Source organism: Oryctolagus cuniculus, chromosome 1 (genome assembly GCF_051225735.1).
Source record: "Oryctolagus cuniculus isolate XC-2025 breed Fujian yellow rabbit chromosome 1, ASM5122573v1, whole genome shotgun sequence".
NCBI classification, from domain to species: Eukaryota; Metazoa; Chordata; class Mammalia; order Lagomorpha; family Leporidae; genus Oryctolagus; species Oryctolagus cuniculus.
The window spans coordinates 133,508,461-133,652,639 of NC_142867.1; the positions used below are offsets into that span (position 1 = coordinate 133,508,461).

Genomic DNA, 144,179 nt, shown 5'->3' on the forward strand with positions numbered 1-144,179 from the left:
AAGGACTTGGGCCATCTTCCACTGCTATCCAAGGCCATAGCAGAGAGCTGGATTGCAAGAGGAGCAGGTAGGACTAGAAACGGCACCCATATGGGATGCTGTGTGCTTCAGGTCAGGGCTTTAACTCACTGCACCACAGCACCGGCCCCTATAATGTTTTTTATAATTTCATAAATGATCGTGACATCACAATGATAGTTTTATGGCACAATCATGATTTATAACATCTCAGCTGATTTTTCAACCTCACAATTGATTAATAAATAAGAATGGTGACTTGATTTTATGTCATAATACTGGTTTATAAAATCATGATGGGGGCTGGCTCCACTGCTCAATAGGCTAATCCTCTGCCTATGGCGCTGGCACACCAGGTTCTAGTCCTGGTCAGGGCACTGGATTCTGTCCCGGTTGCCCCTCTTCCAGGCCAGCTCTCTGCTGTGGCCAGGGAGTGCAGTGGAGGATGGTCCAAGTCCAAGGTAAAAGGACTGTTATGGAATGAAAGTCTGCACAATTCCTTGGAGCAGTTAAAATCTGCTATATGCAACTCAGGCTATAAAGCACTCAAGACTTGGTAGCTTTTCTGCATTTGAGTCCCCATCCCATTTCTAATGAAAATTAACATTTACAGAGTGCATTTACATACACTATAATACAGGAGTGATGTCCCTTTGCCAGAAGGTAAAATTGTACATTCCTTTGCTATTTTTTGGTTCCAACTTGATAATATCTTATGATTTAAGTTATAGAGTACTCAGCTAAAATATTTCTTCATAAATAGTTACAAAACCTGCCAAAACACAAATGGGAAAATATTTTAATTCAAATAAATGACACCTGAATGTCACACAACACAGGAAACAATGCTTAGAGACCAGAAGAGAGTGGGCAGTGAACTACTTAGCTGAAGACAAAAGACTACCCTTCCCCAGGACCACAGTACACAAAAAGAAAAATCTCAAACAACAGTACCTCAAAGCAAAATAAAGGTCTGAGGATGAAGCCAGCTCACTTGCAATCCTGTTAAAGAATGAGAGTCATCATTTAGATCCAATGTACTGGAAAGCATTTGCTAGCACAGAATGCTATATTCGTATAATTTGCTAAGAATTCAACCACAGATGCCAAAGGCATTCATCAGCAGAGGCTTGCTTTTCTGGAACCATTTCTAACATCGGGATCAGGAAATCTGTGAACTGTGCAGCATCTTCATGGTGCCAGCCATACCCTTCCACAAGTACATCAAACAGGCTCCAGGGCTTCAGCCTGGTGAAGTGCCACAGTTCTCCATGCATACTGTACTCCAAATGTCAGCAAGTGTACTGTAACCTGTGCCTATCAAAACCTCTATGGACCTATACTACCATGTCTAGATGTCTTCTACGAAGTGTTTATACACCCAACAAGCATTTCCTAGATTAACAGCTTTCCAAGGATCCAGCTTTCCAAGGATCCAGAGGTTCACCAACAAGTCAGCTGCCTGAGTTTTTGGTTTTGGCAAATCCCCAGTACTGGAGGCTGAAACAGTCCTGTTTCTGTCATGGGATGGACTGCTTTCCTCTTGCTTGGCCAGTGGTGATACCTCTGTCAGGACAGAGCCACAGACCTCAGGTTCTTAGTACCTTGAGAACAGCGAAGTAGAAAACTCAGGAAGCTGTGACTCGGGAATTTTATATCATCCATTTGGCAATTCACCATTGAACTGTTTGTGAGAGCTGCTATATGTGCATATGTGTAATCGTTTTTTGCATTTGGCTTATCAGGGTTATACTCCTTGAGATTTGGGCAGTCATCTTCATCACCTTCCTCCTCCTCCAGCTGCTGCTCCAGTGAGAGGGTCCATACAGTTGGTTTCCAGGGACTCTATCCATGTGGGATCTAGGTTTGCAAGTTCCTGTTCGACATCTTCATCTTTCTCAATGTTTCCTTTTTTGGTGTCTTCTTTCTTGCTTTGGTCCTCAGCTTTACCACTGTCCTTCGCAGTCTCCTCCTCAGCAGCCTCCTCCAATTCTGCCACTTTTAGTTGCACTTCTGGGTAGTATTCACTATCTTGCTCATTGGAAGATACAGCTGAGGTGATGTTTTCTTCTATTATTTTCCTTTCAGCTCCGCGCTCCAATTCTTCTATCTCCTTCAGGCGTTTCTCCAATAATTCTGCCTGCCTCTCCTGCTTCTTTTTAAGCTTTTTCTTTTTGTTTAGTTATTTTTCCTATAGGTTTTTGCTGTGGAGACGTACTTACTGTAGACCCTGAAGGAGGAGGAGTATCTGCTTTCCACCATTCAGTGGACTCAGCAGCCATTATTCTCACATAGGAATCATCCACACACATCAGTATGTTTTTCGGCTTTATGTCAGTGTGAATGATCTTGCATTTACTGTGCAGATAAACTAACCCTTGAAGGACCTGTCAAATGATACTCTTCACACAGCACACTGGGAGGCCTTGATAGTTGGACTTGGTGATCTACTCAAGGAGATGGTGGCCAAGCACTTCAAATACTATGCAGATATGCATTCCATTCATTCCTGAAATCTTTAAGTCGTTGATGAGCTGGGCCACCATGTCTGTGGGTCACTGAAAATACTTTCTCAAACACATTTGAACAATTTTATTTCACTCAAAGCTGTTTCTGTATAATGCTGGGCACCTTTTACAACTTTCATAACAATAGATCTTTTCCCCTGCGTCTCCCAACACAACCACACAGTAGAGAAGTGCCTCCATCCAGGCTTCCTAATAACATGAGAGCAGCCATTGAAGAGGTCTCCAATTTTCACTGAATGATAGGCACCTTTTCATCAGTCCTTGGGGTCCTCTTGCTTCTCATCCTCTGATCCCAGGATCTCTTCCTCTGGCTCTGGGGGTGTGGGGTCTGGCAGATGTGGGGAAGGTGGTGGCGATGGCAGCCAAGCTAAGAGTAGAGTATGTCACTCTCCCTCTTCGTGGAGGAACGACACAAGACCCTGCACTGTTCTTTTCGTCTGCTCGGCCCTCCCCGGGTTTGCTGCTGGTTCTTCCCGGGTTGGCTACTATCCCTTCCACCTCCGTGGAAGGGCAGTTCCCCCTGGCCACATTCCCCACTTCCGCAGGGGAGCGGCACACCGCCGGCCGGCTCTTCTCGGGGGCTGCACAGGTGTTCCCTTAGATGTTCCCCTTAGATGTTCCTGGTGCATGCCGTCTCTCTCCTCCTTTATAGTCCTCCGCCAATCCCAACTCGGCTGCCCACACGCCGAGTACGCTGCTCTCCTCCAATCAGGAGCAAGTCCTACAGTTTATTGGTTGAACTGGAGGCAGCTGTGCAGAAGCTGTTTACTTCTCTCCCAGCGCCATATTGTGGGAGAGCAGATGCATAGAATAAGTCTTAATTCCAGTAACTCAGTCTAGTCCGGATTGCTCCCCACAAGAGTACTCATTTCTGCATGTCTCCCAGGTACAGAGCTTGTGCACATGAAGAATTTCCAATGAACTTTTCAATGCCTTTCTTCACCCTCTTGCCAGCATCCTTTAGCATGATCTTTAGGAAAGAACCTCAGTTGAAGACAGTGAGTTCTGTAAGCACAATGCCTGGAAGATGGAGGGAACACTAGCTTCATTGGAAGAAGCGTTTCTCATTCTGACTTCAGGAAACCATGTTTCCATTTAAGTATGTCTCTCCTTTTTAGGCTAAAATGTTAGTCCAGAACTCTGAAGAGACCAGGAAAGTATTGAAAACAAATATCAGGTTACAGCTTTCTCTCCCAGCCAGAAAATAAAGCAAAGAGAGTAAAGATGCTTGGCTTTGTCAATTTATGGATACCTTGCCAGTAAAATAGGGCAAAAAGAAGTGAATTCACAGAGTTTAGGCCATTTTATTTATTTTTATTTGATTTCTTCTTCATTACTATTTCTTTTATTATTTTTAAAATTTTATTTAAGCTACAGAAATTTGATGTATTTCATATATACAGATTTAGGAACATAGTGATAGTTCCTTCATTCCCACCCATGCTCCAACTGTTCTTCCTCCTACCTCTAACATTCCCAATCTTAATTTTTACAAAGATCTACTTTCCTTTTTTTTAACAGGCAGAGTGGACAGTGAGAGAGAGAGAGACAGAGAGAAAGGTCTTCCATTGCCATTGGTTCACCCTCCAATGGCCACCACGGCCGGTGCGCTGCAGCCAGCGCACCACGCTGATCCGAAGGCAGGAGCCAGGTGCTTCTCCTGGTCTCCCATGGGGTGCAGGGCCCAAGCGCTTGGGCCATCCTCCACTGCACTCCCGGGCCACAGCAGAGAGCTGGCCTGGAAGAGGGGCAACCGGGACAGAATCCGGTGCCCCGACCGGGACTAGAACCCGGTGTGCCGGCGCTGCAAGGTGGAGGATTAGCCTGTTGAGCCGCGGCGCCAGCCTACTTTCAATTTACTTAATTACCATAAGGTTAACCCTACTCTAAGTAAAAGAGTTTAACAAATAGTATGAAGAAAAAAACACTTCCTCAACAGAAGAGACCAGGACTGTAAACAATCATCAAATCTGAAAATGTCAGTTTCGGTTCTATACATTACCATTTAGGTAATCTATTAGCTACCCTTGATCATGGAATATATGATATCTTTCTTTTGGGGGCTGGCTTATTTCACTAAGTATAATGGTTTCTAGTTGCATCCATTTTATTGCAAAGACAGGATTTCATTTGTTTGCAGCTGAGTAGTACTCCATTAGTGTATATATACCACAATTTTTTATCCAGTCTTCAGTTGATGGACATATGTTAGCTATTATGAATTGAGCTGCAATGAACTTGGGGGTATAATTAGCTCTTTCAAATGATGATTTCTTTCTTTTGCTTTGGATAATTCTCAGGAGTGGGATGGACAGAGCAAATGGTAGGTCTATGTTCAGATTTCTATAATATCTCCATATGGTCTTCTACAGTGGCTGCATCAATTTACATTAACACCAGCAGTGAATTAGGATACCTTTTCTTCACATCCACAGAAGCATTTGATGTTACTGATTTCTGTAAAGGAGTCATTCTAATTGGGGTGAGTTGAAACTGCATTGTCATTTTGATTTGCATTTCCATAATGGCTAGTGATCCTGAACATTTTTTCAAGTATCTGTTGGCCATTTGGTATTCGCTCTTGAAAAATACCTGTTCAAGTCCTTTGCCCATTTCTTAACTGGATTCTTTGTTTTGTTTTTGTAGAATTTCTTGAGCTACTTATAGATTCTGGATATTAACCCTTTATCAGATACATAGTTTACTAATATTTCTCCCATTCTGTCAGTTGTCTCTTCACTTTGCTGCTTCTTTTGCAGTGCAGAAGCATCTCAGCTTGATGCAATCCCATTTCTCAATTTCAAGTTTGCTTGCCTATGCTTCTGGGATCTTTTCCAAGAAGTCTTTGCCTATAAAAATGTTGAGCAGAATTTTTCCAATATTCTCTAGTGATTTGATGGTATTGGGTCATAGATTCAGATGTTTGATCCATTTTCAGTGGATTTTTTTTTGACAGGCAGAGTGGACAGTGAGAGAGACAGAGAGAAAGGTCTTCCTTTGCCATTGGTTCACCCCACAATGGCTGCTACAACTGGTATGCTGTGGCCAGTGCACCGCGCTGATCCAAAGCCAGGAGCCAGGTGCTTCTCCTGGTCTCCCATGGGGTGCAGGGCCCAAGCACTTGGGCCATCCTCCACTGCCTTCCCAGGCCACAGCAGAGAGCTAGACTGGAAGAGGGGCAACCGGGACAGAATCTCATGCCCCAACCGGGACTAGAACCTGGTGTGCTGGCACCACAGGTGGAGGATTAGCCTATTGAGCCACAGCACTGGATTTCAGTGGATTTTTATGTAAGGTGTCAGGTAAGGATTGTATTTCTTATTTCTGCATGTGGTAATCCAGTTTTCCTGGCCTCATTTGTTGAATAGACTGCGCCTGCTCCAGGGATTGATTTTAGGTCCATTGTCAAATTTAAGTTGGTTGTAGATGCATGGACCAGTTTCTGGAGTTTCTATTCTGTTCCATTGGTCTACACATCTATGTTTATGCCAGAACCAGGTTGTTTTGAATATAACTTCCCTGTAGCATGTCTTGAAATCTGGTATTGTGAGGCCTCCCGCTTTGTTTCTATCATAATATATTGCTTTAGCTATTCAGGGTCTCTTGTGTTGGTATATGAATTTCAGCATCAATTTTTTCTAGATATAAGAATGTTATTCGTATATTGATAGGGATCACATGGAATCTGTGAATTGTTTTCAGTAGTATGGACATTTTGATGATAGTGATTCTTCCGATCCATTAATATAGATGATTTTTTTTTTCCATTAGAGAACTTTGACATCTTTGGCTAAATTTATTACAAGGTATTTAATTATTTTTGTAGCTATTGTGAATGGGATTGATTTTAAAAGTTCTCTCTCAGGCATGGTATTGTTTGTGTATACAAAGGCTATTGATTTTTGTATGTTCACTTTATATCCTGCCATTTTACATAACTCTTTCATGGGTTCCAATAGTCTCTTACTAGAGTCTTTTGGTTCCCCAATATATTGTAGTATGCCTTCTACATGTACAGATAATTTGAATTACTCCTTTATAATTTTTATCCCTTTGGTTTCTTTTTCTTGCCTAGTTGTTCTGGCTCAAACTTCCAGGCTATACACAGAATCATATCATCTACAATAGGAATAGTTTGAATTGTTTCTTTTCAATTTCTACACTTTTGACTTATTTTTCTTACCTATTGGCTCTCACTAAAATTCAAAGACTATATTGTGTAGCAGTTTTGAGAGTGGAAGTTCTTGTCTGGTTGTGGATTTTAGTGGTGATGCTCCCAAATTTTTTCTATTCAATAAGATCCTGGAAGAGGATTTGCCTATACCCAATTTGCTTAAGGTTTTCATCCTGAAAGGGTGTTGTATTTTATCAACTGCTTTCTCTGCATCTATTGAGATTATCATATGGTTTTTGTTTTTCAGTTTATTAATGTGATGAATCACATTGATTGGTTTGTGAAATGTTGAATCATCCATGCATACCAAGGATAATTCCCACTTGGTCCAGTGAATCATCTTTTATGTGTGTTATTGGATTCAATTTGCTACTCTATTGCTGAGGATTTTTGCAACTATGTTCAGCAGGGGTATAGGTCTGTAGTTCTCTATCTGTGTTGTATCTTTTTCAGATTTAGGAATTAATGTGATTCTGGCTGCATAGAAAGAATTTGGGAAGATTCCGTTCCTTTCAGTTGCTTTGAATAGCTTGAGAAGAATTGGAGTTAGTTTTTCTTTAAATGTCTGGTAGAATTCAGCAGTGAAGCCATCTGGTCCTGGGCTTTTATTTGCTGGGAGTGTCTCTATTACTGATTCAGTCTCCATCTTGGTTTTTGGTCTGGTTAGGTTTTCTATATATTCATGACTCAATTTTGGCAGACTATTTGTCTAGTAATCTACCCATTTTGTTCTGAGTTTCCCAATTTGTTGACATACAGCTCTTTGTTTTAATTCCTGATGAATTATCTGTGGTATATGTTGTTTCACTTCATTTTTCATCTCTAAATTTATTAATTTGAGTCTTCTCCCTCTTTTTTTGGTTGGTTTGGTAAAAAGTGTATCACTTATATTTACTGTTTTAAAAAAAGCTCTGTTTTTCCACTGGTGATCAATATTGATTTTTGCTTCAGTATTTTTATTTATTCTCTAATGTTTATTATTTCTTTAATTCTATTAATTTGAGTTTGGTTTATTATTGTTTTTCTAGGTCTTTGAGATGCATCAATAGCTCATGTATTTGGTACCTTTTGAATTTCTTCATGTAGGGACCAATTGCTATAAACTTTCCTCCTAACATTGCTTCTGTTGTATCCCATATGTTTGATATGAGGTATTGTCTTCATTTGTGGGATGAAAAGTTCTGTAGATATCAGTTAGGTCAAGTTGGTCCATAATGCTCACTAACTCTGTTGTTTCTTTGTTGACTTTCTGTTTAGATCATCTCTTGATGAAAGTGGGGTACTGAGGTCCCCCATTGCTGTTATATTAATGTCTATGCTTCCCTATAAGTTAACTAACATTTAATTTAAATATCCAAAATTCTGTAATTAGGTACATATACATTTATTATAGTCACACCTTCCTGTGAGTTGATACCTTAATGATTATGCTATGCCCTTCTTTGTCTTTTTAAACAGTTTTTGTGTTAAGTTTATTTTGTCTGATAATATTATGGCAATACCTGACCTTTTATGCTTTCTGATAGCATGGGATGTCTTTTGAATCTTTTCACTTCCATCTGTGTGTATCTTTGTTGGTGAGATCTGTTTCTTGTAAGCAGAAAATAGATGGGTCATGTTTTTCAATTCATTCAGCTTTTCTGTGTCCTGTAACTGGAGAGACTGGATTTTTGAGGCTATTTACTTTCTCTTTTTTTAGATTTATTTATTTATTTGAAAGTCAGTGTTACATAGAAAGAGGAGAGGCAGAGAGAGAGAGAGAGAGAGAGAGAGAGGTCTTCCATCTGATGGTTCACTCCCCAATTGGCCACAATGGCTGGAGCTACACAGATCCAAAGCCAGGAGCTAGGAGGTTCTTCCAGGTCTCCCACGTGGTGCAGGGGCCCAAGGACTTGGGCTATCTTCCACTGCTTTCCCAGGCCATTGCAGAGAGCTGCTGGGTCTTGAACAGGTGCCCATAGGGGATGCCGCTACTTCAGGCAAGGGCATTAACCTGCTGCACCACAGAGCCAGTCCCATGAGGCCATTTACTTTAAATATTACTATTAATAAATAATGACTTGACCCTGCCATTTTTTTGCAAAATATTCCTATTATTTATATGGATTTCTTTTGTAATTTTACTGGCAGGTTTTTTGCCTTCACTGCACAATGATTGTCCAGAAGGCCAGTTATACCCTGCACCCTCTCATGCAGCCACAGAGTCCCACAGCTTCAGCACACAAGGCTCCCACAGTTGCTGAATGCAGAAGTTCTGCTCTGCCCTGCCAGTCTGTTCAGTCCACAGAGAGGCAGATGTTGCCTAAACCAGCTGTCCATGGGCTTGAGACCCAGAGCTTGTGGTGTGTTGGAAGACTGGGGGAACCTTGCAGTCCTACATGGGTACTCAGCCCCCTATCTATCCTCCCAGCCAGGCTCAAAGTCAGTGGGGCCACATACTTTTCCATCTGCTGGAATCTCTGGATCACATGCATGCATAAGTGCCACACATGGCCCTCTCCACCACCATCACCAGTACTGCTGAGAAGATGGCACCCTGCCTGAGCCAGTTGCTGTGCTAGCATGCAAGGCCTACCACAGCTGCTGCCCAAGCCCCAAATGGCACCTGCCCTCCTCCAATTGGGTGCTGCTGTGGAAAGGATGGGGTGAGAGGAAGATACCCCCTTTTTCCCACTGAATCCATGAGTATCCATTAGCCCCTAAGGCTGCAGATGGACTCACATCATGATCTCCCTCCAACTATATCACCAAGGGCTGCTGCAGTTTGGTCTCACCTCTGTCTCTAAGCTGCTAACTGCTCTGGCTTTCAGCTGCTTAGTGTATTGTGTCCAGGTTCATGCTGCACATCTGCACCTTCCACACAGGTCTACAGCATTCCTCTTCCTTCAATAGAATTCCCACTGGGGTTTTCTCTCAATTCTCCCCTTAGAGTTCACTTCCTACATTTCTTATTATTTTCTCTAGCCTAGTGCAGAACATTTTTCCTTATTCCACCATCTTAGAATCCATTTTCAAAATTTGATGATAAAACTCTCTTTTTCTGCCTTTTCTGTTACAGAACTTTGAGAATATTTTTAGCTAAATCATGCTGCAATGAGTTGGGAGCACAGGCCCAGTATCTTATGACACTACTGCTTGGGAGATGCCATCCTTACAAGCCCTTCACAAGCTGCTTCTCAGGCTACAGACTAGCACCAGACCTATGGATGCTCAGGTACCTTGTTTGGAAGGGCTTAGCATTTGCACATATCCTGTACACATACTCCCATATACTTTAATCAGCTCTAAATTATTATAGTGCAATGTGAATGCTTTATAAACAGTCATTATGCTCTACTATTTATGGAATAATAACCAAAACACGATGTTTTTATGTTTTTGATCTGTGGTTGGTTGACTCCTAGAAGGCAAACCCACAGACTGGGGTGCTGACTGAGCCTTCTAAGAGGTGGATGATGGAATTCATTTAGATTGTGATCTAGGGCCTACACCTGGCCAATAGTCAATTAGAAAAACACTCAACTCCATTGCTACTGACTCCACTCACCTGTCACCAACACAACACTGCTTCCCTTCCCCTGCCTTGTTTCATCCTTACAGCTGCCTCTGAAGACAGATGGGAAAATCTGGCACAGCAGGGGAGGGTGATGAACACTATCCTGTTATTCTTTTGGTCAAGACAAGATTTCTTACAGGGGAGGATTTTTAGCCTAGCAGTTAAGATGCTCACATCAGAGTGTTTGGGTTCAATTTCCTTCTTTCTGCTAATGAAACCCCTGGGGGCAGCAGGTGATGGTTTAAATATTTGGGTCCCTTCCACCCACAGGGGAGCCCTGGATTGAATTACTGGATCCTAATTCCAGCCAGACCCAAACACAGCTTCAGCCAATGTGTACACTTGGAGATTAAGCAAGCTGGTGGAAGCCTCTCCAAGTGTCTCTGTCTCCATGCACCACCACCCCAAATAAATGAATTTTGAAAAAAAAATTCTTGGAAAAAATAAAGACTTTTTTCTAAGACCAGATGATGTTGACATTTTATGCCAAGGCTGTGAGAAGGGCTATTATTGGACTTCTGGCTCTAACCACTATTATCCCAGGCTTGTGGCTAACCATGACATCACCAGGGGTCTTGTGCCTAGCAAATTGGGCCCTGGCCCACTTAAATTTTTATGACAATTCTTTGCTTTAAATCCAGCAGGCATCTTCCAGTGCCATCACTTTTGTGTGTCTTCTGTGTCCTAGACATTTCCCTAAGTACCCATGCTAACTCTTCTCCTATCAAGTCTCTTCTGTGTACTATCTCCAGAATCTTCATTTCTGATATTTTTTTTCTTTTCTTTTCTTTTTGACAGGCAGAGTGGACAGTGAGAGAGAGAGACAGAGAGAAAGGTCTTCCTTTGCCGTTGATTCACCCTCCAATGGCTGCCATGGCTGGCGCACTTCACTGATCTGAAGGCAGGAGCCAGGTGCTTCTGATCTCCCATGGGGTGCAGGGCCCAAGCACTTGGGCCATCCTCCACTGCACTCCCTGGCCACAGCAGAGAGCTGGCCTGAAAGAGGGGCAACCGGGACAGAATCCAGAGCCCCGACAGGGACTAGAACCCGGTGTGCTGGTGCCGCAAGGCAGAGGATTAGCCTATTGAGCCGTGGCACCAGCCTCTCTGCTTGTTTTGACCAGATAGTGATCTGGCCAAGAGTTGTGCACAGACTTCAATATTAGAGGCTTGATTCATGAACAAACATCCATGTACCCATGAAAGTGGAAAGATAAGATTTATTTACAAAGACTCTCATCCATTAGATACAACCACAGCACTGGAATAAAGCATCATGGGCAACACATGTAGCATTTGGAAAGCAATCAGTTCCACCCCACCTTCATTTGTTTTAATTCTTACTTTTATATCCTTATGTAATTCCTTACCTGACCTTAACCACTCTGCCTGTCAAAAAAAAAAAAAAAAAAAAAAGCAGAGAGCAGGATTGGAAATGCAGCAGCCCCAGGACTGCAACCAGTGCCCATATGGGATGCTGACACTGGAGGTGGTGGCTTTTACCCACTACAACACAGCACCACCCAAGATCCTTAATTTAATATTAACCCTCCACTAACCTTTAAGATCAGAGAGGTTCATTGCATAGGCCAGACATAACTTTGAGCTAAACATTTTAAAATTTTATTTGTTTATTTAAGTAGCAGAGTTATAGACAGAGAGAGGGAAAGAGAGAAATGTCTTTTATCCACTGGTTCATTCCCCAAATGGCTACAATGGATGGAGCAGGGCCAATCTGAAGCTAGGAGCCAGGTGCTTCTTTTGGGTCTCCCACATGGGTGCATGGGCTGAAGTGCTTGGGCCATCCTCTACTGTCTTCCCAGGCCATAAGCAGAGAGCTGGATTGAAAGAGGAGCACCCAAGACTTGAACCAGCAGCCGTATGGGATGCTGGTGCTGCAGTTGGATGCATATATATATATATATATATATATTCATTTTGGTGTATGGATAAACATTACAAAAATAACAAGTTTAACAAAAAGAATTAAAGAATTAAAGATTGAAAAGAAATTTTTTTTCAGTAGGTGATTTAAAAAAGGAAATCATACCAATGAGAATTATTGTCATTAATAACTAAGGGTGAAATATTTTAGTTTTTTGGCAATTATGTGAGTTCTAACTTATAATTAATTTAATTGCTATTAGCTGAAGGCAGATACCAGGGAAGCATTCCATAATATATTTGCAAGGGATCATAATGAAACATTAAATATTACAAAGGGGTGAGGATTTAGGAAATGACACCATCTACCTAATCAGGGGAGGTATAAAAAGATTCTTGCCAGTGGAGAATTTCAAGGTGCAGCAGACACCCAACAAAAGGAGCTACTTTACCTTGATCCTTTGCTTTCTTTTGTTATTACTTATAAAAAACTATTGAGGAGATATTTTATATAGCACAGAAAAGTTAGTAATAGGATACAATGTAAAACACATAGATTAGAAGAATGCATTAATAAGTATGTTGTAATTTGTCTACTATGTCATTCACATGTCAATCCATGATCAGATTGCTGTACACTGAGATAGTTGTTAAGATTATCAGGGCCCGTATATGTTCCAATTATGTGGGGTAAAGTGAAAATATTGAAGTAATATAAAAGAAATAACATGAAATTGACACAGTACTTGGGTTGAGTATACACAGCAATGTTATATGGTCCCTATACAAAAAAAATCCAATATAATTTTCCTGTTTATTATCTAACGTTAACAAATCCTCTGCAGGTATATATTAGAAAAATATTTTTTTTCATTTAACACCTGTCCTGGTGGTTAACAGGTATTATGCACTTTATTGTGAATTAACATAGGCATATTTAGTAGGGAACACATCATAAAATTGAGAAACTTTAGTAAAATTAGTAGTTATTTCCAGATTGGCTATTATGGGATGGACAAATAGTTAGAAAGTCTTTTTCAATGTTAAGGTTACTTTAGTGGAGAATAATCATCATGGGCAACTATTGGGCACTAACTACCAAAACTTGAGTAACATCCTGTCCAACACTGCACAGCCTATTGGCCTGGCTTTCAAACTTTACAGAATTAACTATACATAAATCTGTTTTTGCTCCACCAAAAAAGTATTGTACTAGTTCTTTTGTTTTTCATTACAAGATTTTAGAAAATTTTAGGTAATGTCATAGTGGCTATTTATACATGCTTCAAATATATTTTTGTACATTTTGAATTATATTTACATATGATTTGGGGATCTGAATAATAGAATGCTCTTGTATTTTAGGGGAAGCATAAATAATTTAATGTGATCTGCCCATCTTATAAAAGAACATGTTTCAAAGCAAAATGACAACTGAGAATTATAATATACAAAAATAAAATTAAACATTGTTGGAACTATTTGACATTGTTGTTTAAAGGTAATATCTGCTTTTCAAGGTGTATTTGAAAAAACCAATCTGTGAAGTATAATTGCAGCAGATGGTATTGATATGTGGTGGAATGAGAAGGCCATGCCAAGGTGGCCACTGGCAAGTGAATGTCAGTTACTCAGGAATGGCTTTGAAACCCACCTGGCTTTGGAAACTGCCTGGCAACAGGCTGTGATTGGTTGGGGCATAGACCGCCCCTTGACCAGATTGGCTGGTCTTGGCTATATAAGCTGTTGTACCAACTGAAATAAATGAGTCTGCCGGCTGCTCGCCTCAAGCCTGCTTTCACCTGACTCCCGGGGTCTGTGTGGTGACTCCACGCCTCTTGCCCCCACCATGCTGCTCCTCTCAGAAACAAATCCACTGCAACATTGAGACTCTACAGTTACAGTAATATTTTCTTCAGCCATAAAATATGTTTCATAGATGCATGAAGAACTTTTCTCCTAGTTAATGTTACTTTTTTTCAGGGCCATATTTAAAACATAACAAATTTAGTGATCATTGCAATTAAGTTTCTTTTGTCTGGTCCTGGAAGAGCCGATTCATCCTGAAAACATCTCATATTATGACAGGAAATGAAGAGAATTTTCATTGTCCATATCTGCAAATCAAAATTCTAACTCATAAAGAGAAGTCCTGCAAAAATACTTTCTATTCATGAGTAAAGAATTGAGCAGTAGTTGGGGCTGGCACAGAGGCGCAGTAGGTTAATCCTCCAGCTGTGGTGCCAGCATCCCATATGGACACTGGTTCTAGCCCCAGCTGCTCCACTTCCAATCCAGCTCTCTGCTAAGGCCTGGGAAAGCAATAGAATATGGCCCAAGACCATGAGCCCCTGAACCCATGTGGGAGATGGGGAAGATGTGCCTGGCTGCTGGCTTCAGATCAGCATGGCTCTGACATTTTGGGAGTGAACAAATGGAAAGAAGACCTTACTCTCCTGTCTCTCCCTCTCCCTGTCTGTACCTCTACATCTCAAATAAAATAAATAAAGCTTTTAAAAAATAATTGAGCAGTAGGCAATATTTTATCTTGACCTGAATAAGGGACTATTACAATTTAATTAATTAATTCATTCATTCATTTTTATTTACAGTAACTACCTCAGTGGCCTTAAGATTATTTTCATCATGCCTCTTTATCCAAACTTTTGGCTTAATTTAATATTGGTAGAATAAATTCCTAGCTTGTGGTGACATTTGGGGCTTTAGATATTCCTTTGCAGGGTCTTCTTTTGAATGGGATATTTACAAATCAACAAACTTTGAAATATTTTACATTTTTAACTTGCTTTGAAAGAGATAGGTAAAGTAACAATTCTATGGCAAAGGCCCACCTTGGCATAGCTTGGACTCCAAGGTGACCTGAACAATGATGAGCCCATTTTTCCAGGAAATATTATTCTGGTTGTTTGGCCATATTTGATGTGATTTTAGCCCATCTGTCAATTTGCGCATTGTACTCATGTTCAGGCAAATTCATAGCAGCATGGGCATATACATGAAAAACTGAGATAATACTATTTTAAGCACTGCCCCATGTATTTTATCATCATTTTCATAATTTTTGTCCGTGAATTTTCTATTTTTTCCTTTTAAATAGGCTTCCATGTAGCCATCTATCATTGTCCATGAATCAGTAAAAATATGACATTCTCTTCCCTGGTGCACTGCTTTTATTTAGTCAATTAATAGTTAGTTTACCCATGGTTTTAGAGTCACTTTTTGGCAAGGGCTATATGAAATCATCTTTTGGGCTGGTGCATGGCAAACTTGGTTAATCGTCCACCTGTGGTGCCAGCATCCCATTTGGGCACCGGGTTCTAGTCCTGGTCATTCCTCTTCCAGTCCAGCTCTCTGCTGTGGCCTGGGAAGGCAGTGGAGGATGGCCCAAGTGTTTGGGCCCTGCACCCGCTTGGGAGACCAGGGAGCCAGGAGGAAGCACCTGGCTCCTGGCTTCGGATCAGTCCAGCACCGGCCATAGTGGTCATTTGAGGGGTGAACCAATGGAAGGAAGACCTTTCTCTCTGTCTCTCTCTTTCTCACTGTCTAACTCTGCCTGTCCAAAAAAAAAGAAAGAAAGAAAGGAAGGAAGGAAGAAAGAAATAAGTCATCTTTTAATTATGCTCTTGTCCTATGTATTTTGAAGTTTTATCTATGAATAGGCATGTTACTTTGGCTTATTAATTTATTACTTCAATAAATGAGGGACTTTATTCATAATGGAGTTTTCATCTTTTAACTAGGAAAAGTTCCCTCATAAGCTGCTTTTTCTTTGCAACTGGGAAACACCATGCTTTATAGACTTAGCCCTAATTTTATAGAATATTTAAATTATGTTAGATTTCTGTGCTTTCCTCTTGAAAGGAGTCAGAGAAGGAATGAATAAAATGTAGAGAGAACAAAGGGGCCCCTCTTGCAATCTCTAGCATTTGATTAGCCTTGCCAGGAAGAAGGTCTGAGCTAGAAAGCAAATGTGATAAGAATTTCATTGATAAGTCAGATGTCAAGATACTCAGAAGGCCAGGTTGCTGTAGCTGTTTTTGATCAAGCTCATGAGTATGGGAAACACAAGAGCTCTGCACAAAAAGTCCCAAGACTCTTTCTCTCCTGTAAAAGTCTGAACTTACCAGAAGTGTCCTTGGGTAGGCAACAGCTCTGAGCCTTCCCTTCCTCATTAGTACAGGGAGGAAGATGACATACACCTAGCAGAGCAATGGTGAAGAGAACAATAGAGTATCCAGCACCAGGGAGAGCGTATTCCAATCATTCCATCACAGACATTATCCTTGTCTACCTCACACATGACACATCAACCCATGTCTTCATTTGTTCACCAGATAACTATATAGTTCCTTAAAAATCTTGATGCATGAAAATAATTTTTGAAACTTTTTTTAAACTTTAATTTTTTAACTTTTATTTAGTAAATTTAAATTTCCAAAGTACAGTTTATGGATTACAATGGCTTCCCCCATAACTTCCCGCCCATTCGCAACCCTACCATCTCCCATTCCCTCTCCCATTCCATTTACATCAAGATTCATTTTCAATTAGCTTTATATACAGAAGATGGATTTAGTATATATTAGGTAAAGATTTCATCAGTTTGCACCCACACAGAACATAAAGTGTACAATACTGTTTGAGTACTAGTTATAGCATTAATTCACATAGTACAACACATTAAGGACAGAAATCTTACATGGGGAGTAAATGCACAGTGACTCCTGTTGTTGACTTAACAAATTGACACTCTTGTTTATGGCATCAGTAATCTCCCTAGGCTCTAGTCATGAGTTGCCAAGGCTATGAAAGCCTTTTGAGTTCGCCGACTTCGATCTCATTTTGACAAGGTCATAGTCAAAGTGGAAGTTCTCTCCTCCCTTCAGAGAAAGGTACCTCCTTCTTTGATGACCTGCTCTTTCTACTGGGATCTCACTCACAGAGATCTTTCATTTAGGTAGGGTTTGTTTGTTTGTTTTGTTTTGTTTTGTTTTTGCCAGAGTGTCTTGGCTTTTCATGCCTAAAATACTCTCATGGGCTCTTCAGCCAGATATGAATGTCTTAAGGGCTGATTCCATGGCCAGAGTGCTCTTTAGGACATCTGCCATTCTATGAGTCTGCTGTGTATCCTGCTTCCCATGTTGGATCGTTCTCTCCCTTTTTTATTCTATTAGTTAGTATTAGCAGACACTAGTCTTGTTTGTGTGATCCCTTTGACTCTTAGACCTATCATTATGATCAATTGTGAACTGAAATTGATCACTTGGACTAGTGAGGTGGCATTGGTACATGCCACCTTGATGGGATTGAATTGGAATCCCCTGTCACATTTCTAACTCCACATTTTGGGGAAAGTCAGATTGAGCATGTCCCAAATTGTACATCTCTTCCCTCTCTTATTCCCACTCATATTTAACAGAGATCACTTTTCAGTTAAATTTAAACACCTAATAATAATTGTGTGTTAATTACAGAGTTCAACCAATGGTATTAAGTAGAACAAAGAAATACTAAAAGGGATAAAGTATTATATTGTACGTCAACAGTCGGGACAAGGGCTGATCAAGTCACTGTTCCTCATAGTGTCCATTTCACTCTAATAGGTTTCCCCTTTGGTACTTGGTTAGTTGTCACTGATCAGGGAGAACATATGGTATTTGTCCCTTTGGGACTGGCTTAATTCACTCAGCATGATGTTTTCCAGATTCCTCCATTTTGTTGCAAATGACCAGATTTCATTGTTTTTGATGGCTGTACAGTGTTCTATAGAGTACATGTTCCATAATTTCTTTATCCAGTCTACTGTTGATGGGCATTTGGGTTGATTCCAGGTCTTAGCTATTGTGAATTGAGCTGCAATAAACATTAAGGTGCAGACATCTTTTTTTGTTTGCCAATTTAATTTCCTTTGCGTAAATTCCAAGGAGTGGGATGGCTGGGTTGAATGGTAGGATTATATTCAGGTTTCTGAGGAATCTCCAGACTGACTTCCATAGTGGCTTAACCAGTATGAATTCCCACCAGCAGTGGGTTAGTGTCCCTTTTCCCCCACATCCTTGCCAGCATCTATTGTTGGTAGATTTCTGCATGTGAGCCATTCTAACCAGGGTGAGGTGAAACCTCATTGTGGTTTTGATTTGCATTTCCCTGGTGGCTAGTGATCTTGAACTTTTTTCATGTGTCTGTTGGGCACTTGGATTTCTTCTTTTGAACAGTGTCTATTGAGGTCCTTGGTCCATCTCTTAAGTGGGATGTTTGTTTTGATGTTGTGGAGTTTCTTTATCTCTTTGTAGATTCTGGTTATTAACCCTTCATCAGTTGCATAGTTTGCAAATATTTTTTTCCCATTCTGTTGGTTGCCTCTTCACTTTCCTGTTTCTTTTTCAGTACAGAAACTTCTCAATTTGATGCAATCCCAAATGTTAATTTTGGCTTTGACTGCCTGTGCTTCTGGGGTATTTTCCAAGAAGTCTTTGCTGGTACCTATATCTATCAGGGTTTCTCCAATGTTCTCTAATAATTTGATGGTGTTGGGTCATAGTTTAGATCTTTAATCCATGTTGAGTGGATTTTTGTGCAAGGTGAAAGGTAGGAGTCTTGCTTCATGCTTCTGCACATGGAAATCCAATTTTTCCAGTGCCATTTATTGAATAGACTGTCCTTACTCCAGGAATTGGTTTTGGATCCTTGATCAAATATGTTGGCTGTAGATGTTTGCATTGAATTCTGGTGTTTCAATTCTGTTCCATTGGTATATCCATCTGTTTCTGTACCAGTACCATGCTGTTTTGATTACAACTGCTCTGTAGTATGTCCTGAAATCTGGTATTGTGATGCCTCAGGCTTTGTTTTTGTAGTATAAGATTGCTTTAGCTATTCGAGGTCTCTTGTTTCTCCATATGAATTTCAGCATCATTTTTTCCAGATCTGAGAAGAATGTCTTTGGTATTTTGATTGGCAGCTGAGAGTGTTGTGTTGGAATGGACGTAGAAAGGAAAATTGAGGAGTTAAAAAAATCTAAGCTTACTGCCATTTTCAAACATTTTAAGACATTATACATAGAACAGAAGGAAGAGCTATCCTCTGTTGAGCCAGAGGTAGCAATTAGCACTGAGCAGAAAGTTACAAAGAGGCATGCTCTGGCCCAGAAAGAGCTGAAATACCCCCCGGTATGGAGTTTTGTGGTTTGCAACTATTATTCTATACACTCCATGTACAGTTGCTCATTTAATCCTCATCATAAACTTATTGTGCTTGGGTGATAAACACATTTTTCACAGGGAGAAACAGCATCTTCTAATTGTCAAGGGATTGATGTAGGGGCCCACAACTTCTGAGAGTTGGGGCCTGGATTTCCACTCAGATAATCTGACTGCAGACCCAAGAAGTACTCCTGGACACATTAGAGCACTGGCTATCACCACAAGGGTACCCTTCAAACCATCTGACAATGAACTGGCCCATCCCTGATTGGTTCTCTTCCAGAGAGGCAGTGCTTGTATTTCTGTGGCTGATTTTGTGTGAACCCTTTGCTGCTATTTGTGCAAAGCATTATACAATGGGGATGGAACACTGTTCTGAGATGGCACTTGTGTGGGAGGAGGCCATGGCTTTAATATGGGTGTTAGTTTTATTTTCAATCTGCCTGGTGTTTTTTTTTGTTTGTTTGTTTTTTAGGAAATCTTGGGTAAAAGGCAGGATCTAATCAATTTTAATAGTCATGAAGCACCCTTTCTCTCTGTCTCTCTCTCACTATCCACTCTGCCTGTCAAAAACAAACAAACAAACAAACAAAAAAGGCCGGCGCTGTGGCTAAACAGGCTAATCTTCCACCTAGCGGCGCTGGCACACCGGGTTCTAGTCCGGGTGCCAGATTCTGTCCCGGTTGCCCCTCTTCCAGGCCATCTCTCTGCTGTGGCCAGGGAGTACAGTGGAGGATGGCCCAAGTGCTTGGGCCTTGCACCCCATGGGAGACCAGGAGAAGCACCTGGCTCCTGCCATTGGATCAGCGTGGTGCGCCGGCCACGGCTGTCATTGGAGGGTGAACCAATGGCAAAGGAAGACCTTTCTCTCTGTCTCTCTCATTGTCCACTCTGCCTGTCAAAAAAATAGTCATGAAGCACTTGAATTTGAACCTTGAATTTTAAAGATGATTGGCAAATGCTTGCTAGGGGCCACTGCTTTTTAACACTGGATCTTCAGCTTTCTAGACTGAGATTACCATAGGAGTCCTGGATTCCTAAATCCAGAGAGGACACAGCCTTTGTGGTTTAAAAAAACATCCTGAGAACCCAACATTGAAATCAGTAGTAGTAACTCTCAATTCAAGCTTCCTGTCATTTGCTCCTCCCATCAATACAGTGAAGTAAGTACCATGAACCCACTGTACTCATAAGGAGACAGACTCAGGGAAGTAAGTTGACTTGGTTAGTAGGAATAGAACCAAAAGCCACTGGTATCTTTCAACTATTCTCACCACCACCTGAGCCTAGTCATCTTCATGTCTTACCTACATTTCCATTTTTGGTCTCTTTTTTAAAGATTTATTTTATTTATTTGAAAGACAGAGTTACAGAGAGAGGTAGAGACAGAGAGAGAGGTCACCCATCTGCTGGTTCACTCTCCAAATGACCACAATGGCCAGAGCTGCACAAATACAAAGCCAGGAGCGAGGAGCCTCTTCTGGGTCTCCCACATGAGTGCAGGGGCTCAAGAACTTGGGCCATCTTCTACTGCTTTCCCAGAACATAGCAGAGAGCTGGATTGGAAGAAGAGCAGCCAGGACTAGAATTGGCACCTATATGGGATGCCGGTGTTACAGGCCAGGGCTTTAACCTGGTGTGCCACAGAGCTGGCAACCTCATACATAGACTTTTAGCTTCCTTTCCTGCCTATCTTTGGCAACTTGTTCACCCACAACCAAAACAGCATGAAGTGAATCAAATTGTTTCTCTCAGGCTTGAATCCTTTGGGAATGTCTCCTGACTCTGAGGGTAATATCCAGACACAGCTGTACAGTGCTAGCTCACTTGATTCCCTTTGGTTGAGTCCCACCTAAGACAGCCTCGACTTACCAATGCACCTTGTGCATGTCTCTTCTTCCTGCCCTGTCCCTCAGTCTTCTGGTGCAGTCATCTTGAGAGGCCTTCAAGGTGGTCTAGTGTTTAGAAGCATAAATGTTGACATTATAGGAGAGATCTGGGTTCCTGCCTCTGAAGCTGCATGAATTTGGGCAACCTCTTTCTCTTCTCTGTAAAATAGGGGTGGTGATAGTAATAATGATAATAATAATAAATTCCCCATGATTACTATTTATCCTTGCAAGATAATAAAAATATCCCCTCATTTCCCAAATAATGGTGGTACTTATGGTGATGCTAATTATCTGCCCAACTCCTGGAAAGTTTGCTCTTTAAGTGATTAATCTTTTCACTGATCTTCATGCAAATTTGTGTTTCTACAATATCTTTCTGGAAGTCCTCTTAACTTTTGAAAGCATGTGGCAATAGAGAGGTGCCAAGAGTTTCACTTTTTCTCCTTCATACAGAGTGCATAAAATCTGGTGATGATATACAAAACTGGTATGTGCCAACAGGGATAGACAGAATGGAAGAGATTGGAGATTAAAAAAAAAACAGCTTCCTGGTACAGGAGGCTTCCACAAAATTGTGACCTGTTTACATGTTGGCCCCTGACAGGTAGGTAGATGTGTGGAGAGTAAAGAGGAAACAGAATCTTGCAAAGACTTTTTCTAGTACTAATTCCAGCACCAAACTTTGACTGAAACTTAACTTACTGCAGTTGATTTTTATCATTGCAACAGTGAGAATAGGCTGTCAGAACAAACTGCAACAAGCCATTGTCCCATCTTATAGAGGAGGAATTTCAGGCACTGTGAAGCTAATTTGCTCAAGTCAAAGAAAATAATTCATGGGGTGAGATATGCAGCCAGCCTGATTCCTCCTTAGTCTACACTTCAGACCACATTTTATTACAGTTTTCAAAACAGTTCATGGAAAATGTACATTATAAAAAAACTCATGAATTTCAAAAAAGTTTGAGCCAAAATAAATGTATCCTGAATCCAGTTTCCACAAACATTTTGAAGTCTCTTAGGTATCAATGTGGTTCTCTGTGGCTTATTAACCATTTTGACCTACATTCATTTAATGGAGACCAAGACAGAGAAGCTGCTGCCTGAGAAGAGACCAGTTCCAGAGGAAGGGATGCCAGCAGCACTAGCACTGTGGCCATGGGAGAAGAGAGGGCCAATAAGGATCCCATTCCTCATCCATTCCACCTACTCCCACTTCTCCTCAGGATTGAAGCAAGAGGTATGCTTGATGAGGTTGAGATAAGAGACAAGGAAAAGGGGAAAAAGAATTTGAAATCAACTTCTATCTTTTGAACCTTAATACAATTTCTCACTTTTATGAGTTATGGTTGACTTTTTTTAAAAGGTCTTAATTATTTTATACTCTGAACAATTTGTTTTTTTCCATGAGGATGGGTACTGCCTGTGAAAGTTGTAATCTTGCTCACAATATAAATGTCTTGGGCATCTTTCCAGGCCTTTTGATGTATCCATTTTTATTTTTGTTGTAATCACAACACATGATTTAATAAAATATTCACTGCTTTTCATTCTTCTTTTATTTTTTAATCTATAGCTATAAGCTGTGGATCAGTAACATCTTAGTAAGCCAGTGGTGCTACTATGACCCTGTGCCAAATTGGTTTGCATTTTCACTATGAGTTCATCAGCTTGTTCAAAGTTCTGCAAGTTCTCCTGGAAAATTTCATGTATATAATTCAGAGTCTTAGACCAGTTTTATTCATCCTTCCATTCCAGTTAATATATTTTTACCTTTTCAGATTTTTATCATTAGTGTGTGAAATTTTTAATGATGCATTCTAGACATTGCTATATTTCTTATAATATACCATTTACAATGGAAAAAATCTCTTCATGATTTAAGACTCACCATTTAAAACATATTTTAAGCATTTTTATGTATTTAAGAGGTAGATTTAGTTACATACAGAGAGAATGAGAGACAGAGAAATGTCTTATATCTGCTCATTCCTTCCCCAAATGACCACAATGGCTGGAGCAGGGCTGATCCAAAACCATGAGCAAAGAGCTTCTTCTTGGTCTCCCAAGTGGGTTCAGGGGCCCAAGTACTTGAACCGTTCTCTCTATTGTTTTCCCAGGCCATAGCAGAAGGATAGATTAGTGTAGGAGCAGACAGGACATGAACCAGCACACGTATGGGATGCCAGTACCACAGGAAGAGGTTTAGCCTACTACATCACAGCACTAGCTCTAAAAAATGTTAAACTTTGTTGTAATGGATAATGGAACATTTTTAATCAAATAACTTTATATCTGTTAATTATTCTATGATTACTACAATCAAGTAATTCAAGTTATTCAATTTTACTTTCTGCTTTATGACAATATTTTATTTAATGAGCATTTCTCTTTGTTTTTGCATTGTGTTTGAATTTATGGCCATTTTTCTTTCTCTTTCTCTCAAATATTCTAGTTTAATGAGTCCTACTACTATGAACCTCTGGCCACCTTGCTTGATTTTTTTCATTGTGATGTGATCATGTGACTCAAAATTCTGAAAGTTGTCATTGCAAAATTCATGTACACACTACCTCTGGCCTATCTAGGGTAAGTTTAGTCTTTCACATATTTTCTCTGATCCATCTAGGGTAAGTTTAATCTTTCATGCTTTCAAAGTCACATATTTTAAACTTTGTTGATTTTTATGATTCCAAAGTTATCATTCATGGAAATTTTCCAAAGTGTAGCCCTAGATACACTTTCTCTTAAAATTATTACAGTAGGAAGAATAATCATTACTTGTTTTACATTCATTGATTTTTATTTTTGCTTTCACTTCTAATTTAATTGCAATTAACTAATTTTCAACAAATTCCCTATTGGCTTTTTAGTTTAATTTATGGAATGCATCTTAACCTTTGGCTTTAGAAATTTTCCTTTTTAAACTTTATTTAATAAATACTAATTTTGAAAGTACAATTTTTGGGTTATAGTGGTTTTCCCCCCCATAACCTCCCTCCCACCTGCAAGCCATCCCATCTCCCACTCCTTGTCCTATCCCATTCTTCATTAAGATTCATTTTTAAATATTTTTATTTACAGAAAGTCAACTTAGTATATACTAAGTAAAGATTTCAACAGTTTGCACCCACACAGAAACACAAACTGTAAAATACTGTTTGAGTACTAGTTATAGCATTAATTCACATAGTACAACATATTAAGGACAGAGATCCTACATGGGGAGTAAGTGCACAGTGACTTCTGTTGTTGACTTAACAATTGACACTCTTGTTTATGGCGTCAGTAATCACCTGAGGCTCTTGTCATGAGCTGCCAAGGCTAAATGATATTTCTAGATAGTAGGATGATTCCAAAGCCAGGAGCCAGGAGGTTCTTCCATGTCCCTCATGTGGCTTCAATGATGCAAGGACTTGGACCATTCTCCTACGCTTTCCCAGGTGCATTAGCAGGGAGTGGATTTAAATGGAGCAGCTGGCACTCCAATAAGCTGATGCTGCAGGCCAGGGCTTTAACTGCTGCACCACAGCGCAGGTCCCTATATTTCATTAAGTGTTAAGAAATATCTTTTAACACCAAATACTCATATTTCAGCTTGCCACTCTGTTATTTTTCACATTGTGTTACTCAATTTTACTAAAATAATCTAAATATTGTGCATTATTTAAAATATTTATTCCATAGCATGAACACCCACTTTATACTTTGGCTTTGAAAGTTATTCTGCCCATGTGAAAATAAATGTTATGCAGACATAGCATTCATTCTATACTTTTTTCAACAAATCAGAAATTTATTGAGGCCACAAGGGCAAGGGGTTTGGCAGGGGGCATCCCTTTACAGGTAGAGCCTTATTTGACCTTCTTGGTGTGGAAGTATTTTTGTTAATTTTTCAACATTTTAATGATTTTTTAATTTGGAAGCCACTGTCAAAAGTAGGAAGAAAGAGGGCCGGCGCCGTGGCTCACTAGGCTAATCCTCCGCCTAGCGGCGCCGGCACACCAGGTTCTAGTCCCGGTCAGGGCGCCGGATTCTGTCCCAGTTGCCCCTCTTCCAGGCCAGCTCTCTGCTGTGGCCAGGGAGTGCAGTGGAGGATGGCCCAGGTGCTTGGGCCCTGCACCCCATGGGAGACCAGGAAAAGCACCTGGCTCCTGGCTCCTGCCATCGGATCAGCGTGGTGCACCGGCCGCAGCGTGCCGGCTGCGGCGGCCATTGGAGGGTGAACCAACGGCAAAGGAAGACCTTTCTCTCTGTCTCTCTCTCTGTCCACTCTGCCTGTCAAAAAAAAAAAAAAGTAGGAAGAGATATAGAGACAGAGAGAGATTTGCCATCCACTGGTTCAATCCTCAAATGTCCACAATTGTTGGAGCTGGGTCAGGCTGAAGCCAAGAGCCAGGATCTCCATTTGGTTCTCCCACATACATGCAGGGGCTAAGCACTTGGGTCATATTCCACTGCATTCCTGGAAACAATAGCACAGAGCTGGATCTGAAACGGAGGTGTTGAACCTAAATGGTGCCCATATGGGGTGCTGGTGTCATAGCAGGCAGCTTGACTCACTACACTGAGGTGCAGGACCCTAGGGTAGAAGTGGCTGATGTGGCTGCATTTCTTCTTGTGACAGCTGGCAGCACAGAGTGCACCTGAGTGTAACACCTGAGACAGATCATGTCACATGTGACATGAAGTTTCCTTAACTTTTGAGAGTCCCCTCACATATCAAAACATCAGGTTACATACCTTGAATATACACAAATTTTTTCACTCATATGCTAAAAATCTTGAAAAAATTAAAATATGCAAAAAAGAAACAGGCTCCTATATTAAAATATAAATTCAAAATAACTTAGTAAACTAGACATATCTTCAGGATTGGGAAAGCTTTCTTGGAACAGAAACAATTTTTAAAATATTCATAAATTTGTTAGCCAAAATTTCTATTTTGAAAGTGCAAATACAGATGGAGAAAGTGTAAGGGCTAAGATGATACCCAAGTACCAAATTACAGGGTCCTTCTGCCCCTCTAAAACCTGGATAAAAGACCCAAACCAAATACAACTCCTTTTTCTACCTTACCCAATCTATGTTACTGTGTTACTGGAAAAAGAAAGTGGAGACACCCTAGAAACAGCTATACCAAGACAGAGTTCTGGAAAAGACCCTGCAGCCCACATATTTAGAAAACTGAGAGAAATCAAGTCCTCACAAGGAAGGAAGACAGAACCGAGGGCTGTATAAATGCCAGCAGCACCTGCCCTGCATGAACTCCATACACAGAACCCACATTCTCCCAAGTGACCACTTTGTCCCCACTGCACAGTCAGGAGCAGTGCAGGACAGATGCCACATAGCTGAGCAGAGAAGGGCCAGGGCATCGGGGTCCCAGGTGCCAGTCCTCTCCCTAACCCAAGGGTCTGAGGGGACTGAAGGAAGCACTGTGACAGCACCAATAGGGTGCCCAGAGATTCCAGAGATGACCTCTGGGAGGCCCGTATCCACCTGACTCTTTATCACTTTCCATAGGCTATGTCTTTCCCCTCTCCAGACACCCTAACCCACACATCACATTATGGTTTTTGGCTTCCTAGGAGTCCAGTTTCCCCTGGGGAGCAAAGATGGAGAGCAGCAGATCCGAACTTGCCTTGTGAGCCTCCAGGCAGCACAGGTGACTCCTACCACTTCGCTTCCTTGCAGAACTCTAAGACTACTGTGACATTCAGACCCCATGTGATTACATGGCGTGGGTGTCACTGTGCCTGATTGGGCAGCTTGCATAGTCATGAGTACACAAAATGTCACAAAAGATGCAGCCAATCAGCATCCTCCATAGCATGGGCTCCTAAATTCAGGTGGTGCAGGATGGGAATAGCGACAGGCAAGGCCTGGGTTCAGGTAGGAAACTGCCTTTTTCCTGGGCTCCACCTCCGCACAGCAGGAGGGCCTCTCCCTTCCATGCTGCTGCCACCTGCTGGTATTGCCCTGAGTGGCCCCTGCCTTTCTCCCTGGCAGGTTCTGCCTGGAATTTGTGCTTCAGTGAGTTATAGTTCTATTTGTAAGCTTCTGGGCCTTTCTTTTTCCTCGTGTTTCTGCTCATTTTTCTGTTGAGTCATTTGTGTTAGTTTTTAATATTGATTTGAAGAATGTTTAAATTTATCACATAATTTAATCATTTTATTTCACATAATTTAATCCTATTGTTTCTCTTCTCATGGTGATAGTTCTTTTCTAGTGTGCTTATTATCCTTTCATGCTTAATATTTGTTTCATGCTGGTACCTGGTAATCTAGTGGATTTTATATATTGATCTTTCCAGCAATCAAATTAAATTCATTCATTGGTTGTATTTGTTTTTAGACTTTATGGACTATCTCCATATAAATATCAATATATTGACAATTTACTGTTTAAAAATTGATTTTACATCTTATTTTTTCTTTTTGCTCTTTTTCCCTCCTGACTACTCCTGCAATAAGAAGTTGGAGGTAGTGGAGGCATCCTGGTCTAGGTTTACTTCCAGGGAAATAGCTGTCAACGTTCCTGTAATAATTGTGTTCTATGTTCTAGGCTCCTTTTAAACAATTTTGATACAAATAAGGAAGTCATTGTTAGCGTTGGTGGTATAGTGGTGAGCACAGCTGCCTTCCAAATAAGAAAGCCACAACTTTTTACTATACTGCTAGCAGCAGTTTTTACTAGCTGCTGAATTTTTGAAATGCAGTTCAGCATTTAATCTAAATTATCATGTGATATCCCTCTTGGAATATTCACCAATATGGAAAATTTCCATGGCTTATTTATGAAAATTAACCAAGCTTTCATTTTTAATATCTTACTTGCAATTCATAATGGTTTCATATGTGATTTCATTTATTATAATAATGTTTTACTAAGAAGATATGTATCTGTTTATGAAAGAGATGCTTATACTTAATTTGTATTTCAAGTTCTGGTTAACTTGCATCATCATCAATGTTATGCTGGGTTTCCAAATAAATTTTAAAATATTTCCTGCTTTTTCAACTTTGGATACATCTGGGAAACTTAGGTGTGTTTTTTTCTCCCTTAAGTGTTTGGAATATCATATACATATACATATACATATATATATACATTTATAGACAAAATTTTTCTTCTGTAATTTTTTATTGGTTGGTTGGTAGTTTTCAAATTGTGATCTAACTTGCTTGGTTAAGTGGGAGTTTTCCCATTTTATGTTATACTTGTGTTTTTGGAAATTTGGTTTTCAAAAAATATTGGATTTTAACAATTAGCAAATTTTTACTCCTAAGAGTCTCACACATTTTTCTAGCATCTTGACAAGGATATATGATCAGTGAAGAATTATTTTAATTCTTAAAACTTGATATTACTGTTACTTTTCTCTTTTTTCCTTAATTACTTTTACTCATGGTATATTAATTTTTCCCATTTAAAAAATTCTTATTGGTGGTAATTTTGAAAAACATTTCATTGTTATATGCTATTATTTTTGAATGCCTTTATCTATATACTTTCAGGTTTTATTTTTCTTTTTAATTCTTTAAAAGGAAGCTGTGATGATTGATTTTTAGTTTTATTTTATTTTATTCTAACATATTCATTCATTTAAACTATATGTTTTCTCTGTGCATTGATTTATCTGCAGCCTATTTATTCTCACATATGCTTCCAATCTCTGTATGTCCAGACCCTGTTGGCCTCCCAGTGTTTCCATCCCTATGTGCCTGTAGCCATCACAGACTACATGTATCTCCATTCCTGTGCCTGAAACACATCTGTTGTGATTAGTACACTAGTACTTCAATGATTAGTGACACATTCTTTATACCTGTGTTTGCAGGTAAATGCAGCACATCAGCCACAATTTACATGTCTGCAAAATGGCTATGGTTCCTGCAAATATACCATATTTTTGACCAAAAACTTGAAATGCATGAATATTTTTATAATACTCATTGTTAATGATTTTTGAAGTATCAGTCTATGTATTGATTTCATATTTCCTACCACCAAAATCAACTTACCTTTTAGTTTTATTCTCCATAAACTTTCCAAAATTTTCATTAATAATATATATGTGTGTGTGTGTATATATATATATGTATATGTATATGTATATATATATATATATATGATATGGAAAGCCAAGACACTCTGGCAAAAACAAACAAACAAAAACCTAAATGAAAGATCTCTGTGAGTGAGATCCCAGTGGAAAGAACGGGCCATCAAAGAAGGAGGTACCTTTCTCTGAAGGCAAGAAAGAACTTCCACTTTGAATATGACCTTGTCAAAATAAGGTTGGAGCTGGCAAACTCAAAAGGCTTCCATAGCCTTGGCAACCCGTGACAAGAGCCTAGGGTGATTACTGATGCCATAAACAAGAGTGTCAATTTGTTACGTCAACAACAGGAGTCACTGTGCACTTACTCCTCATGTAGGATCTCTGTCCTTAATGTGTTGTACTATTGTAACTAGTACTCAAACAGTATTTTTCACTTTACATTTCTGTGTGGGTGCAAACTGTTGAAATCTTTACTTAATCTATACTAAATCGATCTTCTGTACATAAAGCTAATTGAAAATGAATCTTGATGTGAATGGAATGGGAGAGGGAGTGGGAGATAGGAGGGTTGTGGGCGGGAGGGAAGTTATAGGGGGGAAAAAGTACTGTAATCCAAAAACTGTACTTTGGAAATTTATATTTATTAAATAAAAGTTAAAAATATATATGATATATATTTTTCATTTTCAAAATCAAAAATTTAATTTTATTTTTCAAATAAATGAAAATAAAAAACAAGATGAAAAGTTATTTTTTTTAACTTTTATTTAATGAATATAAATTTCCAAAGTACAGCTTATGGATTACAATGGTTTCCCCCCCATAATGTCTCTCCCACCCGCAACCCTCCTCTTTCCCACTCCCTCTCCCCTTCCATTCACATCAAGATTCATTTTTGATTCTCTTTATATACAGAAGATCAGTTTAGCATACATTAAGTAAAGATTTCAACAGTTTGCTCCCACATAGAAACATAAAGTGAAAAATACTGTTTGAGTACTAGTTATAAATCTCAATGTAGAGCACACTAAGGACAGAGATCCTACATGAGGAGTAAGTGCACAGTGACTCCTGTTGTTGACTTAACAAATTGACACTCTTGCTTATGGCCTCAGTAATCACCCTAGGCTCTTGTCATGAGCTGCCAAGGCTATGGAAGCCCCCTGAGTTCACCGACTCTGATCATATTTAGACAAGGCCATGGTCAAAGTGGAAGTTCTCTCCTCCCTTCAGAGAAAGGTACCTCCTTCTTTGATGACCCGTTCTTTCCACTGGGATCTCACTTGCGGAGATCTTTCATTTAGGTTTTTTTTCCCCAGAGTGTCTTGGTTTTCCATGCCTGAAATACTCTCATGGGCTTTTCAGCCAGATCCACATGCCTTTAGGGCTGATTCTGAGGCCAGAGTGCTGTTTAGGACATCTGCCATTCTATGGGTCTGCTGTGTATCTCACTTCCCATGTTGGATCCTTCTTGATAGGTTTTAAGCTTGGGTTTTTATTATGTATGTTTTGAAAGAATCACTTGTTTTGTTGAGACTGGACAGTAGGATGTTACAAGTAAATGCTAATATACAAAAAGGAGAGGGTAGAAGTTCTGCAAGAGAGAGTAATGGCATCTTGAATCAGGCAAGTTACAATAGAGAAATTGAGATCCTGACATCACTCACAATATATTAGAAATATCTCTTAAAATTTACTGAGTGATTATATGTTAGGGAATGGTATAAGTATATATTATTCTAGGTTTAGATACTGGGATAAAAGATGTTTTTTATTGACGTTACTATAGGAAGGAAAGCTTAAATCAAAGAAAAATTGGGTATTGTGGTTAGGAATTCCTTAGTAAAATAGAAAATTGACTTTGAATTGAGGAACACAAAAGAGAAAAAGCCTTCACTAAATAGGGAGAATATTTTCCTGATGAGTGGTATGATATTTCCATTAATTAAATTTGGAGCTTAAGGAGAGATAAGTAAACGTGCTGAGCTTGCTCTCAGACCTGCAGACTCAAGACCTGGGGGACAGTGTACATGTTGTGTGAAATCATCCAGGGCATGGTGCTATGTGATGGAAGCCTTGGAAAAGTAACAAACATCAAGACACTCTTCCTATTTTTTCAAATGCAGTCAGTCAACAGAGAGGAGTCAAGAACTAATGCAATCATTGACCAAATGCTTGGAGATGTAAGACTGTAGTGAGTCCTTCCATAATTCCTGGAGCCACATTTTAAAAGTAATTAACTCAGATACACATTCTACACTCTGGCTGCAGTGGCTGATTTCCGTAATTGTGTGATAAGGACTATTGGTGCTTCAAGAAATGGACAGGATGTTTTAGCACCCTGTTTGAACCTACACAAAGAATGAATCTTTCTTACTTACTTGAGTGTGGCAGTGGTGTATATTGGAGGCTGTCTCTTATCCAAAGGTGACTTAGGTGATGCAAGGTCAAGACATAGACCCACTATTTTGCTTTTTCACCCTGGATCATGCTGCTTCTGCAGGTGGATCCACATATGGACTTCATAGTTGTGAGACAAACATGTCATTTTCCTTTTCAACAAATTTGCTCAGAATTTTCCTTTTTTCTCTCTTTTAAACAATTATAAAATACACATGATACAATTTATCATTTTAGCCATTTGTAAGTATGCACTTCAGGGGCATTAAATAGATTCATTGTTACACAACCATCACCTTTATCCATCTCCAGAATATTTTTCCTCACCTTCAATTAAAATTCTGTACTCAATGAATGTTAACTCCCCATTCCTGTCTGCACTCCAGTCTCTGGTTGCTTTTCCCAACCCCAGGCTGCTTTCTGTCTTTATGAATTTAACCACTTTAGTGATCTCATAGAAGTCAAACAATGTTTGTCCTTCTATGATCATCTTACTTCACTTAGCAAGCCTTCAAGTTCACTCCAAATGAAGCAAGTGTCAGAATTTCTTTTCATTCTAAGGCTGATTAATATTCTATTTTGTTGACTAAGCACACCTTGTCCGTTCATGAAGTAGTTGCTAGGATATTAGTTTGATTCCACCTTTTGATTAACGTGAATGATGCTACTATGCGCATAGACATATACATATTTGCTTTGAGTTCCTGCTTTCGATCCTTTATGGTATATGAGGATACTTCAAGATACTTGTTGAGAAGCTGAATTAAAAGATAAGTTAATTTTGGTGCAAAAATTTTGAAATCTATGCAAAGATTTTTTAATACAAAATTTCATGAAATTTTTGATGATATTTCATTTGCATGGATTTCAAAAATTTTTCCATGGACATGAACTCATATTTAAATTCCATTTTCCATGAACATATGGAAATACCCATGTATCCAGTATGTTGAATAATATGTTAATTTTATTTTTAAATTTTTGGGTAAACTGTTATATTGTTTCCCATAGTGGTTGCACCATTTTAAATTCACACCAATTGTTCAATAATTGGATGTTCTATTGCAACTAAAATATTTATCCCTGATACAATTCCCCATTCTTTCCTCATCAAAAGCTGTTACTCCCTAAGAAACACCCTGTATGGTCTATTAAAACTGTTTGCCCACAGCTGTATATAAACACACATCAATATTAAGGCTTCTCCTGGGGGGGTTTCTTCAATCTTCCATAAGTTTTCAGCAGTGGGAGGGGGTTGTGGTGGTATTACACCATGTCCTTTATCAGCAGTCTCATTTCCTTTGAATCTTTCTCCTAATCATGTTAACTATCCTGTAACCTCTCATGGGATTCTCCTTTGAAAAAATTTCAAACAGAACATCTGCTTTGGTCATTATAAGTCCTTGAAATGCCCTAACATTCCTGACCATTCAAGACTGGCCATCCATTGACACCTACAGGAGTCCAGTCTGCATTGGTCCTTCACTGTGGAAAATTAGTAAATTGAACACAGTAATGGTTTGAGAAGTAGAAATAGGGAATTTTCTTATAAATAGTTCAACACAATTACATCAATATTAGAAAATATTTTAAAATCCCAGAACTTTAAATAATACAAAGATCATGTCAAGTTCTATATTATATGAAAGGAGAAGTTCATACATGTGGAATTATAGTGTTGTAGTTTTAGAAATCAAAGGCAAAATTGAGAGTTCAATATACATCGGGTCGGCGCTGCGGCTCACTAGGCTAATCCTCCGCCTTGCGGCGCCGGCACACCGGGTTCTAGTCCTGGTTGGGGCACCGGATTCTGTCCCGGTTGCCCCTCTTCCAGGCCAGCTCTCTGCTGTGGCCAGGGAGTGCAGTGGAGGATGGCCCAAGTGCTTGGGCCCTGCACCCCATGGGAGACCAGGAGAAGTACCTGGCTCCTGCCATCGGATCAGCGCGGTGCGCCGGCCGCAGCATACTGGCCGCGGTGGCCATTGGAGGGTGAACCAACAGCAAAAGGAAGACCTTTCTCTCTGTCTCTCTCTCACTGTCCACTCTGCCTGTTATATATATATATATATATATATATATACACTTACACATCACAAACTATAAAAACATGTTACCTGCTAAATGAACTAACAAGTATCTGGGAAATTGTACATGGCATTTGCCAGAAAACCTACAGAATTTTGAGTGTGTTGATGATGTCGCAAAATGCTATCCAAGCTGACCATATTGTGTTAAGGCTGGCTGAGACTAAGATATTAAACATTTTCACTGGGGGCTGGCACTGTGGTATAGCAAGTTAAACCCCCAGCCTATAGCACTGGCTTCCCATATGGGAGCCAGTTCTATTCCTGACTGCTCCTCTTCCAATCCAACTCTCTGCTATGGCCTGGGAAAGCAGTTGAAGATGGCCCAAGTCCCTGGGTCCCTGCAGCTGCATGGGAAACCCAGAAGAAGCTCCTGGCTCCCGGCTTCAGATCAGCCCAGCTCTGGCCATTACAGTCATTTGAGAAGTGAACAGTGGATAGAATGCCTCTTTCTCTCTGACTCTACCTCTCTCAGTATAATTCTCTTTCAAATAAATACAATAAATCTTTAAGAAAAAATTCACTGGTATTAGATATAATTTCAAAACAATAAGGATTTAAAAAGTCTTGCAATTGTGAAGCTCTGTTATTATTTCTGGAAGGTAAAATAACTTCTGAGAAGAAATAAAAATGAGCTAACACAAAGTGACTGCAGCACAGACCATTACAATGGCATTAAAATAAATATTAAAATTCCAAAATAGTTATAACAAAAGTCATACCCTCTATCACAGAACTAAATAAGCATGTCAGGGGGAAGATGTTGTGGAGCAGTGGAGTAAGCCCCCAATGGGTATGCCCTCATCAAACATTGAGGTTCATGGTTAGGGTTCCATCTATTTCGTTCTACTGATCCAGCTTCCTGCTTATGTACCGTGGAGGCAGAAAATGTTAGCCTATATAATTGGTTTCCTATCATCCACATGAGTGACTCAGATGGAGTTTCTAGATCCTGGCTTAGGAAATTTCAGCCCCAGTTACGGTGGCAATTATTTGGGTGAAGAAACAAAGAATTTCACCTCTCCCTCTCTTTTTACATTCTGCCCTTAAAAGTTTTTTTAAGAAACTAAAAAATTTGTGTAATAAAATACATATTGTCATCATTGTGAGAAAAATAGGAATTTGTTAAGCAATAGTAAGGGCTGATTTTTTGGTTTAATTTGTCAAGACACCACTTTGATGCAATCATCCTATATGGGCACCAGATACTCCACATGTGCTCTAACTCCCAGCTAAGGACCTGGGAAAAGCAGTGAAAGATGGCCTAAGGGTTTTGGCATTTACCACCTATGTGGTAGACAGATAGAACTCCTAGCCATAGCCTTGATCAGCTTTGGCTATTGCAACCATCTGGGAGGTGAACCAGCAGAGGGGAGATCTCTCTCTCTCTCTCTCTCTCTCTCTCTCTCTGTGTGTGTGTGTGTGTCTCTCTCTCAATCTGTTTCTATCTCTTTCTCTGTCCCTCTTCCATGCCCTCCTTCCCTCCTTCCTTCTCTTTAACTCTGGTATTCAAATAAATAAAGGAACAAAGAGTGAAAAATCAGTGTCAGACAAGGTGCTAAAAGTAGCCCATTGTCATTGCATTAAAAGAGGAAAACAAACGAAATCTTTTCCAGGAAGTATAAATCAAAGATTTATTACAACACTTACCTGAATAACAATAAAGAGAATGTGACACAAATATTCTATTGAAACTCTTTTTTAAATCTAAAGCAAATTCTTATTAAAATTGAGAATAAAAAATATATTGTTCAAAAGGGTGAATTATCAGAAGGCTTAAGACTTTTTCTGAAAATATGTGTGCATGATAACTTAAAGATCACTATTTGTGAAGAAATTTGTAATCTGGTAAGAGTAATAATAGAGTGACAATTGTAAAGGCAGTTGCTGAAAAATAAATAATATTACATTTATAAAGAAAAAATAAAGGGAAAGTAAAAACATCACGTCTTTGAGAATAATAATAAATGCAAAAGGGTAGTACATAGAAGTATTCAATTGGGTATTTTAAACTCTCCCAATAATTAAGCAAAAATTTAAACAAATCATCAACAAAAGGTGAATAATTTGTAGGACCTAACATGGCTCTAAGATTTGTGTAAATGAAGATTGCCAGAACAACTTACAGCTTTGATATAAATGATGCTGTCACACTGAAAAAGAATATTAGTATATATAGATAAAACATATATTATCAAATAAAAACTAAAGAATTGGAAACATGAAATAAAAATATGGCATATATACACAATGGAATACTACTTAGTCATAAAAAAACATGTAATCCTGTTTTCTAAACAAAATGGATACAACTGGAGACCATTATGCATAGTGAAATAACCCGGTGACAAAAAAGGCATTGCACATTTTCTCTTATATGTTACTTAATATGGAATACAAAAACCCATAAAAAATGAAATTGACATGATATAACCATTGTTTATATTGCTTCTCTACATTCCTGTGGAATAATGTTTTTCTATTTACTTGTTGAACATTATAGCTAGTGGTGCATTAAGCCTGTGATTGTAACAGACATTTTATTACTTATTGCAATAACTAAAGATAAAAGGGAAGAAAGGAGGGGAGAGAGAGAGATATATGAATATGGTTGTCTTCCTCAAATTGTATCTACAGACTGCATGAAAACTGATCATTTATAGTAATAAAAATTTAAAATGAAATAAAATTTATTTGCCATTACTCTGAGAAGATTTGAGTAATTTTAGTTGGAACACTGTACAAAAAGGAGATTTGAGACATTACACTAAAGTAGACCAATAGAAGTACATTGAAAAAGGGAAAACAAAAAATGCATCTCAGGAAAGACAACTCAAAGGCCATATAACTTACCACAAAAATCTGATTTTTTTCTTATTTAACCATATTCTAAAGGAAATATATGGAGATCTATTCTGTTGAGATTTTCAAAATTGAAGATAAGAGTTTCAAATAATCAGAAAAGGTAAACTCTGCTAACTGCAAGAATGAATTATCAGAATTATCAGATGAATCTAGGATCCCTCTGAAATTGTGTCCATGATGGCTGCCAGCAAAAACTGTAGTATTTGGATTGAGTTGATGATCTCGTAATGAAAAAGCCAACCAGGATGACCAAGCATCACAGTGCTAGGGCTGGCTTAAAGCACAAAGTTAAAGAGATGTATAGGTGTTAGCTACGAACTCAAATGCAAAAGCAAATAAAAAGGATGCTTTGAAATAAAATACACTATGATTACTAAGAAAAAATGAACAGTTTCTAGTAGCAATGATAGAATGACAAGAAGATAAAAAGCAGTTGAAAACTAGACTTGGGACTGGCATTGTGACATAGTGCATAATGTCACTGCGGTGCTGGCATCCCATATGGGTAAGAGTTCCAGTCCTGGTTGCTCCTCTTCTGATCCAGCATTCCCTGCTGGGAAAGCAATAGATGCTGGATCAATTCCTTGGCTCCTGCATCCATCTGGGAGACCTGGAAAAGTCTTCTGGCCTGTGGATTCAGTCTGGCTTGGCCCTGGCCATTGCAGGCATTAAAAGAGTGAATCAGGATGGAAGATCTCTCTCTTCTATCTTTCTCTATCCCCTTCTCTCTCTCTTACTCTCAGCCTCACTTTCTGTCTCCCTCTCATGCTGTAACACTGACTTTCAAATAAATAAAGTATTTTTAAAAGTATACTATTATAATTAATGTAAAAAGAAAAATAAATGAAAGTTTTTTTATGAAATATAAATCAAAGAAAACACCACATGCCAGAATAAAAACACCAGTAAGATATGAGTATTTAGAACTAACCTACAGACATTTCTTAAAAAAAAAAAAGGTAATGTTATAGTTCCATAAACATTCACAATTACCATGAATTCTGATATCTTCAGTGGGGTAATGACAAGATTCTCCTAAAATGGCTCTGAAAAATGCACATGAAAGTTTCCAGAAAGCAGTAGAAGATGCCCCAAATCCTTGGGCCCCTGCACACGCATGGGAGACTCAAAAGAAGCTCCTGGCTCCTGGCTTTGGATCAGCACTGCTCCAGCAGTTGCGGTCAACTGGGGAGTGAACCAGCAGATGGAAGACCTTGCTCTCTCTTTCTGCCTCTTTTTCTCTCTCTGTGAAACTCTGACTTTCAAATAAATAAATAAAGCTTTAAAAATATATACAGAGGTGATAGTTACAAGAACAAATATAAAAAATTAAATAAAGATAGAGATGTTATGAAATCAAATTACTGTAAGAAACAATCATTTCAGAGAAACAATAGTAGAACAACAAGTAGATCTAAGTATTTGGCTGGAAACTATATGATTACAATTACCCTAAAAAGGAAAATGGGTGAAAAAAAATACAAAAGGGAAGTCAAAGCTCAAATAAGTTAGCAGAGAAAATTCAAAGAAGCCAATGTCTGTACCCATTCTACTGCAACTCTCATATACTGATAGGAAATATAGAGTCCCATAAAATTCAGATAAGTTAAAAATATGTTTCATGGGAGCCAGCATCATGGTATAGCAAGTAAATCTTCCCTCTGTGAAACAAACATCCCAGATTGGTGCTGGTTCCTATCCTTGATGCTTCACTTCTGATCCAGCTCCCTATTAATGGTTTGAGAAAAGCACTGGAAGATACACCAAGTGATTGGGCCACTGGCACTAATGTGGATGGTGGGAAGAATCTCCTGGCTACAGCCTGGCCCACCCAGCCATTGCAGCAATTTGTAGAGTAAGTCAACAGATGGCAGATATCTGTCTCTCCTCTGTGCAACTCTTTCAAATAAGTAAACAAATCTTTAAAAAAGAAAACAAGAAAAGATGGCTTTAAAAATTCATTACATGGATACTGTGAATTATCAGGAATGCAAAGACTTCTCAAAGTATATGAACATAATGGTTTTTGATCTCATATTCAAAATTTAATTTGTTCACAGGTTCACAATGGAAGTATAAACTTAGACTAGGATATTAAAAAACAGCTAATAGTAATTTGAAAGATGTAACATAAAAATGGATAATTTCTGAAATAAAATATGTTGAGATTAAGTATTAATGAATAAGCCAGTGGCAGATATAATAGATTGATAAAAGACATATGGAAAATTGGAGACAAACTGACTATTACAACACATTAAAAAGGTAAAGACTCAAGAAAAATCAAAGTCAATGGCACCAGAATAGGCTTCAACTTCTTTAGCTTTCACAATTAAAGGGAAATTTAAAGTCCCATAAATATCCATAAAATGTTCAAAATATATTACCTGGAAGTGGTAAATGATTACCCCAGTCTAAGGACTCTCTGAGAGACTGTGTACTTGAATGTTGCCAGGACAACTTATAGAACTTTAAGGAAGCTGGTGACCTCACAATGTAAAACTCAAGTAAGAGGGCCTCCATTCTATTGGGCAAATACTGACTTAAACTAGGATATTAGGATGCATACATATAGGTGGTAGGTAGAAAGTCAAAGAACAAAAATTTCAAATGTGCTGCGAATATGAATTGAAAAGCAACATGCTATCATTACTGTGAGAAAGAATGAGTACTTTATTAGAAACAATACTGACAGGAGATAATGGAAGTTATCTAAAAATAGCCCATAAAATTATATTAAATCTGTATAGGTAGTTAAATATTCAAAGAGTTCAATAAAATATAAAAGTTGCAGATATTTTAAAATAAAATATGGTAATTATCATGTGAAGGAATGATTCATTTTGTGGGAGCTTCTTATTTAAAATGAAAAAGCAGGATTATATATTTTCTGTCCTTTTCAAATTTCATTTTTCTAGTAATTAATTTACACTTTACTTTATTTTACAAAATATCAATCCAGAATGTGCTGAAGAAAATGCTTGTCCTTTCCTACAAGTGGTTTGAACAGCACTGCTCTAGCAACAGTCTAGAAAGCATTATTAAAAATTTATTTTCATTATACAGAGTACAAATATATGAATAATTGAATAATAAAATGATTTTAAAGATTTTTTTATTTGAAAGAGTTACAGAGAAGGAGAGAGGGAGAGAAAGAGAGTGAGAAAGAGGTCTTCTATCCACTGATTCATTCTGCAAATGGTCAAAATGACTGGAGATGTGCCGATCTGAAGCCAGGAGATTCTTCCAGGTCTCCCACATGGATGCAGGTTCCCAAGCACTTGGGACACCTTCTAATGCTTTCCCAGGCCATAGCAGCAAGCTGGATCAGAAGTGGAGCAGCAGAGACTCAAACTGGTGCTCATATAGAATGCCAGTACTGCAGGTGCTGGCTTTACCCACTATACCACAGCACCAGTCCCATAAACTCATTCTCTTTTTAAGTTTTGTTTATTTTTTATTTGAAAAGCAGAGTTACAGAAAGGCAGAGAGAAAGAGAGAGAGAAAGAGAGAGAGAGAGATCTTCCATCTTCTGGTTCACTCCCTAAATGGCTGCAATGGCTGGAGCTAGGTTGATCTGAAGCTAGGAACCAGGAGCTTTGGGGTCTTTTGGGTCTTCCACTTCTGTGTGGGTCACCTTCTGTTGCTTTCCCAGGCCATAGCAGAGAGCTGGACTGGAAGTGGAGCAGCAAGGACTTGAACTGATGCCCATATGGGATGCCGGCACTGCAGATGGCAGCTTTCCCAGCTATTCCATGGTGCCAGCCCCATAAACTCATTTTTAAGAAAAAGACACATAAGCTATCTTTTAAAAAATATTTGATATTTAAATTGAGATGGAGTATGGTGCATGGAGTTAAGAAAAACAAGTGTGGAAGAGAAAGAAATTTGAGCCCAGTGGAATCTCAATTAAGAGAAGAGCTTAGAGGCTCTGGGGAAAGCCAGACCCAACATTGACTCTTCAGTTACAAGTGCTTCTGTGAGGGGCGGAGCCAAGATAGCGGAATAGTGAGGGCGCGCACCGATAGTCCGGGAAAATTTAGTTTAATAAAAGGGGAGTTACGGTAGCCGCAGAAAATAGAACCAAACAAAAATTGCAGGGGAAACCCTTCTGAATGGAGCAGGCGTGAATCGGACGACCTACTGGGAGAACAAGGTCGCCCACCGCACGGAAGCAAAGTCGCGGGACCCAGCCACAGAAGCCCCAGGGTCTGCGCGACAGTGCTCCAAGGAGAGTGCACGCCACACAGAAAACAGCGGGGAGACTTGAGACGCTCAGGGCTCCGAGTCCACACATCGGCGCTGGAAGGGGAGGTGAGCTCAATAACCCGAGACATTGGTGGGGAAACGGGGGTCAGAATCTAGAGGGGGGCCGGAAAGTGCAGCAAACTCACTACCGGAAAGAAGGAAAAAAAAAAGCTTCGGGGTTTCTCTTCCCCCTAACCTTGCAAAGGTTACAAGCCTGCAAGACTTGAAGAATTCCCAAGAGACAAAGAGCAGGCCTCCTCTTTGGATTTACATATCAGTGGGGGAGAGTTAAGGAACTGAGTCACTACAATTCAGTAGCCTAGGCAACCCAGTGGGAGTCCAGAGGAGCCAAAGACTGGAAGCTAAATACCATCAATTCTGCACAGCCCTGCCCTGCAGTGTTACTTACCCCCTGAATAAATAAAATAAATAAATAAATAAAAAGAGAGAGATTTACCACGCATAACCTGAGGGTGTCACCTTTGCACACCCTTAACCTGGAAGAACCAGGCAGAGCTCTCAGGCCCCACCCATCTCAAGCCTCCAAGGCTCCTCCAACAGCAGGCAGTCCACTTAACACGGACACAGTATAAAAAAAAAAAAAAAGAAAAAAAAAAGCGCACAGTGACGCAAGAAGAATTAACTATGCCGAGTAACAAACACAGAAATAGAGGGAGCAAGATCAACGATGACACTATGATGCCTCCAAATAAGCAAAACACCCCAAGCCAAGAGTATGAAGATGATGAGATAGAAGAAATGCAAGATACGGATTTCAAAAAATTTATGATAAGAACATTTAGAAGTTTTCAAAAGCAAATCCTTGAACTACAGAAATCCTTAATGGACAAGATTGAAAATCTTTCTCGTGAAAATGAAATTTTAAGGAAGAGTCAAAATGAAACTCAGAAACTAGTAGAACAGGAAAGTGTAATAGTCAAGAGAAATCAAAATGAAATGAAGAGCTCAATAGATCAAATGACAAACACATTAGAAAGCCTTAAAAACAGAATGGGTGAAGCAGAAGAGAGAATATCAGACTTAGAAGATAGAGCACAGGAAAACATACAGTCAAACCAAAGAAAAGAAGAGGAAATTAGAAACCTAAAAAATATTGTTGGGAATCTACAGGATACTATTAAAAAAACCAACATTCGAGTTCTAGGAGTTCCTGAAGGCATGGAGAGAGAGAAAGGATTGGAAGGCCTTTTTAGTGAGATACTAGCAGAGAACTTTCCAGGTTTGGAGAAGGACAGAGATATCCTAGTACAGGAAGCTCATAGAACCCCCAATAAACATGACCAAAAGAGATCCTCACCACGACACGTGGTAATTAAACTTACCACAGTGAAACATAAAGAAAAGATCCTAAAATGTGCAAGAGAGAAACGTCAGATTACTCTCAGAGGATCTACAATCAGACTCACAGCTGACTTCTCATCAGAAACCCTACAAGCTAGGAGGGAATGGCGAGACATAGCACAGGTGCTAAGAGAGAAAAATTGCCAGCCCAGAATATTATATCCTGCCAAGCTCTCATTTGTGAATGAAGGTGAAATAAAGACCTTTCATAGCAAACAGAAATTGAAAGACTTTGTGGCCACTCGTCCGGCCCTGCAAAAGATACTTAAAGATGTGCTACACTCAGAAACACAGAAACACGGCCATCAATATGAAAGAAGGGAAAGGAAGAACACCTACCAGTAAAAGAGCATGGGAAGCTCAAAGCATATACTAGAAAATATTTCCGGGAAAATGGCAGGGCAAAGTCACTACGTATCAATTGTCACATTGAACATTAATGGTCTGAATTCTTCAGTTAAAAGACACCGTTTAGCTGACTGGCTCACAGAACACAACCCAACTATTTGTTGCCTACAAGAAACACATCTCTCTAACAAAGAGGCATGCAGACTGAAAGTGAAAGGTTGGAAAAAGATATTCCATGCCAACAGAAACCAAAAAAAAGCAGGTGTAGCCATATTAATATCAGACAAAATAAACTTTAATACAAAAACTGTTAAGAGAGACAAAGAGGGACACTATATAATGATTAAGGGTTCAATTCAACAGGAAGATGTAACTATTATAAATGTATATGCACCTAATTACAGGGCACCGGTCTATTTAAAAGATATGTTAAGGGACTTAAAGGGAGATTTAGATTCCAATACAATAGTACTGGGGGACTTCAATACTCCACTCTCAGAAATAGACAGATCATCCGGACAGAAGATCAACAAGGAAAGAGCAGATTTAATTGACACTATTGCCCAAATGGATCTAACAGATATCTACAGAACTTTCAACCCTACATCTACAGACTTCACATTCTTCTCAGCAGCGCATGGAACCTTCTCTAGGATTGATCACATACTAGGTCATAAAGCAAATCTCAGCAAATTTAAAAGAATTAGAATCATACCATGCAGCTTCTCAGACCACAGCGGGATGAAGCTGGAAATTAGCAACTCAGGAAACCCCAGAAAGTATGCAAACACATGGAGACTGAACAACATGCTCCTGAATGAACACTGGGTCATTCAAGAAATCAAAAGAGAAATCAAAAACTTTCTGGAAGTAAATGAAGACAACAACACAACATATCAAAACTTATGGGATACAGCAAAAGCAGTATTGAGAGGCAAATTTATAGCAATAGGTGCCTATATCAAGAAATTGGAAAGGTACCAAATAAATGAGCTTTCAGCGCACCTCAAGGACCTAGAAAAACTGCAGCAAACCAAACCCAAATCTAGTAGGAGAAGAGAAATAATTAAAACCAGGAAGAAATTAACAGGATTGAATCCAAAAAAACATTACAAAAAATCAGCCAAGCGAGAAGCTGGTTTTTTGAAAAAATAAACAAAATTGACACCCCATTGGCCCAACTAACTAAAAAAAGAAGAGAAAAGACCCAAATCAATAAAATCAGAGATGAAAAAGGAAATGTAACAACAGACACCACAGAAATAAAAAGAATCATCAGAAATTACTACAAGGACCTGTATGCCAGCAAACAGGAAAACCTATCAGAAATGGATAGATTCCTGGACACATGCAATCTACCAAAATTGAACCATGAAGACATCGAAAACCTAAATAGACCCATAACTGAAACAGAAATTGAAACAGTAATAAAGGCCCTCCCAACAAAGAAAAGCCCAGGACCAGATGGATTCACTGCTGAATTCTACCAGACATTTAAAGAAGAACTAATCCCATTTCTTCTCAAACTATTCAGAACAATCGAAGAAGAGGGAATCCTCCCAAATTCTTTCTATGAAGCCAGCATCACCTTAATCCCTAAGCCAGAGAAAGATGCAGCACTGAAAGAAAATTACAGACCAATATCCCTGATGAACATAGATGCAAAAATCCTCAATAAAATTCTGGCCAACAGAATACAACAACACATCAGGAAAATCATCCACCCAGACCAAGTGGGATTCATCCCTGGTATGCAGGGATGGTTCAACATTCGCCAATCAATCAATGTGATTCACCACATTAACAGACTGCAGAAGAAAAACCATATGATTATCTCAATTGATGCAGAGAAAGCATTTGATAAAATTCAACACCCTTTCATGATGAAAACTCTAAGCAAATTGGGTATAGAAGGAACATTCCTCAATATAATCAAAGCAATTTATAAAAAACCCACAGCCAGCATCCTATTGAATGGGGAAAAGTTGGAAGCATTTCCACTGAAATCTGGCACCAGGCAGGGATGCCCACTCTCACCACTGCTATTTAACATAGTTCTGGAAGTTTTAGCCAGAGCCATCAGACAAGAAAAAGAAATCAAAGGAATACAAATCAAGAAGGAAGAAGTCAAACTATCCCTCTTTGCAGACGATATGATTCTGTACTTAGAGGATCCAAAGAACTCTACTAAGAGACTATTGGATCACATAGAGGAGTTTGGCAAAGTGGCAGGATATAAAATCAATGCACAAAAATCAACAGCCTTTGTATACACAAGTAATGCCATGACTGAGAAAGAACTGCTAAGATCAATCCCATTCACAATAGCTACAAAAACAATCAAATACCTTGGAATAAACTTAACCAAGGACGTTAAAGATCTCTACGATGAAAATTACAAAACCTTAAAGAAAGAAATAGAAGAGGATACCAAAAAATGGAAAAATCTTCCATGCTCATGGATTGGAAGAATCAACATCATCAAAATGTCCATTCTCCCAAAAGCAATTTATAGATTCAATGCAATCCCAATCAAGATACCAAAGACATTCTTCGCAGATCTAGAAAAAATGATGCTGAAATTCATATGGAGGCACAAGAGACCTCGAATAGCTAAAGCAATCTTGTACAACAAAAACAAAGCCGGAGGCATCAGAATACCAGACTTCAGGACATACTACAGGGCAGTTGTAATCAAAACAGCATGGTACTGGTACAGAAACAGATGGATAGACCAATGGAACAGAATTGAAACACCAGAAATCAACCCAAACATCTACAGCCAACTTATATTTGATCAAGGATCTAAAACTAATCCCTGGAGCAAGGACAGTCTATTCAATAAATGGTGCTGGGAAAACTGGATTTCCACGTGCAGAAGCATGAAGCAAGACCCCTACCTTACACCTTACACAAAAATCCACTCAACGTGGATTAAAGACCTAAATCTACGTCCTGACACCATTAAGTTATTAGAGAACATTGGAGAAACCCTTCAAGATATTGGCACAGGCAAAGAATTTCTGGAAAAGACCCGGGAGGCACAGACAGTCAAAGCCAAAATCAACTATTGGGATTGCATCAAATTGAGAAGTTTCTTTACTGCAAAAGAAACAGTCAGGAGAGTGAAGAGACAACCGACAGAATGGGAAAAAATATTTGCAAACTATGCAACAGATAAAGGGTTAATAACCAGAATCTACAAAGAGATCAAGAAACTCCACAAAAACAAAACCAACAACCCACTTAAGAGATGGGCCAAGGACTTCAATAGACATTTTTCAAAAGAGGAAATCCAAATGGCCAACAGGCACATGAAAAAATGTTCAAGGTCACTAGCAATCAGGGAAATGCAAATCAAAAGCACAATGAGGTTTCACCTCACCCCGGTTAGAATGGCTCACATACAGAAATCTACCAACAACAGATGCTGGCGAGGATGTGGGGAAAAAGGGACACTAACCCACTGTTGGTGGGAATGCAAACTGGTCAAGCCACTATGGAAATCAGTCTGGAGATTCCTCAGAAACCTGAATATAACCCTACCGTTCGACCCAGCCATCCCACTCCTTGGAATTTACCCAAAGGAGTTTAAATTGATAAAGAAAAAAGCGGTCTGCACCCTAATGTTTATTGCAGCACAATTCACAATAGCCAAGACCTGGAACCAACCTAAATGCCCATCAATGGTAGACTGGATAAAGAAATTATGGGATATGTATTCTTTAGAATACTATACCGCAGTAAGAAACAACGAAATCCAGTCATTTGCAACAAAATGGAGGAATCTGGAACACATCATGCTGAGTGAAGTAAGCCAGTCCCAAAGGGACAAATACCATATGTTCTCCCTGATCGGTGACAACTGACTGAACACCAAAAAGGAAACCTCCTGAAGTGAAATGGACACTATGAGAAATGGTGACTTGATCAGCATAGCCCTGACTGCTAATGGACAACTTAATACATTATCCCTCATAGTATTTTTTTTTTTGTCTGTTCTACTTAATATGACTGGTTTAATTCTGTAATTATCACACAGTTATTCTTGAGTGTTGAGAATTAGCTGAAATGTGATCCCTGTTAAACATAAGAGTGGGAATGGGAGAGGGAAGAGATGTGTGATTTGGGGCATGCTCGGGCTGACTTGCCCCAATTGGTGGAGTTGGAGACATGCTAGGGGATTCCAATTCAATCCCATCGGGGTGGCATGTGCCAATGCCATCTCACTATTCCAAGTGATCAATTTCAGTTCACAATTGATCATAATGAAAGGACTAAGAGTCAAGGGGAGCACATAGACAAGTCTAGTATCTGCTAACACTAACCGATAGAATAAATAAGGGGGAGAGTGATCCAGCATGGGAAGTGGGATGCTCAGCGGACTCATAGAGTGGCAGATGTCCTAGGTGGCGCTCTGGCCTCAGAATCAGCCCTAAGGGCACTCGGATCTGGCTGGAAAGCCCATGGGAGTGTTTCAGGCATGGAAAGCCAAGACACTCTGGCAAAGGGATCTCTGTGAGCGAGATCCCAGTGGAGAGAACAGGTCTTCAAAGAGGGAGGTGCCTTTCTCTGAAGGGAGGAGAGAACCTCCACTTTGACTATGACCTTGTCTAGGCAGGATGGGAGTCGGAGAACTCGGGGGGCTTCCATAGCCTTGGAAGCTCGTGGCTGGTGCATAGGGAGATTGCTGATGCCATAAACAGGAGTGTCAATTTGTGGAGTCAACGGCAGGGGTCACTGTGCACTTGCTCCTCATGTAGGATCTCTGTCCTTAGTGTGCTGTACACTGAGGCTTGATGCTATGGCGAGTACTCGAACAGTATATTTCACTTTGTGTTTCTGTGGGGGTGCAAACTGTTGAAATCTTTGCTTAATGTACGCTGAACTGATCTTCTGTTAAAAAAAAAAAAGAAAAGAAAAGAAACTATCAATTCCCAACTTGACTCTCACTGGGATTAAACATGACAATAGGTCTGATCTGATTTCATCATCATTTAAAAAAAAATCATCTATTATTTTTCACTTTATGTTTCTGTGTGGGAACAAACTGTTGAAATCCTTACTTAAGGTATACTAAGCTGATCTTCTGTATACTAAGATAATCGAAAATGAATCTTGATGTGAATGGAAGGGGAGAGGGAGTGGGAAAGGGGAGGGTGGTGGGTGGGAGGGACGGTATGGGGGGGAAAGCCATTGTAACCCATGAGACGTACTTTGGAAATTTATATTCATTAAATAAAAGATAAAAAAAAATAAAAAATAAAAATAAATAAAAAAATAAAAAAAAATAAAAAAAAAAAAACAAGTGCTTCTGTGACTTAAAGATTTCTGTCTTCACAACCCTGAGGTGGGCACCATAGGTGGTTGGAAAATAGCAATAAAGGCTGAGCCCAATACCTGAGTTTATAAGAATGTGTCCACTAGGATTGCCTTGGTACTGTAGGCTGCTGGATGAAACTGGGACATTGGTTACTTTTGGATTTCAGATGAACAGTGAAACCCTTTTAGGGGCTGGTGCTGTGGCATAGCAAGTAAAGCTGCCACCTGCAGTGCCAGGGTCCCATATGGGCGTCAATTCAAGACCCAGCTGCAACATAGCAGCTCTCTGCTATGGTCTGGTAAAGCAGTAAAGATGACCCAAGTCTTTGGGCCCCTGAACCCATGTAGGAGACCTGGAAGAAGCTCCTGGCTCCTGGATTTGGATCAGCATAGCTCCAGCTACTGCAACCATCTGGGGAGTGAACCAGGGGATAGAAGACTCTTTCTCTCTTTCTTTCTCTCTCTCTCTCTCTCTCTCTCTGCCTCTCCTTCTCTCTCTGTGTAACTGACTTTCAAGTAAAATAGCTAAATCTTAAAAAAAGGGACATTTTGGTATCACACAATGTTTAGCTGAAATTTAAATTTAACTGGGCACCTGAATTTTTATTTCCTAAATTTGGCAACTCTTAAAAACTGGTTTACAAGAATCAGGAGCTGAGGGCTGATGCCATGATAAAAATGTGAGTTTTTGAGCAGGCAGAAACCTTGGAAAAGACCTGATACTTAAACAGAGCCCAGGCATCTTATTGACAAGTGGCTTGACTCAGAACTGCTCTTTCTTTCTTCTCCACTTTCCAGTGGTCTGGGGTCTCCCACCTTCTCTTCCTCCACCTTCTTTTGTCTTCTGAAGTAAATTTTCCTTGAATTTGTTCTTGTTTTCTCAGTGTCATCGAGTTCTACTATAAGGAAAACTCTTAAACTTTTTTTTATGTCCACATTCCATTTCTCAGAAAGCATGCAGATATGCATATTACTAATTTAATTTTACATTTTCTTGACTGCATTTATTGTATCACTCTGGGTTCTTAATAGAGAAATTTGAATTAAGTTAACAAGTATAATCTCCCTTAGGTAGTTGATGGCAGATGTTAATCACATCTACAAAATATCTACACAGTGCATCAATAACAGAATTTTGCCAAACTCAGCACAACAGTGCAACTAAGTTGACTAAGTTGAGTTGTTGATTACAATGGTCTCCTTATCAATACTGAATTCATAACATGTCCTTAAACCAAATGTAAGCTTCAAATAAATAACATACCTTCTTACATATCAAATAATACAACTATATTTATAACCAAACACATTTGCTTTTCTTTATCTTATAGTAAAACTTCATTTCCCAGTATTGTAAAAAACACATCATTCCACTCAATTACTGCCACCATATGAGTTTTACCAAATGGGCTAGATCTAAACAATACATTGCGTACCTCAATAAGCTTGTCTAAGTATGTGTGAGGTAAGCTGTACCAAGATTCAAGCTTTCATGTAAGTAATTATGCTAGGATCCAGTGACCTTGGGTAGACTGGGAAAAAGTCTTATAAAAAAGACTCATTGGGTTGTACCTCAGTTGCTACCAAGAAATAAGACTGACAGTTGGTAGGCTTTCCAGAAGCAACATAGTTTGACTCCTCAAATTATTTTACTTGGTAAAAAGGAGATCTGCTGAGCTATAAAATGGACTCAAACACAGAAAGAATTTTGTAGTAGTTCTGAGTTGGGGGTTGTAAAATCACAACTTTTTTTTTGGATTATAAAAGCAGAAAGATACTTTGGTAGCAGAGATATGCCTAGTGAGAAAACACTCTCTTTGGATTTCATGGCTAGCCTTGATAAGATCATAACATAGAAAATATACATGTTCTGGGCTGGCGCCCCAGCTCAATAGGCTAATCCTCCACCTGTGGTGCCGGTACTCTGGATTCTAGTCCCAGTTGCTCCTCTTCCAGTCAAGCTCTCTTCTGTGGCCCCAGAAGGCAGTGGAGGATGGCCCAAGTGCTTGGGCCCTGCACCCACATAAGAGACCAGGAGGAAGCGCCTGGCTCCTGGCTTCAGATCAGTGCAGTGTGCTGGCCACAGTGGCCATTTGGGGAGTGAACCAATGGAAAAGGAAGACCTTTCTCTCTGTCTCTCTCTCTCTCTCTCACTGTCTAACTCTGCCTGTCAAAAAATAAATAAATAAAATATACATGTGCTTGAGAAAAAAAAAATTGTCTATGGCAACTAAATATATACCATTTGAAAAATCTGGGTGTGCTCGTGGGTACTAGTAAGGACTGGGTATGGAACTATGCTGTGTCAAGGGCCTATGAGGACAGAGATGTATTCTGTCAGACCTACTAAGTTTGAAAGAAGAGTAGCAGTAGCAGCAACAATAAATGGAAAGGTGCATCAAAGCTCAGGCTACAACATTCTCAGAAGGCACAACTAAACTGACAAAAAATGGGCCTCACCTCCCTCTTGTATTAGTGATTACATAGAGACTACCATATAACTGTCAGAGAAAGTTAAAAAAAAGTTGAATCTTGCTCATGGATGGTTGGCTTAGTATGTTAATATCAGTTGAAAGTATATGGTTAACAGTAGTACCCTGTTAAGGGACTTGTAAGGTAGTGGTATAAGCAAAGCTCTGAGTACTATATCTGTCTACTTTATGGAGAAAAAATCGTCAAAAACATTGGTAATTATAGTTTCTCATATACATCATGAGTTTACCTGGTTGATCAGAAGACTGAAGATTTCTAGCATGGATTTTTGAGGAGGTATGAAATGTGCCTAGTAGAGTGGCTAAAATGGGTGATCTTTATATTGCTTACTAATAATAACTAGATAGCAACTATGAAAGAAGAAATAGTAAGCACCCATGTAGACAGAATGACATGGGCCATTGATTTCAACATGCCTCTGCCACTGCCCAGTCCCATTTATTACACAGGGGACACAAAAATACAGTAATCATGGTTGCACAAATGGAAAGTGATCATAGACTTATTAAATATGGATCCATTAGCATGGGTTTCCACTCAATATTGCTGGCCCAGGTATTGCCAGTGGTGTTTGGGCAATCTACCAACCAAAGAGACTAACATGGACTATGCTTCACAAATTTATGAGGTGATCATCAAGGTACTTGATTGAATACTGATTAATTTGATTGGAATCTCTCTATATATATTAAATACAAGTTTGTCTTTCTTCCTTCAGGTCCTCAGTCATCACCACTATTTGAAGAGTCACTGAGTTTTATACACAGAAATGAGATTATAAATACAATGAGATTATGTATATAATTTTCTATGAATATAAATCTCATTTTACTTCAAATAGCATGAGCAGGTGACTAAATAATGACATCCACTCTTTCTTTTTTTTTAACTTTTATTTAATGAATATAAATTTCCAAAGTACGGCTTATGGATTACAATGGCTTCCCCCCCATAATGTCCCTCCCACCCGCAACCCTCCCCTTTCCCATTCCCTCTCCCCTTCCATTCACATGAGGATTCATTTTCAATTCTCTTTATATACAGAAGATCAGTTTAGCATACATTAAGTAAAGATTTCAACAGTTTGCTCCCACACAGAAACATAAAGTGAAATATAATAGATGATTTTTTAAATGATGATGAAATCAGATCAGACCTATTGTCATGTTTAATCCCAGCGAGAGTCAAGTTGGGAATTGATAATTTCTTCTCTTTTTTTAACAGAAGATCAGTTTAGTATACATTAAGTAAAGATTTCAACAGTTTGCACCCCCATAGAAACACAAAGTGAAATATACTGTTTGAGTACTCGTTATAGCATTAAGCCTCAATGTACAGCACACTAAGGACAGAGATCCTACATGAGGAGTAAGTGCACAGTGACTCCTGTTGTTGACTTTACCAATTGACACTCCTGTCTATGGCATCAGTAATCTGCCTATGCTCCAGTCATGAGTTTCCAAGGCTATGGAAGCCCCTTGAGTTCTCCGACTCTTATCTTGTTTAGACAAGGTCATAGTCAAAGTGGAGGTTCTCTCTTCCGTTCAGAGAAAGGTACCTCCTTCTTTGAAGACCTGTTCTTTCCACTGGGATCTCACTCACAGAGATCTTTCATTTAGGTGTGTTTTTTTTTTTCCAGAGTGTCTTGGTTTTCCATGCCTGAAATACTCTCATGGGCTTTTCAGCCAGATCCGAATGCCTTAAGGGCTGATTCTGAGGCCAGAGTGCTGTTTAGGACATCCGCCATTCTATGAGTCTGCTGAGTATCTCACTTCCCATGTTGGATCACTCTCCCCTTTATTTATTCTATCGGTTAGTTTTAGCAGGTACTAGACTTGTTTATGTGCTCCCTTTGACTCTTAGTCCCTTCATTATGATCAATTGTGAACTGAAATTGATCACTTGGACTAGTGAGATGGCATTGGTACATGCCACCTTGATGGGATTAAATTGGAGTCCCCTGGTATGTTTCTAACTCTACCATTTGGGGCAAGTCAGCTTGAGCATGTCCCAAATTGTACATCTCTTCCCTCTCTTATTCCCACTCTTATGTTTAACAGGGATCACATTTCAGTTAAATTTCAACACTTAAAATAACTGTGTATTAAGTACAGAATTAAACCAGTCATATTAAGTAGAACAGACAAAAAAAAACTACTAAGAGGGATAATGTATTAAGTTGTTCATTAACAGCCAGGGCTATGCTGATCAAGTCACCGTTTCTCACAGTGTCCATTTCACTTCAACAGGTTTCCTTTTTGGTGTTCAGTCAGTTGTCACCAATCAGGGAGAACATATGGTATTTGTCCCTTTGGGACTGGCTTATTTCACTCAGCATGATGTGTTCCAGATTCCTCCATTTTGTTGCAAATGACTGGATTTCGTTGTTTCTTACTGCAGTATAGTATTCTAAAGAGTACATATCCCATAATTTCTTTATCCAGTCTACCGTTGATGGGCATTTAGGTTGGTTCCAGGTCTTGGCTATTGTGAATTGTGCTGCAATAAACATTAGGCTGCAGACCGCTTTTTTGTTTGCAAATTTAAATTCCTTTGGGTAAATTCCAAGGAGTGGGATGGCTGGGTCGAACGGTAGGGTTATCTTCAGGTTTCTGAGGAATCTCCAGACTGAATTCCATAGTGGCTTGACCAGTTTGCATTCCCACCAACAGTGGGTTAGTGTCCCTTTTCCCCCACATCCTCGCCAGCATCTGTTGTTGGTAGATTTCTGTATGTGAGCCATTCTAACCGGGTGAGGTGAAACCTCATTGTGGTTTTGATTTGCATTTCCCTGATTGCTAGTGACCTTGAACATTTTTCATGTGCCTATTGGCCATTTGGATTCCCTCTTTTGAAAAATGTCTATTGAGGTCCTTGGCCCATCTCTTAAGTGGGTTGTTGGTTTTGTCTTTGTGAAGTTTCTTGATCTCTTTGTAGATTTTGGTTATTAACCCTTTATCTGTTGCATAGTTTGCAAATATTTTTTCCCATTCTGTCGGTTGTCTCTTCACTCTCCTGACTGTTTCTTTTGCAGTACAGAAACTTCTCAATTTGATGCAATCCCAATAGTTGATTTTGGCTTTGACTGCCTGTGCCTCCCGGGTCTTTTCCAGAAATTCTTTGCCTGTGCCAATATCTTGAAGGGTTTCTCCAATGTTCTCTAATAACTTGATGGTGTCAGGTTGTAGATTTAGGTCTTTAATCCATGTTGAGTGAATTTTTGTGTAAGGTGAAAGGTAGGGGTCTTGGAAATCCAGTTTCCCAGCACCATTTATTGAATAGACTGTCCTTGCTCCAGGAATTGGTTTTAGATCCTTGATCAAATATAAGTTGGCTGTAGATGTTTGGGTTGATTTCTGGTGTTTCAATTCTGTTCCATTGGTCTATACATCTGTTTCTGTACCAGTACCATGCTGTTTTGATTACAACTGCCCTGTAGTATGTCCTGAAATCTGGTATTGTGATGCCTCCGGCTTTGTTTTTGTTGTACAAGATTGCTTTAGCTATTCGAGGTCTCTTGTGCCTCCATATGAATTTCAGCACTATTTTTTCCAGATCTGAGAAGAAGGTCTTCCAACTTTTCCCCATTCAAGAGGATGTTGACTGTGGGTTTTTCATAGATTGCTTTGATTGTATTGAGGAATGTTCCTTCCAAACCCAGTTTGCTTAGAGTTTGCATCATGAACGGGTGTTGTATTTTATCAAATGCTTTCTCGGCATCTATTGAGATAATCATATGGTTTTTCTTCTGCAGTCTGTTAATGTGGTGTATCACATTGAAAGTCTTGCGCACATTAAACCATCCCTGCATACCAGGGATAAATCCCACTTGGTCTGGGTGGATGATCTTTCTGATGTGTTGTTGCATTCTATTGGCAAGAATTTTATTGAGGATTTTTGCATCTATGTTCATCAGGGGTATTGGTCTGTAATTCTCTTTCAATGCTGCATCTTTTCCCGGCTTAGGAACTAAGGTGATGCTGGCTTCATAGAAAGAATTTGGGAGGATTCCCTCTTCTTCGATTGTTCTGAATAGTTTGAGAAGAACTGGACTCAGTTCTTCTTTAAATGTCTGGTAGAATTCAGCAGTGAATCCATCTGGTCCTGGGATTTTCTTTGTTGGGAGGGCCTTTATTACTGTTTCAATTTCTGTCTCAGTTATGGGTCTGTTTAGGTTTTCGATGTCTTCCTGGTTCAATTTAGGTAGGTTGCATGTGTCCAGGAATCTATCCATTTCTGATAGGTTTCCCTGTTTGCTGGCATACAAGTCCTTGTAGTAATTTCTGATGATTCTTTTTATTTCTGTGGTGTCTGTTGTTACGTTTGCTTTTTCATCTCTGATTTTATTGATTAGGGTCTTTTCTTTTTTTAGTTAGTTGGGCCAATGGTGTGTCAATTTTGTTTATTTTTTCAAAAAACCAGCTCCTCATGTGGCTGATTTTTTGTAATGTTTTTTTTTTTGATTCATTCCTGTTGATTTCTTTTCTGATTTTAATTATTTCTCTTCTCCTACTAGATTTGGGTCTGGTTTGCTGTAGGTTTTCTAGATCCTTAAGGTGAATTGAAAGCTCATCTATTTGGTGCCTTTCCAATTTCTTGATGTAGGCACCTATTGATGTAAACTTTCCTTTTAACACTGCTTTTGCTGTGTCCCATAAGTTTTGGTATGTTGTGCTGTCATCCTCATTTACTTCCAGAAAATTTTTGATTTCTCTTTTAATTTCTTCTATGACCCATTTTTCATTCAGGAGCATGTTGTTCAATCTCCATGTGTTTGCATATGTTCTAGGGACTCCTGAGTTGCTAATTTCCAACTTCATTCCTTTATGGTCTGAGAAGCTGCATGGTATGATTCTAATTCTTTTGAATTTGCTGAGACTTGCTTTATGCCCTGTACGTGGTCAATCCTAGAGAAGGTTCCATGTACTGCTGAGAAGAATGTAAAATCTTTAGCTGTAGGATTGAAAGTTCTGTAGATATCTGTTAGATCCATTTGGGCTATAGTGTCGTTTAAATCTACTGTATCCTTGTTGATCTTCTGTCCTGTTGATCTGTCTATTTCTGAGAGTGGAGTATTGAAGTCCCCCAGTACTTCTAAGTCTCCCTTTTGTCCCTTAACAAACCTTTTAAATAAACCGGTGCCCTGTAATTAGGTGCATATACATTGATAATTGTTATATCTTCCTGTTGTATTGATCCCTTAATCATTATATAGTGTCCCTCTTTTTCTCTCTTAACAGTTATTGTGGTAAAGTTTATGTTGTCCGATATTAAGATGGCTACGCTCGCTCTTTTTTCATTTCTGTTGGCATGGTATATCTTTTTCCAGCCTTTCACTTTCAGTCTGTATGGATATTTGTTGGAAAGATGCGTTTCTTGTAAGCAGCAAATAGATGGGTTTTGTGCCTTAACCCAGTCAGCCAATCTGTGTCTTTTAACTGGACAGTTCAGGTCATTAACGTTCAATGTGACTAATGATAAGTGGTAACTTTGCCCTGCCATTTGCCAATGATAAGTTCTAATATATGCTTTGAATTCATTGTGATCTTTTGCTGTGAGGTGTCCTTCCTTTACCTTCTTTCATATTGATGACCGTGTTTCTGTGTTTCTGTGTGTAACACATCTTTAAGCATCTTTTGCAGGGCTGGACGAGTGGCAACAAATTCTTTCAATTTCTGTTTGCTATGAAAAGTCTTTATTTCACCTTCATTCACAAATGATAGCTTATCAGGATATAATATTCTGGGCTGGAAGTTTTTCTCTCTTAGTACCTGGGCTATATCTCGCCATTCCCTCCTAGCTTGTAGGGTTTCTGATGAGAAGTCAGCTGTGAGTCTGATTGGAGAGCCTCTGAGAGCAATCTGACATTTCTCTCTTGCACATTTTAGGATCTTTTCTTTATGTTTCACTGTGGAGAGTTTAATTACAACGTGTCGTGGTGAGGATCTCTTTTGGTCGTGTTTATTAGGGGTTCTGTGAGCTTCCTGTACTAGGATGTCTCTGTCCTTCTCCAAACCTGGGAAATTTTCTGCTAATATCTCACTAAAAAGGCCTTCTAATCCTTTCTCCCTCTCCATGTCTTCAGGAACTCCTAGAACCCGAATGTTGGGTTTTTTAATAGTATCCTGAAGATTCCGGACAATATGTTTTAGATTTCTAATTTCCTCTTCTTGTCTTCGGTCTGACTATTGTATGCTTTCCTGTTCTCTGTCTTCTAAGTCCGATATTCTCTCTTCTGCTTCACCCATTCTGTTTGTAAGGCTCTCTAGTGTGTTTTTCATTTGATCTATTGAATTCTTCACTTCATTATGATTTCTCGTCACTCTCACAGTTTCCTGTTGTACTAGTTGTTTCATTTTATTTTGATTCCTCCTTAATATTTCATTTTCACGAGAGAGATTTTCTATCTTGTCCATTAAGGATTTCTGTAGTTCAAGAATTTGTTTTTGAGAACTTCTTAATGTTCTTATCAATTTTTTGAGATCTGCTTCTTGCATTTCTTCTATGTCATCATCTTCATAATCTTGAATTGGGGTGTCTTTTTCATTTGAGGGAGTCATGGTGACTTCCTTGCTTTTATTGCCTCAGTTTTTGCGTTTGTTATTTGGCATATTGGAGATATTTGGTTTCTTCCCTGTGGTGCTTTTTCTTGTTATACTATGATTCTAGATTAACTGGACTGTCTGTTTTTGAGGGAGCCTTAGAGGCTTGAGATGGGTGTGGCCTGAGAGCTCTGTTTGGTGTGCCAAAGGTGACACTCCCAGGTTAGGCGTGGTAGGTCTCTCTCTCTCTTTCTTTTTTTTGATTCAAAAGGGAAGTAATTCCACACAGCTGAACAAAGTTGGAGGTAGTTAGCAGGCAATTGATATACCCACAGGAGCCAGAGATCGGAAGCTCTTTCCCAAGGACCACACAGGGAATCTGTTCTGCCCTCAGGGTGGGCTCAGATTCTCCTTCGGTCTCCCACTGGGTTGCCAAAGTTACAGAATTGTAGCATCTCGGGAGAGTGCTCATGTGAATTCTGTGAGTTCTCTCCCCCACCGTCTCTTTTTTCACAGTCTCAGTTCAGTAGCACCACAAATTTACTAGGTCCTAATCTCCTGTTAATTCGCCCCGCCCAGAGTCAGGTTTTTCTGCTGGGCTCAGGGCCGGTGCAGACCTGAGGTCACTCTGCTTATGATGTATGTCCAAGATGGCACCTGCTCTTTGTCTTGCTCGCCCTTGGGAGGTGAGCAGAGAGAGAGAAACACGTGTCTGTACCAGTCACCTTTTTTTTTCTCTCTCTCTCTCTCTCTTCCAGTTATCCTGGTGAACTCCCCCCCGCCCCAGGGGTCATTCCCTCTAGTCTCCTCTTTCCGCTTGCCTGCCGGTGTTTCAGGCTACTGTGGTTCGGCTCACCTCGCGTTCCAGCACTGGTGTGTTGTGTCTGCCGCTGGTGTCCCGAACTGTGGGCTCCCACGCTCTCCACGCAGTTCCACTATGAATCACGCATTCCCAAAGAGTTTCTTCTGCTGTTTCTTCCCCTACTCTTCCTTGAACCTGCAGTATCTCCACTTTTATTAAACTGTCTCTCCCCGGACTATCAGTGTGCTCCCTTCCTACTCCGCCATCTTGCCCGCGACATCCACTCTTTCTATCATATATGCCACCACCCAGAATTTGTCATCCTGATAGAGCATCGACATGAATTCAGATGACATGGTTCTGTGAGATTGAAGGGTGGCATCATCATGTGGGTCACTCTATATCTTTGAAATTAATGGATTATCAAGATACTGACAGGTTATTATGTAAGGCATTGGTCCATGAAATAAGAATGCATGAAGGAGTATCTGCTTATCATCATCACTACTACATGGCATTTTGTTCTGCTGTCCAAAATTTTAATTTGTGTGGCCTAGATGTTCTCAATCCTAAAGGAGTAATGCTTCTACAGGGAAGAGTGTAGGAGTTCAATGAATTTTAATGTATGGCTGCTGCCACATCACTTTGAGCCCCCTTTTGTCTCAAAAGACCTACTGACAAGAAAAAGCCCATATCCTGGCAAAATTCAAAGACTCTCAGCATGTAATGGGTGGTGAAAATATTTTTCCTGTCATGAGTTTTTGTATATTTATGGGCCAAAAAACTTTATTATCTTAAAAATCAGCTTGTTACAGATTTATGAAATTCTGAGTCCTCCCTGTGGTTGACTAGTTAGAACATACCAAATGACTTCACAGGCCTTGTAGGGCAAAAATGTATGTTTGGAGCTATGGTTGCACACTAGAATGACTACTGCTTTTCCAAAGTCCACTTATAAGTTATGTGTGCTAATACATCAGACACTTCCTTAGTAAGACATGGTAAGTAAGCAGATCAAAAAACTTAGTGATGTGGGTTGTAACATAATAGATTAACTTATACAAATTCACATTTCATTGTATCGATGGAACAAACCAGGAATTAAAAATATTTTTGCTATAAGGTTTTTGAGTCATGTAATTTCTGTTATGACTTGCCAACACTGTTTTGTTAGTGTGAAACTGAATGTACACAAAGTAAATATGAACTGATATGGTAGAATTTATCCCAACTGATACTTGTGCTATATGAATAGGTTCACTATAATACTATAAAGGCAATAGTACATAGGTAATGCCATAGATTTCTCAAGAAGGTACCTTTTGTTAATGTTTAGAGTGTAATCTAAATTATTGCTATAAATATGATTTCTTTCTGTGCCAACTAAAATTAGTAATTTAATTCATTTAGTGCCCACTTGTTGAACACTATATATTTGTTATATTCAGTGGCAATCACTGGGAATATCATCTTAAAGGATTCAAAAGGATATTTCTAAATAATCCTCAGATCTTACACTACCGTAAAGATGACCACCATAAATTCAGTGATCTCTGGGGGTTGCTGCTGAGGCATAGAAGGCTAAGCCTCTGCCTGCAGCACCGACATCCCATATGGATGCTGGTTCACATCCTGGCTGTTCCTTTTCTGACCCATCTGTCTGCTTGTGGACTGGGAAAGCAGTAGAATATGGCCTAAGTGGTTGGGCTCCTGCACCTATGTGGGAGATGCAGAACAAGCTCTTGACTCCTGGCTTTGGACCTACTCAGCTCTGGCTGTTGTGGCCATTGGAGGAGTGAATCAGAGGGAGGAAGACCTCTCTCGATCACTCTCTGTAAATATACCTCTCAAATAAATAAAATCTTTAAAAAAAGTTCTCTGAAGGAAACTTTAGGTTTCCATGGGAATAACTAATAAAAGGAAATTTGTGCTAGGCAATATCATTTTCTAGGTAACAAAATTCTGATAAGTAGAAGAATAAAGTGACTAGCACAAGGGAATGGCATATTATATAAAAATAGAGGAGGATGAGTGAAGACTCAGCAAATAAAGGGCAAATAGTGCTTTTTGGAAACACTAATGGATGATTTATTTGAAGATGAAAAAACTTGACATGAGTAGGAAACATCATGATATAATCCAAGTTCAAATGTTATGAGAACAGGACAAATTTCAAGATATTTAACAAGTAAAACAAAAGGAGTATTGTTGCATTAGGTATGGAATTTTGAGGGAGAGATAAGTCCCAAGATAAGTCCTAAGTCTGAGGATTCTAGCTTGTGAAGCCAGTTCAATGGGAAATCATTAATGACTAAGGATAATTTGTGTTCAGTTTAAACATTTTAAGTTTTTAAGGTCTAAGAGTCAAAGGGATCATATAAACAAGAATAGTGTCCGCAAAAAAGGGAGAGAATGATCCAACATGGGAAGCGGGATACACAGCAGACTCATAGAATGTCAGATGTCCTAAACAGCACTCTGGCCTCAGAATCAGCCCTTAAGGCATTCGGATCTGGCTGAAGAGCCCATGAGAGTATTTTAGGCATGGAAAGCCAAGACACTCTGGCAAAAAAAAAAAAAAAAAACCTAAATGAAAGGTCTCTGTGAGTGAGATCCCAGTGGAAAGAACGGGTCATCAAAGAAGGAGGTACCTTTCTCTGAAGGGAGGAGAGAAGTTCCACTTTGACTATGACCTTGTCTAAATAAGTTTAGATACCTTAAATACAAAAATGCCTCTAAGAGATAATTAGAAAAATGAAATTAAAAATTTGTTTTGTGCATGAAATTTGAAATTCCTGCTTGTTTCTTCAAGATATCCACTTTGAAACTCCTGCTGCCTGAAGAGCCCTCATGCATGAAACTAAAATGAAGCATCTGAATATAAGGCTGGGTTGTACATACAGATTGGGGAACCTTTGGTGTACAGAGTTAAAGTCACAGGACCAAAAGACTGAGAATTGCATAGTTTCCCCATTCCAGCACTGGGGAAATCCCACAGTTGATACTTTGGAGGAATATATTACCTTGAGAAAATGACCCAGAGGGAACAAAAAAAGATAATTGATGGATTAAATAAGCTAAACTGAAAAGAGTTTCTTAATGAATCAGGTGTTTAAGAATGTCTTATATTATTGAGAACTCAAGCACGGTGAGGATGAGGAATGTCCACTGCACACTATGTATTCAATAGTGATTATAGCAATTATTCCATGTGAAAAACAGAACATATGTGAGATGGAATTGGATTTCTTTGTCTTTAGGTTTGATAATTAATGGAAACAATCAGAATAGTTAAGTATTAAGATAGTTAACTCTAAGAAGAAGGAAGAAATAAAGCTTTGTTTAAAATATGTTAAGCAGAAAATTATGTGTTCATTTGCTTATTTTGATTTCTACATGAACTTTTTGAAGATTTATTATTTATTTGAAAGACACAGTTACTGAGAGACACAGGCAGAGATAAAGAAGTCTTCCATGAACTGTTTCACTCGCCAAATGACTGCAATGGCTGGATATGGGCCAATACAAAGCCAGGAAACTGGAGAGTCTGCCAGGTCTCCCACATGGGTGCAGGGGCCCAAGGACTTGGACATCTTCTACCGCTTTCGCAGGCCATAGCAGAGAACTATATCAGAGTTAAAATGTAATGAGATGAGAAAAGAATCCCTGAAAACTAGGGAATGAGATGAAATGGGAGTACTTCACAGAAAGTTTTTTCTATGTATTTATGAAAAGTGAGAATAGTTAAAGAAAAATAATATTGTGGTATATATACATACAAAATAGTACATCTGAAAATTACATTTTATTTTTTCTTCTTGTTGAATTATTTAATTAATGTAGGATTAATCTTACAAGTATAAAATAAATGGAAAGTAGATCATCATAATAATGCAAAGAAAGAATAAGAAAGGGAGGGCAAGGGAGTGTGGAATCACATTCAGGAGGGAGATTAGGTTGGGAAGTATAACTATGCTCCTAAATCTCTATATATAAAATACATAAACTTTGTTCACTTGAATAATATATTTTAAAAGGAGCTATTTTAAATATAACTTGGGACTGAAGAAATGATTTAAATGTTGTAGAAGAAATACATTTTAGACATTTCAAAATAGTGCAATTCACAACTATGTGATGACAAGATGGATGAGATGAATCCCTGTTTATTCCCATTGTGCTTTATTTGAATGAAAAGCATTTTTTAGTTAACAACATAGAATGAGTCCTGCTTCTCTGAATTGAAGTCACAACCCCTGTTGGGATTATGTGAAAAGTGAGTTTTTCCTACTGCCTATGATTAGCTATGCCCTTAGTTACTGAGAGAAGCTGGAAATATGAATGCCAACAAGTATCCATGCTCTTTATTTTTTTTTTTCAAATTAAAGAGACTACATGTACATTTGAATCCCAAAACTCAAGTACTAGAACTAGGTTACATTCCTTCAAACTCTAGTAAATTATTCCATGTGGTTTCCCATATAATATATAGTCATTATAAATAATGCCATAAAACAACAACTTAGAAAAAAATCCCAAGACAGTTTTAAATATATAGGACATTCTTCATGTTAATTATTGCCAAAAATGCAGTGTATCTGTTATTAAGAGATTTTTTCTACAATTATCCAATAGGTTCTGGATTATTCCTTAGAGGTCACTGAATCAATTCAAATGAAACCTTATAATACATTTCAGGGAATGCTTAGTACATGGGAAGACTAATGAGGAACTGATAGAATTAAGGGAGACTTGGGGCTGGTGCTGTGATGCAGTGGGTTAAAGCCCTGGCTTGAAGTGCTGGCATCCAGTATGGGCACCAGTTCTAGTCCTGGCTTCTCCTCTTCCTACCCAGCTCTCTGCTATGGCCTGGGAAAGCAGTAGAAGACAGCCCAAGTCTTTGGGCCCCTGCACCCACATGGGATACCCAGAGGAACTTCCTGGCTCCTGGCTTCAGATCGGCACTTCTCTGGCAGTTGCAGCCATCTGGGGAGTGAACTATCAGATGGAAGACCTCTCTCTCTCTCTCTCTCTCTCTCTCTCTCTCTCTCTCTCTTTCTCTCTCTCTGCCTCTCCTCTCTCTGTGTAACTCTGACTTTCAAATAAATAAATAAAATAAATCTTTAAAAAAAGAATTAAGGGAGAGTCTAAAAGCAGACCTTGGAAACCTCATGTACTAAAGTGTAAGAAAAGATTTTAACAACAGGGACTGGGATCCAAGCAATTTCTATTTATGGTCCTCACATGATAAGGAGACTGGATCACAGCCCATCTCTACACAGAGAATTGTTCTTGATCAACCTTGCTTGAAGCCCTGAGATGGGGTAACAGCTAATGATGCAAGGGAAAACAAAGCTCCATATTAACAAATGAAAATGGAAAGTGCAGAAAGAGGAAAAACAAACTCCACTCTCTTCATTAAAAATGAAAGTTTGGGATGGATATGTAATTCCAAGATGTCATTGAGAAGAGGACTAGGAATAAAAAAAAAACTTGCATGATTAATACAATACCTTCTAAAAAAGCAGCTTTATTTTTTTTGTTTGGTTCATATTTAGATTCTTGATGCTTTAGCAAGAGTTATGCATATAATCAAAGCCTGAGATCAATTTTTCCAGCTGTGATAAATTGCTGAGAAATGCAATGTGATGGTATTTCTCAGCTTTTATTAGACTTATACTTCAAAGTTTTCCAAGAGAAAAGTAATCTCTACTTTTTTTCCTGGGAAGTAGGTTTATAAGAGAAATAAAATATAAATTCTAGGTTATTTTATTATTTTCTTTTTGTAAAGATTTAATTATTTGAAAGAGTTACTGAGCATGGTAGAGCCAGAGAGAGAGAGAGAGAGAGACAGAGAGAGAGGTCTTCTATCTGCTGGTCCATTCCGCAAGTGACTGCAACAGCCAGAGCTGAGCTGATCTGATGCCAGAAGCCAGAAGCTTCTTTAGGGTCTCCCACATGGGTGCAGGGGCTCAAGGACTTGAGCCATCTTCTACTGCTTTCCCAGGCCATAGCAGAGAGCTGATTCAGAAACAGAGCAGCCGGGACTTGAATTGGCACACACAAGTGATGCTGGTGCTCCAGGCAGCAGCTTTAACCCACAGGCCCCAGGTTATTTTCAATATGTAGGTACTTAACCCATTAAAATCCAAATGAAAATATACCTTGATGATTCTCATATTCAAAACTTTGGAAAGTTTGGAAGTGTTAGTGTTCTTCTAAATATTAACTCTTGCATTCTGATTTAAAACATTGGTGACTCAATTTGCATTGTCATATACAGGATATTGTGGACATGTTCCTATGTCTGTCTAATATGTGTGTGGCCATGAGGATTGTCTTTCTCATAGCAATAAAAAATAAGTGAAACTGTTCCTATACTTATGGTGCTTCCTCCCACTTTCAATAGCTTACTTATGTCCATGTCCATGAAATGTTTTCTCTAATAATCAAAGAAAGCTCTTAACTTTGTGGCTATAACTCTGTCTTAAAGTGTTAGGCATCTACTTTTGACATACCTACAGAAGTAATAATTTAAAAACCTGTTCAATGGGATTTTGAGTAAAAACATGTTAAACTAATAGCAACTGTGTTACTGTATGAAAGTCTTTCTAGAGTTTATCCACTTGGAGATTTTGGCATCTTATTACACACTAGATTTTCCTATAATTAGCTACAATTAGAATAAATTACCATTTATTATAGACACTACTTTAAGAAGTTATGTTAGGGGCCAGCATTGTGGCATAGAAGCCTCCACCTGCAATGCCAGAACCCTGTATGGGCACTGGTTCAAGTTCCAGCTGCTCCTCTTCCAATCCAGCTCTCTGGTATGGCCTGGGAAAACAGTGAAAGACAGCCCAAATGCTTGGGCCCCTAGACCAGCATGTGAGACTAAGAAGAAGCTCCTGGTTCCTTGTTCCTGGCTTCAGATCAGCTCAGCTCCAGCTGTAACAGCCAAATAGGGAGTGAACCAGTGGATGGAAGATCTTTCTCTCTGTCACTGCCTCTCCCTGCCTGTAACTCTATCTCTCAAATAAATAAATAAAAATCTTTTAAAAAGTTATGCTATAGAGGCAGTTAACCTTTCCAAATCCTTTTATTACTAATTGTAAATGCTATAGCTCTCATCTCATTAGCATCGAGTGCTGAAATATTTTGAAGATGAAAATCACAGAAGTAAAAAAAAAATCATTATTTCTTTTTGACAAACTTGATGGGAAATGGCTAACATAGAAGGCCAAGATAATGGAAAAGTGACTCATTTCAATAGAAACGTATTTGCTGGCCAGCGCTGTGGCACACTAGGCTAATCCTCCACCTGCAGTGCTGGCACCCCGGGTTCTAGTCCTGGTTGGGGCGCCGGATTCTGTCCTGGTTGCTCATCCTCTTCCAGTCCAGCTCTCTGCTGTGTCCTGGGAGTACAGCAGAGGATGGCCCAAGTACTTGGGCCCTGCACCCACATAGGAGACCAGGAGTAGGCACCTGGCTCCTGGCTTCGGATCTGCACAACACACCGGCTGTGACAGTCATTTGGGGAGTGAACCAACAGAAGGAAGACCTTTCTCTCTGTCTCTCTCTCTCTTTCACTGTCTAACTCTACCTGTTCAGAAACAAAACAGAAAAAAAACTTATTTGCTGTTACATCAACTAATTATCATTGCTCATTTTGAAAGAATATGATTCCTGCATTCTAATTTCCTGCTTAGTTGTTTGATTACTTCCTATATAAATTTTAAAATCTATTAAAATCATTTCTATTAACTTTTAATGCTCTTTTAAGATTTATTTATTCATTTGAAAGAGTTGCACTAACAGAGGAAGTGGGGATGGGAGAGGGAAAGAGAAACAGACAAAGTTTTCATCCAATGGTTCACTCACCAGAAGGCTGAAGTGACTGAGACTGGGCAAGGCCAAAGCCTGGAAACCGAACATATTTCTGGGTATCTCACATGAGGTGCAGGGGCCTGAACAGTTTAAACACCATCTGATGCTCTTCCCAGGCCATTATCATGGAGTTGGATTGGAAGTGGAGTAGCTGGAACACAAGTTGGCACTATATATGATGCTGACATGCCAGGTGGCACCTTTACCTGCTGTGCCACAATGCTGGCCCCTACCTCACTTTCACTCAGTTTTTTCAAAAGATGCATTTACTTGCTTGTAGAAGATACTACCTAAATGTTCACAGGGGAGCACACTCCCGTGGAATAGGACATGGCTGCAGTGGTACACCCTCAAAATATAATGCACTGCCAGAGGCAGAAAGGGGCGAATGGGCTTTAATGGAGACCTAGTGTTTTCAGGAACTTTCCATAACATCTGAATTGACCTGTCTGTGAAGATAGACATCACTGTTCTGTTCTCTGTCAAGGATCACTGCACGGGATTCCTTTCCCACAATAAAGTTGATGTACAATCCTGCCTACATACTTGCTAGCTTGTAGAATTCCTCGTACCCTCTAATAAGAAGCACTGGCTGAGAGCTATCCAGTGGCACACTCTTCTGATGGAGGCTCCCATGTCTTGTCTCTTCTTAGTCATTTTGTGACACTGTTTATTTGAAAGCCAGAATGACAGTATCAATTTGTTCACAACTTACCTTTTTAATAATGAATTCATGTCACATTTTTGAGATTACAGAAGTATAACTGCTACTTGGAACTAAGTAAAGAATGAAATTAGTGGTGAAGATATAACTTCTGTGGCACCTATGTAAAAATGTTAATAATTTGTCCATTTTTTTTTTGGACAGGCAGAGAGGACAGTGAGAGAGAGAGACAGAGAGAAAGGTTTCCTTTGCTGTTGGTTCACCCTCCAATGGCCGCCATGGCTGGTGCGCTGCGGCCGGTGCACCGCGCTGATCCTAAGGCAGGCAGGAGCCAGGTACTTCTCCTGGTCTCCCATGGGGTGCAGGGCCCAAGCACCTGGGCCATCCTCCACTGCACTCCGGGCCACAGCAGAGAGCTGGACTGGAAGAGGGGCAACCGGGACAGAATCTGGCGCCCCGACCGGGACTAGAACCCGGTGTGCTGGCGCCGCAAGGCGGAGGATTAGCCTAGTGAGCTGCGGCGCCGGCCCTAATTTGTCCATTTTTGCTATCAACCTCTTAATATTTCTGTGCAACATATAAAGCTGTTTTAACATCTAGTAAGTAGGGGGAGCAGCAAGACGGCGGAATAGGAAGGGAGCACACTGATAGTCTGGGGAGAGACAGTTTAATAAAAGTGGAGATACTGCAGGTTCAAGGAAGAGTAGGGGAAGAAACAGCAGAAGAAACGTCCAGAACGCGTGATTCACAATGGACATGCGTGGAGAGAGTGGGAGCCCACAGTTTGGGACACCAGCGGCAGACTCAACACACCAGCGCTGGAACGCGAGGTGAGCCGAACCTCAGTAGCCCAAGACACAGGCAGGCAAGCGGAAAGAGGAGACTAGAGGGAACGACCCCGGGGGGAAAGTTCACCAGGCTAACTAGAAGAGAGAGTGAAAAAAAAAGTGACCAATGCGGACACGGGTTTCTCTCTCTCTGCTCACCTCTCAAAGGCAACAAGACAAAGAGCAGGCACCATCTTGGACATATGTCATAAGCAGAGCGACCTCAGGTCTGCACCGGCCCTGAGCCTAGCAGAAAAACCTGACTCTGGGTGGGGCGAATTAACAGGAGATTAGGACCTAGTGAATTTGTGGTGCTACTGAACTGAGACTGTGAAAAAAGAGACGGTGGGGGAGAGAACTCACGGAATTCACGTGAGTACTCTCCAGAGACACTACAATTCTGTAACTTTGGCAACCCAGTGGGAGACTGAAGGAGAATTTGAGCCCACTCTAAGGGCAGAACAGATTCCCTGTGTGGTTCTTGGGAAAGAGCTTCCGATCTCTGGCTCCTGCAGGTGTATCATTTGTCTGCTAACTACTTCCAACTTCGTTCAGCTGTGCGGAATTACTTCCCTTTTGAATCAAAAATGAAAGAGAGAGAGAGAGAGAGATCTATCACGCCTAACCTGGGAGTGTCACCTTTGGCACACCAAACAGAGCTCTCAGGCCACACCCATCTCAAGCCTCTAAGGCTCCCTCAAAAACAGACAGTCCACTTAATCTAGAGTCATAGTATAACAAGAAAAAGCACCACAGGGAAGAAACCAAATATCTCCAATATGCCAAATAACAAACGCAAAAACTGAGGCAATAAAAACAAGGAAGTCACCATGATGCCCCCAAATGAAAAAGACAGCCCAATTCAAGATTATGAAGATGATGAGATAGAAGAAATGCAAGAAGCAGATCTCAAAAAATTGATAAGAACATTAAGAAGTTCTCAAAAACAAATTCTTGAACTACAGAAATCCTTAATGGACAAGATAGAAAATCTCTCTCGTGAAAATGAAATATTAAGGAGGAATCAAAATAAAATGAAACAACTAGTACAACAGGAAACTGGGATAGTGATGAGAAATCATAATGAAGTGAAGAATTCAATAGATCAAATGAAAAACACACTAGAGAGCCTTACAAACAGAATGGGTGAAGCAGAAGAGAGAATATCAGACTTAGAAGACAGAGAACAGGAAAGCATACAATAGTCAGACCGAAGACAAGAAGAGGAAATTAGAAATCTAAAACATATTGTCCGGAATCTTCAGGATACTATTAAAAAACCCAACATTCGGGTTCTAGGAGTTCCTGAAGACATGGAGAGGGAGAAAGGATTAGAAGGCCTTTTTAGTGAGATATTAGCAGAAAATTTCCCAGGTTTGGAGAAGGACAGAGACATCCTAGTACAGGAAGCTCACGGAACCCCTAATAAACACGACCAAAAGAGATCCTCACCACGACACGTTGTAATTAAACTCTCCACAGTGAAACATAAAGAAAAGATCCTAAAATGTGCAAGAGAGAAATGTCAGATTACTCTCAGAGGCTCTCCAATCAGACTCACAGCTGACTTCTCATCAGAAACCCTACAAGCTAGGAGGGAATGGCGAGATATAGCCCAGGTACTAAGAGAGAAAAACTGCCAGCCCAGAATATTATATCCTGATAAGCTATCATTTGTGAATTAAGGTGAAATAAAGACTTTTCATAGCAAACAGAAATTGAAAGAATTTGTCACCATTGGTCCAGCCCTGCAAAAGATGCTTAAAGATGTGTTGCATACAGAAACACAGAAACACGGTCATCAATATGAAAGAAGGTAAAGGAAGGAAACCTCACAGCAAAGGATCACAGGGAATTCAAAGCATATATTAGAACTTATCATTGGCAAATGGCAGAGCAAAGTTACCACTTATCATTAGTCACATTGAACGTTAATGGCCTGAACTGTCCAGTTAAAAGACACAGGTTGGCTGATTGGGTTAAGGCACAAAACCCATCTATCTGCTGCTTACAAGAAACACATCTTTCCAACAAAGATCAATACAGAGTGAAAGTGAAAGGCTGGAAAAAGATATACCATGCCAACAGAAATGAAAAAAGAGCGGGCGTAGCCATCTTAATATCGGACAACATAAACTTTACCACAAAAACTGTTAAGAGAGACAAAGAGGGGCACTATATAATGATTAAGGGATCAATACAACAGGAAGATATAACAATTATCAATGTATATGCACCTAATTACAGGGCACCGGTTTATTTAAAAGGTTTGTTAAGGGACAAAAGGGAGACTTAGAAGTACTGGGGGACTTCAATACTCCACTCTCAGAAATAGACAGATCAATAGGACAGAAGATCAACAAGGATACAGTAGATTTAAATGACACTATAGCCCAAATGGATCTAACAGATATATACAGAACTTTCAATCCTACAGCTAAAGATTTTACATTCTTCTCAGCAGTACATGGAACCTTCTCTAGGATTGACCACGTACAGGGCATAAAGCAAGTCTCAGCAAATTCAAAAGAATTAGAATCATACCATGCAGCTTCTCAGACCATAAAGGAATGAAGTTGGAAATTAGCAACTCAGGAGTCCCTAGAACATATGCAAACACATGGAGATTGAACAACATGCTCCTGAATGAACAATGGGTCATAGAAGAAAGTAAAAGAGAAATCAAAAATTTTCTGGAAGTAAGTGAGGATAACAGAACAACATACCAAAACTTATGGGAAACAGCAAAAGCAGTGTTAAGAGGAAAGTTTACATCAATAGGTGCCTACATCAAGAAATTGGAAAGGCACCATATAGATGAGCTTTCAATTCACCTCAAGGATCTAGAAAATCTGCAGCAAACCAGACCCAAATCTAGTAGGAGAAGAGAAATAATTAAAATCAGAAAAGAAATCAACAGGAATGAATCCAAAAATTTACAAAAAGTCAGCCAAACGAGGAGCTGGTTTTTTGAAAAAATAAACAAAATCGACACCTTATTGGCCCAACTAACTAAAAAAAGAAGAGAAAAGACCCAAATCAATAAAATCAGAGATGAAAAAGCAAACGTAACAACAGACACCACAGAAATAAAAAGAATCATCAGAAATTACTACAAGGACTTGTATGCCAGCAAACAGGGAAACCTATCAGAAATGGATAGATTCCTGGACACATGCAACCTACCTAAATTGAACCAGGAAGACATCGAAAACCTAAACAGACCCATAACTGAGACAGAAATTGAAACAGTAATAAAGGCCCTCCCAACAAAGAAAATCCCAGGACCAGATGGATTCACTGCTGAATTCTACCAGACATTTAAAGAAGAACTGAGTCCAGTTCTTCTCAAACTATTCAGAACAATCGAAGAAGAGGGAATCCTCCCAAATTCTTTCTATGAAGCCAGCATCACCTTAGTTCCTAAGCCGGAAAAAGATGCAGCATTGAAAGAGAATTACAGACCAATATCCCTGATGAACATAGACGGAAAAATCCTCAATAAAATTCTCGCCAATAGAATGCAACAACACATCAGAAAGATCATCCACCCAGACCAAGTGGGATTTATCCCTGGTATGCAGGGATGGTTTAATGTGCACAAAACAATCAATGTGATACACCACATTAACAGACTGCAGAAGAAAAACAATATGATTATCTCAGTAGACGCCGAGAAAGCATTTGATAAAATACAACACCCGTTCATGATGCAAACTCTAAGCAAACTGGGTTTGGAAGGAACATTCCTCAATACAATCAAAGCAATCTATGAAAAACCCACAGCCAACATCCTATTGAATGGGGAAAAGTTGGAAGCATTTCCACTGAGATCTGGCACCAGACAGAGATGTCCACTCTCACCACTGCTATTCAATATAATTCTAGAAGTTCTAGCCAGAGCTATTAGGAAAGAAAAAGAAATTAAAGGGATACAAATTGGGAAGGAAGAACTCAAACTATCCCTCTTTGCAGATGATATGATTCTTTATTTAGGGGACCCAAAGAACTCTACTAAGAGATTATTGGAACTCATAGAAGAGTTTGGCAAAGTAGCAGGGTATAACATCAATGCACAAAAATCAACAGCCTTTGTATACACAGACAATGCCACGGCTGATGAATGACTTCTAAGATCAATCCCATTCACAATAGCTACAAAAACAATCAAATACCTTGGAATAAATTTAACCAAGGACGTTAACGATCTCTATGATGAATATTACAAAACCTTAAAGAAAGAAATAGAAGAGGATACCAAGAAATGGAAAAATCTTCCATGCTCATAGATTGGAAGAATCAACATCATCAAAATGTCCATTCTCCCAAAAGCAATTTATAGATTCAATGCAATACCTATCAAGATACCAAAGACCTTCTTCTCAGATCTGGAAAAAATGATGCTGAAATTCATATGGAGACACAGGAGACCTCGAATAGCTAAAGCAATCTTGTACAACAAAAACAAAGCTGGAGGCATCACAATACCAGATTTCAGGACATACTACAGGGCAGTTGTAATCAAAACAGCATGGTACTGGTACAGAAACAGATGGATAGACCAATGGAACAGAATTGAAACACCAGAAATCAATCCAAACAGCTACAGCCAACTCATATTTGATCAAGGATCCAAAACCAGTCCCTGGAGTAAGGACAGTCTATTCAATAAATGGTGTTGGGAAAACTGGATTTCCACGTGCAGAATCATGAAGCAAGACCCCTACCTTTCACCTTACACAAAAATTCACTCAACATGGATTAAAGAATTAATCTATGACCTAACACCATCAAATTATTAGAGAGCATTGGAAAAACCCTGCAAGATATAGGTACCGGCAATGACTTCTTGGAAAACACCCCAGAAGCACAGGCAGTCAAAGCCAAAAATAACATTTGGGATTGCATCAAATTGAGAAGTTTCTGTACTGCAAAAGAAACAGTCAGGAGAGTGAAGAGACAACCAACAGAATGCGAAAAAATATTTGCAAACTATGCAACTGATGAAGGGTTAATAACCAGAATCTACAAAGAGATCAAGAAACTCCACAACAACAAAAAAACATCCCACTTAAGAGATGTGCCAAGGACCTCAATAGACTTTTTTCAAAAGAGGAAATCCAAATGGCGAACAGACACAAGAAAAAATGTTCAAGATCACTAGCAATCAGGGAAATGCAAATCAAAACCACAATGAGGTTCCACCGCACCCCAATTAGAATGGCTCACATTCAGAAATCTAGCAACAATAGATGCTGGCAAGGATGTGGAGGAAAAGGGACACTAACCCACTGTTGGTGGGAGTGCAAACTGGTTAAGCCACTATGGAATTCAGTCTGGAGATTCCTCAGAAACCTGAATATAACCCTACCATTCAACCCAGCCATCCCATTCCTTGGAATTTACCCAAAGGAAATTAAATTGGCAAACAAACAAGCTGTCTGCACATTAATGTTTATTGCAGCTCAATTCACAATAGCTAAGACCTGCAACCAACCCAAATGCCCATCAACGGTAGACTGGATAAAGAAATTATGGGACATGTACTCTATTGTATACTATACAGCAGTCAAAAACAACGAAACCCACTCATTTGCAACAGGATGGAGGAATTTGGAAAACATCATGCTGAGTGAATTAAGCCAGTCCCAAAGGGACAAATATCATATGTTCCCCCTGATTGGTGACTACTAACTGAGCACGGAAGGGGAAACTTGTTGAAGTGAAATGGACACTATGAGAAACAGTGACTTGATCAGCTCTTGTCCTGACGGTTGATGTACAATGTAATACTTTGTCCATTTTAGTATTTTTTTGTTCTAGCACCATTGGTTGAACTCTGTAATTAACACACAATTGTTCTTAGGTGTTTAAATTTTAACTGAAAAGTGATCCCAGTTAGGAATTTGGAAAACATTATGCTGAGTGAAATAAGCCAATCCCAAAGGGACAAATACCACTTGTTCTCCTTGATAGGTGACAACTAACTGAGCACCAAAAAGGAAACCTGTTAAAGTGAAATGAACACTATGAGAAACGATGACTTGATCATCCCTCACCCTGACTGTTGATGAGCACCTTAATATGTTATCCCTCTTGTTTTTTTTTTTTGTTTGTTCTACTTAATACTTTTGGTTGAATACTGTAATCAATACACAATTTTTCTTAAGTGCTGAAACTTAACTGAAAAGTGATTGCTGTTAAATATGCGAGTGGGAATAAGAGAGGGAAGAGATGTGCAATTCGGGACATAGTCAAGCTGACTTGCCTCAAACGGTGGAGTTAGAAACATACCAGGGGATTCCAATTCAATCCCATCGAGGTGGCATGTACCAATGCCATCTCACTAGTCCCAGTGATCAATATCTGTTCACAATTGATCGTAATGATAGGACTAAGAACCAAAGGGATCACAGAAACAAGACTAGTGTCTGCAAATACTAGCTGAGAGAATCAAAAAGGGAGAGAATGATCCAACATGGGAAGTGAGATACACAGCAGACCCATAGAATGGCAAATGTCTTAAACAGCACTCTGGACTCAGAATCAGCCCTTAAGCATGCGATCTGGCTGAAATGCCCATGAGAGTATTTCAGGCATGGAAAGCCAAGACACTCTGGCAAAAAAAAAACAAACAAACAAACAAAAAAAAAACACCTAAATGAAAGATCTGCATGAGTGAGATCCCAGTGGAAAGAATGGGTCATCAAAGAAGGAGGTACCTTTCTCTGAAGGGAGGAGAGAACTTCCACTTTGACCATGGCCTTGTCTAAATATGATCAGAGTCAATGAACTCAGGGGGCTTCCATAGCCTTGGCAGCTCATGACAAGAGCCTAGGGTGATTACTGAGGCCATACACAAGAGTGTGAATTTGTTAATTCAACAACAGGAGTCACTGTGCACTTACTCCTCATGTAAGATCTTTGTCCTTAGTGTGCTGTACATTGAGATTTAATGCTATAACTAGTACTCAAACAGTAGTTTTCACTTTATGTTTCTGTGTGGGAGCAAACTGTTGAAATCTCTACCTAATGTATGCTAAACTGATCTTCTGTATATAAAGAGAATAGAAAATGAATCTTGATGTGAATGGAAGGGGAGAGGGAGTGTGAAAGGGGAGGGTTGCGGGTTGGAGGGATGTTATGGGGGGAAGCCATTGCAATCCATAAGCTGTACTTTGGAAATTTATATTCATTAAATAAAAGTTAAAAAAATAAAAATAAAAATATATTCATTGATTTCTTCCCTCTCCCTCCCCCTCCCCCTCCCCCTCCTCTTTCTCCTCCTTGACCTCCTCCATCTGCTTCTCCTCTTCTTCTTGCCTGGCAGTTTTTATCTTTGTACTAAAACTCTGCAGGTAAGTAGAATATTCAGTGAATTTGGAGAGGCTTGTAGTGGGTGTGGCCAGGGTGTTCTGTTCAGTTCTCCAGGGTTAAGAGTGTGCATAAGGTGACACACCCAGGTTTGGTATGGTAAATCTTCTCTTTTTTTCTCAATCAGAAGTGAAATTTATTCTGCTCCCTGTGCTCCTATCCTTAAGGGAGACCAGTACCATAGCACTAGTCCCAGTGTGTATAATATTCATCTGCTCTGTCCCATGGACCACACAAAGGATCTGTGCAGTCAGTCAATTTTTTGAACTCCAATTCTGGCATTTGTTCAATATCATCTTCTTCATAATCTTATATTGAAGTGTTGTATAATTTTGGGGATGTCATTTTGTCTTCCTTATTTTTATTTCTTGAATTGGTGCATTTGTGGAGATCCTCATTGGTTTATTCTGTGTTTTTTTTTTTTCTGTGTTGCCTTTTATCTTTGTACTATGCCTCTGCAGATTAGTGCAGTGTCTGGTGTCAGTGAATATACAGAGATGTGTAGTGGGTTCAGCCAGGGAGCTCTCTTCATTTCTCCATGGTGAATGATAGGTCTAGTTGAGACACTCAGTTTTGGCATGGTAAAACCTCCCCCCTTTTTTTTCATCAGTGATGTTTATGCTATTCATGAGAGCCCCTTTCCTCAAAGGAGACTAGTGCCTGAGGGCTAGCCCCAGTGGGTATAATATTCATGCACTCTGCCACAAGGACCACACCAAGGACCCATGGGCTTCACACCATAAGCTCAGATTCCCCAGCAATGTCCCTTGCCAGGAAACCAGGAAGCCCTGAACATGTGGAGTCTCTCAAGGTGACTGCCCAAAGATTAAAATGTTCTGTTATTGAGAGTGGTAATATTTACTCATAACTCAAACCCACATAAAATGTGACTTCCTTTCTCTAGGACACATTGCATCTTTTTAAGAAGATATGGATATAAATTCATGAGAAATGAATAGCATAGTAGAAATTAGATAGAAAAGAATGTTTCAGTGTCAGCTTGTTAGAAATGGGGATAGTAAATTTATCTGTCTTTTACTTATTTTTTAAAATATCTATTTATTTTATTTGACAGAGTTACAGAGGGGGGTAGAGACAGAGAGATAGATGTCTTCCATCCATTGGTTCATTCCCCAAATGGCTATAATGGCTGGACTGAGCCAATTTAAGCCAGGAGCCAGGAGATTATTCCAGGTCTTCCACATGGGTGCAAGGGCCCAAGCACTTGGGCCATCTTCCACTGCTTTCCCAGGCCATAGCAGAGAGCTGAATCAGAAGTGGAGCAGCTGGGATTTGAACCAGTGCCCATACAGAATACTAGTACTGCAGGCAGAGACTGCTCCTGGCTCCTGGCTTAAATTGGCTCAGTCCAGCCATTATAGCCATTTGGGGAATGAACCAATGGATGGAAGACATCTATCTCTCTGTCTCTACCTCCCACTACACCACAGTGCCAACCCATGTCTTTTTAAAGAGTATACTTCTAAAATAAATATAAAATCAAACACAGTCAGATACAAGTGAAGGCTAATAATTTTTTTAGTAAAGAGTTAGAAAAGACTGATCTCAGGTCTTTTTTTCCTAGTATTGATTAATTAATTTTTAAAATGTATATATGATGAACAAGTTTCATGTAACTCATATACATAGATTTAAGTGCCTAATGATACTTCATGATGTGTCCTCACTCCTGTTCATGTTCCCACACTGCCTCCTTCTTTTTTTTTTACTTTTAATTTTTACAATGGCATGCTTTCAATTTACTTCACAATCATAAGCTTTACCCATATGCCAAATAAAGAACTCAACATGTAGTAAGCAGAAAAATCAGTGTTCTTCAAGAGTATAGGAAAGTGCTATGAACAATATTAAAATCTCAAAATGTCAATTTTACTCATATACATTACTTTTTGTTCTCTACATATTAATTACCACAAATCACAGAAAACATATTTGTCTTTTAGGGACTGACTTCTTTCACTAAGCATAATAGTTTCCAGTTGCATCAATTTATTTGCAAAAGACAGGGATTCATTCTTCTTTTTTTGTTGCTGAATAGTGCTCTACACTGTGTATATATCTTATTTTCTTATTCCAGTCACCAGCTGATGGACATCCAGGTTGATTCCATATCTTAGCTATTGTGAATTGAGCTGCAAGAGCTGTAACTCTTCCTCTCAAATAAATAAATAAATCTTTAAAAAAGTTAATTGACAATAGATTTTAATAAAAACTAAATAGGGAATAGGGAGGTAGAAGGGGGTGGGAGAGTGGGTGAGAGAGCAGACATGGTGGGACGAATCATTTTGTTTCTAAAGTTGTAATTATGGAATGTATCAAACTTGTAATTGTAAAACTGTATAATTCAGCATACATTCCTAAAGACCTACTTCTAATTGCACAGGTCAGGGAGAACATGTGGTATTTGTCTGTTTAGGACTGGATTATTTATTTCACTAAGTTTGGTGTTTTTCTGTTTCATCCATTTTGTTGCAAATGACCAGATTTTATTTTTTTAACCAATGCATAATATTTCATGATGTACATATCCACTAATTTCTTTGTATAGTCTTCAGTTTATGGGCATTTGGTTTGATTCCATTTCTTAGATATTGTGAATTGAGCTGCAATAAACAAGGGAGTACAGATAACTTTTTCATATGCTGGTTTAATGTCCTTTGGGTAAATTCCCAGGAGTGGGATGGCTGGGTTATATAATAGGTCTATATTCAGATTTCTGAGCTATCCATACTGTCTTTATAGTGACTTTACCAGCATATATCCCCACCAACAGTGGATTAGAGTACATTTTCCCCCATCCTTGCCAGCACTCATTGTTTGTTGATTTCTGTATGAAAGCCATTCTAACCAGGGTGAAGTGAAATCTTGTGGTTTTGATTTGTATTTCCCTGACTGCCAGTGATCCCATTTTTTAATGTGTCTGTTGGCCATTTGGATTTCTTCTTTTGAAAATTGCCTGTTTAACTACTGTGCCCATTTCTTAGCTGGGTTATTTTGTTGCTGAGTTTCTTGATCTTATTTGTTCTGGTTATTAATCCTTTATCAGTTGTGGAGTTTTCAAATAATTTCTCCAATTTTCTTGGTCACTTCTTAACTTTGGTGAGTGTTTCTTTTTACAGTTCAGAAGCTTCTCAATATGAAGTAATCCCACTGGTCAATTTTGGCTTTTATTGCCTGTGCTTGTGGGGTCTTTTCTAATAAGTTGTTGCCAATGCATTGCAGGGTTTCCTCAATGATCTCTCATAATTTGATAGCATCTGGTTATAGATCCAGGTCTTTAATCCATTTTGAGTGGATTTTTTTTGTAAAGTATAAGTTAGGGGTCTTACTTCATACTTGTGGATGTAGAAATCCAGTTTTCCGAGCACCATTTGTTAAAGAAACTATCCTTGCTCCAGGGATTGGTTTTAGTTCATATGTCAAATAGAAGTTGGTTGTAGATGCTTGGATTGATTTCTGGTGTTTCTATTCTGTTCCATTAGTCTATCCATCTGTTTTTTTTTACCAATGTCATGCTGATTATAAATGCCATTTTGATTATAAATGCTTTGTAGTATGTCTTGAAATCTGGTACTGTGATGCCTCTGGCTTTGTTTTTGTTGTATAAGATTGCTTTAGGTATTCAGAGTCTTCTCTGTTTCCATATGAATTTCAGCATCATTTTTTCTATATCTGAGAAGAATGAATGCCCTTCGTGTTTTGATTGGTATCTCATGGAATCTGTAGATTGCTTTCTGTGGTATGGACATTTTGATGATATTGATTCTTTCAATTCATGAACATGGAAGACTTTTCCATTTTTTATATCTTCTATTTTTTTCTTTTTCTTTTTTTATTTTATTTATTTTTTTGTATAGGCAGAGTGGACAGTGAGAGAGAGAGAGAGAGAGAGAGAGAGACAGAGACAGAGAGAAAGGTCTTCCTTTGCCATTGGTTCACCCTCCAATGGCTGCCACAGCCAGTGTGTTGTGGCCAGCACACCGCACTAATCTGAAGGCAGGAGCCAGGTACTTATCCTGGTCTCCCATGGGGTGCAGGGCCCAAGCACTTGGGCCGTCCTCCACTGCACTCCCGGGCCATAGCAGAGAGCTGGCCTGGAAGAGGGGCAACCAGGACAGAATCCGGTGCCCTGACCGGGACTAGAACCAGTGTGCCAGCACTGCAGGCGGAGGATTAGCCTACTGAGCCATGGCACCAGCCCTATTTCTTTAATGTTTTGTAATTCTCAACATAGAGATCTTTGGCATCCTTGGTTGAATTCATTCCAAGGTATTTGATTTGTTTCAGCTATTGTGAATGTTATTTTTCAGTCATGGCATTTCTGTGTATACAAAGGCCATTGATTTTTGTGTCTTGATTTTATATCCTGATACTTTACAAAACTCTTCTATGAGTTTGAATAGTGTCTTGGTGGAATCTTTTGGTTCCCCTCTATATAGAATCATGTCATCTGCAAATAGGGATATTTTGACTTCCTCCTTCCCAATTTTTATCCCTTTGATTTCTGTTTCTTGCCTAATGGCTCTGGCTAAAACTTCCAAGACTATATTGAATAGCAATGGTGAGAGTGGGCATACCTTTCTGGTTCTTCATCTCAGTGGGAATGCTTCCAACTTTTGCCCCTTCAAGAGGATGCTGCCCACAGTTTTGTCATAATTTGCCTTGATTGTGTTGAGGAACATTCCTTGTATACTCTAATTGCTTATAATTTTCATCATGAAAGTGTGTTGTATTTTATCAAATGCTAACTGTGCATCATGAAGTAACCATATGGTGTTTGCTTTTTAATTTCTTAATGTGATGTATTACATTGATTGACTTGTGAATATCAAGCCATCCCTGCATTCCAGTTATAAAACACACTTGGTCTGGGTGAGTAATTTTCCTGATGTTTTGTTGAATTCAATTGACCAATTTTTTTGAAGATTTTTGCATAAACATTCATTGGGGAAATTGATCTGTCATTCTCTTTCTCTATTGCTTTTTTTCCTTTTTCAGGTTTCAGAATTAAAGTGATGTTGATTTCATAGAAAGAATTTTTAGGGGATTCCCTCCCTTTCAAATTTTTTCAATAACTTGAGAAGAATTGCTGTTAGTTCTTCAATTATCTAGTAGAATTCAGCAGTGAAGCCATTCAGTCCTGGGCTTTTCTTCGTTTGGGATGTCTTTATGACTGATTCGAGTTCTGTCTTGGTTATTTCTCTGTTTAGACTTTCTATGTTTTCATGGTTCAGTTTAGGTAGGTTGAATGTGTCCAGGAATCTATCCATTTCTTTTAGGTTTCCTGATTTGTTGGCATACTGCTCTTTACAGTAATTTCTATTGCTTCTTTTTATTTCTGTGGTGTCTGTTGTAACATTTCCTTTTTCATCTCTTATTTTATTGATTTGGATCTTCTTTTTTTCTTGGCTAATTGCAGCAGTGGTGTATCAATTTTGTTAATTTTTTCAAAAAATAACTTTATTTTACTGATTTTTTGTACATCTTTGGTTTCACTTTTGTTTATTCTCTAATTTTAATTATTTCTTTCCTCCTAATATTTTTGTGTTTGGTTTGTTGTTTTTTTTTTTTTATCTTTTATTTAATGAATATAAATTTCCAAAGTACGACTCATGGGTTACAATGGCTTCCCCCCCCATACCGTCCCTCCCACCAACAACCCTCCCCTTTCCCACTCCCTCTCCCCTTCCATTCACATCAAGATTCATTTTCGATTATCTTAATATACAGAAGATCAGCTTAGTATACCTTAAGTAAGTATTTCAACAGTTTGCTCCCACACAGAAACATAAAGTGAAAAATAATAGATGATTTTTTTAAAATGATGATGAAATCAGATCAGACCTATTGTCATGTTTAATCCCAGTGAGAGTCAAGTTGGGAATTGAAAATTTCTTTCTTTTTTTTTTTTTTTTTTTTTTACAGAAGATCAGTTTAGTGTACATTAAGTAAAGATTTCAGTCGTTTGCACCCCCATAGAAACACAAAGTGAAATATACTGTTTGAGTACTCGTTATAGCATTAAGCCTCAGTGTACAGCACGTTAAGGACTGAGATCCTACATGAGGAGTAAGTGCACAGTGACTCCTGTTGTTGACTTTACCAATTGACACTCCTGTTTATGGCATCAGTAATCTCCCTATGCACCAGTTATGAGTTTCCAAGGCTATGGAAGCCCCTTGAGTTCTCCGACTCTTATCTTGTTTAGACACGGTCATAGTCAAAGTGGAGGTTCTCTCCTCCCTTCAGAGAAAGGCACCTCCCTCTTTGAAGACCTGTTCTTTCCACTGGGATCTCACTCACAGAGATCTTTTTGCCAGAGTGTCTTGGCTTTCCATGCCTGAAATACTCTCATGGGCTTTTCAGCCAGATCCGAGTGCCTTCAGGGCTGATTCTGAGGCCAGAGTGCTATTTAGGACATCCGCCATTCTATGAGTCTGCTGAGTATCTCACTTCCCATGTTGGATCACTCTCCCCTTTATTTATTCTATCGGTTGGTGTTAGCAGATACTAGACTTGTTTATGTGCTCCCTTTGACTCTTAGTCCTTTCATTATGATCAATTGTGAACTGAAATTGATCACTTGGAGTAGTGAGATGGCATTGGCACATGCCACCTTGATGGGATTGAATTGGAATCCCCTGGTATGTTTCCAACTCTACCAATTGGGGCAAGTCAGCCCGAGCATGTCCCAAATTATACATCTCTTCCCTCTCTTATTCCCACTCTTATGTTTAACAGGGATCACATTTCAGTTAATTTTCAACACTTAAGAATAACTGTGTGATAATTACAGAATTAAACCTCAACACCAAAAAGGAAACCTCCTGAAGTGAAATGGACACTATGAGAAATGGTGACTTGATCAGCATAGCTCTGACTGTTAATGGACAACTTAATACATTATCCCTCATAGTATTTTTTTTTTTGTCTGTTCTACTTAATATGACTGGTTTGTTGTTGATAGTCCTTGGGGTGCACTGATAGCTCATTTATTTGGTAGCTTTCTAGTTTATTCATGTAGGCACTCCTGTTATATATGTCCCTCTTAACACCATTTTGCTGTATCTCATACATTGCGATATGATGTACTGTCATTTCATTTGTTTCTAGGAATTTTTTGATTTCTCTTTCAATTTCTTTTTTGACTCATTGTTCATTCTGGAGCATGTTGTTCAATCTCCCGTTTGTCTCCAGGCATACAGAATGTGGTTCTAAAATTTCTGTAGACAGTCTGATGCCTACATCAGTCTGTAGTCAGTCTAAATGACCATGCGGTGAAGCTGGGTGTTTGAGCCATTTAAGCTGAAAAGTGTACAGGGTGCATGTGGGTTGCACTTCTGTCCCTACCAATCTGTAAGATGAGTATATTAGCAATAATAGTGAAATATCCTCATATTCCCTGAAAAATCATTGTGAGATGTGTGCAGGCTTACACAATATTGCATTTGTGGGGTTTCATTGTATATCCTCTTTGAATTAAATTTCTGGTTTCCTGCACTGTGCAGCCTGTCCAGCACTACTCATTTGAGGATACAGAAGTTTATACAAAACCTAGTTTCCAGGAACATGGAAGTTTTGGCACTGGGTCACAGTTCCATTTCCTTTGGAATTGAGTAGTTTTTATGATATTTGAAGAAGTGAGTTCCATGAGTAGGAATCATTTCTGACAGAATACCGCTTAACGCTCTCTGAAACAATGCCTTAAGGCTTCAGAACAGAGACGAAGAGTCACTGAAATATGAAGACCCTAGTTTTGCTTAGTCCAGTTATTGATCATACTGAGCAGAGTGAACAAGCTTTAGTTGATATTACCTTACTTCATCCTTGTTATCAAAACTAGGTAATATTGGAAGTTCTGGACTAGCATTCAAAAGAAAGTTGGGAATGGACTAGAAATGCTAGGGCCTACAAATGTTACTTTTTTAAGTGGTCTTGAGGGTGTGGTCTGGGGAGGTGCAAAACCTCTCATGTCTTGAGAGTCACTATTTATATTGCTTCCTACCACATGCCCATTACTTCATTCCACTATTGTGATTTTTGGAAATGGAAGTCTGTGAGACCTAATCTGTCAATCTGGGCTATGCTGCTGCTCCTTGTATCCTAATAGTTCTTTCTGTTAGTTCAAGGAATATTTACCAGGGTTTCTTCAGGTAAAAAAGATGAAACAAATTGTATTTCAGGAGATAAGTGGTTTGAGTAGTGTCACGTGATTTGCAGATTCTTGGCACCGTAACTTTTGGCTAGAGTTTTCTATTTTGCCACACTTAATTAAATAATACATTTATTTTATAGATGAATTTCAGAAAATGTCACAAGTTTCAAATAAGTATTGCTTTAGAAGACTGCCCTGGCCATGTTTTTCCTTTTGATCTTTATGAATCCTGTGACTTCAAAAAGCATATTGTAAACATTTTCCCACTTGCTGTCAGTCACTTCTTGAAAATCTTGAAAAATGCAGCTATAGAAAATTATTGTGAGATTTTTAGCTATTTTCTGAATAGTAAATTTACACTAAATCAGACTTCATGTTTTAAGTTTCTTAAAATATAAACAAAAAATAATATGACCACACATAACTAGAAATGTGAAACATGACCTGATTATCTCCAGAGAATTTATTTGTGTGATTCCCAAGGTTTTTGGTTTTTTTTTTTTTTTTTTTTTTTTTTTTTTTTTTTTTTTTTTTTTTTTTTTTTTTAGTGTAAGCAGCTTTGCTAAGATCCAATTGCTAGGCACATATCATGCTTGTAGGAGCTTTTTTCTTTTCTTTTTTTAAATTTGAATGTGTTATATATAGGAAGGTGAGACAGAAGTATTTCATCTGCTGATTCACTCTCCAGAAGGCTGCAATGGGCAAGCCTAGGACAGACTGAGGCCAGGATATAGGAGGTGCATCTAGGTCTCTCACATTGGTAGCATTTATGCAAATACTTGGGCCATCTTCCACTGCTTTTCTCATGCCATTCACAGAGAGCTGGATCAAAAGCAGAGCACCCAGAATACAAACAAATGTCTAAATGGGGTTGCTTGCAGGTGGCAACTTTACTTGCTATGTGACAGTGTCAGCCCTATGTTTCTGGAAACTTCTACATGAGATTGTGAAGTTGTATTATTTGTATTTTTCAACTTTTTCACTTATTCACCAGTATGTACCAGCATTTGATGTAGGAAAAAAATCAGAAAACAGAATGGCTTAACTAAAAGCCATTTGATTTCTAAATCTGATTCGGTGTTTTGGGATGAGCTCAACTGGGCAGTTCCTGTGATCAGCCTGGGATCAGAAATGAGGGTTTCGTCATCTGAAGAACTGATTGAGGCTGCTTCCTTAGATATAGCTTCACTTAGATGTCTGGTGGTTTGTGGCAAATCTTGGTTAGATCCTATCCTTTCAACAAGCAGGCCACACAGTTTTCTACAAGGTAACAGTATCAAATAAAGGAAACCTGAGAAGGCAGATACTTTACAAACTATCTGTTTCTATTGCATTTGGTGATATGGTATAAAGCAAACGAAATGGTGAAAACCAGGGTCATGTGAAGGGATGAATACAGGGAATCATGTTATTTGAAAACATTTCTGGAAAAGTGTACTACATCAAATATTATGTATGTTTATTCCAATTCAATTTTGGCCAAAAAATGTGAAACTGTAATTTACATGTTTTCTATAGAATTTCTGATCTATGAAAATAAGAAGTGTTCTAATGTACACAAAAATATGGAATCCAAATAGTACTTTAACATTAATAGAGTGGCCTGTGCTGTGACGTATTGGGTAAGGCCACTGCCTACAGTGCTGGCATCCCATATGGGAGCCAGTTGGAGATTCGGCTGCTCCATTTCCAATCCAACTCTCTGCTGTGGCCTGGGAAAGCACTAGAGGGTGGCCCAAGTCCTTGGGACCCTTCACTCACATGGGGGACCTGGAAGAAGCTCCTGGCTTTGAATCAGTGCAGCTCCAGCCCTTGCAGCCAATTGCAGAGTGAACCAGCAGATGGAGGACCTCTCTCTCTCTTTCTGCCTCTCTGTCTCTCTCTGTGTATCTCTTTCAAGTAAGTAACTAAATCTTTAAAAAACATTTAAAAATGTAAACTCCAAATTTTTTTAATGTAAAATTTAGTGACAACACAACTTTTATCTCTTTGATAATCTCATTTATTTGAATGATCACTTTTAAATTTTATTATTACATTATTATTTTACAAAATCTGTAGACAATTCTTTCATTAAACCAATAATAACTTCTGTTTAATTGCTACCACTTAATAGAGGTGTGTACATTTTCATATATATACATATTCATATATATATTCCTATATATTTTCATGTTTAAAGATTTATTCCTCCACAATGAAACCTATGTTTTCTCAGTTAATGTAGTTATTATTTGTGGGGAGCAACTGGGAGCAACTCGGACTAGACTAAATTACTGGAATTAAGACTTATTCTATGCATCTGCTCTCCCACAATATGGCGCTGGGAGAGGAGGAAACAGCTTCTACTCAGCTGCCTCCAGTTCAACCAATAAACAGCAGGACCTGCTCCTGATTGGAGGAGAGCAGCGTACTCGGCTTGTGGGTAGCAGAGTTGGGATTGGTGGAAGAGGACTATAAAGGAGGAGAGAGACAACATGCACCAGGAACATCTAAGGGGAACATCTATCTGAAGGAACACCTGTGCAGCCCCCGAGAGAGCCCGCCAGCGGTGTGCCACTCCCCCGCAGAAGTGGGGAAAGTGGCAGGGGGAACCGCCCTTCCACGGAGGTGGAAGGGACGGTAGCCAACCCGGGAAGGACCAGCAGCAAACCCGGGGAGGACCGAGCAGACAAAAGAACAGTGCAGGGTCCTGTGTCGTTCCTCCACGAAGACGGGGAGCGACATAATGGTGCCGTGACTCAGATAGGAAACCTAGGCAGGGTCTAGTGTTGTTCCTCCATGAAGAGGGGGAGCGACAATTATTCTTTATTCATTCTACATTTTTCCACAGTTCAATGTCAAATGATACCAGGTAAGTTTTATGTTAACTCCTTCCAGCTATGATTCTGGGCACTTCCACATATTTCCATGAGCAGAGAAAATTAATACATCACCTGTAAATTGTTTTCTGAATTATTCCTTGACTTGTTTTTAGTTGTCATTTTAGATTTTGAATGGTTCATAAATTAAAATAGAGCAATAAACATAAAGTTTATTTTCAGGAAATATACACAAGCAAGATTAATGATGAATTTGGTGTGATTATGAAACAGTCAACTAAGATCAGGCAATTTGGTTTCTGGTCTTCCTGCTGCCATAGAAAAATATGTATTTCCTACATGCTTTGAGTTGAAACTTAGAGCACAATATGCTAAATTTTGTGGGTCATAATGTGTAAAAAATTCCTTATTGTCATATAAATGTTGTAGTGGGCAGTGTTTTATTGCCACCCAGGAAATAAACATTCTCCAAGTGAAAGAATTAACTAATGCTAAAACACAAATCAGTTAACTTTATTTTTGAATTGTTGAATTAATGCAGTACTTAAGAGTTTTGAGGAGCTGAACTTGATTTATGGATAGGATCAGGAAAATGTGGAAAAAAGAATCTACATCAGGATCTTTTTATTTTTAAAGATTTATTTTTTGAAAGGCAGAACTACAGAGATTAAAAGCGATGGGGAGAGAGAGTTACCTTCCATCTACTGGTTCATTCTCCAAATGTCTGCAATGGCTATGACTAGGACAGGTCAAATCAGGAGCCTGGAACTCCATCCAGGTCTCCCACTTTGATGGAAGTGACCCCAAAACACAGGCCATCTTTCATTGCTCTTTCAGGCACATTAGCAAGGAGCTGGATGTGAAGTGGAGCTTCCAGGACTAAAATAGTCTGTTTACATGGGATGCCAGCATTGCAGGCAGAGGCTTACCTGACTGCACCACAATGATGGTGCCTACTGCAAGTTCTTAAATAAATCTTTATGCATTTCTCTCAGTCACAAATGCAGATTCTATTGCAGACTGTCCCAAGTTCTGTTTTTGGGCAAATAATTCCATTGTTTTCACTTTAATTTGGTGTAATGATATTCCAGTTATTCAAATCTTTATCAGAATAATAGAGAAAGTCAAAAGTTATTTTCTATTGTTTGTCTTACTTGAATCTTATCTTACTTAAAAAGTATTTATGAGCTTGATAGACAAAGACCTGGAGTGAGACAGAGAGCTCCCATGCACTTATTCACTCCCTAAATAGCCGTACCAAGCAGAGGTGGAGTGGGATGGAAGCCAGGGGTGAGGAATGGAGTCTAGGTCTCTCTTGTTGGCATCACTACTGCTTCTCTATCAATTCATTTGGAGCTGGAATCTGAAGCTGGCACTGGAAATCCAACCTAGCTATGCTGAGGTAGATGTAGTGTATCTTACTGGCATCATAAACACTAAACTAAATGCCTGCCCTCTTTTTTTTTTTATAGGTCTTCCTTCCACTGGTTCACACCCCAAATGGCTGCCACTGCCAGTGTGCTGAGCCCATCTGAAGGTGGGAGCGAGGTGCTTCTCCTGGTCTCCCATGGGGTGCAGGGCCCAAGCACTTGGGCCATCCTCCACTGCCTTCCTGGGCCACAGCAGAGAGCTGGCCTGGAAGAGGAGCAACCAGGACAGAACCGGCACCCCAACCAGACTAGAACCCAGAGTACCAGTGCCACAGGCAGAGGATTAGCCCAGTGAGCTGCTGCGCCACCTGCTCTCTTTTTTAAATTTTTTTCTCTGTCATATTTGAACTGACCATGCATGGTGCTTTCCTGGAAATTCTTCTCTGGTCATTCCCATCATAGCATCACTGATGGATCTGAAACTCCTATTTCCCTCCAGCATGGGCATTTTTCACAGCCTTTAGAGAATACATTTGAGTCCTTATTGAATGCTTCTGTGTGCTCTCCAAATGTTCAACAAGTCTAAAATGATACCATATCCTTCCTTCTTCCTTCATACCCATAGACAAGATATACAACTGTTAGTGTTTGTTTTGTGACAGAGTTGATATGTTGACCAGAAGTGTAATTCTCTCTTGTCCCTTCTCTCCTGCTCTCTCTCGGTTCCTCTCTCCAGCCTCCTCCTCTGGTCTCTTGGCTCTTGGTTCTTCCCTTCTGCTCTCTGCTGTATCTTCTCTCCTTGCTAGCTCCTCTTCTCTGTTTCACTCTTATATTCTCTTTCTCTTTTCCTTCGCCGCCCCTTCACTCCGGTCTGTAGGGTGTTCCCCAATAAACCCTTCCCCTTACTCCGGTGTGCTTTGCGACGGCTAACATTAAGATAAAACATTGGTGCCGTGACTCGGATAGCCTCATATTGGTAATGCAGCGTCCCCCAGTGCTCTGGGATCCTGGATTTTTGCCTGTCGCGAAGCACATCTCCGGAACTCTTTCCAAGCCACCGAACGCTCCGTGACCTCCATCCACACATTGGCACATCCACACATCTTCCAAATTTTGAGGTAAGATGCGGGATGAAAATTCCTCACGGCGACTGCTATTTGAGTGGTGGTCTACTGTCGGATACTCGCCTGACTACTCTCGTAAAGGTCATAGCACTGAACTCCAGCCACCACTCCTACTTCTACTTAAAGCCTTTAGCCTCTACGGACACTGTGTCCACGCAACAGTGGGTGTGAGTTACGACTCCATCTCTGTTCGCCTCTCTACAGGCTAGGCCCTGGGCTCCAGTGGGCGCTTGGGTGACGACCCCGCCTTCTGCTCCCATTCCTCTCCTAGTCAGACGGCCAGGACTTCAAGGGCGCTTGCTGTCCACCAATCTGACCTACTGAGTCGCCATGGGAAATTCCTCCTCCCGCGTTCCATCTGATTCTCCTCTTGGTTGCCTTTTAAGTAATATGGGCCCTCTCAAATTGGCCCCAGCCCTCTATGGTGGTGCATTTGACCCTGAGGGATCGGAAGTCGGAGTAGTTTGACCCTGATAATATCTTTATCACTTCCGTGAGCTTTCGGGAAAATGGAAGGGGATTCCATATGTTCAAGCCTTTTTCTATCTTCAAACTAAACCTCCCCTGTGTACTTCTGGTCTCCAAGATTCGCACTAGGGGGCGGAGGCCTGAGCAAAAAAATCCTTTCTTCTGCCCGATCCTGTTATCCTGCAGATGAACTTCCTTATTGCTCCAATCTACAGGCACCTGCTCAGCCTCCTCCTGAGGCCTCAGCAGCTGAAGTTTTGGTGCCATTATCTCCCACGCAGCAGAATCCACCATTGGCTCTGGCCCTGGCTGTGTTCTCACCTTCCCCCTCCTGCCGAATTCCAGGGGGTGGGGTCAACCTCTGCTCCCACACCACTGCAATCTCTTCCATCTTCTCTCAAGCCCCTTGTTTATCTATTCCTCAAAGCCAAAGTCTACTATCTCTGTCTAAACAGTTTGGGAATGGCCGTCTCCATTGTCTCCAACTGGTCTTTTGTCCCTCTCTTGTCCCAGTCTTACCATAAGAATAGCAAAGGAATGGCAGTCCCATCCTTTTGGGCTCCCTGCTTATTGAGAAACAAATTAGGTATCCCACTCTTCTGCTGGCTCTTTGTTTTATCATGCAGATAGGAAAATCGGGTTTCCTGCATGGATCTGGCTCACTGTAACTAATTTTTCTTTAAATTTAGAAATACCACTACTTTTGAAACTATTGCTTTATAAAATGCTGAACTTATTTTGCAATTTATTTTAACAGGTTTCCAGGTAATCAGTACTCAATGGAACAGCAATGGGTAATTAGTACTGTTTTAGATGAATGCAATTTTAATTTCAATTCAGATAAAAATATATCAGCATCCTAAGTCATTTAGGTGTAACTGCTAATTTAAATTGGGTAAAACTTTTGTATACTCAACATGTTATATTCTATAAAATACTATTTGGGTTAGTTTATAAACTGTCTATGAAAATAGTTCAACACTGTTTAAAGTAACTCAGGCTAAAATTTGATGTGTTACCTTAATCTTAATTTGTATATTTTTAACAGTTTATCTCAAAATGTAAATCAAGGAAAACATCACAAGCATACTAATCTATTTCTCTTGGATATAGAATTTAAATCTGATTCTCTGTTAAAGCAATGTGTTAAAGTAATCTGTTACATTCTCTTGATGTCTGTTAGATTCTAATTGTTTAAAAACAGCTGAATTTTTATTAAGAGCTATGGGTTATTTAAATATGTGCTTCTTTTAAAACATTTAAATAATTACCTTGTAACAATGATCAAATTATGTCATGATGTTAAAGAATCTTCAACCAGATATTTTGGATTTTGAGCCTTCTTTGACATTCTTGACAGGCATTCAAAAAATCAAAAATCAAAGTTTCAAAGAACTTGGACTCTGAAATTTCCAGTAAATTTTGGACTTTGTTTTTCCAGTTTGGACCCAACTGAAAAAATCAAAGAACTTATGTCTCATCTTGTAGAGACACCAACTAATCAGGCTATTTGGACTATATTAGAAGTACTGTCAAGATGTGAAGTGGTACTAAATTTTAAGTTTCTATAATATAAAATGCTATTAATACAAATGTCTGAGAATTAAAAAGTCTAATCATCTTGTGTTACTAGACACAATAGTTATCTTAGTAAAAAAGCCCCAGAGGCCTAAAAAGGTTAAATGCTTTGTAAAATCCTACAGATGCTTTCAAAAATACTGTGAAGTAAGCAAATGCCTCTTGTTGGTTAATGCATTTATAATTTTAAATGTGGCAACTTAAAGTCTTTCGTCACCCACAGTTTTGCATATCAGATTTGCTGCTCATAAACTAAAGCATTGTTGGTTCTGTCCTTAGCTGTCCTATAGGTTCTGATGGAATTTTTCCAGCCACATCTATTGTATTCAGTACTTTGGGATGGCTCTGTAAACAGATGAAGCCAACAATGTATTAAAGGTACCAACTGAGGTTACTAAAAACAAAAGGTAATTCAAATCAATTGGTAATTTACAAACAGAAGTTAGATTAAAAAAAACTATTAAAACTGCTATATTGGTCTATTATGTTATGCTACATGTGTATATATATTGTATGTCTACATGGGAAAATTTATTAAGGATTTTAATTGGCTTATAGATAAAAATTGCTCAATTTAAATAGCTAAAATTATTCAAAGATATATTTCAATTCATGTGACCTGAATCTCTGTATCATATGTTTTAAACTTGTTAATAGAAAGAAACTAAAAACATTTTATATGCTTGTGCTGAAATTTGCTGGTTAAACAAGCTATATCATGTTAGATATTTAAGAGATGTTTCCAAATATCTGTATTAATATTTATGGAAGGCATTGGGCCTTGTGGTAAATGTTTTCTTAAGTTGTTATCTAATGGTTAAAACTGCTTTCTAAGTTTTCATGTGATATTGCTATTGTCAGTAAGTGATCTGGGACTGGCTCCCCCACTTCTCTATTCTAAGCCTAACTTGTTCTTCCATTTCTCTGTTCTCTTCGAGGTAGGAAACTAACTCTATTATAAAGGAATCTCCAAGATGCAAAATTTGATTTTAAATCTTATAAAAGAGATGGCTAACATTTTTCTGTAATAGCATAGCCAAAATAAGAACTTAGATTTACTACACCATCAGCGAGGTAAACAGTAAACAAAAAGGACCTCCCTTTCAAAACAAAGGGAAAAAAAGTTTTAAAGTGAGAATGTAGTTTTCCTCATGGGCATTGTCTGCCTCAACATAAACTACTACAGAACATGCCTGTGACTACAGACTTCTAGTTTAGGCCACTGAAGATTAGAGATGGGACTTGAGCACCCCCTTGACTTGCATCCTCTGGTCTGCTTTAACAAAAACCAGGAGGAAAAGAAAGCTAGGCATCAGAAGCAATGGGTGGCAGGCCTGTTAATCACTGCTCTGTACAGTGATCTGCCCTCAAGGAGACCCAACAGGCCAGTCTACTGCAGCGGCTTTCAATGTGGTAAGCCTGGGCTTCAGCCAAAGGTCAGCTTGTGAAGAGCCCTGGCAGCTCTGCCAAGAGTTGGATCACTGAAAATGGACCTGCCCTGGAGTCGAAGGATGCCCAGGTCAGAGCCACAGATCTTATTGGCTCTAAGCTGAAAAGACCTTCACTCAGCCCAGCTTCCAAAGTGACCACTACAACTGAGGAAATGGCCAAGTAGGGTCAGTAACATTGCAGGCAGAGCTGTATATTTCCTGTTGGAGTTGCCACTTGCCTTTACCTTAGCCAGCTCTCCTCCCAGGCCAGTTTGGTAATGGAAGTCAACAGGGTGCCTTCCCCAAGGAGGTTCACACCTCTCGTAGGAAGTACCCTATGAAGAGATAGATAAGTCTGGGCCTCATAATTTACAAGGCTTTAAAGCCCACCTGATTATTTTCAAGTCCCTTCTGTCAGTTTCTTTTGGCCTCTCAATCAGAAAACTTAATTGTAGCTCAGATAGCACCTTTCTTAGGTTCTCTAACAACAACTCTGTCCTCTGTATCTAGCCCACTTGAGCCTCATTCCTTTGTAATCATAACCTCTATCACCAATGGTTCTACTCCAAACCTGTGTGTACTGATGGTCCTCTTCCCCACTTAATGTATGATTGTTCAGAATTTCTCTACAGACAAACCCTGCTACCTGTAAAAGCTGAGTGACCTTTCTCCCAGTCTTGGCTGGAATCAGCTTTAAGCTATATCCATCAAACTGTCCCCACAAGGGTCCAGAGACCCCCTCCATTTCCTCTCTATAAAATCCTCCTATTACCTGGTTAATGCTACTCTTAGGATCATTGGTTACTATTCTCACCCTGTCTTCTATACTACAGTGTCTAAGTGTTTACAGCAGGTGATAATGGAACAAAGGAAGGCCTTCAGCAACCAGGCAGTCAACCAAATGCTGCTACAGGGATGTACTTGGCTCCCCACCCAGGAGACAGTGGCTAGAGACATCGCCCCATGCCAGCGAAGAGTACATCATTGCCCCATGTCAGCAGGAAGTAGCTCTAAAGACAGATCATCATCCCTCTACCCCTCTTGGACTTTTAGGACTAATGTAATCCCATACAAACCTTGCTTTATAAAAAACAAAAGGGGGGAATGTTAGGAAACTGGCACAGTTGGCTGCATGGCCCAGCTACCTGAGCCAGGCTCCACCCCCATCCTAATGGGATTGGCTGCTCCTGCTTCCCTGCCCGCCCTCAGGCAAAGTTTTAAAAGGGCCTGTTCCTGCACACGTGCTCTCTCTTGGTTCCACTCTCCAGCCTCCTCCTCTGGTTTGTTGGCTCTTGGTTCTTCCCTTCTGCTCTCTGCTCTATCTACTCTCCTTGCTAGCTCCTCTCCTCTCTGTTTCACTCTTATATTCTCTTTTCTCTTTCCTTCGCCGCCCCCTCACTCTGGTCTGTAGGGTGTTCCCCAATAAACCCTTCCCCTTACTCTGGTGTCCGCTGTGCTTTGCGACGGCTAACATTAAGATATAACAAGCACTAATCCAATAATATTTTATTTACAAGGATATATAACTGGCCTATGGGCTATAGCTTGCCATCCTTTCTCTAGGTTATGAGAAGTTAAAGGAAATTGGGGAACATGGGGGTAAAATTGTTATGAGGTGATAAAGGCGATCTTGATTCTTACTTCACACCAAAGAATAATTTCCAGGTGAATAGGCACAATGAGCAAAGCAACATTTATTGAGGGGCCAGTGCTGCAGTGCATTAAACTGCTGCCTGCTGCACTGGCACCCAGTGTGGGCACTGGTCTGAGTCCCAGCTGCTCCACTTCAGATCAAGCTCCCTGCTAATGCACCTGGGAAAGCAGCAGAAGATTCCCCAAGTGCTTGGGCCTCTGCACTCACATGGGAGACCCGGAAGAAGCTCCTGGCTCCTGGCTCAGCCCCTGGTGATGTGGCCACTTGGGGAGTGAACTGGTGGGTGGATGATCTCTCTCTTTCAATAACTCTGCTTTTTAAATAAAATAAATGGATCTTTTTTAAAACGTTCACCCTTAAAAAAAAATCCAATGCTTTTCTGATGTTACTAAGGCTTTTTCCTAGGTTAGATTCCCCAAATTCTAATTCATCCGTCTCTACACTTTTATACCTTTTCCTTCATGAGTTTATTAATTCCTTCAGTACTTATTAATTGGGAAATTTACAGAAACTTCTTTCTTACTTGTTGCTCATACTGAGTTCCTACTCATGGTGATTTCTATATGTGAACTATTCTAACTGAGGTGAGGCGAAACCTCATTGTGGTTTTGATTTGCATTTCCCTGATGGATAGTGATCTGGAGCATTTTTTCAAATGTCATTTGGACATTTGAATTTTCTCTCTTGAGAAATGCGAGAGATAGCTTCAGAATTTTGAAGGGAAGGGAATTTAGGTGAAAAAAGAGGCTTTCCATAGGGAATTTCAAATAAGCAAACTATGAACTGTTTCCAGGGAAGAGATCTAATTCTTAGCAGGGCTAAAGACAGGAGTTTACCCAGTTTAAGTGGACCTGTGTGGAGAATTAGAGCCTGTTTTAAAAGTCCATTCACTGATTCTACTTTTCCTGAAGAGGAGGAATGATAGGGACTGAAAAATGCCATGAGATATGAAGAGTGGCAGATAATATTTGGTTAATTTGAGAGGTAAATTCTGCCACCAAATATAAGGAAAAGAGGACAAAAACAGATATGAATATGGTATGAATTCAGTCAGCCCAAATTTATTCAAAGATAATAAACTCTCAGAAATCAATCAACTACCACCATGCACACAGTCCAAACACATGGCAGGGGGCCCAGACCCTGGGGCTGGGATTTTTTTATATCTTAGGTGGGCTAGAGTGTGGGTTAGGGCAGTAGACAGAGGTAAAATCTATCATATATGTTCTTCAAATTTGGCTCTCCAGCTTCCAAACCTAGGGAAGAATGCAGGGGGTGGTGTGGAAAACTGTAATGTGTTAGACTGAAAAGAAAATTCTGAAAGTGAGAAAAGAATGAACTCTAAAAATTGTGATCATAATAGTATGAATAATAGGGAGAAAAAGCTGATAGAGATCAAAGTCTAGTCTCAAAATGAAACAAAGCACCCAGACCAAGTGGGATTTAAACCTGGTATGCAGGGATGGTTTAATGTGCACAATACAATCAATGTGATACACCACATTAACAGACTGCAGAAGAAAAACCATATGATTATCTCAATAGATGACGAGAAAGCATTTGATAAAATACAACACCCATTCATGATGAAAACTCTAAGCAAACTGGGTTTGGAAGGAACATTCCTCAATACAATCAAAGCAATCTATGAAAAACCCACAGCCAACATCCTATTGAATGGGGAAAAGTTGGAAGCATTTCCACTGAGATCTGGCACCAGACAGGGATGTCCACTCTCACCACTGCTATTCAATATAGTTCTAGACGTTCTAGCCAGAGCTATTAGGAAAGAAAAAGAAATTAAAGGGATACAAATTGGGAAGGAAGAACTCAAACTATCCCTCTTTGCAGATGATATGATTCTTTATTTAGGGGACCCAAAGAACTCTACTAAGAGACAATTGGAACTCATAGAAGAGTTTGGCAAAGTAGCAGGGTATAAAATCAATGCACAAAAATCAACAGCCTTTGTATACACAGACAATGCCATGGCTGATGAATGACTTCTAAGATCAATTCCATTCACAATAGCTACAAAAACAATCAAATACCTTGGAATAAACTTAACCAAGGACGTTCAAGATCTCTACAATGAAAATTACAAAACCTTAAAGAAAGAAATAGAAGAGGATACCAAGAAATGGAAAAATCTTCCATGCTCATGGAATGGAAGAATCAACATCATCAAAATGTCCATTCTCCCAAAAGCAATTTATAGATTCAGTGCAATACCAATCAAGATACCAAAGACCTTCTTCTCAGATCTGGAAAAAATGATGCTGAAATTCATATGGAGACACAGGAGACCTCGAATAGCTAAAGCAATCTTGTACAACAAAAACAAAGCTGGAGGCATCACAATACCAGATTTCAGGACATACTACAGGGCAGTTGTAATCAAAACAGCATGGTACTGGTACAGAAACAGATGGATAGACCAATGGAACAGAATTGAAACACCAGAAATCAATCCAAACAGCTACAGCCAACTCATATTTGATCAAGGATCCAAAACCAGTCCCTGGAGTAAGGACAGTCTATTCAATAAATGGTGTTGGGAAAACTGGATTTCCATGTGCAGAATCATGAAGCAAGACCCCTACCTTTCACCTTACACAAATATTCACTCAACATGGATTAAAGACTTAAATCTACGACCTGACACCATCAAATTATTAGAGAGCATTGGAAAAACCCTGCAAGATATAGGTACCGGCAATGACTTCTTGGAAAACACCCCAGAAGCACAGGCAGTCAAAGCCAAAAATAACATTTGGGATTGCATCAAATTGAGAAGTTTCTGTACTGCAAAAGAAACAGTCAGGAAAGTGAAGAGACAACCGACAGAATGGGAAAATATATGTGCAAAGTATGCAACTGATAAAGGGTTGATAACCAGAATCTACAAAGAGATAAAGAAACTCCACAAGATCAAAACAAACAACCCACTTAAGAGATGGGCCAAGGACCTCAATAGACTTTTTTCAAAGAGGAAATCCAAATGGCCAACAGACACAAGAAAAAATGTTCAAGATCACTAGCAATCAGGGAAATGCAAATCAAAACCACAATGAGGTTTCACCTCACCCCAGTTAGAATGGCTCACATTCAGAAATCTACCAACAATAGATGCTGGCAAGGATGTGGGGGAAAAGGGACACTAACCCACTGTTGGTGGGAATGCAAACTGGTTAAGCCACTATGGAAGTCAGTCTGGGGATGCCTCAGAAACCTGAATATAACCCTACCATTCAACCCAGCCATCCCACTCCTTGGAATTTACCCAAAGGAAATTAAATTGGCAAACAAACAAGCTGTCTGCACATTAATGTTTATTGCAGCTCAATTCACAATAGCTAAGACCTGGAACCAACCCAAATGCCCATCAACAGTAGACTGGATAAAGAAATTATGGGACATGCACTCGATTGAATACTATACAGCAGTCAAACACAACGAAACCCAGTCATTTGCAACAGGATGGAGGAATTTGGAAAACATCATGCTGAGTGAATTAAGCCAGTCCCAAAGGAACAAATATCATATGTTCCCCCTGATCGGCAACTACTAACTGAGCACGGAAGGGGAAACTTGTTGAAGTGATATGGACACTATGAGAAACAGTGACTTGATCAGCTCTTGTCCTGATGGTTGATGTACAATGTAATACTTTGTCCATTTTAGTATTTTTTTTTTTGTTCTAGCACCATTGGTTGAACTCTGTAATTAACACACAATTGTTCTTAGGTGTTTAAATTTTAACTGAAAAGTAATCCCAGTTAGGAATTTGGAAAACATTATGTTGAGTGAAATAAGCCAATCCCAAAGGGACAAATACCACTTGTTCTTGATAGGTGACAACTGAGCACCAAAAAGGAAACCTGTTAAAGTGAAATGAACACTATGAGAAACGATGACTTGATCATCCCTCGCCCTGACTGTTGATGAGCACCGTAATATGTTATCCCTTTTGGTATTTTTTGTTTGTTTGTTCTACTTAATACTTTTGGTTGAATACTGTAATCAATACACAATTTTTCTTAAGTGCTGAAACTTAACTGAAAAGTGATCGCTGTTAAATATAAGAGTGGGAATAAGAGAGGGAAGGATGTGCAATTCGGGACATGCTCAAGCTGACTTACCTCAAACGGTAGAGTTAGAAACATACCAGGGGATTCCAATTCAATCCCATCGAGGTGGCATGTACCAATGCCATCTCACTAGTCCCAGGGATCAATTTCTGTTCACAATTGATCGTAATGATAGGACTAAGAACCAAAGGGATCACAGAAACAAGAATAGTGTCTGCAAATACTAGCTGAGAGAATCAAAAAGGGAGAGAATGATCCAACATGGGAAGTGAGATACACAGCAGACCCATAGAATGGCAGATGTCCTAAACAGCACTCTGGCCTCAGAATCAGCCCTTAAGGCATGCGGATCCAGCTGAAATGTCCATGAGAGTATTTCAGGTATGGAAAGCCAAGACACTCTGGGGGAAAAAAAAACCTAAATGAAAGATCTGCATGAGTGAGATCCCAGTGGAAAGAATGGGTCATCAAAGAAGGAGGTACCTTTCTCTGAAGGGAGGAGAGAACTTCCACTTTGACCATGGCCTTGTCTAAATATGATCAGAGTCAGTGAACTCAGCGGGCTTCCATAGCCTTGGCAGCTCATGACAAGTGCCTAGGGTGATTACTGAGGCCATACACAAGAGTGTCAATTTGTTAAGTCAACAACAGGAGTCACTGTGCACTTACTCCTCATGTAGGATCTTTGTCCTTAGTGTGCTGTACATTGAGATTTAATGCTATAACTAGTACTCAAACAATATTTTTCACTTTATTTTTCTGTGTGGGAGCAAACTGTTGAAATCTTTACTTAATGTTTGCTAAACTGATCTCCTGTATATAAAGAGAATAGAAAATGAATCTTGATGTGAATGGAAGGGGAGAGGGAGTGTGAAAGGGGAGGGTTGCGGGTGGGAGGGACATTATGGGGGGGAAGCCATTGTAATCCATATTCTGTACCTTGGAAATTTATATTCATTAAATAAAAGTTAAAAAAAAAATCAACCAAAGCTGTCAGGACAATGACCTAAAGTCTTCCTCACTGAAAAATGAGGAGGATGAGAAGACCAGATCTTCAGTTGAAAAAGAATACCAAAAATCAAAGGGTCAAGAAAATTATCATGATAAAAATTAAATTGATTATGACTCAAGCCCTGGAACAGATGAAGGCAAAAGTAGATGAGTGACTCCTGTATAGTTACTTCATTTCTGTCTTAGACTTTAAGTTTTCATTGTTTTGGGTTGTTTTATCTTTGTCCTTTTTTGTTTTTTAATGTGGACTTCATTGAGTTGATATTTTGATAATCTTCACCTGGATCATTTGTACTGCTAAAGTTTTAATGAACTTGAAATGAGAAAAACACTTTAGTGTAATACTGTGTGTTGTGTTAAGAAATTTAATGTATGCAATTTTTTGTTGCAGCAGTCAGCCATTAGCATCAGATTTCTTTAATCAAGATATTTAATGATCATTGGATGACATGTAGAACTAAACATATTAAAAATAACAGGAAAATATGCTCTTTTTTGTAGGAACTTGCCATTCTGTACTTCATATTTCATTTGGAAATTTTTTATCTCTCATTGGTTCTTATTATAAGGATAAAAGGTGCAATTCCTGTACAATACAATCTTCATATCAAAAATATGTAGCTTAGAGAACAACCAGTCCAGACACAGAGTAAAAGAGCATGGGAACTCCAGAATAGTGGAAACTACTAGAGGCTTTGTGGCTAAGAAATTCAGTTACATGCAAGAGGGAATATATAGGATAGTCCTACAGAGTATGATATCACATAATCCAATGCTGAAGCTCTAGGCTATTTTTTTTTACCAAACTATATTTACTGTGTACAGTAGGAAAGGACAACAGTTATGTACAAATTGGTGAGTAAACACAACAGAGCCAACAAACACCCCCACTGAACCCGAACAGTGAAACAGGAAATGAGAACATCTTCAGCAAGATTTCAAGCAAGCCAGAGATGCGGACTCCTTCAGCTGACTATAAAAAAGGCAGAGAAGGCCACCGGCAGCAGTGGTCCTTCTAGGAGGACAACAGGCAGAACTATGAACATTTTAATTGGTACACATCCAAAAATACATTCACAGAACTGAAACCCCCTACTAATGCGTAAAGTCAGTTTGTGTTTGAAAAGCAGCATAGCACAGATCCATAGAGGTCCTCTCCCACGGGTTACAGAGGTCACCACCCTCGGAAGTGGCTCTCTACACAATAACAAACCAGAAAGTCATTGATACTTAACCTTACTTTTTCATATAGAGACCATAATTGTTCATCAGAGCAAATACTAGAAGAAATCTGAGACCACAATACTATTACCAAAGCAGAAAGGTGGTAATGACTTTCCTCTATGTTAATAAAAGGGAAAAAGCCAATTTTTGGTGTGCCAGGCTCTGCCCATGTACGAACCACTAGATGCTGAGTTAGCTGGGGCTGCTGGGCCTTGGACCCAAGGGGCCACACTCAGCAGGGCAGAGACCGCTTGGGCCATTTTACTAAAGGACTTGTTTGTTTTTACTTTTTAAGAAGCGTTCCAGATTTTCCCTTCCACATTACCAAACTTGACCAGGCTTCAATGTCCAGTATCGAGCATTTCAACAACCCATGCCTACAAGTGTAAGTGAGGCCTTGTCTTCCACCCCCCCAGCCGCGAGTTACAGACAGAATCAGGCGAGCCTGGCATGGGGAGCCAAGGCCCATCCTCGGGAACCCACACTCGGGCCACAGGTTTGGGAAGCAGAGGAGGGGACAAATAAAAATGAAAAACCCCCAAAACTCATTTTACCTAAACAAAGATAACAATTCTGATTGGCCCCATTTCAGTCGTGGATTCGTCCTTGCAGAGAGAGTTTGAGCCAGAGAGGAAGTCACTTCGCTGCATGTCCTTGAGTTTCTGCAGACTCCTTTGTGACTGCACAGTCTCAGGGTCACTATTCAACAGCAAACACAAGGATGGAAAACAGGCCACGCCCCGGCAAGCGGCTGGTCACGCCGCCCGTCTGCTGCTGGAACACGTCGATGGTGTCCTCGTCGTCCAGCTGCGCAGGTGTGTCCGCTTCGTTAATTGGTTGCCCATCGAACCTGAATCTAATCTGCCTCATTGACAAGCCCTGCCGCTCGCAGTGGGCCTTCATCAGCTTGCTCAGTGGGGTGTGCCTCTTGATCTTGAACTGCACCATGGAGCCGTCCTGCCTGGCCACCTTCAGGTTAATGTGGTCATTCTCGGTCTTCACGCCCTCCTTGGACTTCTCCTCCGACATGGCCGCACGTGGTCACGGCAGTAGCAGCAGCAGCGCGATTGGGGCAGTGGCTCTACGGGCCGCCGCTCTCCCAGCCCTAGACTGTTTGACACAACAGTATGAGAAGCTTGAGTGCATTGTGATTGTGATCCTGCCAAAGATTCAGAAGATAGAGTGAATATTACTGCTCAACTCTTCTTTGTATCATGTCTGCCGTGATATGAGTTGTGGATCTGGCCATCTGAGCAGGATTCTAACTTTTCCACAACAGATTGATTCTTCATGGGGGAGGGGGGCATTTCATGTGGGGATACCCAAAGCCACACAAAAGATGTGGTGTGGTGATGCCTGAGTTGAATCTGAGTGGCGGTCTTGCCAAGATTGAAAGACTTTGGGACAATATTTGTTAGCATGGAGTCCTACCTCACAAATGTCTGAGGCATTAGAATGAAGGCTGAGCTAGCACCTTCCAACTATAAAACAGACTCATTGGAGATTTCTTGATCTAAGGGCATTGGGAAGTCTGCATATAACAAGAGAACATTTGGTTTTCTCAATGATTTTACAGCTAAGAATGCTTAATCAGTTATCAGTATTTAACTGCTAGAGTTGCACATTTTAGAATCTCTCGTGCACATTTTAGAATCTTTTCTTTATGTTTCACTGTGGTGAGTTGGATTACGATGTGTCGTGTTGAGGATCTCTTTTGGTCATGTTTATTGGGGGCTCTATGTGCTTCCTGTACTTGGATATCTCTGTCCTTCTCCAAACCCGGGAAGTTTTTTGCTGGTATCTCACGAAAAAGGTCTTCTAATCCTTTCTCTTTCCATGCCTTCAGGAACTCCTAGAAATCAAATGTTGGGTTTTTTTAATAGTATCCTGTAGATTAAATTTCTGATTTCCTCTTCTTTTCTTTGATTTGACTGTATACTTTCCTGTGCTTTGTCTTCTAAGTCCAATATTCTCTCTTCTGCTTCACTTATTCTGTTTTTAAGGCTCTCAAATGTGTTTTTATTTGTTCTATTGAATTCTTTATTTCATTTTGATTTCTCTTCAATATCTCAATTTCGTGTTCTACTAAATTCCTCATTTCATTTTGATTCCTCCTTAAGATTTCATTTTCATGAGATTTTCTGTGCTGTACTATATGGATTTCTGTAGTTCATGCATTTGTTTTTGATAACTTCTAAATGTTCTTACACATTTTTGAAATCCGTATCTTGCATTTCTTCTATCTCATCATCTTCATAATCTTGTATTGGAGTGTCATGTTCATTTGGGAGCATCATGATGTCTTTCTTGTTCTTGTCCTTGGTTTTTGCATTTGTTGTTTGGAATTGTGGAGATAATTGATCTCTTCTTTTCTTTTTCTGTGGCTTTTCTCGTGATGCTATGACTCTAGATTAAACAGACTGTCTGCTTTCAGTGAATCTCTAGAGGATTGTGGTGGATGTGGCCAGAGAGCTCTGTTCAGTTCTCCAGGGTTAAGGGTGTGCCTAAGGTGACATACCCAGGTTTGGCATGGTAAATCAATCTCTCTCTCTTTCTTTTAAATCTGAAGAGAAATAATTCCATCAGCTGAGCTCTTTGCCTTGATGGCAATTAGTGCCTGAGTGCTAGCCCCAATGGGTATAATATTCATCTGCTCTGTCCCAAAGACCACATAAAGGATCTGTGTAGTCCTCAGTGTATTCTCAGATTCCCCTGCAGCGTCTTACACCAGGTAGCCAGGGCTGCCTGAGCTTTTAGTGTTCCCACTGAGACTACTCAGATCTCAGCCACACCATGAGTTCTCCCACACACCCTCAGTTTTTTTTTTCACAGTCCCAGTTCATCAGCTCCACACATTCACTAGGTCTTAGTCTCCTGTTATTACTCCCCAGCAGAGTGAGGTTTTTCTGTTTGGTTGACTGCCAGGTGCAGCCTGGAGCTGGCATAGCTGTTATGTATGTCTAAAACAGTGTCTGCTCTATTGGTTCATGGCCTTTTGTAAGGTGATAGTGAGAGAGAATCATGTCCATACCATCCCTTTTATTTTTTCTCTCCTCTAGTTAGGCTGGTGTACTTTTCCTCATGTGGCTTCAAGCCTCATTCCCTCTAGGCTCTTCCTGCTGCTTTTTTGCCAGTGCATTGGGCTACTGTGGTCTCATCTCACCTCTCTTTCCATCCCTGGTGCAGAGGCTTTCACCAGCTAGAGTCCTGAGCTGTGGGTGCCTGTGCCCTCCACATCAGTCCACCATGTCCCTCTAATTATGGAAGAGTTTTATCTGGCATTTTTTCCCTGATTCTTCGCTGAGACTACACTATCTCCACTTTTATTAATCTGTCTTCTTCTGGACTATCAGTAAGCTCCATCCCTATTCCACCATCTCGGAACCTCCTAAGTGCTTGCATATTTTCTAGAGATTCCTGATTTGCTGATTTCCAGCTTCATTGGTGTGTGGTCCAAAAAGATGCATGGTATGATTTTTATTTTTTTGAGTCTGCTGAGACTTGCTTTATGATCAACCCTAGAGAAAGTTCCATGCATTGCTGAGAATAATTTATATTCTGCACCTGTAGGATGAAAAGTTTTGTAGATATCTATTAAGTTCATTTGGTCTATTAACGTCAATTATATCTGTTGTTTCCTTGTTGATTTTCAGTCTGGTTGATCTGTTTATTGCTGAAAATGAGGTACTGAATTCCCCCGTTACTCTTGTATTAGAGTCTATGCCTCTCTTTAGATCCTTTAACATGCCTTTTAAACAGCCAGGAGCTCTGTAATTAGGTACATATGCATTTATTATAGTTTCATCTTGCTGCTGAAATGATCCCTTAATAACTACAATTTCTCTTCTTTCTCTCTTTTAACAGATTTTGTTTTAAAGTCCATTTTGTTTGATATTAGGATGGCTACCCAAGCTCTTTATTCATCTGTTGGCATGGGATATCTTTTCTCATCCTTTCCCTTTCATTTTGCATACATCTTTGTTGTTGAGATGTGTTTCTTTAGGCAGCAAATAAATGGGCTTTGTTTTTTAATTCATTCGTCTAGTCTGTGTCTTTTAACTGGAGAGTTGAAGCAATTTACATTTAAGATGTAACAATTTTGTAACAATCTAAGTAACAATTTTGCCCTGCCGTTTTTCCAAAGATATTCCTATTTTTTGCTTTGAATTTCCTTTGAACTCTAACTGGGAGAGTTTCTTCCTTTACCTTTCATAGTGATGACCATGTTTCATGTCTATTAGGAGTTCTATGCACTTCCTTTACTTGGGTGTCCCTTTCCTTCTGCAGTTATGGAATCTTAGAATCTTCTAAGTCAGATATTTTTTCTTCTGCTTCACTGATTCTGTTGTTAAGGCTATCCACTGTATTTTTAAATTGTTATACTGTATTCTTCATTTTAATACTGTATTCTTCATTTTAATTTATCTTTAAGATATTAATTTCTTGAGAGAAATTTTCTTTCATGTCATGTACAGATTCTGTAGTTCTTGCATTTGCATCTGATTACTTCTATGTAATCTTATGATCAATTTTTTGAATTCCATTTCTGGCATTTATCCAATCTCATCATCTTCTCAATATAGTATTGAAGTGTTATGTTCTTTTGGTGGCATCATATTGCCTTTCTTATTCCTGTTTGTTGAATTGGTGCATTTGTTATTTGGCATTTGTGGAGATACTTGCTTGTTTTTCTCTTTGGAGGCTTTTACCTTGTACTATGCCTCTCTATGTAAGTGGAGTGTCTGCTTTCAGGGACTATCTTCAGATGTAGCATGGGTGCGGCCAGGGAGCTCATTTCAGTTCTCCAGGGTGAAGGTTGTGTCTAAAGTGACACACACAAGATTGATGCGGTAAATCTCTTTAAAAAAAAAAAACAGAATGGAGTTTTATTCTCTTCAGCTGATCTCTTCTCCTCAAAAGAGACCAGTGCCTGTGTGCTAGCCCCTGTAGGTATAATATGCATCTACTGTGTCCCAAGGATCACACAGCAGTCCTCAGTGTAAGCTCAGATTCCCCAGAAATGCCCCTCATCAGGTAACCAGGAAACCCTGATTGAGTGGAGACACCCACAGTGACTGCCCAAAGTCCTAGCCACACCATGAATCCTCCCACACAGTTTTTTTTTTTTTTTGTCATGGTCTCAGCACACAAGTCTCCCTGTCATGAGAGCCTAGGCCCCCTGTCTTTACTAAAGAGTCAAGTGTCTCCACTTGGCTGCTTGCTGAGCATGGACATGAGCTGGCACAGCTGTTACATATTTCCAAAATGGCACTCATTCTATTGGATTGTTACATTATGGCATTGTAAAGTGATCGAGGAGAGAAATATGTCCCTCCTTTTTTTTCCCCCTTCTGCTTTGGCACATATACTGTCCCTCATGTGGCACCATGCCATGTTCCCTCTAGGCTCTTCCTTCAGCTTTGTTGCCATTTGCTTGGGCTGCTATGGTCTGTTCTCTCCTTACTTTACAACACTGGTGCATAGGCTCTCAGCTACTAGAAAAATCAGGTGCTTCTTCCTGGTCTCCCATGCAGGCGCAGGGGCCCAAACACCTGGTCCATCCTCCACTGCACTCCCGGGCCACAGCAGAGAGCTGGACTGGAAGAGGAGCAACCGGGACTAGAACCTGGTGCCCAATCCCAAAGGTTTTGAAAATTATTTTTGATTTTCCTAGTTTTTTCCCATATTTTGTCTTCTAGATCAACTGTTCTATATTCAGCCTCACTGAGTCTTTGTTGAGATTTTCCACTATATTTTTGACGTATCAAATTCATCTAATATTTCTTTTAAAATATTTTTATTATTTATTTGAATTGCAGTGTTACAGAAAAGCAGAGACAAAGAGAAAGAGAGGTCTTCCATCTGCTGTTTCAGTCCCCAAACAGCTGCAACTGCTGCAGCTGGGCCAATTAGAAGCTAGGAGCCAGGAGCTTCTTCTGGATCACCCTCATGGGTGCAGGGGCCCAAGGACTTCAGTCATTCTCATTACTTTCCCAGGCATATTAGCTGGGAGTTGGGTTGGAAGTTGAGCAGATGGGACTCAAACCAGTGCCCATACGGGATTACAGCATTGCAGGCAGTAGCTATACATGCTATACCACTGTTCTGGCCCCTCTAATATTTCAATTTGCTTTCTTTTCACTATCTCCAACTCCCAGCAGGTTTTCTCATCCACGTCATGTATAGATTTATTCACTTCTTGTATTTGCTCCTCCGTATTTTTGAGTAAACATTTGATTATTGTTTTGCATTCCTTTTTAGGCATTTGATCAATCTCTTCATCTTCATATTCTTATATTGAAGTGGTGTCCTTTTGCAGTGTCATATTGTCTTCATTGTTCATGTTTTTTGTATACTTACATTTCTTCTTAGATATTTGTGGAAACATATTTTGGTTTTCTTCTATGAGGGTTTTTGTCTTTGAAATATGTCTCCAACTTATTCGAGTGTCAGATCCTTCAGTGGATACTCAGAAGCCTGTACTGAGTTGGGCCAGGGAACCCAAGCAAGTGCTCAAGGGTGAGTCAAGGGGCAGGTGTAAACCCGAGTTGAACATGATAGATTTTATTATCAGCAGGTGAGAGGCTATAATCCTGGTGATTGGCCTCAACCTCTCTGCCAAGGTGAAGCAACAACTATCCAGGAAGAGCCCACAGTGCCCATGTACCCCACCCACAGTCACATGTATCACAAAGAGTATGCAATGCTCAGTGTGAGCAGGTAACCCTGTGTGTTGATCCATCCAAGAACTTCAGCCTCTGAAGTCATATGCAGTGATTGCCTAAAAACCCAGCCACACTACATACCCTATTATAAAGTCAGAGAATTCCCATAGTCACAGTGAGCACTTATTCACTCTCAGCCCTGTAAGCCTCCCTGTCTACCATGACAGCTGTGGCTTTCCAACAGCTAGCTGTCTGCATAACACAGGTTTATCTGTGCTCTGACTTGGCAAGTTGAGTCCAGGTATCCTGAAAGAGTGAGGGGAGGGGAATGCTCCACATGCATAAGTGGACACCCTGCACCCCATTCCCTCCAGGAGAAACCCAAAGTAAATGGGGACCATGGATTTATCGCTATGATCAAATCCCCCAGTAGCCCCTGGGACACAGCAACCTCTACTCACTTTATTAAGATGGTGTTTCCTCCCTACTCACCACCAGGAGAGAGGGAAGGAACACAGTGTATTCTCCTTTCACAGGGTTATGTGGACACCTTGCTCCCCACTAGTGCTTCAGGCCAGACTCATGTTGAGAGGGACTCTGAGGTTCTCAGGCAGTAACACCAGTGGCATGGTCTGACAAACATTCTTCTCACCTCATTACAAGTTATTTTCTATTTTTCATGTAGATGTGATGAGCTATTTTTCACAAAAATCCATATGTACCAGCTACATTTTTATTGTTACTGTCAAATAACTGACAGTCAAGACAAGGGCTGATCAAGTCATTGCTTCTCATAGTGTCAATTTTACTTCTACATGTTTCCTTTTAGGTGCTCAGTTAGTTGTCACAGATCAGGGAGAATATATGATATTTGTCCCTTTGGGACTGGTTTATTTCACTCAGTATGTTTTCCAGATTCCTCCACTTTGTAACAAATGACCAGATTTAATTTTGTTTTTTTACTGCTGTGTAGTTATCCATAGAGTACATATCCCATAAATTCTTTATCCTGTCTTCTGTTTATGGGCATGTAGGCTGATTCCATATGATAGCTATTGTGAATTGAGTTGCAATAAACATGGAGGTGCAGTTAGCTCTTTTACTTGCTGATTTAATTTCCCTTGGGTAAATTCCAAGGAGTGGGATGTCCAAACTATCTTCCACAGTGGCTTTAAAATGGTGTATTTCTTAACATTATTCTGTTAAGTGAGTGATATTTTATGACTCAAATTCTTGCAACTTTCTTTAAATGCTTTGAACCGTACATTTATTGAATTATTTATCAGCATATACTTAGATCCACTTACCAATCTTATTGCTCATAGAGAAATTCCATTTAGTAATTTCTATATAATTTCATCTTGTCTTTTCATGCCATTTTCCTGTATCAATTTTCTCTTTAATTTTATTCTATTCACCTGCACAAATTTTTTATATCCTAATAAAAATCAATACCAAATATGTAAACAAAGAAATTTTGATTGGATATTTCATTTTAGTTTCATCCATTTACTGAAAATTCTGAAGGACTTTCTCATAGGTTTCATGTTTACAAATCTCAGAGAAATATTGTCACAAGGAACTCTGTCATTTAGAAGTAATATTGTTTTGGGGTCAACACTGTGGCATAATAGTAGGCTAAACTTCCACCTGTGGTTCAGGCATCCCAGTGCTGATTCATGTCTGAGATGTTCCTGTTCTGACCAGCTCTCTTCTATGGCCTGAGAATAAAGTAGAAGATGGCCCAAGTCTGTGAGCCCTACATTGACAAGGGAGACCTGGAAGAAGCTCCTGACTCCGGGGTTCAGATTGGCCTAGCTCCAGCCATTGCAGCCATTTGTGGAATGAACCAGAAGATGGAAGGCCTTTTGTTCTCTTCCTATTTCTGTCTGTACCTCTACATCTCAAATAAATAAATAAAATCTTTTTTAAAAAGCAGAAATATTGTTTTATCTTTCATAGATTTAGTAGACTTTAAAATAATTTTTTTAAAGGATTTATTGATCTGAAACTATATAGAGAGTGAAACAGATACAGAAAGGGAGATGTTTCAATAAAACTTAAGTAGATTCATGGAACAAAAATTAAATGTTAACATTAATTTTTTTTCTTATTTTAGATTCAGACTTTAGTATCATAGGATGAAATTATCTTTTCTAGGCAAACATATCTAGATTTAAATTTCTCCATTTTTAAATATAATTCTAAATGCAATTTAGGCTATTTTCCAATAATAACCTATGTATCAACTTGGAGTTCTGGGGCTTCTCTGAAAAAATTTCCTGATATCAATCAGAATATGATATACAAAGTATGATTTATATTTTTGTTTTAAAATCAAATTTATTATCATAAACTCTTTGGATTATGAGAAACATGCTTTATGCCTTTTTCACATGTGGAACATTATCATGAGGGCATGCTTTTTGATTAGGATGCAATCAACTCCCTGCCCATTGTAGATGTTGTTCTAGAAACTTCTGTTAGTGATTTTCAGATTTCAGTAGGTACAAGTGTCATAAAATTCATTTTTAAGAAATATATATTTATATATTTTTTTATTTTTTTTTTTTTTGACAGTGAGAGAGAGAGAAAGGTCTTCCTTCTGTTGGTTCACCCCCCAAATGGCTGCTACAGGTGGCATGCTGTGCCAATCTGAAGCCAGGAGGCAGGTATTTCCTCCTGGTCTCCCATACGGGTGCAGGGCCCAAGCACTTGGGCCATCCGTCACTGCCTTCCCGGGCCACAGCAGAGAGCTGGACTGGAAGAGGAGCAACTGGGACAGAATCCGGTGCCCTAACTGGGACTATAACCCAGAGTACTGGTATGACAGGCAGAGGATTAGCCTAGTGAGCTGTGGCTCAGGCCTCTAGATTTTTTTAAAACTGTTTAGTGATGTCAAACAATGAAGGTGTTCTTGTAGTATTGAAATTCTCCAACAATCAGTGTTTTAAACTGCCCTTTCCTGTATATCTATCTGCTATGACACTTGGGGATTTTTGAAATGGCAGTTTTGACAATTTTTATTCTCTTAAATGTCAAATTATTTTGTTTTATTTGTGATATCTTCAAGTCCTGGCCCATTCTGGAAGTTTTATAGCAAATTTCATATCATAATATTCCTTTTTTTTTTGACAGGCAGAGTGGACAGTGAGAGAGAGAGACAGAGAGAAAGGTCTCCCTTTGCCGTTGGTTCACCCTCCAATGGCCACCGCAGCCAGCGTGCTGCAGCCGCGCACCACGCTGATCCGATGGCAGGAGCCACGTACTTCTGGTCTCCCATGGGGTGCAGGGCCCAAGCACTTGGGCCATCCTCCATTGCACTCCCTGGCCACAGCAGAGAGCTGGCCTGGAAGAGGGGCAACCGGGACAGAATCCTGCACCCCGACTGGGACTAGAACCCGGTGTGCCGGCGCCGCAAGGCAGAGGATTAGCCTATTGAGCCACAGCACCGGCCCATATCATAATATTCTTAAGCAACTAGGCCCTACTTTTTATTGATTTTGGTTCCAGCTGATACTTTTTTTCAATTCTCATTCTCCTTTAGTTACAAAAAGTTGAGTTTTTCATATTCTCTGACCTGTAGTTCTTCCCTATACAGCCTTATTCCCTTCACATGTATTTTCCTAGGAGACATGGTGTGTTCTACATTGAGATTTTGGACATTTTCTGAATGTTTTCATGATAACCATGGTGGAACAATAGACTTTCATCTTCCAAGTTCACATATGCTTTGAAAAATTTTGTGCTATTGGAGGCTGCATAATTGACTGTTTATATGGAAACTTTAAATACTCACATTCAAATACACATTTTTGCTTTAGAATTATTATGCTAAGGAGCATGAATTGCTACAGACTAATAGCCTGTCCATTTTCTGTATACTTTTATAAATGAAACTTTTTGACAATTTTTTGTTATTATCTTATTACCTGAAATGGATTCTATGATTTTTCTGACCAAATTACTCATATCTACTCATAAAAATCACAATTTTCTATATCATATCTTTTGATAGTTATTATTTGTTTTATTGGGGTTGGAGCTGTGGCATAGTGGGTAATGCTTCTGCCTGCAATGCTGGCATCCCGTATGGGCAATGGTTCAAGACCTGACTGCTCCACTTCCAAATCAGCTCTCTGCTATGGCCTGGGAAAGCAGTCCAAAATGGCCCAAGTCCTTGGGCCCCTGCACCCATGCTGGAGACCCGGAAGAGGATCCTGACTCCTGGCCTCAGATTGGCACAGTTCCAGCTGTTGGGGCCAACTGGGGAATGAAGCAGTGGATGGAAGACTTACCTCTCCCTCTCTCGACCTCTCCTCTGGCTGTGTAACTCTGACTTTCAAATAAATAATGAATAAATATTAAAGCTATGTACAATATGCAAATCCAGTTTATGCCATTGGTTGCAAAAACTGGATTCATCTTATTTTGCTTTATTTTTTGTAGAATTCTCAACTTCCTGTCCTTTCTGGAGTGCATGCTAGCAATTGGAATGTTCGAATTACTCAGGAATCATTAACTCCTAGTGTTATCATTTTCATAATAAATCATGTCTGTTACTTTCTCTTTTGGTCTGTCTTTCATATTCTACCTATCTCTGTGACATTCTTTTATTTATTTGTTTTTTATTTTATTTGAAAGTCAGAGTTACAGAGAGAGGTAGAGCCAGAGAGAGAGAGAGAGAGAGATCTTCTATCCACTGGTTCACTCCCCAAATGACCACAATGGCCAGAGCTGAGCAGATCTGAAGCCAGGAGCCAGGAGCTTCTTCAAGGTCTCCCACATGGGCACAAGGGCCCAAGGACTTGGGGTATCTTGGGCTATTGCAGTCTCTTCTCACTTCTCTCCAAAGCTGGTGTGAAGACTCCCAGCTGCTTATTCATGCATGCCCACACCTTCCATGTAAATCCACCGTGTCCCTCTAATTTATCTGGAGTCCATATGGGATGCCAGCACTTCAGGCCATGGCTTTAATCATAGCACCGGCCCCTTGTTTTGAAGACTCATTATTAGCAGCATCAACACCTAAGACTGTTAGGAACTTTTAATTAGCTGTCTCCTGTACAACTGACAAATATACTCAATTAATATTAAGTATATACTTTGCTATGAAACTGCTATTGTTCAGTACAGATACAGGACCTGTTTTCACTAGTATTTGCAGAGGGTCCTTTACTTTTCCCACATTTACATTTTACATTTAACATATTTATTCTGAGTAACATGCATTTTTGTCTTTTATAATTGTTCTGTTAAGCTCTGACATTTAATTTGCTTTCACACCATAAACACTTAATCATATTACTAAATGCTTACATTCAGTCTTAGATTTCATTACTTCCTTTGTATTTTATCGTGTGTATTTTTGGTAAAATTTTGTATTATGTTGATATCTGTGATTCCATTTTCTACTTTTGTGGATGTTTGGAATAGCTCCCTTTTAATTTTGGTGGTTTTCACTTATAGTTATGGTAAGCATCTTTAATATATCATAGTCCATCTTTAAATTGTTTCTTAAAATTCACACTCATTTCTAATTTAGTACACCAAAGGAACATATGTGATGAATCAGTAGCCCCTGACTCATTGGAAATGTATTCTCTTTATTGCTAGTCACATACATACAAAGAGAAAATTGCTTTATTGTAGTATAAATTGAGCAAACACACACACACAAATATACATATGCACACATACATATATAATCCGCAAGATTTCAATCTATTTACCAAACATTAATGTACCAGTTTAAGATTGCTGCCATAGAATTCTCTTTCTTTAAATACTAAATTTAACCTAACAATTACTTTTCAGCAAAACGGCATAGTTCAGTTTACTCTTGCGCAAAAAAAAAAAAAAAAAAAAAAAATGCAACTACCATTACAAAGAGCAGATGAATTACTAAGTTACAGTACACAAGAAATTAGTAGGAGATGGTTTATTAATCAAATGAAACTGGAGTTGAACCTAGCTTGTGTTGAGAAATATAGAGTTTCAAACTATAAATATAAAATTGAATTTATACTTTATTTTTTTTTAACTTTTATTTAATGAATATACGTTTCCAAAGTACGAATAATGGATTACTATGGCTTCCCCCCCATACCGTCCCTCCCACCCACAACCCTCCCCTTTCCCACTCCCTCTCCCCTTCCATTCACATCAAGATTCATTTTCGATTATCTTAATATACAGAAGATCAGCTTAGTATACATTAAGTAAGGATTTCAACAGTTTGCTCCCACACAGAAACATAAAGTGAAAAATAATAGATGATTTTTTTTAATGATGATGAAATCAGATCAGACCTATTGTCATGTTTAATCCCAGTGAGAGTCAAGTTGGGAGTTGATAGTTTCTTTTCTTTTCTTTTTTTTTTTTTTTTTTTTTTTTTACAGAGGATCAGTTTAGTATGCATTAAGTAAAGATTTCAACAGTTTGCACCCCCATAAAAACACAAAGTGAAATATATTATTTGAGTACTCGTTATAGCATTAAATCTCAATAAACAGCACATTAAGGACAGAGATCCTACATGAGGAGTAAGTGCACAGTGACTCCTGTTGTTGACTTTACCAATTGACACTCCTGTCTATGGCATCAGTAATCTCCCTATGCTCCAGTCATGAGTTTCCAAGGCTATGGAAGCCCCTTGAGTTCTCCGACTCTTATCTTGTTTAGACAAGGTCATAGTCAAAGTGGAGGTTCTCTCTTCCCTTCAGAGAAAGGTATCTCCTTCTTTGAAGACCTGTTCTTTCCACTGAGATCTCACTCACAGAGATCTTTTGCCAGAGTGTCTTGGCTTTCCATGCCTGAAATACTCTCATGGGCTTTTCAGCCAGATCGGAATGCCTTAAGGGCTGATTCTGAGGCCAGAGTGCTATTTAGGGCATCTGCCATTCTATGAGTCTGCTGAGTATCTCACTTCCCATGTTGGATCACTCTCCCCTTTATTTATTCTATCGGTTAGTGTTAGCAGGTACTAGACTTGCTTATGTGCTCCCTTTGACTCTTAGTCCTTTCATTATGATCAATTGCGAACTGAAATTGATCACTTGGACTAGTGAGATGGCATTGGTACATGCCACCTTGATGGGATTAAATTGGAGTCCCCTGGTATGTTTCTAACTCTACCATTTGGGGCAAGTCAGCTTGAGCATGTCCCAAATTATATATCCCTTCCCTCTCTTATTCCTACTCTTATGTTTAACAGGGATCACATTTCAGTTAAATTTCAACACTTAAGAATAACTGTGTATTAATTACAGAATTAAATCAGTCATATTAAGTAGAACAGACAAAAAAACTACTAAGAGGGATAATGTATTAAGTTGTTCATTAACAGTCAGGGCTATGCTGATCAAGTCACCGTTTCCCATAGTGTCCCTTTCACTTCAACAAGTTTCCTTTTTGGTGTTCAGTCAGTTGTCACCGATCAGGGAGAACATATGGTATTTGTCCCTTTGGGACTGGCTTATTTCACTCAGCATGATGTGTTCCAGATTCCTCCATTTTGTTGCAAATGACTGGATTTCGTTGTTTCTTACTGCAGTATAGTATTCTAAAGAGTACATATCCCATAATTTCTTTATCCAGTCTACTGTTGATGGGCATTTAGGTTGGTTCCAGGTTTTAGCTATTGTGAATTGTGCTGCAATAAACATTAGGCTGCAGACCGCTTTTTTGTTTGCCAATTTAAATTCCTTTGGGTAAAATCCAAGGAGTGGGATGGCTGGGTCGAACGGTAGGGTTATCTTCAGGTTTCTGAGGAATCTCCAGACTGATTTCCATAGTGGCTTGACCAGTTTGCATTCCCACCAACAGTGGGTTAGTGTCCCTTTTTCCCCACATCCTCGCCAGCATCTGTTGTTGGTAGATTTCTGAATGTGAGCCATTCTAACCGGGGTGAGGTGGAACCTCATTGTGGTTTTGATTTGCATTTCTCTGATTGCTAATGACCTTGAACATTTTTTCATGTGCCTGTTGGCCATTTGGATTTCCTCTTTTGAAAAATGTCTATTGAGGTCCTTGGCCCATCTCTTAATTGGGTTGTTGGTTTTGTTTTTGTGGAGTTTCTTGATCTCTTTGTAGATTCTGGTTATTAACCCTTTATCTGTTGCATAGTTTGCAAATATTTTTTCCCATTCTGACGGTTGTCTCTTCACTCTCCTGACTGTTTATTTTGCAGTACAGAAACTTCTCAATTTGATGCAATCCCAATAGTTAATTTTGGCTTTGACTGCCTGTGCCTCCCGGGTCTTTTCCAGAAAGTCTTTGCCTGTGCCAATATCTTGAAGGGTTTCTCCAATGTTCTCTAGTAACTTGATGGTGTCAGGTCGTAGATTTAGGTCTTTAATCCATGTTGAGTGGATTTTTGTGTAAGGTGTAAGGTAGGGGTCTTGCTTCATGATTCTGCACGTGGAAATCCAATTTTCCCAGCACCATTTATTGAATAGACTGTCCTTGCTCCAGGAATTAGTTTTAGATCCTTGATCAAATATAAGTTGGCTGTAGATGTTTGGGTTGATTTCTGGTATTTCAATTCTGTTCCATTGGTCTATCCTTCTGTTTCTGTACCAGTACCATGCTGTTTTGATTACAACTGCCCTGTAGTATGTCCTGAAATCTGGTATTGTGATGCCTCCGGCTTTGTTTTTGTTGTACAAGATTGCTTTAGCTATTCGAGGTCTCTTGTGCCTCCCTATAAATTTCAGCACCAATTTTTCCAGATCTGAGAAGAAGGTCTTTGGTATCTTGATTGGTATTGCATTGAATGTATAAATTGCTTTTGGGAGAATGGACATTTTGATGATATTGATTCTTCCAATCCATGAGCATGGAAGATTTTTCCATTTCTTGGTATCCTCTTCTATTTCTTTCTTTAAGGATTTGTAATTTTCATCGTAGAGATCTTTAACGTCCTTGGTTAAGTTTATTCCAAGGTATTTGATTGTTTTTGTAGCTATTGTGAATGGGATTGATCTTAGAAGTTCTTCCTCAGCCATGGCATTGTCTGTGTATACAAAGGCTGTTGATTTTTGTGCATTGATTTTATACCCTGCTACTTTGCCAAACTCTTCTATGAGTTCCAATAGTCTCTTGGTAGAGTTCTTTGGGTCCCCTAAATAAAGAATCATATCATCTGCAAAGAGGGATAGTTTGAGTTCTTCCTTCCCAATTTGTATCCCTTTAATTTCTTTTTCTTTCCTAATAGCTCTGGCTAGAACCTCCAGAACTATATTGAATAGCAGTGGAGAGAGTGGGCATCCCTGTCTGGTGCCAGATCTCAGTGGAAATGCTTCCAACTTTTCCCCATTCAATAGGATGTTGGCTGTGGGTTTTTCATAGATTGCTTTGATTGTATTGAGGAATGTTCCTTCCAAACCCAGTTTGCTTAGAGTTTTCATCATGAACGGGTGTTGTATTTTATCAAATGCTTTCTCGGCATCTATTGAGATAATCATATGGTTTTTCTTCTGCAGTCTGTTAATGTGGTGTATCACATTGATTGTCTTGCGCACATTAAACCATCCCTGCATACCAGGGATAAATCCCACTTGGTCTGGGTGGATGATCTTTCTGATGTGTTGTTGCATTCTATTGGCCAGAATTTTATTGAGGATTTTTGCATCTATGTTCATCAGGGATATTGGTCTGTAATTCTATTTCAGTGCTGCATCTTTTCCCGGCTTAGGAATTAAGGTGATGCTGGCTTCATAGAAAGAATTTGGGAGGATTCCCTCTTCTTCAATTGTTCTGAATAGTTTGAGAAGAATTGGAGTTAGTTCTTCTTTAAATGTCTGGTAGAATTCAGCAGTGAATCCATCTGGTCCTGGGCTTTTCTTTGTTGGGAGGGCCTTTATTACTGTTTCAATTTCTGTCTCAGTTATGGGTCTGTTTAGGTTTTCGATGTCTTCCTGGTTCAATTTAGGTAGGTTGCATGTGTCCAGGAATCTATCCATTTCTGATAGGTTTCCCTGTTTGCTGGCATACAAGTCCTTGTAGTAATTTCTGATGATTCTTTTTATTTCTGTGGTGTCTGTTGTTACATTTCCTTTTTCATCTCTGATTTTATTGATTTGGGTCTTTTCTCTTCTTTTTTTAGTTAGTTGGGCCAATGGAGTGTCAATTTTGTTTATTTTTTCAAAAAACCAGCTCCTCGTTTGGCTGATTTTTTGTAATGTTTTCTTGATTCAATCCTGTTGATTTCTTCTCTGATTTTAATTATTTCTCTTCTCCTACTAGATTTGGGTCTGGTTTGCTGCAGATTTTCTAGATCCTTGAGGTGAATTGAAAGCTCATCTATATGGTGCCTTTCCAATTTCTTGATGTAGGCACCTATTGATATAAACTTTCCTCTTAACACTGCTTTTGCTGTTTCCCATAAGTTTTGGTATGTTGTGCTGTTATCCTCATTTACTTCCAGAAAGTTTTTGATTTCTCTTTTGATTTCTTCTATGACCCATTGTTCATTCAGGAGCATGTTGTTCAATCTCCATGTGTTTGCGTATGCTCTAGGGATTCCTGAGTTGTTCATTTCCAACTTCATTCCTTTATGGTCTGAGAAGCTGCATGGTATGATTCTAATTCTTTTGAATTTGCTGAGACTTGCTTTATGGCCTAGTATGTGGTCAATCCTAGAGAAGGTTCCATGTACTGCTGAGAAGAATGTATAATCTTTAGCTGTAGGATTGAAAGTTCTGTATATATCTGTTAGATCCATTTGGGCTATAGTGTCGTTTAAATCTACTGTATCCTTGTTGATCTTCTGTCCTATTGATCTGTCTATTTCTGAGAGTGGAGTATTGAAGTCCCCCAGTACTATTGTATTGGGGTCTAAGTCTCCCTTTAAGTCCGTTAACAAATCTTTTAGATAAACCGGTGCCCTGTAGTTAGGTGCATATACATTGATAATTGTTATATCTTTCTGTTGAATTGATCCCTTAATCATTATGTAGTGTCCCTCTTTGTCTCTCTTAATGGTTTTTGTGGTAAAGTTTATGGTGTCTGATATTAAGATGGCTACGCCTGCTCTTTTTTCATTTCTGTTGGCATGGTATATCTTTTTCCAGCCTTTCACTTTCAGTCTGTATGGATCTTTGTTGGAAAGATGTGTTTCTTGTAAGCAGCAAATAGATGGGTTTTGTTTTTTAACCCAGTCAGCCAAACGGTGTCTTTTAACTGGACAGTTCAGGCCATTCACGTTCAATGTGACTAATGATAAGTGGTAACTTTGCCCTGCCATTTGCCAAAGATAAGTTCTAATATATGCTTTGAATTCCCTGTGATCTTTTGCTGTGAGCTTTCCTTCCTTGGTTTCCTTCCTTTACCTTCTTTCATATTGATGACCGTGTTTCTTTGTTTCTGTGTGTAACACATCTTTAAGCATCTTTTGCAGGGCTGGACGAGTGGCAACAAATTCTTTCAATTTCTGTTTGTTATGAAAAGTCTTTATTTCACCTTCATTCACAAATGATAGCTTTGCAGGATATAATATTCTGGGCTGGCAGTTGTTCTCTCTTAGTACCTGGGCTATATCTTGCCATTCCCTCCTAGCTTGTAGAGTTTCTGATGAGAAGTCAGCTGTGAGTCTGATTGGAGATCCTCTGAGAGTAATCTGACGTTTCTCTCTTGCACATTTTCGGATCTTTTCTTTATGTTTCACTGTGGAGAGTTTAATTACAACGTGCCGTGGTGAGGATCTCTTTTGGTCGTGTTTATTAGGGGTTCTGTGAGCTTCCTGTACTAGGATTTCTCTGTCCTTCTCCAAACCTGGGAAATTTTCTGCTAATATCTCACTAAAAAGGCCTTCTAATCCATTCTCCCCCTCCATGCCTTCAGGAACTCCTAGAACCCGAATGTTGGGTTTTTTAATAGTATCCTGAAGATTCCCGACAATATGTTTTAGATTCCTAATTTCCTCTTCTTTTCTTTGGTCTGACTGTATCCTTTCCTGTTCTCTGTCTTCTAAGTCCGATATTCTCTCTTCTGCTTCTCCCATTCTGTTTGTAAGGCTCTCTATTGTGTTTTTCATTTGATCTATTGAATTCTTCACTTCAGTCACTATCCCAGTTTCCTGTTGTACTAGTTGTTTCGTTTCATTTTGATTCCTCCTTAATATTTCATTTTCACGAGAGAGATTTTCTATCTTGTCCATTAAGGATTTCTGTAGTTCAAGAATTTGTTTTTGAGAACTTCTTAATGTTCTTATCAATTTTTTGAGATCTGCTTCTTGCATTTCTTCTATGTCATCATCCTCATAATCTTGAATTGGGGTGTCTTTTTCATTTGAGGGCTTCATGGTGACTTCCTTGTTTTTATTACCTTGGTTTTTGCATTTGTTATTTGTCATATTGGAGATATTTGGTTTCTTCACTGTGGTGCTTTTTCTTGTTATACTATGACTCTAGATTAAGTGGACTATCTGTTTTTGATGGAGCCTTAGGGCTTGAGATGGGTGTGGCCTGAGAGCTCTGTTTGGTGTGCCAAAGGTGACACTCCCAGGTTAGGCGTGGTAAACCTCTCTCTCTCTCTCTCTCTCTTTTTTTTTTTTGATTCAACAGGGAAGTTATTCTGCACAGCTGAACAAAGTTGGAGGTAGTTAGCAGGCAAATGATATACCCACAGGAGCCAGAGATCAGAAGCTCTTTCCCAAGGACCACACAGGGAATCTGTTCGGCCCTTAGAGTGGGCTCAAATTCTCCTTCAGTCTCCCACTGGGTTGCCAAAGTTACGGAATTGTAGCGTCTCTGGAGAGTGCTCACGTGAATTCCGTGAGTTCTCTCCCCCACCGTCTCTTTTTTCACAGTCTCAGTTCAGTAGCACCATAAATTTACTAAGTCCTAATCTCCTGTTAATTCGCCCCACCCAGAGTCAGGTTTTACTGCTAGGCTCAGGGCCGGTGCAGACCTGAGGTCGCTCTGCTTATGACGTATGTCCAAGATGGCGCCTGCTCTTTGTCTTGCTCGCCCTTGAGAGGTGAGCGGAGAGAGAGAAACCCGTGTCCGTACCAGTCACCTTTTTTTTTTTCCCTCTCTCTCTCTTCCAGTTAGCTTGGTGAAGTCCCCCCCGCCCCGGGGGTCGTTCCCTCTAGTCTCCTCTCTCCGCTTGCCTGCCGGTGTCTCGGGTTATTGAGGTTCGGCTCACCTCGCGTTCCAGCGCTGGTGTGTTGAGTCTGCCGCTGATGTCCCGAACTGTGGGCTCCCACGCTCTCCACGCAGGTCTGCTCCCCTTCCAGCGCCGATGTGTGGACTCGGAGCCCTGGACTTCCCAAGTCTCCCCGCTGTTGCACTCCCCTTCGAGCACTTGCGCGCAGACCCTGCAGCTTGCGCAGCTCAGTCCCGCGGCTCGGTCCTGCGGTTCGGCTTTCGCGCGCGGTGGGCGACCTTGTTCTCCCAGTAGGTCCTCCGATTCACGCCCACTGGATCCAGAAGAGTTTTGTCTGCAATATTTTCCTGGTTCTTTTTTCTGAGGCTACCGTAACTCCCCTTTTATTAAACTAAATTTTCCCGGACTATCGGTGCGCGCCCTCACTATTCCGCCATCTTGGCTCCGCCCCCCGAATTTATACTTTATTTAAAGTATGAGGTTATACCTGTTTGTGTGCCTTAATATTGTATAGAAAATGACAAACACATAAATATCTTTAGTTAGGAAAAATGTGAATATATAATAATAGTTAATATTTATCCTATGCCAGGCAATGTTTCCAGCATTTTATGTTTTCAGAAAACAACGAGATAACTGCTATTATCTTAACTGCAAATAAAATGGAACTGTGGCATGAAGAGGTAAGTAAATCATTTGCTCATGGATGTATACTCATGAAATGGCAAAGCCTTAGGCATAGCATCATGTGAATAAAAGCTATTTTATCTTAGAATACAATGATCATTCTATGACATATACCTATTAAAATAATCCTAGCATCAAAGTATTCTTTCTGGTAAAATCTTTGAAAACTGGCAGGTGAGTATTGCTCCAAAACAGATCCTCGATTTGCATCTAGAATAACTTGTTGAATGAATAATACAATAATAATATAATAATAAATAATATATAATATAATACATACAATATTAATAATATAATATATAATATTATAAGCATATCATAGTATACTATATTATATAACATATAATATATTATAAATATTATATATAATATATTTATATTATAATCTATTATATTATTGATATAATATACACTATATTATATTATAATATATAATTATAATATACTATATTATATATTGTAACACAATATATTTTATTATATATTCTATAATAATATATTATTATATTTTATTATATATTACATTATATAATATATAATAATATAATATGATAATAATAGCAAGTTGATTTAAGTTTACTAAAAATAACTGTACTTGGGATTTATGTTAATGACTATCTTATCCTATAACTGTAATGGAGATCTATAGTCCTGACAGTTGATGTACAATGTAATATTTATCCATTTTAGTATTTTTTTTTGTTCTAGTACCATTGGTTGAACTCTGTAATTAACACACAATTATTCTTAGGTGTTTCAATTTTAACTGAAAAGTGATCCCTGTTAGGAATTTGGAAAACATTATGTTGAGTGAAATAAGCCAATCCCAAAGGGACAAATACCACTTGTTCTTGATAGGTGACAACTGAGCACCAAAAAGGAAACCTGTTAAAGTGAAATGAACACTATGAGAAACGGTGACTTGATCAACCCTCACCCTGACTGTTGATGAGCAGCTTAATATGTTATCCCTCTTAGTATTTTTTTTGTTTGTTCTACTTAATACTTTTGGTTGAATACTGTAATCAATACACAATTTTTCTTAAGTGCTGAAACTTAACTGAAAAGTGATCGCTGTTAAATATAAGAGTGGGAATAAGAGAGGGAAGAGATGTGCAATTTGGGACATGCTCAAGCTGATTTACCTCAAACGGTAGAGTTAGAAACATACCAGGGGATTCCAATTCAATCCCATCGAGGTGGCATGTACCAATGCCATCTCACTAGTCCCAGGGATCAATTTCTGTTCACAATTGATCGTAATGATAGGACTAAGAACCAAAGGGATCACATAAACAAGACTAGTGTCTGCAAATACTAGCTGAGAGAATCAAAAAGGGAGAGAATGATCCAACATGGGAAGTGAGATACACAGCAGACCCATAGAATGGCAAATGTCCTAAACAGCACTCTGGCCTCAGAATCAGCCCTTAAGCATGCAGATCCGGCTGAAATGTCCATGAGAGTATTTCAGGCATGGAAAGCCAAGACACTCTGGGGGAAAAAAAAAAAACCTAAATGAAAGATCTCTGCGAGTGAGATCCCAGTGGAAAGAATGGGTCATCAAAGAAGGAGGTACCTTTCTCTGAAGGAAGGAGAGAACTTCCACTTTGACCATGGCCTTGTCTAAATATGATCAGAGTCAGTGAACTCAGGGGGCTTCCATGGCCTTGGCAGCTCATGACAAGAGCCTAGGGTGATTACCGAGGCCATACACAATTTGTTAACTCAACAAGAGTAGTCACTGTGCACTTACTCCTCATGTAGGATCTTTGTCCTTAGTGTGCTGTACATTGAGATTTAATGCTATAACAAGTACTCAAACAGTATATTTCACTTAGTGTTTCTATGGGGGTGCAAACTGTTGAAATCTTTACTTAATGTATACTAAACTGATCTTCTGTAAAAAAAAAAAAAGATTGAAATTATCAATTCCCAACTTGACTCTCACTGGGATTAAACATGACAATAGGTCTGAACTGATTTCATCATCATTTAAAAAATCATCTATTATTTTTCACTTTATGTTTCTGTGTGGGAGCAAACTGTTGAAATCTTTACTTAATGTATGCTAAACTGATCTTCTGTATATTAAGAGAATCAAAAATGAATCTTGATGTGAATGGAAGGGGAGAGGCAGTGGGAAAGGGGAGGGTTGTGGGTGGGAGGGACGGTATGGGGGGGAAGTCATTGTAATCCATAAGCTGTACTTTGGAAATTTATATTCATTAAATAGAAGTTTTTAAAAAAAAGAAATTGCCAGTTAACAATAAGTAATTGAATGTTGAGAAAATGTCAATAACGCATAAGACTAAAATTCTTTTTGTCTAAATTTCATTCCAAGAAAGGGATGGGAGGAAAGGTAAAGGACTGTTAATCACTAGAAACATTTTCCATTTTTGAGATAAAAATCATAATTCAGATTACTTTTCAATTCTTTCACTTTAGATTTACTGGGCCATCAAATTTTATTATATCATATAAATATTGATGGCTATTGAAAAAAGATGGCACAAATATGAACTTTTGAATAAAATGTACTTTTTAAAGTATGCCTGGTGTTGATAAATCACAAAGATATAAATATACCACTGAGAACCAAAAATAAATAGAACTGTCTTATTTTGTGATTTGATGTCTGGGGGAGAGATCATTTACTTTTCCCATGGAGAATATAAACTGTGTTGTGATCTCTAATTCATTCTGTGTTTAGAAATCCCACGAGCAGGTTGTTTGCTGTAATGATTGCAAAATGAATACAAAATCCTTGGGATCATTTATCCAAAATATTCTGCTATCTTTAAAATAATATTTCTGTCATAAGACATTCCTCAGAATAACATATTTACACCTAAAAGTGCAAGTTCAAGTACTACAAATTGTTCAGGAAAACGTTGATAATTAATCAACTGTATGTTTTATATTCCAAGCTGAAACATTTTTCTCAGCTTTTGTATAATAATGTGATGCATTTTAATGTCTTGAGAATAAGACATGGGTGTATAAAGTAAAATACATTTTAATGACAGAAATACAATTCTAATTTTTGAAGCAAGAAAATCAAATTTTATATTTCTTGTTTTGCAATTTAAGCTCATAATATTGCTTATATTTAACTATTTGCATCCACACTTGTTGATTATTGAAAATTGCTACCTACCAGAATTATTTGCTACTCAATTATGTCTGATATTTTTCTTCATTTCAAAGAAAAATTCTTGATTATATTTCATGAAGAAACAAGTAAATGAAATAATTTGGTATCATTCTAAAAATTGAAGTCCAGAAGAACTTTAAAACAATTGTAGAAATATTCTATAAATATATAACCATAAATATTGTTGTTCTTATAATAGATTCACACCCACATCATATGGGAGAAACTCTTGGCTTAATATTCAAAATTTTCACATTCTTCTCCCAGTATTCCCTTTTAGTATAGTGTCTGTGGCTGAACACAAGAGATTCTTTAAAATTATAAAGAAGTGGGACTGGCACTGTGGCGCAGTAGGTTAATCCTCCATCTGTGGTGCCAGCATCCCATATGGGCACTGGTTCTAGTCCTGGCTGCTCCTCTTCCAATCCAGCTCTCTGCTATGGCCTGGAAAAGCAGTAGAAGATGGCCCATGTGCTTGGGCCCATACACTGATGTCAGAGACCAGAAAGAAGTTCCTGGCTCCTGGGTTGGATTGGTACAGCTCAGGCCGTTAGGGCCATTTGGGGAGTGAACCAACAGAAGGAAGACCTTTCTCTCTGTCTCTTCCTTTCACTGCCTGTAACTCTACCTCTCAATCTGGTGGCTCTCTTCAGATGAAGGTGCCTGTTGTCTCAGCTCATCATTTGAAACTCCACACTTAGTAAATAAAGAGGTTTTTGGAGTCACTCTGATATTTGAAAATAATGACTATCAAAAATTATTTTTGATATTCGAAATTTGTTCAAATATTTAGAAAAAGGTACTGATTTATTTCACAAATAAATGAGTATATTGAGTAAAAACAAATGAAATGTTTTAAAGAAGACAGTTACAATCCTAAGCACATGGCACGAGAAGCAGAGTTGGGGGAAAATATACCTCATTCTAAGTCAAATGCAGAAGCATAAGACATTGTCCTTTGTTCTGCATGTACAGAGAAGGGAATTATCATTTCCATACATCTGCACTCACATTGCCATTTTACTGATTTAGAGGGAGCAGTACTAGTGGGAGCAGTACAAACACCATGTTGAATACTTATGACCAAGGAATGACCTACACCTGCCCACGCAGTTAAGAAAAAATTGTATGCTGCAGGTACCCTGTGAAATGTTCTGTTTCCTAACCACATCCTAGTTAGAGAACAGCCAGTACCTCTGTAACTCTGCCAATTCTGAGAAATGTATTACATGTCTTTAGCTCATGCAGACACATTGGAAAAATGCTGCTTATTACACCAGAAAATTGAAACCCACATTGTGGTTTTGCCCCATGTAAGCCTTGCTGGACTGGGAACCAGCATCACAGTGCAGCTCCAGAACCTTTACCGTGTCCCTGGCTGGTCAGTCTGTAACTCCTCAATAAAATCTTTTTTTTTAACCTGTTTCAGTCTCTGAGTGGTGGACTCCCTGCTCTCCAATACAACTGGCAACATGCCTTGCAAAATTAATGTTCTCAAATTATCTATAACAGATAAGTGCCAAATACTTGAGTTCTCTGCCTTTCATCATAACTTACTAAACCTATTAAATGTAGTTAAGAGATAAAGTATATTTTTCAAGGTTTGGAAAGAAAAAATTTTCTTTAGACATTTTGTACACTCTTTAGTGAAAAACAGTTTAATGGAATTTGTGATATATCATCAAACTATAAGCTTACATCAATACAGTCAATGCATGAAGCTATTCTGATAGCCCATAAGGCAAAAAAATCCACAAAATCATAATTTGCAAGATGGATAGCATAAAGTTTCAGAATTATTACTTCTTGGTGAGATGTTGATTTTTAATCCCAGAACTTTGACATTTAAATAGGAAGGGCACTTAAAGTTAAGCTCATATATATTGATTTACTAAAAGATTTTTAAAGTATGTTATGTGCTATTGATATCACTTATAAGAACTATACTTTGGCAAATTTTCAATGTATTATGCCTACAATTTCCAGAGTTTGATGAGCATTTTAAGGGTAACCAATGAAAGCATTTCCAGAAGGTTAACCTTACTACTTATATAAGGATAAACAAAGAGAACAAATATTTCCATGCCTTACAATTATCTTTCAGTTATTCAGATTTGTCAGTTTCCATGAATTTTTGTTCTGCACATATTACTTGCAATTCTGATTGTTGTAATATTACCATTACCCTATCTAAATAATGGCATGTTAGACTGTCTAGCTCAGGCCAGCACTGTGGTTCAGTGGGCTAACACCCAGGACTGAAGTGTCAGCATCCCATATGAGCACCAATTCAAGTCCCAGCTGCTCCACTTTCGATCCAGCTTTCTGCTATGGCCTGGGAAGGCAGTGGGAGATGGCTCAAGTCCTTGGGCCCTTGCACCCACAAGGGAGACCTAGAAGAAGCTCCCGGCTCCTGGCTTCATATCGGTGCAGCTCCCGGAGGAGCTATCTGGGGAGTGAACCAGCAGATGGAACACTTCTTGCTCTCATTCTCTCTGCCTCTCCTCTCTCTCTGTAACTGACTTTCAAATAAATAAATAACTTTTTAAAAAATAGAATGTCTAGCTCAAATATTTTTAATTAAGAATAGATTAGCTTGTGTTAAATTCAGCAACATGAATGGTTACCATCTGTTATAAACATAAATGCTTGTATGCCATTTCCATGTATCTATTCCTTAACATAATGTTCATAAGCAAGTACATAGTACTTTTCCTTAAGCCTTGACTTTATTCTGATAATTTAAGGTAAATCCACATTTTACCAAAATAACGTTGTTGCATATTTATATCAACATTTTCATTTGAATGGTACACTTAGAACTCTGACTGAACTAGAAATGTTCCTGGATTTTTCTTATTAAAACTGGATTAGGAGGAGAAATAAAAGAATTGTAAGGAAACTGGAAGTCAAGTGTACATACTCAGAAAAACATAAAAAAAATTGTGATCATTGGAAGTTATTCAATCTTGAGCTTTCCTGTGGAAATTTGCATGTCTCTCAATGAAACTAAATATGAATCACAATAGCTATGAATTACAGATTGATAAAGCCTTGTAATTTAGCATGTTCTCTGAATATTATATACATGTAGGCATATAGAGATGGTTGCATAACTTGGAAATAATGTAATTTTTCAAGCAAATCATAAAATTAGGTACAAATTATATCATAAAATAAAGATGTATCTAATCATAAATATTCCAAGATACTTTAACTAGAGTATTTTTACTACAATTAATAATGCATTAACATAATTTCAAACTATTCTAATTATAAATTTAATCCTATAATTAAGATATTATGTGACATTTATAGCTTTTAACACAATTTCTTGACAGACACTGTGCCAAAAGTTAAAGTGTTTCACTTAAAAAAGTCCCAGTTATATAAAAAGTCTGACTATGTATGGAAAACATCTACAAAGGATGTTGCTATTGGATTAACAATGGATTCTCATCATGATGTATTATACTTTAAAATATTTTTCTAAGATTCACAATTTACCTGTATTTAAATTATATTTTTTAAAGTACAAAGTAGTAATTTCTTCATTCTCAACATATCTATATTTCAACCATTTATAAACCTTGTTAATAACTTACTAATATACTTCTTCAAATAGTATTACCTTACCATGTAGTAACCTTAATAATAAATGTGAAAAATATGATTTGTTTGGTCTTATAGCCAAATGCAAACTTCAAAGCAATATACTTGAGAGTTAGAATTTCTGTCAGCTGTGTATTGGGAATGCACTAACGCTTAGCAGTCATGCAATATTTTAAATGGTTCAGCTGGACAGATGGAGGTAATTCAGCACAGGTGGTTACAACATAACACTTACATTTTATGTTTCTAAACAACTAGACATTCTGTTATCACTTATTAACATTCAAAAATCAATACTTTAACTCATTAATTTTTTGTTTTAAATTCATTGTCATTTCAAAGCCCTTATATGAGAATGAAATTATATAGACCACTTATTTTCTTGCTTCCCTTCAGAAATACTTAAAATATAAAGGAGATCAAGTATCCTTAAAATGAAAATGTCTCCATCAAATGTCTCAAGAAAATTTTATATCATTATGTGAATATTGAATGGTCTCTGCACTTGTGAAGATGTCTTTCAATAAACAGATTGAACCTCACCTCCTCTGGGCTGGAAACACAGCTAGGATTTGGAGGTTGCAGAGCTGGAGACAGGGATGGCCTGTGGGGTCCCTGTGATGTGTTTGGACCACATCGCTCATCTCTTCCTCTCTCCTGCCACCTCTTACCTCAAAAGGGAGTGGGAAAGTAGCTCCCAGCCCCTCAGTCCCTCACAGTCCTCTGAACTGTGAAGGGAACCCAGGGTGTCTGGCACTGAGTTGAGCCACATCACCAAGTCCCAGCCTCTCCCAGCATCCCCCATGATGGGCAAGATGGTCGCCACAGTCAATCATCTTCAAATTCCTCCACATTAAGGGGTTCACGAGCTGGGGACAGCATCAGACCTTTATCCAGAGCCTGCAGGAACTGCTAGCACACTCAGCTGGCTCCCAGAAAAGTCATGGAAGGGATCGGATTACCATCATATTTGCATGAACCACAAACTGGATCCTTTAGTGCTGATACACTCAACAGTCCAGAGCTGTGCAAGCTTCTCCTTGCTCAAAGAATTCCTACTCTGAGTTGACCCCTACCAAGTGTGCAACAGAATCCAAGACGAAGACTACATTGCGTGCTATACCAAGCCTCACCAGCAGGAGGCAGCACTCAAAACAGCATCAACGTGTAAATTGTAGACATGCAAGTGGTTGAAAAGCACAACCAACTTTAGAGAGGAATTCTCCTGGGGAAAACATGACCTTTCAAAAACTACAACAAGAAAACCATCAGGTTAGGAAATATTCTATGTGTGGATCATCTTGTAATGGGTGGACAAATTTGATTTTTGCTTTGGGCAGACTCCCATAGAGAATGCATTATGGAATTTAAACCATGTCACAGCTGTGAAGAATTACACAGAATAGAGTGGTTAAATAATTTTCAAGTGACAGTTCCATAGTTTGGACAGTACATTTTAATGATTTAATAGCCTTTAATTACAAGTAAATGATCACTTTATTTGCTAGGGAGTGAGATCCTATGATGGTTTAATTTCTCCTAGATATTGTAACTAAAACTTTACATCGGCTCCTTCCATTGAGGGTATTTCAAAGAACATTTCTCTGCAGTAAAACTTGCAGAGAAATTCTCAGTAACACTTAAAAATTTTTGTCAAAAATCATAGTACTGTAAATTTTATGAAAATACTTTTATCTATCACTTAAATATGTACAAATGTACAGAAGAACAAACTGGCAAGCATGACCTGAGGAAGTGGACAGGTCCTGTCAGATGATTTTTGGCCCTGAAAGTAGCAAGTGATTAGAATACGCCATGGCAGCAGGCTTAAATAAAGACCCTTGAAAATACACCAGGCACCAGCCATCTCTCGGTACATTTGCTAGCTTGTGGTTTTCCAAGACTGAGTACACAACCTGTTCTTAGAAAATGGAGCAATTGTGCTGGTGCTGTGGTATAGCAGGTAAAGCCACTGCCTGCAGGAAAAGCAGTAGAAGATAGCCTGAGTCCTTGGGCCCCTGCATCCACATGGGAAACCAGGAAGAAGCTCCTGGCTCCTGGCTTTGGATCTGCCAGCTCCAGCCATTGTAGTCACCTGGGGAGTGAACAAGTGGGTGGATGACCTTTCCCTCTCTCTCTCTCTCTCTTTGTCTGCCTCTCCTCTCATTGTTTAACTTTGACTTTCAACTAAAATAAATAAATCTCTTTTTTTATTTGACAGAGTGGACAGTGAGAGAGAGAGACAGAGAGAAAGGTCTTCCTTTGTCATTGGTTCACCCTCCAATGGCCGCCGCAGCTGGCATGCTGTGGCCGGCACACCGCGCTGATCTGATGGCAGGAGCCAGGTGCTTCTCCTGGTCTCCCATGAGGTGCAGAGCCCAAGCACTTGGGCCATCCTCCACTGCCCTCCCTGGCCACAGCAGAGAGCTGGCCTGGAAGAGGGGCAACTGGGACAGAATCCAGTGCCCCGAGTGGGACTGGAACCCAGTGTGCTGGTGTCACAGGCGGAGGATTAGCCTATTGAGCCACGGCGCTGGCCTAAATAAATAAATCTTTTTTTTTTTTGACAGGCAGAGTGGAGAGTGAGAGAGAGAGACAGAGAGAAAGGTCTTCCTTTTGCCGTTGGTTCACCCTCCAATGGCCGCCGCGGCCGGCACCACACTGATCTGAAGCCAGGAGCCAGATGCTTCTCCTGGTCTCCCATGGGGTGCAGGGCCCAAGGACCTGGGCCATCCTCCACTGCACTCCCGGGCCATAGCAGAGAGCTGGCCTGGAAGAGGGGCAACCGGGATAGAATCCAGCACCCCGACCAGGACTAGAACCCGGTGTGCTGGTGCTGCAAGGCAGAGGATTAGCCTATTGAGCCATGGCACTGGCCAGTAAATAAATCTTTAAAAGAAAATGGAGCAATGGTGCACATTCCTTGTCCTTAATTAGGTAAAAATCTTTTCTGCAAACTGTCATCTACTCTCTGTACTTTGTTAGTCATCTTTTATTTGGTAAATTATGAATTGATATAAATTTATAGTTTGTGTATATTGATTATAGTATGTGGGGAGCCATTGCACCGCGCCCTAAAGATGGCGCCGGCTCCTTTCTCCCGGAAGGACTGGCAAGAAACAAACAACTCCTAATAAGGAGATGGCTGAGCTCCCTTCTGGCTTCTGCATTGCTGTACCAATCAATCCTTGCCACTTGGCTGCTTTTGATTGGTGTGCTGATGGCTATAAGAGGGCTGGGAGAGGGAAGGAGGTGGAAGAAGAAGCTTGTTCAAGGTTCCTGAATAAACTGCTTGAAGAAGAGTTCGGGTTGTGTCTTCCTTGCTGGTCGAGGGACGCGACAACTGGTGGCCCGTACGGGGACCATCTCGAACGCGAACTCAGAACTTCCTGCAGTCAGGGCAGCGCTGGTAAGTCCCCCAGGAAAATAAGGTGGGGATCCACGATAAAAGCGGGCAGTCCTGCGACAATAGCGGGAGGGTAGTTCTGCAATTAAAGCAGAGGAAGTTCTGCGACAAAAGCAGAAGGAGCTCTGACCCGTGGCCAGGGAAAGAGCGCAATTTTTGACGATGGGTAATTCACAGTCCCATCAAATTTTTCTGGCGCTGAATGCGCTGCTTCGAGAAAATGGTTTGAAACTTAAGCCTAGTATGTTGCATAGGTTTTTACGTAACTGTGATACCATTGCACTCTGGTATGGGGTTTCGGGAAGCCTTACTATCCCTTCATGGGACAAACTAGGCAGGGATTTGGATTTTGCATTTGAACAGGGTAATCTTGAAGGGGGAGTGAGACCAATATGGAAGTTAGTGCAATCATGCCTCGAGGAAGAGCAGTGTAGTGAAGCTATTCTGAGCGGTCAAGCTGCCTTGGAGGAGCTTCAGGAAGAGCACTCCAAGAGAGCTGCCAGTGAAAAGGGGAAAACTTTGAAGAAGAGTCAGAAAAGAACTAGGAAAAAACTGTATCCCGATCTTTCCGAGTTGTGCAGCCCCTCCTTAGTAAGTAGTACTAGTGCAGAAAGTAGCTCAGAAAGCAGCAGTGAGTCTGAAGAGTGTGGCGATAACAAAGAGTCTGATATAAAGCAAGTACGGGAATTGAATCGGCAAATGAGGAAGTTGCAACTAAAAGGAAAAAAGGAACTTAAGCATGGTACTTTCCAGGGGAACTTAGGGGAGGAGCCTGAAGCCTCTCCTCCTCAGTATGAGCCTCTATCCGTGCAAGGAAGAGGGCGGACTTTCTGTCAGGGAGTCTGGAAACAGGTTGGTGCAGAGTTGTTAAGTGCCTATCCTGTCTTCCAAGATCCACAAGGGCAGAGGTACAAGGAACCCCTCTACATAAAGATAATCAAATCAGTGGCGGAGTCAGTAAGGGCCTATGGCATCAGCGGCTCTTTCACACTGGCTCAAGTAGAAAATCTTCAAAGATACTACATGACTCCAAATGACTGGAGCGGGTTGGCTCATGCTGCATTGTCACCAGGACAATACTTAGACTTCAGAGCTTTCCTGATTGACTTTGCCAATGAACAAGCGGCAGAAAATGCAGTGGCAGGGAATCCGCATTGGGACAGAGATATGCTGCTAGGCATAGGGAGATTCGCTAACCAGCAGACAGGTTACCCACGTGCAGTGTATGAACAAGTTAACAAGATAGCCATCAAGGCTTGGAAGTCTATACCCAACAGAGGAGAGGTAGGTGGGAATTTGACAAAGATTACACAGGGACCCACCGAGCCATTTTCAGACTTTTTAGCGTGCATGGCGGAAGCTGCGGGTAGGATTTTTGGAGATCCAGATCGCGCCATGCCGCTGATAGAACAGTTGGTTTTCGAGCAGTGCGCTAAGGAATGCAGAACCGCTATAACACCATGGAAGAGCAAAGGGCTTCAGGTATGGATAAAACAATGCAGGGAAATAGGAGGGCCGCTATCCAACACTGGCCTCGTTGCAGCAGTCCTTCAAATCACGAAGGGCAATAGGGGATCAGGGAATGCTGGAGCATGTTTCAGTTGTGGAAAAATGGGACATATGAAGCGACAATGTCTACAAAGGGGAAGAGGCAAAGAACAAAGACAGGAAGGACCAGGAATTTGTCCAAAATGCAGGAAGGGAAAGCACTGGGCCAACGAATGCCGCTCGGTGAAGGACATTGATGGCAACGTCCTTGCTTCTGGCAATGGTGGGGCGCGTCCAAAAAACGGGCAGTGGGGCCCTCGTCCCCAGGGACCGCAAATATATGGGGCATTCGAGAGTCAGCATCAGGGCCCCCATCAGGACCAGCAGCAGGGGAGGCAAAGTCAGTGGCCCAGCTTCAGACATCCCAGAGACCGCAGAGAGCCACTGCAGGCTCCGCAGGCCTGGACCTCTGTGCCACCGCCAGACTCATACTGACACCAAAAATGGGAGTGCAAGCTATTGAGTCAGACTTTCAGGGACCCCTAGAGGAAGGGACAGTGGAATTGTTGTTGGGACGTTCATCCTCTACCTTGAAAGGTCTCATAATTCATCCAGGAGTCATAGATTCGGATTATACTGGCATGGTGAAAATCATGGTTGAGTCCCCTAGAGGTATAACAGCTATTAATCCAGGAGACAGGATTGCACAACTTGTAATCCTTCCTAGCAAGCATTTGCAGTTCAGTGCATCAAAGAAACAACGAGGAAGTGAAGGCTTTGGGTCCACAGGCGTAGATTGTACCTTCTTGTCTTTAGAACTAGACCAGAGACCAACCTTAAAGATAAAAATAAATGGAAAGGACATTCTTGGCCTACTAGACACAGGTGCAGACCGTAGTATCATCGCCTCCAAGGATTGGCCTCCAAAGTGGCCTAAGCAGGCATCCTCACAATCCCTTTGGGGACTGGGATATTCAGAAACTCCTGAGATGAGCACAGTAATGCTGCACTGGGAGGATGCAGAGGGGCATTCAGGCACGGTGCAACCTTATGTTTTGGATTTACCTATCTCTTTGTGGGGCCGAGACCTTTTGAAAGACATGAACTATAAATTAAGTAATGAATACTCCTGTGTTTCTCAAAAATTGATGAAGGATATGGGACACCATCCGAATTATGGGATAGGAAAATTCGTACAAGGAAGAAATGAGCCCATTGAAGTAGTAAAGAGGCCTCCTCGCCAAGGGCTGGGTTTTTCATAGGAGCCACTGAGGAAGGTATTCCCATTACTTGGAAGCATGAGGACCCAGTATGGGTTCCTCAGTGGCCTCTGTCCTCAGACAAATTGGTCGCTGCACAGCAATTGGTTCAAGAACAATTGAATTTAGGACACATTAGACCCTCTGTATCGCCTTGGAATACTCCTATTTTTGTAATAAAAAAGAAATCAGGGAAGTGGTGGTTGCTACATGACTTGAGAGCTATTAATATGCAGATGCAGGTCATGGGGCCTGTGCAACGTGGGCTGCCTCTTCTATCTACACTTCCATAGGGATGGCCCATAATAATAATAGATATTAAAGACTGCTTCTTCTCCATACCCCTACATACAAAGGATTGTGAAAGGTTTGCCTTTACCTTGCCGGCATGCAATCATGAGCAGCCTGACCAGAGGTATGAATGGGTTGTGCTTCCGCAGGGCATGGCTAACAGCCCCACGATGTGTCAGCTATTCGTGAGTCAAGCGATTGAGCCTTTACGTAAGAGATTTTCTTCCTTAAAATGCATCCATTACATGGATGACATCCTCTTAGCAGCAAAAGACGAATTCGTATTAGATGATGGCTTTGCATATTTGATTCAGTTGTTAGAAAGTAAGAAGTTATTTATTGCCCCTGAAAAGGTTCAAAAAGGAAGCATTGCAGCTTATTAGGGATCCCGCATAACTAGTACTCAAATTGTTCCTCAAAAGGTGGAATTGCGCAAAGATAGTTTAAAGACTTTAAATGATTTTCAGAGATTATTAGGAGATATAAATTGGGTTAGGGGTTATTTGAATCTTCCCAATTATGAACTTAAGCCACTTTATGTCATTTTGCGCGGTGATTCGGCGTTGGACTCACCGTGGTGCTTAACTCCGGAGGCCAGGGAGGCCCTAGAGAAGGTAGAAAAGAAATTACAGGAGGCATTCTTATGCAGAATGAATGAAAATCTGCCATTGTCATTATGCATTCTCCCAACCCTTAACCAACCTACAGGGCTAGTATGGCAGGAAGGTCCGCTTTTGTGGATACATCCAAGGAGCTCTCCAGCCAAGTCTACTGAGTATTATCCGGCAGCGGTGGCAAAGCTAGCACTGGAAGGTTTGCAACAATGTTTACAATATTTTGGAAAATTGCCGTGTGAAGTGATTGTTCCTTATGATGCCAAACAAGTCAACGTCCTATGTGCTCTTTTAGATGATTGGGCAGTGCTTTGCTGCGGGTTCCCAAGCTCTATAGACAATCATTTACCAAAAAGTCCATTGTTACAATTTTTTAAAGAACATCCGGTAGTATTTCCAAAAATTATAGCCGCTGAGCCATTACTAGGTGCTCTAAAGATATTTACGGATGAGTCAAAAACAGGCTGTGGGGTTTATATGCTAGAGGGTAATGACCCGGTATTTCATCAGTTTCAGCCAGGCTCACCTCAAGTTGTGGAATTAAAAATAGTTATTGAGGTCCTTAAGCAGTGCTCTTTTGCCTTTAATTTGTTGTCAGATTCCTTATATGTGGTGAACGCATTAAAGATATTGGAAACCACAGGACCGATTAAACCTTCTAGCCCAATTGCATCCCTATTGCAAATAGCCCAGCAGTTGCTTTGGTCACCGAAAAATCCCTTTTTCACTCAGCACATTAGAGCCCACAGGCATGCCTGGTCCCTTATGTGAAGGCAATGCACGAGTAGACCTGTGTACTAGACAGGAATTCATCTTTTTTACTACTTCTGCAGAGGCTGCTAAAGCTTTCCATCAATCTTTTCATGTCAACGCACGTGCTTTGCAGCAGAAATTTCATCTTTCCCACGCAGATGCCAGACATATTGTACTTGATTGCGCTGACTGTGCTGTTACTCATGCTCAACCTAGTGTTGGCGTAAACCCTAGAGGTTTACTGCCTGGGAGAGTATGGCAGATGGATGTGACCCATGTATCGGAATTTGGGAAATTGAAATATGTTCATGTCTCAGTGGACATGTGCTCAGGCATTCTGTATGCCTCCCCTTTCAGTGGAGAATCTACACGCCAAGGTGATTGCTCATTGTCTGGATGCATGGGCTGCCTGGGGGAAACCCCAGGTGCTAAAAACTGATAATGGCCCGGCCTATACATCTCAAACCTTTACCACCTTTTGCCAAAAAATGGAGGTTCAACTTGTCCATGGATTGCCATACAATCCTCAGGGCCAGGGCATAATATCTTTTAAAACAAAAAGGGGGAGTTGGCTATAGCCGCACCCTGAGAGAGAGAATTGCCTTAGTCTTATTTACAATTAATTTTTTAAATTTGGATGTGTATGCGCACTCAGCCACGGACAGGCATCAGCAACAAGGAAACCCAAGTAGAGGGTTGGTAAAATGGAAAGATCTCTTGACGGGCCAGTGGTGTGGCCCTGATACCGTGCTGGCATGGGCACGAGGTGCTGTTTGTGTTTTTCCACAGGATCAACATGACCCGGTGTGGGTTCCGGAGCGAGTGGTCAGGCGGGTCTGCCATGAGGAGAATCCTGCCGTTGCTTCTGATACTTCTGCCTCAAATGCAACGGACACTGGCGGAGCAGAGATGGGGGATTCTATCAGTATTCCCAAAGCCGATGCCCGTGATGTATAACGCTCAAGTGTTCCCTCGCTTTTTTGTCACCAATCTTACCTTGGGAGTCCCTTACTTGCCCATGGATACAGATTCTCAATATGCACCTGCAGGAAATTACACCTTAGAAGGCAGTTTATGTTTTTTGATTAGTAATAATATTGCTTATGAAAATAGCTCTTGCATAAAATTGTATAATCAATCTGCAGCCTGGGTAGATTTTCCAACAACCCTTGGATTGGCCAATGCTTCCTGGATATCAGGATGGTGGCCTGCCATGGAGAAGAAGGACAATGGGTCTACCATTCCTTCTCAGGCACGATGGGCCCCTCATTGCTATGGCAATCGTGGGGATGGTATCTTGCTGTGGACGGGATGTCAAGGGCCCAATAACATTTGGGCAAAGAAAGGATACTTTACATTTTCTCCCCGGATAAGTACATTTTTTAATGAAATGTTTGCAGGATACAATTGGACATATTAGAGTGTACAAATAATTCATGCAATTATACCTTTTGCTGGAATGCAACCACTTCTTCTTTGGCTGTGCTTATGAGACTTCCCAGGTACATTCCAATTCCTGTTGAAGCACCCAATAGCATGGCTTTATTTAGGACCAGGAGAGATTTTGGAGTTACTGCAGCCATTATAACCGCCATTTCCATTGCAGCTGTGGGCGCTACAACAGATGCTATAGCGCTCACAGGGACAGTTCAAGCTGCTAATACCCTGAATAATTTAACAGCCTCTGTGGCTGCTGCTTTGGATACTCAGACATCTTTAAATGCACATATAAAGGGAGGCTTGATGATTGTTAATCAATGTGTGGATTTGGTACAGGAGCAGGTGGATACTCTCTGGCAGCTTGCTCAGCTAGGATGTGAGTGGAAATTTTCAGGGTTGTGTGTGACCTCTGTTCAGTATGATAACATGACTCAGGCAGCAAACTACTCTAAACAGTTGTCTCAGATGCTCTTGCAGAATTGGTCCGCGGAATTTGACTACACCTTGAAGCAACTGCGCCTTGCCGTGGTCACCATCAACTCCATGCGTGTGGATGTCTCCTTCGCATCTGGATTGTCATCCTGGATCCGCACAGCCATCTCCAGCCTGAAGGAGTGGGCGGGACTTGGAGCTTTGACGGGGTTGCTGTTACTTGTTGTGTTATTTTGCCTGTGGTGTTTGTGCAGGATGAGGAAAGCTCATCGGTGGGAATTGGCCATGATAGCTCAAGCCTTTTATGCCCTTGAGGCTGGACAATCACCACAAGTATGGCTGGCCTTCCTTGAATGCTAGGCATGGGTGCAGGGTGCGAGGCAAAGCACTGCAGAGGGAACGAGCCATTACGTTCTCTGGAAGGCAAGTCTGTCTGCATGTGGGTTGGCATCCCAGATCCCACCCCTGCAAAAAGGATGCTGTTCCAGGTGGATGCCTGGCAGTGGGGGACAGACCCCTACCTACTCCTGTAATCCTTAGATGCCTGGTTCTAAAACAAAAAGGGGGAACTGTGGGGAGCCATTGCACCGCACCCTAAAGATGGCGCTGGCTCCTTTCTCCCGGAAGGACTGGCAAGAAACAAACAACTCCTAATAAGGAGATGGCTGAGCTCCCTTCTGGCTTCCGCATTGCTGTACCAATCAATCCTTGCCACTTGGCTGCTTTTGATTGGTGTGCTGATAGCTATAAGAGGGATGGGAGAGGGAAGGAGGTGGAAGAAGCTTGTTCAAGGTTCCTGAATAAACTGCTTGAAGAAGAGTTCGGGTTGTGTCTTCCTTGCTGGCCGAGGGACGCGACAATAGTAAAGTTGTATAGACATCTATGTTTTGAATGAGATTTTTTTCTTTTCTCTACAATAAATTATTTATCTTGGCACTCAAAAATAAATATTTCAGAAAAAGTCAACAATATACATCTCTGTGTTTGGGTATTTCTTTGATTTTGTAAAATGAATTGGTACCTGATAAATATGATTGGATGAATATGATTGGAAGAAGCTCCTGGTTCCTGGCTTTGGATGGGTGTAGCTCTGGTCATTGCAACCAGTTAGGGAGTGAACCAGTGGATGGAAAACCTTTCTCTCTCTGTTTTTCTGCCTCTCCTTCTCTATCGGTGTAACTCTGACTTTCAAATAAGTAAATAGAAATCTTCAAAAAATATAGCAATACATATATTTCATTCAATACCTACAAGCCCACTTTTCTGGAGTATGCTATGCTTTTTTTGCTCGTATCTTTTTTTCATTTATTTAATGCTATTTTATTTTATATTATAATTTTTAAAAGAACACTTTTCTTTAATAAATATATATTTCAAAAGTACAACTGTTGGATTATAGCAGTTCTTCCCCCAATAACCACCTACAAACCACCCCATTTCCTACTGCCTCTCCCACCCCATTCTTCTTTAAGATTCACTTTTAGGCCGTCACCATGACTCAATAGGCTAATCCTTGGCCTGTGGAGCCGGCACCCCAGGTTCTAGTCCCGGTTGGGGTGCTGGATTCTGTCCCTGTCGCTCCTCTTCCAGTCTAGCTCTCTGCTGTGGCCCAGGAGTGCAGTGGAGGATGGCCCAAGTCCTTGGACCCTGCACTCCTGTGGAGACCAGGATAAGCACCTGGCTCCTGGCTTTGGATCAGCAAGGTGCGCTGGCCACAGTGCACTGGCTGCAGTGGCCACTGGGGGGTGAACCAATGGAAAAGGAAGACCTTTCACTCTGTCTCTCTCTCTCTCTCTCACTGTCTAACTCTGCCTGTCAAAAAAAAAAAAAGAAAAGAAAAAAAGATTCATTTTTAATTATCTTTATATACAGAAGATCAACTCTATACTGAGTAAAGATTTCAACAGTTTACACCCACACAGACACACAAAGTATAAACTACTGTTTGAAGATTAGTTTTACTGTTAATTCTCATAGTACAACACATTAAGGACAGAGGTCCTACATGGGGAGCAAGTGCACAATGATTGTTGATTGTTGACTTAACAATTGACACTCTTATTTATGACATCAGTAATCACCTGAGGCTCTTGTCATGAGCTGCCAAGGCTATGGAAGCTTCTTGAATTCACAAACTCCAAACTCATTTAGACAAGGCCATAATCAAAGTGGAATTTCTCTCCTCCCTTCAAAGAAAGGTACCTCCTTCTTTGATGGCCCCTTCTTTCCACCAAGATCTCACTCACAGAGATCTTTCATTTAGGTTATTTTTTGCCAGAGTTTCTTGGCTTTCCATGCCTGAGATACTTTCATGGGCTTTTTTTTTTTTTTTCCCCATGGGCTTATTTCACTCAGCATGATGTTTTCCAGATTCCTCCATTTTGTTGCAAATGACCAGATTTCAGATCTGAATGCCTTAAGGGCTGATTCTGAGGCTAGAGTGCTGTTTAGGGGAAATGTCATTCTTTGAGTCTGCTGTGTATTTAGCTTCCCATGATGGATCATTCCCTCTGTTTTTGTTCTGTAAATTATTATTAGCAAACACTGGTTTTATTTATGTGAACCCTTTGACACTTAACCTTATCTTTATGATCAGTTATGAACTTAAACTGATCACTTTAACTAGTAAGGTAACTGCCAATTTAATTGGATTTGGAGTCCCATTGCACGTTTCTAGCTCTAATTAGGTGTAAGTCTGAGGAGCATGTGCTGAACTGCACATCTCCTCCCTCTCTTATCCCCACTCTTATTTTTAACAGGGATCAATTTTCAGTTGGGTTTTTACACCTAAGAATAATTCTGTGTTAATTAAAGAATTCAACCAATGGTATTAAGTAGAACAAAAACACTAAAAGGAATAAAATAGTTGTGGGGCTCCATGGGATGCACAGCCATGGAGCCCCCACGTCAAGGTCGGTCTGATAGCTGTTCCTTTGTCTTTATCACAAGGCGGATGTTGCTAGTTTCGGTTAGGGCAATGCTTTCCCACGGTTGGGACTTTCCAGGGGAGTTGAGAATGTTGTAAACAACAAGATGGCGCTGAGGACCGCGCGGTGAGCCTGCCTGCTGTGTGACACCTATGATCTGGATTTTGTCTGGGACCTGAACTGCTACAATAGATTCAGGTGACTGGAAATTAAAACATAGTATTTGAGAGGATGGTCAGTAAAGCCAACTGAATTAGAGATTGTTACTACATTTTTATTTCATGTCAACCCAAGGACATATAAGCACATACATATTGTAAGCATTTGGAGAGTAAAACAGGGAATGGGTTCTCTTTGAAGAGTATTAAATTATATATTTGTTCATCCATTTCTTTATTTGTGACATTTTTCATCTTTCATCCAATGAAGGACACTTAGTGTGTTTTCATTCCTTGACTATTGTCAAAATGCTACAGTAAACATGGGACACAGATATCACTATCAGGTGATGACCGATTTCATTTGCAAATGTATAATTGCTGAGTCACATGGCTGTTTTTTTTTTACTTTTTGAGGAACATTCATATTGTTTTTCATAGTGACTGTAGTAATGTACATTTTCACAAATAGTGTACATGGGTTCCTACTCCTCCATATCCCTGACTACACCTGTTGTCTCCTATACCTTTGACAATAGCCACTGTAACAGGAACAAGGAGTAATCTAACTGTGTATTTGATTTGCATTTACCTGATGTATTAGTGATATTGAGCATCTTCTGGTATACCTGTCATATTGCAAGAAAATGTTTCTGTACTTATATTTGTAGTTTGTTGAAATTTTAGCTTCCATAACAAAAGATTACAGAAGATAATTAAAATACATCATATATAAAAACCCTTGAGTATTCATTTTTGCAGAAACTGTTTTTTTTGCAGCTCAGAGAGAAATAAAATATTTTTAAACAAAGCTTATTTCTTGCTTTCTACATATTTACAGACATTTCAGTACTTGTATTGTTATTTGTCTCTAACTATATTCTGTAGTGACCAGGGAAATACTTTAGACAATTTATCCCTTTGAAATTTATTGAAGATTTTTCTTTTAAAAATTTATGACCTAGGTCAATTCCAGAGAGCAGTCTATGTATACCTATGAAACTGTGTTCTGTTGCAATGTTGAATTATATAACAATAATTTGTTTTCAGACTTTTTATAATAGTGATCAAATATATTTTCTTCCTTTGTGGTTGTTTTATCCATTACTTAAAGGAGGTATAGAAATCATTATAATAATTATTCATTAATTATATATTTCTCAGATTGTCAACTTTCACTTTGTGTATTTTGGAGCTTTGTCAATGCTTGTTAACAATTATGTTTTATTTATAATTGCCAATTATTTATCAATTTTATGTTTGCTATATTTTCCTGATGTGCTATCCTACTTCTCATCATCCAATATCATTCTCTTATTTATTTGTTTACTTTTGTTAGAGGGAGAGACAGAGAAGAGAGAGAGATCCCATTTTTTGGTTTATGCCCCAAATACCTGCACAAACAGATGTCAGGGACTTAATCTAGGTCAACTAAATTTGTGGCATAAACCAAATTATTTAAGTCATGTCTGCTGTCACCCAGCATCAGTATTTGCAGGAAAATGGAGTTGGAGCCAGACATAGATTTGAAACCTGTGCATTCCTATATGAAATGCAGTCTTTTTAACCACCTTCTTTAACTGCCAGGCTAAATGTGCACTCTGCATTTTTTGTGTTAATGTTACTTTGTCTGAGGGTAACATTGCCACCTTACTTATGACTGCTGTGTGCATAGAATATCTTTATTTGTTCCTTTTTCTTTATTTCTACTCACATTTTTGAATATCAAGCATGTCTTGAGACAGAATGGAATTGTACATTATATCCATTTTTATTGCCTATTTCTGTCCTTTGGTTTAATTTTTTCATATATATACTAATTTAGTAATGTACTTAATGAAAGATAATTTAAATACCATAAAATTTATAATTATGAAATTTATGAAACTGTAGAATTTCATGTTTTAGGATATGCCAATAATCATAATCAACCTTAGAACTGCTCATCACATCACACTGAAACTCCACACATTTCAGCTATCACCTCTAAGACTCCAATCTCCCTAGTAACCATGAATCTATTTTGTGACTATGAATTTGCTGACTCTGAATACTTCACATAAATGAGATTATACTACATATATATATATATATTACCTTTGCAACTCATTTCTTTCAGTTACTTCATGTATTGCTTATTTTCTGTATTTATCTCTCTCCTGAGCAAAGAAATAAAAAGGGTGTGTTAGGTGGCATTTTCCACCATCATTAACATTTGCTAAACAAAGAAGATACTATCAGAAACCACTGCTCCAGGAATATCTGTGCAAGCCATTAAGAGACAATGGCTCTAACATGTTTAGTAAAGAGATATCCCCAATTGCTTTCATCTGTGTTTGTATTCACTATGGTCTTTAAATTTGTTCTCACACTTTGAAATGCAGTCTTGTTAACCACCTTCTTAATATCTTTGGATGTTTTTGGAAATCTTCAGGCAAATGAAGGAATTTGGACTTATATGGAGAATTAATTAAAATATTCATCTCAATTTTGAATGATCAAAATAAACATCAGCATCATTATTAAATATTGTAGAGTTAAGGAGCATCCCTGGCATTTAACTCCCCCTGCAGAGTCCAGGGTTCTCCAAAGCCACACTCTGATGTGAATATTCTAGGTGACTCATGTAACAATTTTTGATTTCTCTTTTTATTTCTTCTATGACCCATTTGTTTATTCAGGAGAATGTTTTTCAAACTCCATGCATTTGTATATGTTTTAGAGTTTCTTGAGTTGTTGATTTCCAGCTTCATTACATTTTGGCCAGAAAAGATGAATGGTATGATTTCAATTTCTTCAAATTTCTGAGGTTTGGTTTATAATCTAGTCTACAGTTTATTTTGGAGAAAGTTACATGCCCTGATGAAAGAATGCATATTCTGCAACTATGGGATAAAAGGTTCTGTAAATATCAGTTAGGTCCATTTAGTCCATAATGTCCGTTAGCTCTATTGTTTCTTTTTTGATTTCCCATCTAGTCGATCTATCCACTGATGAAAGTGAAATGTTGAAGTCTGCCATTAGGATTGTATTGCAGTGTATGCCTCACTTTAGATCCATTAACATTACTTTTAAATAGCAAGGCACTATGACATTAGGTGCACATAGATTTACTATAGTCACATCTTCCTGTTGACTCTTTTAAAAGTTTTTTTATGTTAAAGTCTACATTCCCTAATATTCGGATGGTTACACCTGATCATTTCTGCTTTCCATGAGCAAGGAATATATTTTTCCTTCCTACATTTTAAATCTATGTGTATTTTTGTTGGTAAGGTGTTATTTCTTTTAGACAGAAAATGGATTAGTCTTGTATTTTTTAATCCATTCAGCCAGTCTGTATCTTTTAATTGGAAGATTTAGGGCATTTACATTCAAGGATACAATTGATAAAGAATGAGTTGGGATGTTATTTTCCCTGAATATTCCTATGATTTACTATGGATTTCTTTTCTATTTCTGCTGGGATATTTTCTGCTTTCACATTATTCTGAAATGATTATCATCTTTCTTTCTGTGCTTCTGTGTGTAGCATACCCTTAAGCATCTTTTGTAAGGCTGGATGACTGGTGAAAAAAATTTTTTTTTGCTAAAAGAAGTCTTTATCTCATGTTCATCAATGAATGAGAGCTTTACAGTTTACAGTATTCTGTGTTGAGAGATTTATTTTTTCTTTTAGACAGATTATTTCTCTCCATTCTTTCCTAGATTGTATAGTTTCTGATGAGGAACCAGCTGTGAGTCTAATTGGAGATTATCTGAGGGTATTCTGGTGTTTCTCTAGTGCACATTTTAGAAACCTTTCATTATGTTTTATTGTTGAATGCTTCACTACAATGTGTCAAGGTGAAAATACATTCTGGTAATGTTTAAAAGGAGTTCAATATGCTTCTTGTATTTGGATGTCTGTTTGTTTCCCTAAATTAGGGATGTTTTCTGTCATTATTTCACTGGCTAAGTCTTCTAATCCATTCTCTATTTCTACCCACTTGCAAACTTTTAAGACACATTTTTGGGTTATTTGAGAATTTCCCATAAATCTCCAACACTCTTTTTAATTTTACTAATTTCTTCTTTTTTGGTTCTGACTGAAAAATTATCAGAATATTTTGTCTTCTAGTTAAGATGTTGCTTCTTCTGCCATGCCAATTCTGTTATTAAGACTTTCCATTGTATTTTTATTTGACTTATTGAATTATTTCTTCCCAATATTTCATTTTGATTTCTCTTCAAAATATCAAATTCATGGGAAATTTTTTCATTAATGCCATGTATGGATTTATTTAACTCTTCTCAATGCTTCTGAGTAATCCTATGATTAATCTTTTGAGTTATGTTTCTGGCATTTCATCCATCTTTTCACATTCTAATCTGAAGTGTTGTTGCTTTCCATTGGGGGACCTTTTTTCTTCATTTTCCTTGTTTGAATTTCTTCATTTATTGTAGGTATTTGTTGAAATATTGTTGATTTTTTCCCTCTGATATAATTTATTCTTTAAATATGCTTCTGTGCCGTAGTAGAATGTCCACTCTATCAGTGAATACCCAGATGTGTGTGATGAGGGTGGCCAGGGAGCTCTAGTCAGTGCTCCAAGGTTATCATTGCCTGGGTGTTTGCCTATAGTGGTTACAATATTCATCCTCGTTGCCATATGAACCACACAAAGGACC

The 144,179-nt window shown here is 39.4% G+C and overlaps 1 protein-coding gene and 2 pseudogenes across 1 annotated transcript; 1 reads left to right on the top strand and 2 right to left on the bottom strand.

Moving 5' to 3' along the window:
- Positions 1-1,103: 1,103 nt before the first annotated feature.
- On the bottom strand, positions 1,104-88,032 carry LOC127487600 (SRSF protein kinase 2 pseudogene; annotated as a pseudogene).
- A 12,073-nt stretch (positions 88,033-100,105) lies between these two features.
- Positions 100,106-100,555, bottom strand: LOC149128642 (small ubiquitin-related modifier 3 pseudogene; annotated as a pseudogene).
- A 29,439-nt stretch (positions 100,556-129,994) lies between these two features.
- LOC127488070 (uncharacterized) lies at positions 129,995-137,242 on the top strand. Its single transcript, XM_051835633.3, has 2 exons — positions 129,995-130,149; positions 135,341-137,242. Exon 2 carries the CDS (start codon positions 136,040-136,042, stop codon positions 136,781-136,783), a length of 744 nt encoding a protein of 247 aa, XP_051691593.3. The 5' UTR covers positions 129,995-130,149; positions 135,341-136,039; the 3' UTR covers positions 136,784-137,242.
- The last annotated feature ends 6,937 nt before the right edge of the window (positions 137,243-144,179 follow it).

Bases quoted from the DNA above. Each gene is read 5' to 3' on its own strand.
- LOC127488070 (XM_051835633.3), top strand. From the start codon at position 136,040: ATGAGACTTCCCAGGTACATTCCAATTCCTGTTGAAGCACCCAATAGC.